Source organism: Adiantum capillus-veneris, chromosome 1, assembly GCF_014529385.1.
Source record: "Adiantum capillus-veneris isolate H3 chromosome 1, ASM1452938v2, whole genome shotgun sequence".
In the NCBI taxonomy this organism is placed as follows: domain Eukaryota; kingdom Viridiplantae; phylum Streptophyta; class Polypodiopsida; order Polypodiales; family Pteridaceae; genus Adiantum; species Adiantum capillus-veneris.
In genome coordinates, this window is record NC_140931.1 from 156,509,640 (window position 1) to 156,653,818 (window position 144,179).

The 144,179-nt window shown below is 42.7% G+C and overlaps 2 protein-coding genes across 3 annotated transcripts; both read left to right on the forward strand.

Annotated features, from left to right (window-relative positions):
* Positions 1–9,964: 9,964 nt before the first annotated feature.
* Positions 9,965–88,180, forward strand: LOC147465861 (uncharacterized). 2 transcript variants are annotated; one of them, XM_086522483.1, is made up of 12 exons: positions 9,965–10,480; positions 55,757–55,868; positions 58,494–58,582; positions 58,685–58,753; positions 58,900–59,029; positions 68,344–68,502; positions 68,735–69,086; positions 69,542–69,654; positions 84,440–84,590; positions 85,063–85,547; positions 85,681–85,861; positions 85,936–88,180. In XM_086522483.1, the coding sequence occupies exons 1-12, from the start codon at positions 10,294–10,296 to the stop codon at positions 87,778–87,780; spliced, it is 3,873 nt and encodes a 1,290-aa protein (XP_086378609.1). In that variant the 5' UTR covers positions 9,965–10,293; the 3' UTR covers positions 87,781–88,180. The 2 variants fall into 2 exon arrangements, with proteins under 2 accessions (XP_086378609.1, XP_086378613.1); XM_086522487.1 differs by lacking the exons at positions 9,965–10,480; positions 55,757–55,868; positions 58,494–58,582; ... (1 more) ...; positions 58,900–59,029; positions 68,344–68,502 and adding an exon at positions 68,527–68,662.
* Positions 88,181–117,721: 29,541 nt separating this feature from the next.
* LOC147465862 (uncharacterized) lies at positions 117,722–118,674 on the forward strand. Its single transcript, XM_086512668.1, has one exon. The coding sequence runs from the start codon at positions 117,798–117,800 to the stop codon at positions 118,239–118,241; it is 444 nt and encodes a 147-aa protein (XP_086368794.1). The 5' UTR covers positions 117,722–117,797; the 3' UTR covers positions 118,242–118,674.
* The last annotated feature ends 25,505 nt before the right edge of the window (positions 118,675–144,179 follow it).

Below are 144,179 nucleotides of genomic sequence, written 5' to 3' on the forward strand. Positions count from 1 at the left end.
TTTTACAAGGAGAACTCCAAAAAATGGTGTCCACGTTAGCTTGCTGCTAACAGGAGCTCACAAGTCCTAGTTATGGCAATGATGAAGCTCATTTTTCCAGCCTATCAATAGCCCCTCAACTACAAGCTCCCCAAGGGTTGCTTCCATAGGATCTTCGTCCCAATAAACCCCAAAGAGCACAATTTGTCTACTTGCTTTACAGTAGAAAGAGAATAGGGTATAGGAGGGCCTATTTATTTTCCATGGGATTAAAAGTGAGATTAAGAATCGAGAAAATGGTTGGTTTCCATGTGGGATGAAATGCTAGGTATGGCAAGGAATAAAGTTTAAAGGTCACAATTCTAAGCCCAGCGATGGGGGAAGTAAGTTTTTAACAATATGACGAGGAAAACAAATTGAAACTGAGGGACTGTAGAGAGACAAAAAAATGGTTTTTATCCCAACTTTATTGAGAAAGGTTCAAATTTACTAGTTTCTTCTTTCTCTCTTCAAAAAGGTGGGCTCTCCAAAAATGTGCTCTTGACTCCCCTCTCTCCACTCTACCATCTCTATTCTCTCTCTACTCCAGCTTTGCAACCTACATCTCCTCCCTCAACCTCACTTCTCAAGCTATTAAGCCATTCTATTATCTAAAATTTTTCATTTATGATCAATGGCATTCACAACAACCTGTTTGATAGACTTCACTTTCACACCTCTCCATAGAGCTATAGACCTAAACCATAGGTTGCTTCTAGGGTTTCTCTCTTAAGAGGAGACATTTTTCTCACCACCTTCCTTGCTCCTTCTTCTATCTCTAAAATCATCTTCCCTCACACTATGACTTTCCTTTGGATATCATATCACTTATCAAGCTATGCTTGTTGTTAAATTCCTTGGATTAGGCTATTTTTAGCAATCAACATCTTCAAGAGATCTTGCTTAACAAAAAAATTCTCTTTCTCCATAAAAATGTGCAACATTGAGGTTGTTCACAATCTTTGGTGGGTGTGGAACCTTTGTTGGTTTTAGATTCCTTAGAGAATTTTCCTTTTTTTTAATCCTTCCCTTTGCAATAACACTATTTTGTTAATTCATTCTCTTATTCAAACATTTTTCATTTAATAGAGAGATCAATTGTTCATAAGGGGAAAAGGGAACCCAAAAGAGAGTGATGGTGTCATAAAATGTAGTCTCTAGCTAACCCAAATGATTTTCTCATATTAAACTGATCATTTAATGTGGGAGAATAAGCAGGAACAAGAGCTAGAATAGAGACATGTGCTTTTAGACCTATCTCAGCAGGGGACCAAAAGGAGAGATGGTTCCATCTCAATAGGGGTCCAAAAGGAGACGGTCTACCAAAGAGCAATGTGTAATAAGTGCTTCTAGACCTATCTCAACAGGGGACCACAAAGAGAGATGGTTGCATCTCAATAGGGGTCCAAAAGGAGATGGTCTACCAAAGAGCAATGTGCAATAAGTGCTTCTATACTTATGTCATGCTTGATGAGGGTGAAAGCCCCAAAGCTAGGAGAATCTTTGACTTAACCTCCCACTCACCCAAAGGGCACCCCCTTTCTCAAAGGACACATGGACACATGTCAAGCAAGGGGCACATGGACACATGTCAAGCTCTCCCTATGCTTGGCCACATGGTGTGCTTGAATCCTATTGGCTTGGCTAAAGAGGGGTCCAATGAGCTTCTAATTCAATTCAACAAATATCTAGATATTTTCAAGCTCTCTCTCTCAAAGAGGTAAGGAGGACACTTGTCCTAATGCTACCCATGTTGCTTGAAATGCATTATGCATGTGATTGGCTAGCCTTAGAGGGGTCCAATGAGCTTCAAGCTTGAGCAAAAAGGAGGTGTCAGCCAAAGCAAGCAAGGGGTGTGCTTGGGGGTATACACCCTCTCACACACTCTTTTTTCACACATGTTCGCTTGGTGAAAGTAGAGGAACTCCACCTCCTTCTCCAAGCTTGTTGAGAAGTTGAGAGCCTACACCAACACTCTTGGATATGGAATGCAAATCCGACCAAGAGCCATGCTTCAATGCTTAAGCTTGCCATCTTCTCCATCTTCATTGCTATGCTATTATGTATGCTAGCAAGAGTGATGACAAGTGAGATACTATTTCTTTCTCCTATGAATGTTTCGTCCTCCTCTTCCCTAACCACATTCCCCGCTAGCTCTCTCCACCTTTGAAGGTGTTTGAGGCCTTGGGACTGAGGCCAAGAATGTTTAATGCTTTTACAAAGTTTATGTTATGCTCGTGATGCATGAAGCTTTCCATCTTCATAGCATCACCAAGGTCACAAGGAACACAAAGATTGTATTATACCAAGTCTCTCTTTATGGGAGAATTTATAATACAAAAGCCTATTGGAGGGGGGACCGGCTGCACATTAATCCGGTCCTCAATTTTTGTCAAGTTCTCTAATTCTCTCTCTCTCTCTTACAAAAGTATTGTTCATGCCAAGTTAATTAAGTATAATGGTTATGTTGCTACCATTAAGTAAGTTCACCCTCTATGTTCTCAATGTAGTCTCACAGAAATGCTCACTCTAATTCTCTTAATTTTGCTATTCTCAAAGTTCATGGGCCATTTTCATTACATTGGTATCAAATCATTTGGTTTCTCTTTTCTTGCTTAAGAAGAGAGGTCCTTAAGTAGCCTATTAATGGTTGATTTTGTTAATTATATTAGGGTAAGTGGGACTGGGATCTATTATCGGTTTTGTTGAGTCCACTATGTGGGATATGGTGCACACCTCAGGAGCTTTGGTCTTGATAATGGAGTCTTTTTAGACTTGCCTATGTTTACCATTATTGAACCATAAGAAGTCTGAAAGGAGCTATCCCTCGACAACGCTGCTATGTTAGACCCACTCCACTACTGTCTATAATTCACTAGTTCGAGCCGTGTGTGTAGATACTTAAGTGCTAATTTTCAAAGGCTAAGAGGAGTAGCAGCTAAGGTTTTGAATTGCCAAAGCATACACTAAGTAAACACATAAGTTTAATTAACATGGCTGACAATAACCAAGAGAGTAGAATGAACATTGATAAGTTTGATTTTTCACATGAAGGTGCTAAAGATGATGCCCCATGTCCATCAATTATCTTGTTACTAGGTTGCAACAAGCTATGGGCAACCCCGCTTTGCAAGCCAATGTTAACAACTTTGTGCTTGTGGGATTTCCTTTCCTCTCTAAGAGGAGAGAGAGCTTAGGAGGCCTCTTGATAAGACACCCAAAAGAAGACTCTCTCCCATACGAGAGGAGGAATCCAAAGAACAAGAAAGTATTGAATCCGTAAGTTCCTCCAAAGATGTGGCTCCATGAAGACAACGGGGACTATACAATCGCCAACTCCTCCCAAGAGGAAACGTTCAACCCATAGTCCTTCTCCTCGTCACTCCAAAAGGGAAGAGAGGAAACAAAGGAAGAAATGGACAAGAAAGAGGTCACCCTCTTCTCCTTCTTCTTCACCTTCCTCCTCTTCTAACAAAAGCAATAGCTATTCTCCTAGAGAATACAAGAGGGGAGGACATCACAAATCTTACCCTGCATGGCGAAGGTCCCAAAAGCTCAATAAGTTCAAAGAGGGAGGAAAGAGTATCTCTTTCCTTACCCATGATGGCACCCTTTGGTGCTACCAACAAAGCATTGGCCTTCATCCAGCAATTTGATGCGGCCTTTGGAGATGAGGGCTTCACGGAGTCCTCCAAGCTACGTCATGTAGCTATGCACGTCCAAAAATCTACTCGTCAATGGTGGGCTAGCCTTCGTGGCACGACAAAGCCCCAAAGACGTGGAAAACTCTATGAGTTTCCATCATGAAGCAATTCCTTACAAGTGATGCAAAGGAAAAAGTGCTTACCGAATGGCAAAGTTTAAAGCTGCTCTCCAACGAGTTTATCCACAAATATATGGACAAGTTTTGGGATTTACATCTCAAGGCTACTGTCTTTCAAAGATAGACTTTGCCGAGCAAAAGCAATGATTTTGTGTGAGACTACCTGAAGATATTGCCGAGTATGTCAACTCTCAAGGTCTAGGACTATCATTGAAGTGATTCACCATAGTATGGTCATTTCACAAATTAATTTCCAACAAGGGGCTAAAAGGAATTTTATGCCCACGAAAACTAGGGACCAAAATGAAGCAAAGGGGAAGAAAATGCCCAAAACTCTTCCCAAGGAAATTTTAACAACAATCGGTCCAAGGAGAAGGGAGTTTATTAAGTTAAATAAAAACTCTCTCCTAAAGAGCTAGAAGCTTTTTGTAAGGACCACAAATACTTTAAGTGTGGGGAGCAAGGACATGGTTACCATTCTTGCCCCAAAAGAAATACCCGCAATGAGACTCCTAGATCTTCCATAATCGAAGCTCCAAAAGAGGATGCTCATTGCAAAGGATCACCTCTCTCCTGTGCGTGGGGAAAGGTAAGGGAGCATGATGCCTTCATCTTGTTTGACCTTGGTTCTACTCAAAAATTCTATATCAACGGAGTTGGCTACCAAGTTAGGCATTCAAGCTCATGAGATGGGAGATGTGGTTGTAGCCGATGGAGCCTTCAAGGGGCAAGATGCCGCAGTTACTCCCTTGATTGCAAAATTGAGGCTTCATGTCCAAGGCTATGTTGACAAAGAAGATTTCTTCATCTCTTCTCTCCGACATGAGGATGTTATCCTTGGGGCACCATGGTTTAACCGCATGGCTTCCAACATGAAGTTCCTTGAAAGGAGAATCTACTTCACCTACAGGGAAAAGAGCATGTACGTAGATGCTAATGAGTCGGGGAACACCATATCCCTGGTAAATACGCTTGCTTTTGATAAGTCCATGAAAAGCTCTATTTTTGTGTATATGATTTTTGTTGGAGAATCTGTAAATGATTCCAATGTTTTCACAGGTAGCAATAAAGAGAATCAAGAGGAATTGGAGTTGTCTAATTTCCTAAATGGATTCCAAGATGTTTTTGTTAATGACATCCCTAGTGAGCTACCTCCAAAACAAGGGATGATGACCATGCAATAAAGCTTCTACCAGGAAGCTCACCACCTAATAAACTTCCTTATTGAATTTTACAAGCTCAACAAGAGGAGATCATGAGGCAAGTGCATGAATTGGTGGAAAAAGGGATGGTGAGGCCTAGCTTCTCTCCCATCTATTCACCAATACTTTTAGTGCAAAAGAAAGATGACACATATGTGTCGACTATAGAGCACTAAAAAGGATCACTATAAACAAAAAAAGTTCCCGTGCCGCGGGTAGAAGATCTATTTGATAAGCTACAAGTTTTGGCCTGACAAATGCTCTAGATGCATTCAAACTCATGATGGACAAAAATCTTCAGGCTACTCAAATTCTCTTGAGGAGTACAAGCGACACCTCCAGGTAATCTTTCAAGTTGTAAGAGAGAAGAAGCTTTTCATTAATCAAAAGAAAAGTGAATTTTTCCTACAAGAGATTCAGTATTTAGGTACATTATCTCTAAAGATGGCACCCGTATGGATCCAACAAAGTTAGAGGTAATAAACGGATGGCCTAATCCCAAGGAATCTACAGGATCTACGAAGCTTTACAGGTGTGTGTGCATATGCTTCATCAAAAAATTCTCGCTAATAGCAGGCCCATTACATGACTTAACAAAAAATGAACGTTAAGTATTCATGGACTGCAAAAGTGCAAGAATCTTTTGAGAAGCTTAAGAAGAAGCTTATCTCTCAACTTGCACTACTAGATCTCTCAAAGCCATTTGAGGTCCAATGTGATGCTTGTGGTGATTGCCTTGGAGCTATTTTGCTTCAAGAAGGGCATGCCATAGCTAATGAGAGTCAAAGAGTCAACTCCGATAAGCGAGTATAAGGCAAATACGAAAAAGAGCTACTAGCTGTTATATATGCCCTAGACACGTGGAAACATTATCTATTGGGGACTCCATTCGTCCTACAAATGGATCACAAAGCCTCAAGAACTTCATGATGCAAACCAAGCTCTGCGACAAACAAATGAGGTGGGCAAATGTTCTTTTGCAATTTAAATTTCATATTCCTCACATTGCTGGCAAGCACAATCAAGTGGTCAATGCGCTTTCACGACTGCCAAAGGTAAATGTGGTGTCTATAGCAACTCACAATGATCTATCCTATGATACATGAGTATGCTACTGACCGAGACTTTTAAGTACGTAATTACAGCCTTTGCAATAGGAAAGAAAAAAGAACCATTCACCTTGAAGGATGGTTATCTTCCAAACGTCAATAAGCTATGTGTTACACACCCATACAATAAGGAAGTCATGTATGAATCCCATGCTTCTCATTATGCGGGCAAAGAAGGATTCCATAATCTACTCTTTGAGAAGTAGAAATGTATTTATGTTGGCCTACCATGAAAAGTAAACATACCATGAAGAGTATGTTTCAAAATGTGTGGTATAGCACAGAAGAACCTTAGCCTTTAAGAAAAATGATTGGGTCTTGCTAAAGTTTCTCAAGGCTCGTCTAAGGAATACTACGGGCAAAAAAATCCTACGGGCCACCAAGAGTATTATGCTAAACTAGCAAAAAGATACTATGGTCCTTGTCATTCTTAAGCCAATCAATGAGATGGCTTATCAATTAAAGTAGTTCAATTCAACAAATATCTAGATATTTTCAAGCTCTCTCTCTCAAATAGGTCAGGAGGACACTTGTCCTAATGCTACCCATGTTGCTTGAAATGCATTATGCATGCGATTGGCTAGCCTTAGAGGGGTCCAATGAGCTTCAAGCTTGAGCAAAAAGGAGGGGTCGACCAAAGAAAGCAAGGGGTGTGCTTGGGGGTATACACCCTCTCACGCACTCTTTTTTCATACATGTTCGCTTGGTGAAAGTAGAGGAACTCCACCTCCTTCTCCAAGCTTGTTGAGAAGTTGAGAGCCTACACCAACACTCTTGGCTATGGAATGCAAATCCGACCAAGAGCCATGCTTCAATGCTTAAGCTTGCCATCTTCTCCATCTTCATTACTATGCTATTATGTATGCTAGCAAGAAGAGTGATGATAAGTGAGGAACTATTTCTTTCTCCTATGAATGTTTCTTCTTCCTCTTCCCTACCCTCATTCCCTGCTAGCTCTCTCCACCTTTGAAGGTGTTTGAGGCCTTGGGACCGAGGCCGGGGATCGTTAATGCTTTTACAAAGTTTATGTTATGCTCGCGATGCATGAAGCTTTCCATCTTCATAGCATCACCAAGGTACAAGGAACACAAAGATTGTATTATACCAAGTCTCTCTTTGCGACCGGCTCCACATAAATCCGGTCCTCAATTGTTGTCAAGTTCTCTAATTCTCTCTCTCTCTCTCTCTCTCTCTCTCTCTCTCTCTCTCTCTTGCAAAAGTATTGTTCATGCCAAGTTAATTGAGTGTAATGGTTATGTTGCTACCGATAATTAAGTTTACCCTCTATGTTCTCAATATAGTCTCATAGAAATGCTCACTCTAATTCTCTTAATTTTGCTATTCTCAAAGTTCATGGGCCATTTCCATTACAAAATATGTCAAATGATGAAGCTAAGCAAGGGTCTTGTGAACTACAGTGAACACTTGGGGAACACATTCCTTCATTTGCCACTTGGTTTGTGAGAACTCTCCATTGTTCTCAATGTGGTTATCACTCGTTGTAATAGTTAGCTCATCCAATTTCTTCTCCAACTGTTGCAGGTTGGTGGCGGAAATAGATTCATAAAAAGCAAAGAGTTCATTCCGAATCTGACAAGCAACAACAAAAAGGGCAAGAATCCAGAGGAAATAGGTAGAGACAAAGCCTGAATCATGGGTGTAATAGCTCGAGCCTCCATGAAGTCTTTGTAGGGTGGGGATTATGTGTGGATCCTAATTGATAAGCCACAATCCCACACAACTCATTAGAAACGCAATTCTACTACTTTTGTGGTGGCAACCTTTGAGCATTAAAGAGAGCTCGAAGATTGAGAGAGTGAGAGAATGGATTGAATGAAGTCGGCGTTGGAAAGGTAGTCATGGGAAAACACCACAAAGAGAAGTATATGAGAAAGAGGAACCTACTGCAACTATGGGATGGACTATAGTGGTCAACAAAATTGTCATCAGAGGCATCATAGACATTGTCCTAGTATCTATCATGGAGTTTGTATTACCAAAAGTACCAAACAATGTAGGACCTATGCCCAAAGGAGAGGTCTCTGCTTGTACAAGAAGGAGCATCCATGTATACTGAGCAATGGTGAATTTGATGGAAGTCAAGCCTCCTCATACATCCAAGAGGTAGGAGGGGATTGAGTGCCATCTTCCTTAGAGGAGGTACTAGCCCGAGAGACTTTGCCTTTTGAGTTTTTGATCTTCAGTAGAGAGATCGAGAGTAGAGATGTTGCGATAAAATATAAAGTGTTTATTAGCTGGTATATGAGTACACCTCAATCAAGACCTCGATGAGAGGGCCGTCGATGTTAGATCCAAAAGACCTATTTCCACTTGGAGCCAAAACATTCCTAAAATGCTTGGCTTGCCTAGTCAAAGTTGGAGAAGAGATGAAGACAAGAGTGTGCCCAATGGAAGCAAAGATGGGAGTTCTGTTTAAAGGCAATAGTTATTAGTCTGTGGTAAGGCCCAAAACCTAGTGACACTAGTTGTGCTCAAAACCCTTCATGTAAGCACGTATTGGGGAGTTTACTTTTGAGGATGAACCAATGCTGATGGTAACAAATGAGAAAGCGATACTAGATCCGAACACGATTTGCACTAACAAGGTGTGGATTTTGTAGAGGAAGGGCATATCCTAATGGGCTTTGTTAAAAAATAAGCAATAAGACTTGAGTTTTGGCAATAGATTGTCCTTTTATACCTGCAAAAATGCAGCTTCACAATGGTTACAAAAAAGAACAACATAGATTTGACTCTATTTCTCACGACAAAACCCCACAAAATGCAACTCCAATGAATAGGGCTACAAGGTTCCAAGAAGAGGTGAAACCTCACATAGAAAGGTGCAAAAAACAAGGTATTCAACGACAAAATCCCTCACAAGTGAGGGATGATGCAAAAAGGCAACAAGTTGAAACAAATTATTGCAATGAAATCTCCCATAGAAGCCTCCCAAAACATGTCGTAGAGTCTCCAACCTATCCTTAGCCTTCTAAGAGGAGAGAAGTTATCAGAGACAAACATTGAGAGAGAGAGAGAGAGAGAGAGAGAGAGAGAGAGAGAGAGAGAGAGAGAGAGAGAGAGAGAGAGAGAGATGACCCAAGGGCAATAATTCGAGAATAACTCAATAACTCAAGAGAATGCTCATTCAACTAGATGAATGAGTACTAGAGGCAAGGGGTCACCTTTATACTAGTAGAGGTGACCTAAAGGTGTGCAAAATGGCCAGACGTCCAGTTTAGGGTTGACTCATCTCTAATAAAGTGCAACATCATCAAAGAAGGTCTCATGGCCTAAGAAGCTAACAAATGAGCCACTTCATATAAAATGCACCACATAAGATAAAAAGCTAATAAAATGGAAAATTGGGCTAAGAATGCATATGTAGGGCCGTTGTGGCCACACAATCATGATAAGCAACCCTCCAATAGAGCCAATTGCCAATCCAATAGAGCCACTATACGACTAATGTACTAACCATCCAATATCCAATCAGGAGCTATCTAGGTTGCACACTTCATTAACTCCACTAGATAATATCATGTTCGCCTTTGTGTGTGTGTGTGTGTGTGTGTGTGTGAGAGAGAGAGAGAGAGAGAGAGAGAGAGAGAGAGAGAGAGAGAGAGAGAATGAACCTTGCTTGTGTGTAAATAAGCAAATGGTTCAGCTTATGACACATAGTCGCTTGAATATTCTTTTTTTTTGCTCGTGAAGCGAGGGTTCACCTACTACTAAAACTTGTTCTAGCTGAAGGCCAAGATGCCATTCCGAGTGAGTGTTGGGAGAGATGGTCGTTATGCAGGTGAAAGTGAAAAAGAGGAAATCGTGTGAAAAAAGTGGACACTTAAAAATTGAGCAAATTTTAGCGTAGAGTTCTTCTGATCGATCATCATCATCAAAAACATTGTCATCTTTGCGAGCATCGCAGTCGGAGCCCGCCATAGCCCGGTTGCTTCCGTTTTGCGAACTTGCATCTCCGATACTAATTTCTTTCCCGTTCCTCTGTCGTACGCCTCTAGCAGGGCTTTTGTTGCAGATTTCTTGCTACGCCCCGATTCAGCAGTGGCAGCAGCAACAGCAGCAGCTAATCCTGCAAATCTCATCCTTTCTTCCTCACCATTCTGCTCTGCCTCATCAAGCGATGGCTTGCAATTTACGAGAAGAAGAAGGGACCAGTTGCTCTGTAGATGCGAATAAGCCTTCCAAGTTTGATCTCGCCGACTGTGGTTCAGAATGGCGGTCCTGGGACCAGTTTGAAGCCTCTCCGCCCTCCACATCCCCTGCCTGGAATAGTGAAGAAGATGAGGACTCTGGATCTTGCATGCCTGGTAGGTCCTCAACTCATGAAAGTAGTTCTGTTAATGGCTTCGAGCATTCAGTGATGTGCTTAAGGTGTTTCATCAATTGTTTGTGCATATATGTGTATTTTTTAGAAGGTTTAGGGATATGCATTATTACATCTGTAACCAACCCTAACTGCTCAAAGGGTCTTAGCCAATCTGTTGATTGGACTCAAAATTGTGGAAGCTGAGCTTGATGAGTAGATCACAAGGACCAAGCTTATGCAAAATTCTCATTTTGAGCGAAAGCTTAGCTGTCTTTGATTCCGATGTACTGGGAGAAGCTGTGGAAATGGCTACTTTTGCATGGGGGTCATGGTGTTGATCAATGCCCGTAACACAAGGCCTTCAAGACATGGGTCCTAGAGTTGACTTAAGCCCTACTACAAGGCCTTCACAATAGGGGTCATTGTGTACATCGAAATGTGTATTAGAAGGCCTTAAAAGAGGCTGATGGAGTCTTTATGACCGCTCATGGAATTTTGTTTTGGACTAACACCATCTCTATCAACATGCTTTGAACTGTGAAACGCCTTATCCATTGTGTGTAGGGGCAAAGAGGCATTGCTTCTAACAATTTGTTATCATCAACATGACAAGTTCATGTTGAGGATTTCCACTTTGTATGGCATTATTCTTGGATTTTTTTCTTGGTTGTTTGTACTCTTATCAACCTGCAACAATGATAAAGCACCGTGACAAAATTTACTTAATTACCAATGTGTATCGTGATCTATGCTTGTATGAGACACTTATTTGGAGCAACTTTTCTTTTGCTTATGTCGTAGTGCCATTAATAGTGGTATCTACACCTATATCAATAGTTATGGGACTCGGGTAGATGCTAAATCTATCGCATATTGGTTTTGAATAGGAGAAGAATGGGTTCATAGGCTGATGAGGTTAGTGGGAATGTCTTTGTACTTAGAGCGGATTCACAAACGTTCGCTCCGGCCCCTCATTGGATGTGTGGAGTCCAGGTTGTTCACTATGCCTTTTTCAAACAAACGGATATATATCATAAAGTTAAATTGTTTTGCCAACAATTTTCCTTGGCTGTTTGGGTAGCTCGGCGTCTTTTAGACACACGGGCGAGGGCTCAAATCTCCTGCCCTGCTGAGTGGTGAAAAGCTCCAATTGACTTTTGTCTTTTTATGAGTGCCCGTCCCTTGGGTGAGGGGGGGAGGGTTGCCTGTCAAGAAGACCTCCGAACATGAGTAGGATGCCAACTGCCAAGTCATGTCCACGTTGCGCCTGAGCTACTTGTGTGTGAAACCTTTGTCGAGGCGCCCATTCAATCATTCTCATTCTCCTATTGGCTGGCTTATATGTCTGTTGAAGTTAGGTGGACGTTTGTGAATTTGGCCTTAGTCATTACTATGAATGAGCTGATGGTTATATCGACTTGTGGGGGAGGGTTGCCTGTCAAGAAGACCTCCGAACATGAGTAGGATGCCAACTGCCAAGTCATGTCCACGTTGCGCCTGAGCTACTTGTCTGTGAAACCTTTGTCGAGGCGCCCATTCAATCATTCTCATTCTCCTATTGGCTGGCTTATATGTCTGTTGAAGTTAGGTGGACGTTTGTGAATTTGGCCTTAGTCATTACTATGAATGAGCTGATGGTTATATCGTCTTGTGGATGATTATCATGAGGCTATAACTTGCACTTTCCTTCACATTTGAATTGTGGCTCTGCGAGCATTCATGTAGTATTTATACGTGTCGATTTTTGACAAGGAGAATAACGAAGTTATAACTTGTTACCTAACTCTACTTTCATACATGCCATGATGTATATGTGCATAGTGACATGTTCTAATAGCATGGCATTTGGGTCCTTCTGCATTATGCATGAGTACTTTGTGACACTTCTTATGACCCAAATACTAGTCTCTTGGCATTAGTTCCATATTGTTAGTATGGTAGGTGGCGTGATGTAGCCTATTCAAGATAAGATGACAACAAATTTACCTTCATATCTTTAGTTTGATGGCACAAAAAGTGGCTGTATACTGTGTACAAATAAACCTCTGGAGATAGGCAGGCTTATCACCAAGAGAATGTACAAGACGGGAATTACAATGTGGGGGACTATGTATACATCAAGGTGGCGTGTATGAAGAATGCAAAATGAACCACTCTAGACTGAAAAGAACTAAAGATCTTGCCCTTATCCGAAGAAAAGAATATCTGCGTCTCTTCGTTGCCCTGGAGGAGCATGCTTAAGCATCCCACTGGCTGCGAAGAGTATGTAGCAGCTTAGTCCAAATAGTTGTCAAAAGTATTATAGGCTTGGACACTCCAAGCGAGAAGTCAATAGCAACACACGAACAAAATCTGCAAATAACGGAACAGAGAGAGAGAGAGAGAGAGAGAGAGAGAGAGAGAGAGAGAGAGAGAGAGAGAGAGAGAGAGAGAGAGAGAGAGAGAGACATGAAACGAAACGATGGAGTTCCATCCCCACATGTACTTGCCCCAAAGATTGGCGCCACTTTTAGTATTTCTTTATTATTTCTTCACAAAGGTACAACTCCTCAAGGGTCTAGCTCTCCCAAGACCCAATGTCCAGATGCTCTCCGAAGGTTGGCCCTCCAGGCACTTATTAACAGTACAAGGGATGTTTAAAAGCAGAGTCCCAAAAGCTACTCAACCAAAAGCACTTCACTTTAAAAGCATTTGATCCTAAAAGCCTTGCGCAAAACTGCCAAAATCAGTCAACATAATTTTTGGAATTCTGTACAGTTGTGCACGTCAGCGCAAATCACATAAATCTACCTCAGCCCTTGTGCTCTGTCTTTTTAGGTTTTAGCGGCGCTCCATAAGTTGGTCAGGTTAGGTTTTTAAAACCCTAACCCCTTAGGCCTCTCAGCCATATTTGCAAGTTCTTTCTTGGTTCTTTAACCCAATGTCACCGGGGAACGCCATCCCATGGGCAAGGAACATTGGAACGACGTTCCAAGGAGTGCTCACTGCTCGGAATGGACAGGTAGGTGGTACCGGAACGGCTTGGAATGGCATATTTTTAGGTGTTTTTATCCTTTGAGCCTCCTCCTTACAAAATGCCCCTCCCCCCACACCTTACCTTCACAATGCACACAAGCTTTCAAAGGCCAAGGCTCAAGCTTTACCCTCTCGAGTCTCGACTCTCAAGCTCTATCCTCTAGCCTCTTTCAAGGTTTCAAGTCTAGACTCTACAAGGCTAAAAGTTATATCTCTCTCTCTCTCTCTCTCAGCTCTCAAGTCTAAACGATATCGTTTACCATAGTAAGGTTGAATGGTCTTCAAATAGTTTTTTTTGTGAGTATTAGATTCAAAGCACTCTACTACTTCTATTCAATTACACAAAGCTAAAAATTGCATTATTTGGGTGTTTTTAATGCTCCCGTTCCACGCCGTTCCTGTTCCGGATCCCTCTATCGTTCCCCGTTCTGCGGGGATCTCGTCGCCGTTCCCGTTCTGTGTTCCGTGTAACTATGCTTTAACCCCTTGTCCTCTCAGCCATTTCCTTAATTGGACATGCCACATCACCAACTTGTGACATTCCCCCCTTTTGAAAGAATTGTAATCGCCCTCGATTACCCTTGCAAAACAACAAAAGGTCAGAAACTTTCTTCAGTAGACACTGACTCTATGTACCCAATGCACTAGACTTGACAAATCCAACACTTCTACAAAGATATCAGTCACCGATCAATCACATTTCTGCCGAGGGTCTCAAATGCAAATTATGATCTTTGTAACATATTTAGTAATCACATCCAGATTGCATTGTTCACAAAATCAAACACTTAGTTCACACTGAACACTGTGTTTCATTCAATCTCGTCCAAAACTCTTGATGCACCTAGATCCTTGTGCATCCATCATATCCTTTCGGAACTCTTGATGCACTTACAAACGTCACAGGGATGGGCACCACGTGCCAACGGGAAAAAACGTACCGAACAACTTTAAGCACTTCAAATAACAACTGAATTGAAAGAGATAAGACGACATGAGAGGGGGAGTGGCGAGTCCACCCCAAGAGAGCATTGGCCCCAAACCTTGGCGCCCCTTCCGGTACGTCTTTATATTGCTAGAACTCAATACAATGCTAGTACTCACGCTCTGCACCTTCACCCGGAAGAGTGCCAGAGACTGAGCCCTCTGCACATATATAAAGGCCCTTGGCCTATGAAAAGCAGTTTACATGAAAAGCTTCAAACTCAAAATCATCTGGCCCCAAAAGCACTAGTGCCCAAAAGCTGCCTTTTCCCCTATTTTGCCATTTATCAGGTTGTGGGGACTGGTGGATAGCTAGTCGACGTGGGATCTAGGGAGTATATATTCAGGGCAGGGGTACAAGGATGGCGCTCCTAGTGTTCAGCCCTAGGGTGACTTTGGGGGAGCAAATGGGGGCAGCAACTAGCGTTTTTGCTTGTTAGGTGCAACGGAATGAATGTTTGCGCTTTGCTCAAGATGAGTGCTCCGAACTGTGCTCAAGGTTCCTTTTGTACTTATGGAAGGTAGAGCCTTCCGTTCTTAATGAGAGAATGTTATGATCACAAACAAAGTGAATGGACACTGTGCGTGAAAGTGAATGAGACTGAGAGGTAGAGAGAGAAGAGAGATACGACACCAGAGACGTTGCTCCTCCGAAGGCCCCACTCTCGTCGGCGAGAGTGGTCTACTTATGATTGCACAATCTGGTACAAATGGTATGCATGAGACTGATGCAAGTCTAGGCTATGTCGACGATGACGACGGTGATGACGAAGTCGACCTAAGGGCTGAAATCTGCAATCTTTCTACTGCTGTCCAAAATCGCTATGGGCTGAAATCTGCTAATCTTCTATTTGCTGAATTCTGACTCTTATGTCGATGACGATGTCGATGGCGACCATGCGACGACGACGCGCTGAAAACGCAGATGCTGAAATTCCGGGCTGAAACTGTAAACCTTGCCGAAACTGACCGTGCGGCGAGGAATTGCTGCGGGAAGGTGAGATCTGCGAGGTTCGGGACTTGATCTACGATGTCTAACTGCTGAAAACTGAAAACTGAAAACGCTAATGGTCCTTGACTTTTCGTCGCAATGATCTGCAAAAACACTGAGATTGTGCTGCAAATAAAAATGCTAGGGGTTGAAATTGGTGTTTCTATCGCCGGGATTTTGCAAATGCAAAAACGCTAGGCTGATCTGCTGTGGTCTTGTCGCCAGGGATCTGCAAGAGCAAAACGTTGGCCAAGTTGTTGTGAAGCAAAAACGCTAGAAGTCCTTGGGTTCTGCTGAGAAGGTGCCTGCTGAGCGGTGCTCTTGTTGCCTCTTCTGCCATTGAGTGCTAACTTGGGTTTTCTTATATACAAACTTAGCAAAATTGCCCTACCTACTTTTGTTGAAAAGTCACTTAAAAATAATAAGTGAAAAATGTCAAAAATAGGAAAAATAGACTAAATGCACTGGAAAAATCTCCTAACTGATTCTAATGGATTTTGATGGGAATACTGATGATCATGCTGTGTGCAACCAGAGGATATGCATCTATACTAAGTGACTGGGCATGCACGGTCTACGAATAGAGTCACAAAAGTGCCAGATCACTTCTAATCTAGATTGACTTGACTGAACTCAACCCTGATCATGTTGTAGCTTGTCCATGGACACATAGCGTTGGGATGTGTCACGTGACATCCCCTCCTTTTCAAAGTGAGGTACTGGTACCGAACTGTATGGCGTCGAGGGAGATCGCCAATAGCATCCGGAATCCTGGAAGGGACTCTTCGCCGGCCCACTCTGATGTGTGGGTAGTGCGGTACTTGAACTTCATAAAGGTTTGCAACGCTTGCTTCTTTGGGCCGCGCCGAAAGCGACAAAGTCTTCTGTGGCTCCTTCGATGCTTCAACTTCGTGGAGAGTCATGCTTCTTTCTTCTTCAAGAATCTCCATGGCTGAAAATTCTTGAAACCATTTCCAACACAAAACCATGAACATACCTATTCCATGTAAAGTGAGTGGAAAAAATCTTGTCTTTCTCAAAGACTGTGCATTCAATGTAGATGAACAAAGAGACGGAGTGCTAAACCGTTCACCACATACACGCAAACAATGAGATCGAATCTCTTGTATGATCTAGAGTAATCAACTGTGGCAATTCACAACGGAAATGCCCATGCTTCGTGCTCATACTTTCATGTGCTCTTCCTATGAATGTGTCATGCCAAGGAAGAGACATGCAATGTGACTTGCTTGAACCCGTACTTTTCAGCTTTTCATGAACAATCCGCATACATTCGTGCTCATTCATGAGTGAAACGTGCTCAACGTACAATATGTCATGCCTAGTAAAAGGGATCACGTAAAGACACTGACTAAAATACAGGAACGATCACGAATGAAACACTCGTACAATGCGTGTGTATCAATCATGCGAACACATAATACTTCCTGTGAGGGTTCTTTGTACCTAGGCTCGAGAGCCAAGATCGGTTTCTTCCTGAATGATCGAATCGTCTTGTGGGGGTTCTTTGGACCTCGACTCGAAAGCCAAGATCGGTTCTTCGTGATTGATCGAATCTACAACGAGGTTAGCTTCGCTAGAAAAAGCATCCACTAACACATCATCCTTGTGAACAATCACATCATCTTCATGCAACTCATCATGCTTGTGAGAAATCACATCTTGATCATGCAAATCATCATGCTTATCATGGTCATTCAAATCATCATCATGCTTGTGAGAAATCACATCTTGATCATCCAAATGATCATGCTCATCATTAACATCCAAATCATCATGCAGATCAATGTCATTCAAATCATCATCATTCAATTCATCATGCTTCTCATAATCATGCAAATCCTGTGTGTGATGCTTTGGAGAAGAAGAGACAGAGAGAGTCTCCTTTTCCCAAATCTCTTGCATCAGTGTCTGCACTTGAGAAAAAAGTCGCAAGAACTCTTGCATGCGTCGCTCACTCTGTTCTTGTCTTGCCTTTCTTTCTGCTTCTCTTTCTGCTTTGTCTTCTGCGTGTCTGCGTTTCATTTCTGCCATTCTTGCTGCATTTCTTGCTTTGCGTTTTAAATTCTGTTTCATAAACAACAGCTCAAACTCCTCCATAGGAGTTAGTGCAATCTTTGACGTAGTTGTGGAAAGGGGAGGGTTGGAAAAACCTCCTGGTGGGGAAAATTCTTCTTCGCCTCTCTCATGCTCATCACCTCCAAGCGAAGTATCTATTCCGCTTCGAGTGATGACCATTTTGAAGTCGTGGGCTCTTATGGGTTCTTGTGGTCTTGGGTTCTTAAGTTCACGAGGAACTTGGGTTCTTGTAGGTCTTGGATTCTTGGGTTCTTGAGGGTCTTGAGGTTCTTGAGGTTTTCTTTTGCTTGCAAATCTGTGTTTGAGAAGGATCTTCTCTTCATTCGAGTTCTGCTCCTTTCCGCGGGCGCACCCCTTGGCGGCCTTGCGCTCACACCAAGGTTGCTTTTTCCCACCTCACGTCGATTGGCCGGCTGCTAAGTGCACGGTCCGCTCTCAATGAGTGAAAAGAGACACAAGGGGAGGCTGGATAAGCCCTTCTTTCTTGGGATTCCCGTCACTCTTCAAAAACACGATTAGGAATCGACACGCCCAAGTGAACTTGGGTTCGTGCGACCGCAACAAGCAAAAAAAATTCTTGTGATTCTTGTGGTTCTTTCCTTGAGTGATACAGAACACTGCCAAAGCTCTGATACCAATGTTAGGTGCAACGGAATGAATGTTTGCGCTTTGCTCAAGATGAGTGCTCCGAACTGTGCTCAAGGTTTCTTTTGTACTTATGGAAGGTAGAGCCTTCCGTTCTTAATGAGAGAATGTTATGATCACAAACAAAGTGAATGGACACTGCGCGTGCAAGTGAATGAGACTTAGAGGTAGAGAGAGAAGAGAGATACGACACCAGAGACGTTGTAAAAACCCTCCTCCGAAGGCCCCACTCTCGTCGGCGAGAGTGGTCTACTTATGATTGCACAATCTGGTACAAATGGTATGCATGAGACTGATGCAAGTCTAGGCTATGTCGACGATGACGACGGTGATGACGAAGTCGACCTAAGGGCTGAAATCTGCAATCTTTCTACTGCTGTCCAAAATCGCTATGGGCTGAAATTTGCTAATCTTCTATCTGTTGAATTCTGACTCTATGTTGATGTCGATGGCGACGATGCGACGACGACGCGCTGAAAACGCAGATGCTGAAATCTGCGTTTTCCGGGCTGAAATTGTAAACCTTGCGGAAATTGACCGTGCGGCGAGGAATTGTTGCGGGAAGGTGAGATCTGCGAGGTTCGGGACTTGATCTACGATGTCTAACTGCTGAAAACTGAAAACGCTAATGACTTTTCGTCGCGATGATCTGCAAAAACGCTGAGATTGTGCTGCAAATAAAAAACGCTAGGGGCTGAAATTGGTGTTTCTACTGCCGGGATTCTGCAAATGCAAAAACGCTAGGCTGATCTGCTGTGGTCTTGTCGCCAAGGATCTGCAAGAGCAAAACGCTGGCCTAGTTGTCGTGAAGCAAAAACGCTAGAAGTCCTTGGGTTCTGCTGAGAAGGTGCTTGTTGAGCGGTGCTCCTGTTGCCTCTTCTGCCATGGAGTGCTAACTTGGGTTTGCTTATATACAAACTTAGCAAAATTGCCCTACCTACTTTTGTTGAAAGTCACTTAAAAATAATAAGTGAAAAATGTCAAAAATAGGGAAAATAGACTAAATGCATTGGAAAAATCTCCTAACTGATTCTAATGGATTTTGATGGGAATACTGATGATCATGTTGTGTGCAACCAGAGGATATGCATCTATACTAAGTGACTGGGCATGCACGGTCTACGAATAGAGTCACAAAAGTGCCAGATCACTTCTAATCTAGATTGACTTGACTGAACTGAACCCTGATCATGCTGTGGCTTGTCCACGGAGACATAGGGTTGGGATGTGTCATGTGACATCGTTGTTGGCTGCCTGGTGTTTTTGGCCGGCCCTTTCCCCTTGCAACCGCTAGGCTATGAGCAGTAGGATCAAGCAGATTAGATGGGCAGCAAGGGTTCTACCTTGGGTTTTGCATCTCAAGCATTTATGAGGCGACGAGGTGATCATCTAGATGGAGAGCACCACATCAGGTGCAGGCATGGGAGTGGAGGTGTCCCACAGCCTCTAGATGGCACTCATGCCATGAGGCTTGTCTCTCCCCCTCCAGAGCAGTCTTCTTACTAGGAGATCCCGCCAGAGCCTCACTTTCGCAGGAGGCTAGGGCAACTGAAACCGGCCGGTAGGGCGGTAGACGTAGGCTTTCACCCGATAACTTTACTTTAGACTTTAGGACACAAAGGAACTTAACGAATAAGCGTGTGACTGGAATTCAACACTTCAAGACAAACCACGGCTTGGCAGCTAGAGCGCTGCCAAGCAGACAATGACACCCTGTTGGCTCCAAAGACTGGCGCCCCTTTCGGTATTTCTTTATTCTTAGTATACTTGGGAAAAAACATGTAAACATCTACAAGCTGTCCCACTTTTATCGGGCTGAAATTCCTCTACTCTAACCCGATTTCGGCAACATAACCACAATAGAAGTCTCCACGGACAAAATCCCAAGTACACTGTGACTTTCCACGCACTTTACAAAACCTGGCGAGAAGTTATAGCTCGCTGAATCTCTGTTTTGCACTCTCATCACTTTTGTGGATGGCCCTCGAGCTCTCGCACCTATAGGGTCACTTGCCCCTTGAATTAGACAAGATGGAAATCTCTCTAAATTGTCCTGTACAAGCGCCCAATGCTTTCCCGAGGCTCCCTTGGCAAATAAACGATCCGAATGCTTTCACCTAACCCTCACCAAGCTGTCCAAATCTGTCCATGTCTGTAATTGCAGGTTTTTGACCCAATTTCGCCAGCATAACGTCGCAAAAATCCCTCTAGGTACGTCAAGGACACTTTCCCTTGCGGTATGGAAGCTTTCCAATGAGTTGCAAGTCAATTTCAGCATGTTGTAATTTTCTGTTCTGCCATTGTATGGTGCCTATTGCCCTGTACACACATTTCAAGGCCTTTTAGAGGCTCCCGTGGCAATTCCTTGCAGTTTAGGTGCGAAACCCTAAACCTGCAGAAAAACACAGCAGGCTGTAATTCTCTGTTTTGGACCGTTTCGAGCGGAGCGAGCACACCTACGCATGTCTCAGGTGCTCCTGCACGCAATGGGATAGTTCCCTTGTAAATTGGACGAGTTTTCACGCGAGAAAACTCTCCGTTTTCGCATTCCTTCGCGATGGAACTGTGCGTACCTGAAGGGGAATAGCAATTAGCTAATCCGATTCTTGTACAAAAGGCTCTTGCCTTGGTAAACGCGCATAAACCCCCAGAACTGTACATGGTCATCTGAGAAGCCCAACTAGTGGGGCATTACCATATGTGCAAAGGGGAGAGAGAGATGCGCGAGAGCAAATCATCGCGGTACATAGAGCAAGGGAGAAGGCAAGCTTTCCATTAAAGCTGTGAGCACCTGCACCCACTACTCACCCGCTGTAGCACACACTTGAGAGCTGAAATCAGTCCCCTCTTGAAATGGGCGCCCCCTCTTGTTGATGCTTCTGGCAAAAGCATCTGGAGCCGCCATGTGTCTAGTTTGCCTCTATTGAGTTAATTCCCTAGTATCCACTGACTTATAAGTGTAGCAAGGGGACTAAATGACTTTGAACTGAGCCTAGACACCCTTTTACTGCTCGGATTCTGTAACAGACTTGGACACTCCAAGTCAAGAATCAATCACAACAGCACCAAATAACCACTTCAAAACAATTCACAGATCACAATAGATTTGCATTGGCCCGGCGGAGTTCCGTGCCTAGCCCAAAGACTGGCGTCCCTTTCAGTATTTCTTTATGTATTAATCAATGTTCAAAGTACAAGAGAGCGGTTAGGGTTTCACTCTCAGACTCTACGTCCAGATGCTCTGCAGAGTGTATGCCCAAACCGCTTATTTAAAGTTTACAAGGGATGCCAAAAGCAGAGCCCCAAAAGCTTCAGATAAAAAGCCTAAATAAAAGCAAAGCTCTTTTTTCTTTCTCAAACTCACTGGAGTTTTTAAAATAAAGCATTCTCTTTCTCTCTCTTGCGTAGAGCAAAGCTGAAAAAGCTGCCGCAAATTTAGCCTGAAATTCCACCTCATTTTACAGAAATCTTGCCACGTCATCAGCTGGGAAATCAGCGCTGCTGCACTTTTAGGGTTAGGGTTAGGGTTTCTGCCGTTTTTAGGGTTTGCAAGTTTTAGGGTTAGGGTTTGCAGATTTAGGGTTTTCAGCAGGAGTCATGGTTTCGACTCCCGGGTAGACACGTTATCACTTTGTGACATACCCCCCTCTTGAAAGCATTGTAATCGCCTTGGATTACGCCTGCAAAACAGACAGAGGCCATAAACCGTCTTAGCAGACACTGACTGTTAGTACCCACGTACTAGGAACACACATCTAGCACATGTACCAAACCGACAATCACATCACAGGACATCACATGACATTCAACATTCATTCGAATCTTAGACCATGATTTATCGACAATGTAGCTAGCAATCGCATCTAGATCCAATCGGGACCTTATCGATGTCCGATTGACTAACCCCTATTGCAACCATGTCTATTCGAGATCAATTAGACCAAATGCTGCAGTCATTTCGTCTATCAGTTCTTGCACTTAAAAGAAGTCAAGAACAAATCAGTATCATAATTAGGAATTCCATTTCATAAAGTCATCCAGCAGAATACTGTCAGCTCTCAGTATCCCTGAAGCTCAAAGAGACATCAGTATCAAAATCGAGGCATCTGTTGACAAAGGAGCGGAGTAACTCCCCTCTTGTGCATCCCACTGCACCAGATCTCCGGCCAAGCTGAATTCTGGGTTCCATTTGGAGTAGACTATGCTAAACCAAAAGCATCGAGGTAAAGTTTCACAATCTGAGGAGTATCTGCTAGGTCCTCCTCCTCCATCCACTTCGCATCAAATGCAGAATAGTTCTTGAACTTAACCAAGAACTGCCTTCGGACTTTACCTTTATTCTTCGTATCCTTATGTGCCAAAATCTGTTCAGGAACAAGGGTCTCCTCGTTTTCCTCCACTTTGGGTTGCTCATCAGGCTCCCCATCATCAGGCACATCACCTTTAAAAGGTTTCAAGAGACTCACATGAAATACATTGTGAATCCTCCAAGTATCAGGTAGTTTCAGTGGGAAGGAGACATCACTTATCTTTTTAGAGATCTGGAAAGGTCCATAGTATCGCATACTAAGCTTTGGAAAAAGCCTCTCCTTTCCCTTCTTCTTTCTCAGGCGTGCCTTCTCAAAATGTAAGAGCACCTAATCATCCTCCTTCAATTTCAAGTCGCAACGATGGCGATCCGTTGCCTTTTTCTGTCGTTCTTGAGACTTCTGCAAAGTCTCGTGAACCTTGGCAAAAGCAGTATCTAAGTCTCGCGTATATTCATCCGCTTCAAAAATCTTATCTTTCGTGCTTAGGAAGGATGGAACCTTTGCAGCACTTTCAACAATCTCAAGTGGCGTCTTCCCCGTCGAAGAGTGTATCGTGTTATTGTAGGCAAATTCCACCAAAGGTAAGTACTTTTCCCATTGAGTCCTCTAATCCGAGATACAAGACTTCAATAAATCTAAAACCACTAATTTGGGAATTGTTGCTAAATTGGCTTTATCTTACAGAAAAATAATTCTAAATGAATTATTGGATTTATAAGTGAGAGGGTTTTCTCGCTTGGAACACCAAGGAAAAATAATTCTAAATGAATTATTGGAATTTTAAGTGAGAGGGCTTTTCTCACTGGAGACATCCGAGTACAGAGTATTCCTAGTGCGTCATTCAAAGTAATGACGGGAGCACTGAGAACGGGAATATCTGTAAGGCCACCAGGAACGGGTACTTCTGATGCGTCACATCGGATGGGTGACAGGGAGCATCGAAAAGAAGTATCCGACCATCCGGGAACGGACATCTCTGATGCGTCATTGGATGGGTGACATAGAGCATCGTGAAGGAGATTGTACCGTAAGTTCGGTAGGAAAGGACTAGGTGATGGGTATTCTTGATGCGTCACAAGGTGGGTGACGGGTGCATCGGAAAGGGAATATCCATAGTCGGGAGGAAATTCCGAACTGTGTTAGAATTGTGCACAAGGAAAAGCAAGCACTTGAATGAAGATGGGCTCAGAGGAAACTTTGAGGAAAAACAGATGCTTTCTGAGAAAGCGGGATTGCTTTTCGGGAAAGCAGATGCTTTCTTGCGAGGAAGTTTATGTTTGCATTGCAATTGTGCGTGTGATTGCATCCAGGGACGCCTGGGAAGTGCTGTGAAAGCATTGTTTTTAACTTGTAAGGTTTTATTGAGTTTTTGGGCAGGTTCGGACTATTTTTTAAAATACGCCGGCCGCCCATTTAATAAGTGGGCAGCCATTTGATAAATAAGGCAACAGATCAGCCAGCGTTTTCTCTCTCTTTTTCTGGCAGAACGGGAAAAAAAAATGAGATTTTTTTATAATTTATATTAAAAAAAAAAAAAAAAACGGCCGCGATCTCTACGCGAGCAACTATTCGTGCCTATAAAAGCATCACATGCCCTCACTCAGAGGGGAGGACCAATCTTTGCAAGGAGGAGATGCTGCTGCAGATTTCAGCCATAAAGAAGACGTTGCCGGTGATGCCCATGGCTGCCCCAAGTGTACTAGATGTCGCCAAGACCCAGTGCGCGAGTTCCCTCGCGAAGAAGTGCCTACGAAGCGTGTTTCCATCGCGACAAGTTGCTGTTTTTCTCTGTTTTCAGCCCATAAACGTCGTAGATGGAGCTGATTTACGAGAAGGAACCCGAGAACACACCTCTTTTGTGTGTAGGATTGGAAGAGAGGATTTTGTATGGAGAGATCTCTTCCGAGGAATTGCTTTTCGAGAATCGAGTTGCGTTTCGAGCGTCGAGACTTTGAAGGTAACGATTTTCATGTTGTGGTCTTTGAGTATTTGATTGTAGGTGTACTTCCTCTTCGTGAGGGAGTAGGAGTAGAGAAAGGCATGAGCCTCTGCAGGAGAAAAGCGCTCTGAGGAACTAGAGCCAGATCAGCCCAAGGGTTTCGTAATCGAGTTTGGGAAGTAGATCCACGGATCGGAGAGAGGTAGTCTCTCAAGTTGTGATCCGGAAGTTGGGATTCCCAAGTAAGGACTTCGTGTCCGGGAAAGCAGAGTTGTTCTGCGGGAAGAGGACTGTGGAAAGAGAGTTGGAAAAGAGTTGCAGGGATGCCATGCCCTGAGTCTGGAAGGTGAGATCCAGAGGCGAGAACCTTGATTCTCGAGGAATTGGAATAAGGAACGGAAGTTCCTTGGAATAGGGTTTTGCCCTAGGAATCGAAAGTTGAGGCTTCCGGGAACCATCAAGTCTTAGTCTAGAACGAACGTGGTAATACGTTCGGTTCAAGTGTTTGTATAGACTTCTCCTCAATAATAAAGATACTATTACGGGGGGGGGGACCAGCCTATCTTCTGGTCCCCGGTACTGTGTCGATCTTCTCACTCTCTATCTCTCTCTCTATTTATTTCTCTCTATATCCTCTGGCTTCAGTAAGAAGTGATAAATCCTATTTATCCGAATGTATTTTATATTGTTATGCGCTCCCGTTTGTGATAGTGGTATCAAAGCATGGTCTTCTCTCTTTCTCTGTAAAGGAGGACGACTCTGGGAAGATACGGGAAGAAGCCATGACAAGCCAAGAGAGAAGTAAGCAGGCGGAATCGTAAGTCCTGCAAGGAAAAGCTCGCAGAGTTGGAAATTTTTTTTTTCTCTCTACAAAAAGTCAACACAAGGCTTGGGATTCTCTGAGAAGGTGACAAGAGCATGATGCTCAAGAACCTAGAGAATCCAAGGAGCGGAATGCTCGAGATTCTTCAGAATCCAGAAAATATCCATGAACGTCAATCCAAAACTATAGCCATGAAATCCTGTCATTCCGGGAAGGATATGAAGAAGGTCTCTAGACCTAGGAACACTTCCAGTCAAGTTTGATACTTTTGACGGAAGGGAAGATGCCCCGAAAGCTACCGCATTGATTCGACAAGTTTGAAGTTGCCTTTGCAAACGGCAATTTCTGAAAAAGCGTCGAAGATGAGGCATGTGATTAAACACCTCAAGTGGATTGCAAGTACTTGGTGGTATACCAAAGCTCTGCAAGGAACTTACAACAAGACTTGGATTCAATTCAAGGCTGAATTTTTTGACAAATTTTTTTCCTCTATGCTTTGAAGAAGGCATCCAAGAAGATTGGGATCAGTTTGCCCAATAGGAACACGAGTGAGTCAAAGCAAGTAGTGGTTCACTCTTGCCAAGGTAGCTCCATTCTTGATCCTCTCTGAGGAAGGAAAGATGAACAAATTTAACGAAGGACTTTTGCCCGAATTTGTAAACCCATCTGCAAGATACTTTGCAGCAGATGGTGGAGTCAGCAATACAAAGCTGAAAGTGTACACCTTAGTGTACATAGAATCCAATCCCCGTGGTGGGACGGGAAACATTGAACACAGAAAGTTTGGAGTAAGGGAATTAAATCTAACTCTTGAGTTCTTGAATAGAAGACCCTTGAACTTTAAGTGAGAGGGCAGGTTTTTAATCAAAGTTACATCTTTGAAGAAATCATAAAGTGCATTATGCTTGTTTGCTCTTTTGCACGAGGTATGGTTGTGTCTAACCACGATAATCACTCTCGAGTATTTATGAGAGGAAGGTTGAGTCAGAACATTGTTTATACGATGAACTGCTTTGCTTAACCATCCGGAAGGTCCATGAGTGATCTGGTATCCAGTAGTTCTCCAACAAATTACCTGCTATTGCGGGTAGGAAATTATGAAGGAACCATTCTGAGTTTTCAAGCAAAGAAAAGCTTTCATGAAGCTTGAGTACTCTTTAAGCCCACACCCCCTACTCGGTAAGGGAAGATATGGTAGTGCTTTTTGCACAAGTGAATGAATACTCTCTTTACGAGGGAAGGAACAAGCGACGACTACGGCCGGTGCTTGAGGAATCCAAGGATTAAAATCCTAGATTATTTGATGAGCGGGTTTTGCTCTAAGATCGAGCCAAGGGATCGTCAAGTTGAGCGTCTTTGCTCTAAGGATCTTACGAAGGGAAGGTAATTTCCCAAGCTCACTGAAACTTAGGTATACCTTTGGGTACATGGATAACACACGAAGATGCAGACCTATGCTAAGGTGGGTCATCTACCAATCGAATTTTTTTCTGCCAAACGGAATGAGACGAACCAACTTCCTTTCAGGAACGGCTCTTGAGCGTCTTTTTGAGCGCAAGGATATTCCGACACGAGAATCTCTATTTGAGATGTGTTCGGTAGAAGGACTTTGAGTCTCTATGGAGAAGAGGTTTTCTGATGGCCGTTGATCATTGAGTACGCTATGTGCCTTTACCATTACAATACCAACTTTTGGTTGCGGTATATGTTTCTCCATGAGCAGATCAAGTAGCATTTACACGCTGTTGAAATAAATTCGAACTATTATGTTCGTAAGAATATAGTTCGCCAACCGTTTCAAAATGGTAAGAATTACATATGGAGAACATCCTTGAGAATCAAAAAGGGTTTGCTCTATTGTGAACCAGGTTTGAACGTACATTCAGAAAATGCTATGGCTAGAATCCTATCTGCCTGAGATTTTGCAAGTCGTCATTGATGCTCGCAAGGTGAATCATTTTTTATGATTTTGTAAGGAAGAGACGCTAATGGGCGTCGGGAAAACATTGCTGGTGGTAATAACTCGCAGGAGGAAAAGATTGGAAGGAAGTGCCGCCGTGCACAAGGAATCTTCGGATTGGAACCGTGCACCTACGTTGAGCAACAGCCTGAAACAAGAACCTTCTTTAAGGTGATCGCAAATTGTGAAAGAAAGTCATCGAGCTTAATGCTCTATGATTTGGGCATTCCCTATGTGGGAGGACACAAGAGGTTTAATACCCTCTCGACTAACAACACAAGATTATGCGCAAGGACAGATACCTAGATTGATTTCTAGGAGGATTATTCTTCTCGGGATTGAGGTGGAATTGAGTTAACAGATTCTCGGATGAGGAAACTTCTGATCTGTTGGAAAGACGCGAATGACGAGTTCTTACATGGCTCGTAAGTTTGATAATTGGTGAAGGATATCCTCGAGGTACTAGAGGAAGGACATGAACCGGTAAGGTAAGTATTGAATTATTGAATTTCTGTTTAAATTAATTTTAAAGTTCTCTTTTGAGAAAGAACTAGCTCAACTCACCATTGAGCAAGATTTGGAATCTTTCCGGTTTCTCCCTGGCAATTCAGTTGGACCTCTACAGTTGAGGACAACTGTTTATAAGTAAGAGGGATGTTGCTAAATTGGCTTTATCTTACAGAAAAATAATTCTAAATGAATTATTGGATTTATAAGTGAGAGGGTTTTCTCGCTTGGAACACCAAGGAAAAATAATTCTAAATGAATTATTGGAATTTTAAGTGAGAGGGCTTTTCTCACTGGAGACATCCGAGTACAGAGTATTCCTAGTGCGTCATTCAAAGTAATGACGGGAGCACTGAGAACGGGAATATCTGTAAGGCCACCAGGAACGGGTACTTCTGATGCGTCACATCGGATGGGTGACAGGGAGCATCGAAAAGAAGTATCCGACCATCCGGGAACGGACATCTCTGATGCGTCATTGGATGGGTGACATAGAGCATCGTGAAGGAGATTGTACCGTAAGTTCGGTAGGAAAGGACTAGGTGATGGGTATTCTTGATGCGTCACAAGGTGGGTGACGGGTGCATCGGAAAGGGAATATTCATAGTCGGGAGGAAATTCCGAACTGTGTTAGAATTGTGCACAAGGAAAAGCAAGCACTTGAATGAAGATGGGCTCAGAGGAAACTTTGAGGAAAAACAGATGCTTTCTGAGAAAGCGGGATTGCTTTTCGGGAAAGCAGATGCTTTCCTGCGAGGAAGTTTATGTTTGCATTGCAATTGTGCGTGTGATTGCATCCAGGGACGCCTGGGAAGTGCTGTGAAAGCATTGTTTTTAACTTGTAAGGTTTTATTGAGTTTTTGGGCAGGTTCGGACTATTTTTTAAAATACGCCGGCGCCCATTTAATAAGTGGGCAGCCATCTGATAAATAAGGCAACAGATCAGCCAGCGTTTTCTCTCTCTCTTTTTCTGGCAGAACGGGAAAAAAAAATGAGAATTTTTTTTTATTTATAGTTTAAAAAAAAAAAAAACGGCCGCGATCTCTACGCGAGTAGCTATTCGTGCCTATAAAAGCATCACATGCCCTCACTCAGAGGGGAGGACCAATCTTTGCAAGGAGGAGATGCTGCTGCAGATTTCAGCCATAAAGAAGACGTTGCCGGTGATGCCCATGGCTGCCCCAAGTGTACCAGATGTCGCCAAGACCCAGTGCGCGAGTTCCCTCGTGAAGAAGTGCCTACGAAGTGTGTTTCCATCGCGACAAGTTGCTGTTTTTCTCTGTTTACAGCCCATAAACGTCGTAGATGGGGCTGATTTACGAGAAGGAACTCGAGAACACACCTCTTTTGTGTGTAGGATTGGAAGAGAGGATTTTGTATGGAGAGATCTCTTCCGAGGAATTGCTTTTCGAGAATCGAGTTGCGTTTCGAGCGTCGAGACTTTGAAGGTAACGATTTTCTTGTTGTGGTCTTTGAGTATTTGATTGTAGGTGTACTTCCTCTTCGTGAGGGAGTAGGAGCAGAGGAAGGCATGAGCCTTTGCAGGAGAAAAGCGCTCTGAGGAACTAGAGCCAGATCAGCCCAAGGGTTTCGTACCCGAGTTTGGGAAGTAGATCCACAGATCGGAGAGAGGTAGTCTCTCAAGTTGTGATCCGGAAGTTGGGATTCCCAAGTAAGGACTTCGTGTCCGGGAAAGCAGAGTTGTTCTGTAGGAAGAGGACTGTGGAAAGAGAGTTGGAAAAGAGTTGCAGGGATGCCATGCCCTGAGTTTGGAAGGTGAGATCCAGAGGCGAGAACCTTGATTCTCGAGGAATTGGAATAAGGAAGGGAAGTTCCTTGGAATAGGGTTTTGCCCTAGGAATCGGAAGCTGAGGCTTCCGGGAACCATAAAGTCTTATTCTAGAACGAACGTGGTAATACGTTCGGTTCAAGTGCTTGTATAGACTTCTTCTCAGTAATAAAGATACTATTACGGGGGGGGGATCAGCCCATCTTTTGGTCCCAGTACTGTGTCGATCTTCTCACTCTCTATCTCTCTCTCTCTATTTATTTCTGTCTATATCCTCTGGCTTCAGTAATAAGTGATAAATCCTATTTATCCGAATGTATTTTATATTGTTATGCGCTCCCGTTTATAACAGCAATCTCAGATTGCCCGTCAGTCTGCAGGTGGAACGATGACGAGAACTGCAACTGCGTGCCAATGTTCTCCCAAATTGCCTTCCAAAACAAACTCGTAAATCTGGGGTCTCTGTCGGAGACAATCGTCTCAACCATGTAATCTGAAAATCTGGGCCACAAACAATCTCGCTAAGTGATCCGGCTTGACTGTTTTCTTCACTGGAATGAAATGAGCATGTTTGCTAAATCTGTCAATAACAGTCCAGATACCATCGTGACCACTCTGTGTTCTCGGGAGATCAAAAATGAAATCCATTGCAATACTTTCCCAGCGGCGGGTGGGTATGGGTAAAGGGTAACAATCCGTGTGCTTTATGCCTGTCAAACTTGACCTTCTGGCATACCAAGCAACTGCGCACAAACTCTTCCATATCCTTCTTGAGTCTCGGCCAAAAGAAGTATCTCTCTACCCCTTTCATGGTGGTAGCAATGCCGCCGTGACCTGTAAAAGGTGGACAGTGGCATTCAGTCATAACCTTTTTCCTCAACGATTGTAACACACAACATGGTTTTTCTCATCCCGCAGCCATCCTGAATGGAGTATCCCGCTACTGTCTCCCCAACCCGTATTCGTGTGAAAACGTCTGCAAAATTTGTATCTGTGGCATACTGGTTGACCATATCCTCGAAGCTCCTATGATGTATCGCGGGAAATAGCCAGAACCAACGGCTTTTGAGACAAAGCATCTGCCACCACATTCTTCTGTCCCTGCACATGGCCAATCTGGAAGTGGAACTGTGACAAGATGTTTGCCCACCGCATCTGCTTTTTCAAAAGCTGCTTCTGTGACAAGAAGTAGCGCAAAACCTGATGGTCTGTAAAGACAATAAAATCCGCTCCGAGTAGGTAATGCCGCCACTTAGTAAGAGCATGGATAACCGCCAAAAGCTCTTTCTCGTAAATCTGTCCTGTCATCTCCAGCCTTGAGAACAATCGGCTCTCGTAAGCAATGACATGGCCTTCTTGCATTAAGACCGCACCTAGACTACGACCACAAGCATCACAATATACTTCAAATGACTTCTGCAAGTCCGGCAAAGTCAAACCCGTAGTCAATTTCTCTTTCAATGTCTGAAAGGCAGTCATCTCTGTCACCTCTGTGGGTCCCCACAAGAAAGGGACTTCTTTCTGTGTCAAGATATGCAAAGGGGAAGCAACCTCTGCAAACTTTCGAATGAACCGCTTGTAGTACGAACACAGTCCCAAGAAGCTTCTAACTTCATGGACATTCTTCAAATCCGGCCAATCACGGATAGTGTCTATCTTGGCCGGATCCATTTGCACTCTTGCTCTCAGACAATGTGTCCCAAAAAGTGTATCTCTGAAGCAGATGATCTTTGTGTTCTGCCTCATTCTTGGAGAAAACAATGATATCAAATAGCCTGTACTCTCAAAAAATCCTGTCCATAATCCGATTAAATGTCGTAGGACATTGGTTAAGCCAAAAGGCATCACCAAAAACTCAAATAACCCAAAAGTCGTCCGAAAAGCTGTCTTGTAGACGTCTCCCGGCGCGATCCTAATCTGATGATATCCACTCTTCATATCAATCCTGCTAAAGCACGAGGATCCCTGTAATCTGTCGAGTATATCATCGATCCTAGGAATCGGAAATCTGTTCTTGATGGTGATTTTGTTGAGAGCTCTTAATTGATGCACATTCTCCAAGATCCGTCTTTCTTCAAAGCCAACAACACTGGAGAGCAATATGGTGAAGTACTAGGCCGGACAAGACCCTTTTCCAAGAGGTCTTTCACTTGGTTCATAATCTCTTCATTCTGTGCTCGGCTCACACGGTAAGGTGGCCGGTTCGGTGGTGTGCTTCCAGGATCAGATCAATTGTATGATCTTCAGGCCCTCTGAAAAGCAATCGGCACGAGTGTGGAGAAAAAAGATCTTGGCGTTCTTTTGTTCAGGTCAAAACATGTTCGACCTTTATCCATCGTTAAGTTCTCTCTTAAAAGAATGAGTAAAGGTACTAAAGAAACTGAAATTCATCAAGTACAATCTCTGAGCCCTTCATTTGTCAAAGTCGCTTTCTCAACCCAATAGTCAACCATGGCGTAGTTCTTGTGGTACCAAGGGATTCCGAGTAGAACGTCACTCGCGTGCCTTGAACACCCCTGTCATTGCAAACAAAGTTTGCCAATGCTCGGTGTAATGGCAACATCCCGTCCAGGTGTCAGTCGAACTACCTCCGCCTATGGCCTCAGCCTGTCGGGCGTAATTCCAAATCGAGCCGCCAATTTCAAGTGAAGAGAGGTTGGCCTTGGCTCCTTCTAAAGAGCTTCCTGATCCTTCACTTTGCCCCAAAAAGGCGGCAAAGTTTGTACTTTCATTCATTTGATTCGGTTTAGGACCCACGCCATGTGGTACCAGTTCTGTTTTTTTATCTGCCTTTTCTACCACGTCTCTCAACTGCTTTAGAACTTTCTGGCCTTTCTTTATCTTGTTCATTCGGTGCCTTGTTAGGGCACTTCGTGGAGATATGTCCATGTTCCCCGCATCCAAAGCACTTCCCCTCCCTGATGAAGCGAGCTCTCTCCTCAGGAGTAAGCTTGGGTCGTGCATCCTTCTTTTCTGGGTTGCTCTTTCTCTTTTTACTTTCATTTCCCGAAGTCTATTCGGCTCGTTGTGTCATGACCTCATCGGTGGGGTAGGTCAGACTGCTAGAGTGAATGGCAAAGCCCCGCTTCACATGACTTATCAACTCCTGAATAGAAGCTGACTTCTGTTCCAAGCAGTGATCTCAGATCTCTCTAGGTAGACCCAAGGTGAACCGCTCAATCTGTTCTCTGAACGAGATCTTGAATGAAGAGGCGGGTAGAAAAGAGCTCCAGAATCTCTCATAGTAAGCATCCACTGTATCTCTGAATCTTGGAGTGCCTTGAGTAGCGTCCTCCCGCGAAAGCGATGTCAAACTGCTGTATAAAAGACAAAGCCTTCGAAGCATCTTTGTATCCTGAAAAAGTATCAAATTTGATCAATTGTCCACCTGTAACTAAGTCAGACTTTGTAAATAATTAATTTATTTACGAGAAAAGAATTATCTAATTAGTTGTGTGCACACCAGAATAGACCTAGCAGTTCTAAGGCCTCAGGTGAGCCTAAATGCGGGCCACAACACCTTAGAGGGACCTTAACAGAAATTACCCTGAAGCCCTAGTGATTGGGAAATCGGGTCTTCAGAAAGGGGTAAGCAGTAGCCTCAGATTTTAGGCTCAGAAAAAAATACGCGCGTCAGTACAAGCACATGAATGAGATGGGGTCCTTAGAACAGTGACCCTAAGGCTAATAAAGCTAATAAAGCCTTAGGGTAAGTTTGGTTAAATTAAATTTAACGGTCCGTGCCTGGGCGGGCGGCCGGACAAGTGTGAACAGGTAAAGGTGGTGCAGTGCCACTGCGGCATTGCGCCGGCAAACCTTTGGTGTTCTCATAAAAGAATCATTGGTAGCATTTGTTTGTTAGTTGCACATTTTTAATTAATGAGCTAGAAGTTTTTAAAGTCAAAAGTTGAATGGTTTTTAAGTTTTTAAAGTGGCACACTTACCAATGCAAGCTTTCACTCTCACTCTCATTCTCACCCTCTCTCTCTTCCTAGCGCCCCCTCTCCCTGATGGCTATTTAGCAGCCCCCCCTCCCCCATTTTCAGGGTTGGCAGTGCACCTACCCCCCCTAATGTGAGCGTGCTCTACGCGGTGGAGCCCTCCATTGAAGCTTGAGAGCATCCCCTTGCAACATATGTGGTAGCCTTGTGCTCCCATTGTCAAGAACAAGGGATCTCACAGTCATAGACACCTTCTGGTGAAGTTTCATCGCGAGAAGCTGCCGTAGACGCTCTCTTAGCAGAGTGCGACGGCTGTAATTCTATGTTTTCAGCCCCTAATCACCTCGATTAGGACTGTTTTCAGCAGATCAACCATAGAAATTCTCTTCTCTCTCCTTATCCTAAGCCTACATCAAGTTTGGTGCGATTCCATCGCGAAGAAGACCTCTGTTTGAGCGTAGGGGTGTGCACAGGTAAGAATTGCAGGTTATGTGCAGAAAATTACAGCAAGCATGTGCGTGTGCATTTTGCTTGTTTCTCTTTTGTGTTCGATGCATGAATGAATGAGCATGAAGGCAACACATAACGGAAGATGGACTCTCCTCTGTGAGAGCTTCCGATGAGCTGTTTTGGAAGATACTCTCTTTTCGAGAGCTTCCAACCAGTCTCGCAGAAGAGGGGAAATCCCCTAAGCAGAAAGAAAGTGGAAACACTTTCTTAGTCAGTAGTCAGAACAGAACAGAAGAAAGAATAGAGGACGGGCGTATGCCCCGTTCCTGTGCTTGTAAAGATTCTCCCTTAGTAATAAAGATATTCTCTTTATGGGGGGGGGGGACCAGCCTATCTTCTGGTCCCCAATGAAGTGTCAAGTTTTCTCTCTCCCTCTAATTCCCTTGAGTATTTGAAGTGCAATTAAACGTCAGTTTACGCTTCCGTAATTTTCTGTGACAGTGGTATCAGAGCAAGGTCCTCTCTCTCTTCCTGAAGGGATTGACGACTCTTGGCAGACTGCAGAAATGGGAGGACGCGAGATAGAGTTCTCTCTCCTTCAACAGCAGGTGGAAGAGTTGCAGAAAGCTCTCTCCCATCCAGAAGTCCAAAAGATTCTCCATACTCTTGAAAAAGGGAAGGAGAAAATGCCGATGGGGTCAGGATTAATCCTGCAGAACCCAAAGGCGCCACAACCAAGGAAAGATCCTTTGATTGGAACCTCCCGCATGCACGAGAGGCAGAAGAAACCTCTAGAACGGCATGTGCGGTTTAATCCAAAAGTTCAAGAGCAGGATCCCCCTGATTCCCCTCAGTTCTCTTTCATGAAGGATCTGGATGACATAGTTGCTCCGGAAGACATGTTTCTCGACGATCCGTCGCAGCAAGAAGTGCATTCAAGGGAAAGGACTCCTGTCCACAAGGAGTCTAAGCATAGAAAGAAGGAGCACCATAAGAAGAAGCACCACAGGCAGAAAACATTTAAGTTGGGAGATAAAGATGTGAAATTCGACACCTACAATGGACGGCGTGATAATGACAAAGCTTTGGCTTTCATCCGCCAATTTGAAGTTGCATTTGCAGAAGGGAATTTTAAGGAAAGATCCAAGCTTCGCCATGTCAGTTTGTACCTAAAAGGCACCGCCAGCAATTGGTGGTTAACCCTTATCCTGGAAGATCGCAAACCCCAAGATTGGACTGCTTTCAAGAAGGAGTTCTACGCACAGTTCATTCCTCCAGACTATGAGGAAGAGGTAAAGAAAGAATGGGATCGACTTTCACAGTCAGAGAACGAAACTATTCCACGCTATGTGGATAGGTTTTGGGACGTTCTCTTGAAAGTCACTCCATTCAAGAAGATTGACGATTCGGAGAAGATGCGCAAGTTTGAAGCAGGTTTGCATGAAGCCTTGCAAAAGGCTATGAAGCTTTACCCTCGAGGTAACTTGCAGATACTTATGGAATCAGCCCGCATAGCTGATGGAATACATGACAAGGGTACTCCCAGGAAGATGGAGCAAAACACTTACCATGCCAAGCAGAAGGCTCTCCATGAGCAGCCTACCTCTTCTACTTCTTCTCAAAAGAAGAAAAGAACCGCCTCCGAAGCAGAACCAAAGCCAAATCAGCCCAAGAAAGGGAGATATCTCTCTCCTGCTGAGTTACGAACCTACATTAGTGAAGGAAGATGGTTCAAGTGTGGACAAGTTGGTCATATGAAGGGTGACTGTCCTACCAAACCTCCACAACCACCCTCTTCCAATGCAGTCCCAGATGTACAAGGAAATACAACCAAGGATGGAAAAGAAAGAGCTCTTCTCAAAGCATGGGGTAGTATCAACAACCAGCGGGCTCTTATTTTGTTTGACCCTAGTAGTACAGACAACTTCATCTCTACCAAGCTAGCTGACGACCTGAACTTGCAGCCCAATCGTTTTGGAGTCTCTATTCAAGCGCAATCTGCTTTCAAAGGGCAGAACTCAAACTCTACTCCAATCATAGGGAAGTTGAATCTCAAGGTCGATGACTACAAAGATCAAGAGTCTTTCTTACTAGCTTCACTTGAAGGATGCGATGTTATCTTGGGAATGCCGTGGCACTACAAGATGCATCCCATTCCGGACTATGTTCAGAAAACCTTATCCTTTGCTCATAAAGGAAAGGAGTATCTTGTACTTGCAGATGCAGGAGATTGGCGTATTCCTATCGCCAATCACATTGCCATCAAGAAAGAAATGAAAAAGTGTGTTTCAGCGTACTTGATTTTTGCAAGAGAGAGAGATGTGTCTGTTTCACAACTTTCTTCCTCTTTAGAGCAAAAAAGACTTAAGTTATTAGAAAGTTATAAAGATTGTTTTGCAGATGAACTTCCAAATGAACTCCCACCTTCGCGACCTGAGGATCATACAATTGATTTGATCCCAGGAAGTTCTCCTCCAAATCAGCCCCCTTATTGAGTTAGTCTAATGCAGCAAGAGGAAATTCTCAAGCAGGTTAACGAACTTTTGGAGAAGGGCTTAATAAGGCCTAGTACTTCTCCATATTGTTCACCTGTCTTGCTAGTACAGAAAAAGGATGGCACATTCCGCATGTGCGTAGACTATAGATCCCTAAACAAGATCACAATCAAGAATTGATTTCCAATCCCTCGGATTGACGACATTCTTGACAAGTTACAAGGAGCAAGTGTCTTTAGTCGTATAGACTTGAAGAGTGGTTATCATCAAATCCGCATAGCTCCTCAGAATGTGCATAAGACTTCATTTAGAACAACCTTCGGGTTGTATGAATTTCTAGTGATGCCTTTTGGGCTCACTAATGCACCAGCTACATTCAACAGAATGATGGATAGAATCTTCCACTCATACAGAAGTTTTACAGGCGTTTTCTTTGATGACGTCTTAATCTTCTCAGAGACGGAAGACGAACACTATAAGCATCTCGCCTTAGTGTTTGAAGAATTACGCTAACACAAATTATTTGTGCATGCTAAGAAGAGTGAGTTCTTTCTAAAAGAAATCCACTATTTGGGCCATATAGTATCTCACAACCAGGTGAGAATGGACCCTGATAAGATTCAAGCAGTTGTAGAATGGCCTACGCCAACTACAATACATGATGTACAAAGTTTCCTTGGCCTCTGTTCTTATTATCGGCGTTTCATTCGAGCTTTTGCCGCGATAGCAGGTCCCCTCCATGACCTGATAAAGAAGCGGATTCCATTCCATTGGGGGTCTGGACAAAAACAAGCTTTCGAAAAGCTTAAGTATCTACTCAGTCACGGACCTGTTCTCACCGTCCCTGATCTTCGCAAACCTTTCGAGGTATACTGCGATGCATCTGGAGATTGTGTAGGAGCAGTTTTGAACCAAGAGGGTCACGCGATAGCCTATGAAAGTCGGCGCCTTAAAGATGCAGAGTTGCATGTCTCCATATACGAGAAAAAGCTAATGGCAGTAATTCATGCTCTTTCCATTTGGAAACACTATCTATTAGGAGCTGATTTTATTATCAAGACAGATCATCAAAGTCTTCGCTACTTCCTCACACAAAGAAAGTTATCAGAAAAGCAGATGAGATGGGCCAACTTTCTTTCCATGTTCCATTTTCAGATTTTACACACTTTTGGAACAAAGAATACAGTTGCAGATGCTCTCTCCAGGCGTCCAAAGATCAATGCACTAACAACAATTTATCACGAGGAACTAGAATCTCTCAGCGAGATGTATCCTCAAGATCCAGACTTCGCCACAATTTGGGCAGATCTTCAAGCTGGTCACTCAAGGCCACCTTATTCCATTAGGGATAATACACTCTATCGTCAACAAGCAATATGCATAGCTCAGCCCTTACGACAGAAGGTGATGGATGAAGCACATAATTCCCCTTATGCCGGGCATCGGGGAATTGTTTCCACTACTAGTGCCCTCGAAAGGTATTTCTTTTGGCCAACAGTCCCTGCGGACATTGAAAAACATGTACGTGAGTGTTTAGTTTGCCAAAAGGTAAAATATGACAGACATAAAGTTTATGGCAAGCTTCAGCCGCTCCCTGTGCCTAACACGCCATGGGAAAGTATTGCCATGGATTTTATTACGGATCTTCCTAGATCCAAGAATGGAAATGATGCAATCTGGACTATAGTAGACAGATTCAGTAAGCAAGCACATTTTCTTCCAGTAAAGAAGACGATCAAAGCTGATCACATGGCTAGAATATTTCTAGCTCAGATTTTTAAACACCATGGATTGCCAAAGACTATTGTCAGTGATAGAGATCCCCGCATGACTAGTCTATTTTGGCAGGCATTGTTCAAAAACTTGGGAACTAAGCTTGATTTTTCATCAGCTTATCATCCTTAAACAGATGGTCAAAGCGAAATCGCTAATGCCACTGTTTTAGATCTCCTCAAGTGCTATGTTTCGGGACAATCCGAATGGGAACAGTACTTACCAATAGTTGAGTTTGCGTATAATAATACCATACATTCCTCAACTGGTAAAGCTCCCTTCGAAATTATTTATGGGAAGCCACTCTTACTTCCTATTATGGTTACCAAAGAAAACATCTTCGCCGCAGATGAATTTGTGCGTAATATTGATATTGCCCATCAACAAGTAAAGCAAGCGATTCTTCGTACTCAAGAGCAACAGAAGAGAAAAGCAGACAAGCACTGAAGGAATCTCAATCTAGAAAAAGGACAATATGTCCTGCTTCGGTTTGAGAAAGCTAGATTGAAAAAGCGGGTCGGAGAAGGGAAAGTTATCAAACTTTCCCATAGATTTTACGACCCTTTCAAAATTACAGATAAAGTCATTGATGTGACTTTCAGATTGGATTTGCCTTCTAACTGGCAAATCCGTAATGCTTTTCATGTCAGTCTTCTCCGACCATATGCTGGACCTCCTCCAGTGGCGCCCGTACAAGAAGATCCTCCAGAAGTCGAAGAGACTGAGGAAATCCTTCAACCTGAATAGATAATACACCACTCGGAGAGACAACTCAAGTCGGGGAGTCTACATCGAAAGTATTTAGTCAAGTTCAAGAATTAAACTCCTTTAGATGCAAAGTGGATGACTGAGTCCGATCTTAAGGACTACCCCGACATCTTGCACAATTATGTTGACACTCTACAGCTGAGGTCAACTGTTTAGAACCAAGAGAGATGTAACTAAGTCAGACTTTGTAAATAATTAATTTATTTACGAGAAAAGAATTATCTAATTAGTTGTGTGCACACCAGAATAGACCTAGCAGTTCTAAGGCCTCAGGTGAGCCTAAATGCGGGCCACAACACCTCAGAGGGACCTTAGCAGAAATTACCCTGAAGCCCTAGTGATTGGGAAATCAGGTCTTCAGAAAGGGGTAAGCAGTAGCCTCAGATTTTAGGCTCAGAAAAAAATACGCGCGTCAGTACAAGCACATGAATGAGATGGGGTCCTTAGAACAGTGACCCTAAGGCTAATAAAGCCTTAGGGTAAATTTCGTTAAATTAAATTTAACGGTCCGTGCCCGGGCGGGCGGCCGGACAAGTGTGAACATGTAAAGGTGGTGCAGTGCCAGTGCGGCATTGTGCCGGCAAACCTTTGGTGTTCTCATAAAAGAATCATTGGTAGCATTTGTTAGTTAGTTGCACATTTTTAATTAATGAGCTAGAAGTTTTTAAAGTCAAAAGTTGAATGGTTTTTAAGTTTTTAAAGTAAGTGTGCCAAGTGGCACACTTACCAATGCAAGCTTTCACTCTCTCTCTCACTCTCACCCTCTCTCTCTTCCTAGCGCCCCCTCTCCTTGATGGCTATTTAGGAGCCCCCCCTCCCCCATTTTCAGGGCTGGCAGTGCACCTACCCCCCCTAATGTGAGCGTGCTCTACGCGGTGGAGCCCTCCATTGAAGCTTGAGAGCAGCCCCTTGCGACATATGTGGTAGCCTTGTGCTCCCATTGTCAAGAACAAGGGATCTCACAGTCATAGACACCTTCTGGTGAAGTTTCATCGCGAGAAGCTGCCGTAGACGCTCTCTTAGCAGAGTGCGGCGGTTGTAATTCTTTGTTTTCAGCCCCTAATCACCTCGAAATCCTGCCACATCATCAGTTGGGAAATCAGCGCTGCTGCACTTTTAAGGTTAGGGTTAGGGTTTTTGCTGTTTTTAGGGTTTTTGGCAGATTTTAGGGTTTGCAGGTTTTAGGGTTAGGGTTTGCATATTTAGGGTTTTCAGCAGCAGTCATGGTTTCGGCTCTCGGGCAGACACGTCATCACTTTGTGACAGATTCCAGTGCCGATTGGCCCGACCAACTCGTGGTGTCCTGCCCTTCCCAACTGCGAGTGAAACTCTCTGCCATCCCAAAAATTAAACAAAATCATCGAAAAGAAATCAACAACTCAAGTTAGCAATTGCCACGTCCTCGTGACAGCAGCCATGTGGAGACTGTACTGTGTCAGTGGTCTCATGTGCAAGAGCAGTTGACAGTGTCAATAGCAGTCGTAGTTGTGTACCTCGAGTCTATCCAGTTGGCATGTCAGATCTATGTGGGACCACCCTCGGTCACTTGTAAGAGCAACTTGTTATGAGCATGGAGAGCCTTTCCCAGATCTCTCTATCTCTCTCTCTCTCTCTTTGCCGCCTCTTCCACTTCCCCACTTTATCCTCTGCTTCACTTCATTCTATATCTCTTCCTCTCCTTTTGCGGCCTTCAATCATGAGGAAACAAAATGGCAAGGGAGGATGTCATTCAAAAATGCAGAGAAGAAATGAAGGAGTCCATCAACAAGATTAATCGCCACCTCCTAGGTACTGTTAAGGCACTTGACGAGCGCGTCGGCATAGGAAAGCACGATACATACACTTGAGGATGGTGTGAAGGCCCAAGATGAGGAAATCACACTACTCAAGAAAGAGCTTGCAGAGGTTGGATTGCAAAACGCCCTCGAAGAGGGAGAGCTTCAGCCCTCAGTAATCAAAGAGCTTAACACGATCAAAGAACAAGTGCGGGCCATCAAAGAAGGTGAGGAGCAACAAAAAGAAATGACGACCTCATGGGTAGATGTCATCACAAAGACCCAACAAAAGGCAGAAGAGGCCGAGAAATGGATTGAGATTGTCAAGAAAGGAAAGGGAAAGGGAATAACCACCACCCCCACAACAACCCACAACAACCATCATTAACCTTACACTAGAAGAGGAGCAAAGGAGACGTGTGCGGGCCTTACGCGTAAGGATATGTGGCCTCAGAGACCAAGATAATGTGGATGAAGAGGTGAAAGAACTCGTGACTGTGGTTGGGGTTAAGGAGCAGACACATACGAGGGCTTGGAGAGTGGGCAATAAGAAAAGTGGGAGCAATGGGACACTCATCCTCCGTTTCCCCTCAATGGAAGCGAAGGAGGATTTCTTGAAGAAGAGACCGACTCTAAAAAAGACAGGCATCTTTCTTGGAGATGACCTCACCTTCTCGTAGATTGCTCATATGCAAGATGTAATGTCGGAAATAAGAGAAGCAAGGGAGAAAGTGAAGATTGCTTTTCACAAGGATGAAAGGGTGGTGATATTGGAGCGACCCTGCATAATGGTGCGAGATCTATGGGACCACACTAAAGATGGCAGCTTGGAATTGTAATGGGTCACTCCGTCTTGATGTAGGTGCCTTTGAGGATAGTTTCATTGGGATAGACATCATTTTCTATTCTAAGACGCATCAAGCCCTTGAGCAATCCATGCCACAGGTGAGCGGATATAGATGGGAGAAAGCTTGCAGACAGGAGACCAGATCGAAGCATCAAGGACGGGGCTCAGGGGGAGTGGCAGTTTTATTCAGGGAGGATTGCAGCCATTGGTATGTATAGCGTGTAAGGATGAGCAGGCTAGGTACATGTGGGTGAGGCTAAGGGCAGAGATAGGCAAATACCTCTACATTGCTATTTGTTACTTCCCTCCTAATACGTCAGTATATGCGTCACCCAGAGGACAGTCCACCCTTTGCTATTTTGGATAATGACATATGGGAGTTTTCCAAGGATGGTGACATTGTTAGGTGCAGCGGAATGAATGTTGTATTTTCTCAAGATTAGTGATCTTTATTGCTCAAGGTTCCTTTTAGTTCTTAGGGAAAGAGAGAGCTTTCCGTCTTATGGAGAGTGCTATGATCACGAACAAAGTGAGTGGATATTGTGCGTGCAAGTGAATGAGACTGAGAGAAGGAGAGAGAAGAGATACGACACCCGAGAGGTTGTAAAACCCTCCTCCGAAGGCCCCACTCTCGTCGGCGAGAGTGGTCTAACTTTGATTGCACAAAGGTGTACAATGCATATGCAATGGACTGATGCAATGGGACTATGCCGATGACGACTTGATGGCTGAAATCTGGGATCTTCTAATCGCTGAATTCGGGGACTGTTTCGATGGCTGAAAATGACTGTTTTGCTGCGTTTTTATGGCTGAAAATGGGGGGAACATCTGCAACCGTCTAGGGGCTGATCTGCTACTGTGTCATAGGCTGAAAACTGCGAGAATCCAACTGCTGAATTCTGCGTTTTTGCTACTGCTGAGCTGGCGTTTTTGACAAGGCTGAAAAAACGCTGAATCTACAAGTGATGCTGGCGTTGTTGTCAAGGCTGAAAAACGTTGCCTGGGATGTACCTGCTGAGGTTGGAAAATGCTAGGCAAGAGGACTTGTAGGCGATGGCTTGCTGGGAGGAAACGCCAAAGGGAAGGAGTGGATGGCGAGGGTCTACTGCTGAGGGGGGGTATTGCTGAGAATCTTTACCCATGCAAACAATGCGCTCAAATCTTTTCTGTTTGATCAAAATCAATCAACTGTGGCAAATCACAATGGAAATGCCCATGCTTGGTGCTCACACTATCATGTGCTCTTTCGGAAACTGTGTCATGCCAAGGAAGAGACATGGAATGTGACTTCCTGACATACAAACTTTTCAGCTTTTCATGAACAATCCGCATACATTCGTGCGCATCCATGATAGAAACGTGCTCAACATACAATATGTTATGCCTAGGAAAAGGGATCACATAATGATGCTGACTAAAAAACCTTTACGAATGAAACACTCGAACAATGCGTGCGTATCAATCATGCGAACACATAATACTTCTTGTGAGGGTTCTTTGGACCAAGGCTCGAGAGCCAAGATCGGTTCTTCCTGAATGATCGAATCGTCCTGTGGGGGTTCTTTGGACCTCGACTCGAAAGCCAAGATCGGATCTTCGTGATTGATTGAATCTACAACGAGGTTAGTTTCGCTAGGAAAAGCATCCACTAACACATCATCCTTGTGAACAATCACATCATCTTCATGCAACTCATCATGCTTGTGAGAAATCACATCTTGATCATGCAAATCATCATGCTTGTCATTGTCATCCAAATCATTATGCAAGTCATTGTCAATCAAATCATCATGCTTATCATTGTGCTTCAAATCATCATGCAACTCATTGTGAATCAAATCATCATCATGCTTCACACAATCATGCAAATCCTGTGTGTCATGCAGTGGAGAAAAGAGACTGAGAGAGTCTCCGTTTCCTGAATCTCTTGCATCTGCGTCGGCACGGGATACAAGAGTCGCAAGAACTCTTGCATGTGTCGATTGCGCCGTTCTTGGCTTGCCTTTCTTTCGGCTTCTCTTTCTGCTTTTTCTTCTGCGTGTCTGCGTTTCATTTTTGCCATTCTTTCCTTAAACATCTGCTGTAACTCCTCCATAGGAGTTAGTGCAATCTTTGTCGTAGATGGGGAAGGGTCGGAAAAACCTCTTGGTGGGGAAAATTCTTCTTCGCCTCTCTCATGCTCATCACCTCCAAGCGAAGTATCCATTCCGCTTTGAGTGATGATCATTCTGAAGTCGTGGGTTCTTGGGGTCTTGGGTTCTTATGTTCGCGAGGAACTTGGGTTCTTGAGGGTCTTGGTTCTTGGGTTCTTGAGTTCTTGGATTCTTGAGGGGTTCTTTCGCTTGCAAATCGCGTTGGAGAAGGATCTTCTCTTCACCCGAGTTCTACTCCTTTCTGCGGGCGCACCCCTTGGCGGCCTTGCGCTCACACCAAGGTTGCTTTTTCCCACCTCACGTCGATTGGCCGGCCGCTAAGTGCACGGTCCGCTCTCAATGAGTGAAAAGAGACACAAGGGGAGGTTGGACAAGCCCTTTTTTCTTGGGATTCCTGTCACTCTTCAACAAAATACGATTAGGAATCGCCATGCCCAAGTAAACTTGGGTTCGTGCGATTGCAACAAGCAAAAAAATTCTTGTGGTTCCTGTGGTTCTTTCCTTGAGTAATGCAGAACACTTCCAAAGCTCTGATACCAATGTTAGGTGCAGCGGAATGAATGTTGTATTTTCTCAAGATTAGTGATCTTTATTGCTCAAGGTTCCTTTTAGTTCTTAGGGAAAGAGAGAACTTTCCGTCTTATGGAGAGTGCTATGATCACGAACAAAGTGAGTGGATATTGTGCGTGCAAGTGAATGAGACTGAGAGAAGGAGAGAGAAGAGATACGACACGCGAGAGGTTGTAAAACCCTCCTCCAAAGGCCCCACTCTCGTCGGCGAGAGTGGTCTAACTTTGATTGCACAAAGGTGTACAATGTGTATGCAATGGACTGATGCAATGGGACTATGCCAATGACGACGACGGTGATGACGACGACGACTTGATGGCTGAAATCTGGGATCTTCTAATCGCTGAATTCGGGGACTGTTTCGGTGGCTGAAGATGACTGTTTTGCTGCGTTTTTATGGCTGAAAATGGGGGGAACATCTGCAACCGTCTAGGGGCTGATCTGCTCTACTGTGTCATAGGCTGAAAACTGCGAGAATCCAACTGCTGAATTCTGCGTTTTTGCTACTGCTGAGCTGACGTCTTTGACAAGGCTGAAAAAACGCTGAATCTGCAAGTGATGCTGGCGTTGTTGTCAAGGCTGAAAAACGTTGCCTGGGATGTATCTGCTAAGTTTGGAAAACGCCAGGCAAGAGGACTTGTAGGCGATGGCTTGTTGGGAGGAAACGCCAAAGGGAAGGAGTGGATGACGAGGGTCTACTGCTGAGGGGGGGTACTGCTGAGAAGTTGCCTGTTGAGCGGGAAGCTCCTGTTGCCTCTTCTGCTAGAAAGTGCTAACTTGGGTTTGCTTATATATTAACTTAGTAAAATTGCCCTACCTACTTTTGTTGGAAAGTCACTTACAAATAATAAGTGAAAATAACCAAAAATAGGAAAATAGGCTAAATACATTGGAAAATTTCCCTAACTGATGCTAATGGATTCTGATGGGAATACCGATGATCATGTTGTGTGCAACCGTAGGATATGTGTCACAAAAATACGGAAGCGAAAACTGACTGTTAAATGCAATTTATATAGTCAAGAGACTTTGGAGAGAAAGAGAGAAAGCTTGACACATCATTGGGGACCAGAAGATGGGCTGGTCCCCCCTTATAAAGAGAATATCTTTATTACTAAGGGAGAATTCTTTAGAAGCACAGGAACGGGGTGAAAGCCCGTCCTTTATTCTTTCTTGTCCTTCTTCTTCTGACTGAGAGAGTAGTAGAACTGCTCTCCTGACTACTAAGAGGATCTTTCCTCTTCTGTGAGATTTTGGGAAGCTCTCGTAGATGAATGAGATTCTATCTTCCACAAAACTCATTGGAAGCTCTAAAAAACGAGATCTATCTGCCGCTAACTATGTCTCTTCGGACATAATCATTCCTGCAGTCAACCCACGAAGGAAACATGCAAAACACACGCACACACGCTTGCTGTAATTTTCTGCACATAACCAGAAATTGTTACCTGAGCGCATTCCAATGCGGAAACGGAGGTGCTTTTCGCGACGGAAACGCTCCAAACTTTGTGTGTGTGTATAGTAGGTAGAGAGGAATAGTTTCCTACTAAAGCTTTGCTGAAATTCACCCTAATACAGGTGATTAGGGGCTGAAAACAGAGAATTTGCAGCAGCTAGTAGAGAGAGAAAAAGAGTTTTCTACTACTTCACGCGATGAAACTTCTCCCACAGTTGCCTATGACCATGAGAGGTCTTGTTCTAGGTGATGGGTGCACAGAGGCTCCACATACACCACAAGGTGCTGCTCTCAAGCTTCAATGGAGAGCTTCACTGCGTAGAGGACGTTCAACTTGGGGGGGGGGGGGGGGGGGTTAGTGCACTGCCAACCTGGCAAGAGGGGGAGGGACTGCTCTCTTATAGCCTCCCAGAAGAGGGGGCGCTAGCATGAAGAGAGGGAGTGAGAGAGAGAGAGAGATTGCGTTGGAAAGTGTGCCAAGTGGCACACTTACTTTAAAATTTAAAAACCATTCAACTTTTGACTTTAAAAATCCTATGCTAGTTAATGAAATGTGCAATTAAGTGCACAACTGCACACATCGATGCAACCAATTAAATTGTTAGCTGCTCCCTAGCGCAATGCCATACCGACACTGCTCTGGCATTACCTGTTTGCACTTGTCCGGCCATTTGGTCCGGCGCAAATCATTTAAGAATACTTTAACTAACTTATCCTAAGGCCGTAAAATAATCAGGCCTTAGGGTTATTATTCTAAGGACCCCATCTCATTCCTGTGCTTGCATTAGCGCGCGTAATTTTTTGAGCCTGAAATCTGAGGCTACTATCTACCCCTTTATTGAAGACCCGATTTCCCAATCACTAGGGCTTCAGGGTATTTTTCTGCTAGGGTCTCCTTGAGGTGCACTGGCCCAAACTTGGGTGCACTTGAGGCCCCAGAACTGCTAAATCTATTTTGATGTGCAGACAACTAATTAGATAATTCTTTTCTCGTAAATAAATTAATTATTTACGAAGTCTGACATAGTTACAATATGCATCTATGCTAAGTGACTGGGCATGCACGGTCTACGAATAGACTCACAAAAGTGCCAGATCACTGCTAATCTAGACTTGACTTGACTGACTGAACCCTGCTGTGGTATAGCTTGTCCAAGGACACATAGGGTTGGGATGTGTCACGTGACAGACATTGTCATACTAGGGGACTTCAATGCTAGGACTGCCCATCACCAGACAATGTTTTATGATACTTCCGAGGACATGCTTAGGGAGCTGGACGTTACAGAGATGGGCCTATCTAGACTATCACAAGATGAGGAGTACACTGAGTATGGAAGACACTTGATAGATATGGGAATTGCACATAGATTGGCCATTTTGAATGGCCTACAAAGATTTTCGACAGCTTGAGGTTTTACATGCTTTCCACATCGATATGGTGCTAGTACAGTGGATTATGTTATGGCCCAGGGGCCAGCCATGGGCACTAGGCCAGTTGGAGTAGGAGTTGATCATGCGATCTTGTTATTCACTCTTACGTTTCAGCTCCATTAGGAGAGAGGTCCCCAGGGTCCACGCACACTCGGTATACCTTCATGAGGGAGACGGATTCTGTGTATATGGATGAGCTATACAAGCATCTATGCACTCAAGAGCCGGGACGACCACCAGATGAACTCACTCAAATATTGGCAGAGACGCTCCATGATGTAGCATCAGAGGCATACCCCCACAACCAGCCTACGCGGAGACGATCTGGGAGCATGCCCCAGAATAGTTGGTATGATGAGGAGTGCAGAGAGACGAGGATCAAATTACAGAGGGAAGTGCTCTTGGGTATTACCACACATAGAAAGTCACGGATCATCTTTTGCCGCCTAGTGGGACGAAAGAAAAGGGCTTATCTATCTCAGCTAGAGCGGGATCTGTATCAGCTATTTATGAGTCAAGACTCAGGCGAAGCATGGAGGCTATTCCACAAGCATTCACCACCACCAGTGATCACCTCCACAGAGACATGGGGAGAATATGCCACATCTCTCTACACAGCATCAGGGCAACCACCTTTACCGGACCACTAGAGACATGCCCTGAGACATGTACTTTCTTTACTGCCGAGAGGGTAAAGAAAGCCATTGACAGGATGAAGAGAAGGAGAGCACATGATCATGATGGTCTGGTAGCAGAGCACTTCATCCATGCTAGAGATATGCTTGCAAAGCTTTTTGCTATGATGTTTAACCGAGCCATGTATAAAGGCTTTCCTGAGACCTGGAGTATGTCTATGATTGTGCCTATTTTCAATTCAGGAGATCCCATGATTCCCGGAAATTATCGCACCATCATGGTTGGTCACACATTGGCTAGGCTGTATGCATCCGTTCTTGAGCAAGAGCTGAGTAGATGGGCAGAGCGAGTAGGCACACGAGCACTAGGGCAAGCAGGATTCAGAAGAGGTTTCTCCACTCTTGACCAAATTCGGACACTCAGAGCTATTATTGAGGAGGGTAGACACCATGGCAAGAGGATCTATTGTAGCTTCGTGGATTTCCGCAAAGCTTTTGACATAGTGCCGAGAGCTAGACTTATACACAGACTACAAGACATGGGTGTGCCTATAGAGCTGATATGGAGTATTCTGGCTTTATACATGACAATGATGGGGCGGGTACGCACTACTGAGGGAACGTTTGACAGGGTCCACTCCACTATTGGAGTGAAGCAGGGATGCCCCTTATCTGACTCTTTTTGGGATGTATGTAGACGAGTTTTCAGACTATGTAGAACGTCAGGGAGACAGAGGGGCTCAGCTAGCAGGAACATGGATTCCGTTGTTACTATATGCTGATGATATTGTGTTGATTTCAGTCTCTCGAGAGGGGATGGAACGCCATTTAGATGCTTTGCATACATTTGCTAGCGACAGTGGATTGTCTGTCAACCTTGGGAAAACCAAGGTTATGGTGTTCAACACCACACCACGATGGGTCAGGAGGTCAGCTCCCACATTTACGTATGGCCAGGAGAATGTGGAGTACACAGATGCATATACTTATCTTGGGGTAGTTTTTGGTGGATCGGTGTTTTCAATGAGGAGAGCATCAGAAACTAGATTGACGAGAGCATATGCAGCCTTGGGAGGACTGGAGAGGATGTGTTCGAGGTTCAATTACAGGAACCGCAAACAAAGCTTTGGCTTTTTGACACTCTAGTGACTTCAGCTATGCTCTACGGAGTTCAGGTATGGGGACCCTCAGTAGACCATCATGGGAGATCTGGCAACACGGATGGATGGAGATATATGGAGAGGCCTTTGGTCTCTATGATAGCTCGGATGATTCGGTCTAAGGCCTCAGTGCCGCATGAGATTATCCGAGCTAAGCTGGCCCCCCCCCCCCCCCCCCCCCCCCCCCCCCCCCAATGGTTGAGGCATTGACCATATCAGTATCTATTATACACAGTTTATGGGACCTCCCCAAGGACAGATATGCTCAGCTTGCCTTGGAGTCATCTCGACAACTAGCGCTACAAGGCGATACAACATGTTGGTATGGACAGATGACAGCATGGTTTCAGTCACATGGTTTTAGCATGGATAGATTGCCTCCGTTTGAATACTCCTTGGATGCACCCTCCCTGTCTCTCACACGGATAGAGATCACCAAACTCATACGCCAGGATCTGATTCAGCTAGATACCAGGAGCACATGGATACAACCGACACAGGAGTTGGGCACGAAGATGGCCTTCTACAAAGAGCATCTTCTCCCACTCACGGAGGACGCTTTTGTGACTAGGTGAAACCGGCCCGTAGGGCGGTGGACTTTGGCTTTCACCCGAAATTCTTTACTTTACTTTAGAGAGAGAGAGAGAGAGAGAGAGAGAGAGAGAGAGAGAGAGAGAGAGAGAGAGAGAGAGAGAGTACTTTGCAAAAGGAACCTACGACGGGAATTAACACTAAGTACACACACGGCTCGAAAGCTAGAATGCCCCGAACAGGCGTCGACAACCTGTAGGCCCCAAAATTGGCGCTCCTTTCGGTATTTCTTTATACTATGAGAGAGTAAAGTACATAGTAGAGTCCTGGGAATTCTTTACCTGTATCCAGCTAGATACCACGTGTTTTGGCCAAATTTCGGCTGTTATGACTTGCGTGAAACCAATTTCCCTGCTGGAGCTCACTTCCACAGGCATGAACCCTCCGATTCTTGCCCAAAAACAGTAAATTCAGCACGCTGTATTTATTGGTTTTTGCCATGTTTCTCAGTCCTAAACAGTCCCCGAACTGTCCTCTGTTAGTGGGGCACTGTTCCCAATGGTTCTGGCATCCGTAAGGCGGAAAAACAGTCAAATTACAGCGCATACACAGCACTGAAATCGCACCTGTTTGGTGAGGTTATGACCCTCACCGGTGCCTGCTTTTGGAGTAGCAGCTAGCTACTCCTGTTCCTGCTCAAGGAGGCCCTTGCCTCAGCACAAAAGCATGAAACCACAGCTGTACATCAGTCAAATGCATCAGGCAATTTCAGCCTGTAAGCCACATCGCTGATCTTGTCAAGCACTTGAAAAGGCCCATAGTAACGCATGCTGAGCTTAGGAAACAGCCGTTCCTTGCTCTTCATCTTTTTAAACCTTGTCTTTTTGAACCTTAACAGAACCCAATCACCAAGTGATAACAGCAATTCACGACGGTGACGATCATCAGCCTTTTTTTGCTTTGCCCGAGTCTTCTCCAAGGCAACTTTAATTTTCTTATACATTTCATCCATGTTCTCAACATATTGATCTGCCTCAAAGATCTTGTCCTTTGTATGCAAAATGGGAGGAACCTTTTTGCCGCCCTCAACAATCTCAAAAGGTGCTTTGCCAGTCGACGAATGCATCGTATTATTGTACGCATATTCAAGCATAGGCAAATACTATTCCCACTTGCCCTTATTATCTGACACATAGCATTTCAACAGATCTAAGACAGTAGAATTAGCCTCTTCTGACTGTCCATCAGTTTGTGGATGAAACGAGACGAGAACTTGAGCGTAGTGCCCATGTTCTCAAACAATCCTCTCCAGAACAAACTGGTCATGCGAGGATCATGATCATTGACAATCTGTGGCATACCATGATACTTAAATACATTATACATAAACAAGCGTGCCATCTGATCAGATTTTATCTTCTTCCTAACAGGGATAAAATGGGCCTACTGAACTTGCAGATAATGGTCTATATACTATCATTCCCTGTTGGCGTTCTTGGAAGATCAAAGATAAAGTCCATAGCAATGATTCCCATGGCTTATCCGGAATCGGCAATGGTTGTAACAACCCTGGTGCCTTTTGCCTGTCAAACTTGACCTTTTGGCAAATAATGCATGCTCGCACAAAGGCATCCACATCTCTCCTCAAGGTAGGCCAATAAAAGAATGTCTCTACCGCTTTAACTATCGCATCAATACCACGATGCCCTGCATACAATGGGACATGACTCTCTTCATGACCTTATGTCGCAATGGCCTAGTGACACAAAGTCTGTCATGCATCATCATAAAACCATCTCTGAGGAGGTAGTGCTCATGATGTTGCCCCTCTTGCAACTGTTCAAAGATCCTTGCAAAATCTTCATCAGTAGCATATTGTTCCTTCATGTCATCTAACTCATGATGATAAGGAATTGACACAACATAAATTTGTGGCTTCCTTGATAACGCATCAGCCACAACATTCTTCTTGCCTTCCACATGCATAATCTGGAAGTGGAACATAGAAAGAATGTTTGCCCATCGCATATGCTTTTTCGGATAACTTCGATTGTGTCAAGAAGTATCACAAGGTCTGATGGTCTGTCTGGACAACAAAATTAGCACCTAAGAGGTAGTGCTTCCAGCTAGAAAGTGTGTGAATCATGGGCAAGAGCTGTTTCTCATAGACTTGCATAGTCCTCTCTGGCCCTTGCAAAATTCGGCTTTCATAAGCTACTACCCGTCCATCTTGCATTAGCACTGCTTCGATGCTACTGCCACACGTGTCACACCGGACCACAAATGACTTCATGAGATCAAGCAAAACAATTACTGGATCTGAAGTCAACTTTTCCTTTAAGAGACTAAAAGCTGAAATCTCTTTTTAGTTCCATCTGAAAGTGACCTCTTTCTTTTGCAAAGCGTGAAGAGGTGATGCTATCTCTGCAAAATTCCTGATAAACCTTCTATAGTAGGAACACAATCCCAAGAAGCTTCTGACATCATGCGCAGTCTTCGAGTCTGGCCATGTTTTGATAGCTTCGACCTTTGCGGGATCCATTCTAACACCATCCTTTGAGACTGTGGCCAAGAAAGTGGATCTCTTCCAAGAAGATTCACTTTTGTTAGGATTGACAAGTAGAGTGTGACTGTGCAGCTCTTCGAACACAATGGTCAAGTGACGCCTATGGTCCTCTATCTTGTCATCGAAGAACGTCTCAACAAACTGTTGATGCGAGTGGAAAATCCGGTCCATCATTCTGCTGAACGTCGCAAGAGCATTTGTTAGCCCAAATGGCATCACTAGAAACTCATAAAGACCAAATGTCGTTCTAAACACAGTCTTATGCACATCCTCTGGCCTTATACGAATCTGATGGTACCCACTCTTAAGGTCTATCATGCTGAAAATTGCAGCACCCTCTAAACGATCAAGAATATCATCAATTCTAGGAATAGGAAACTTATTCTTGATGGTATTCTTATTCAATGCACAATAATTAATACACATGCGCCATGAGCCATCCTTTTTCTGCACTAGGAGCACTGGGGAGCAAAAGGGTGAAGAACTAGGCTGAATCAGCCCCTTCTCTAATAACTCCTCAACTTGGTCCATAATCTCTTTCTGTTGCGCCTTACTAACCGTGTAGGGAGGTCTATTTGGTGGCACCAAATCTATCCGATGGTCCTCGAGTCTCTCTGGCGGCAATTGCGACGGTAATGAATGAGAGAAACAATCACTAAACTCTCGCAAAATTGCTGACCTTTCTTTATCTAACACAAATAAATTTGACTGACAATTATCTGAGACATCACGTGCAAAAATCAAGTACACAGAAAGATGATTCTTTATTATAGAAGTGATAGGAGAAGTAGACACAATAGGGGCAGACTCCCCTTTGAGCTTTACATCCAAAACATGAGTTTTGCCCCTATGTTGAAGGGTGATCGTCTTGCTGAAGGCATCCAGCACGCCATGTACTGTGAACATCCATGGAATTCCAAGTAGCGCATCTCACCCTTCCAATGGCATGATAGAAAATTCTTCTGTGTCTACATATGACTGAATATGCAGACGCAGCTTTCCAATAATGGGAGTAACACTCTCTGAATGGCCAGGACATGCCAACCTTGCCTCTGCTGTGTACCACATCTCTTCAGCTCTGATGCCCAGCTTCATAGCTAACTCTGCTGAGATAAAGTTTGCTTTGGCAACTGGATCAAAGAAGATGAGCACCGTCTGATCTCTAACTTTACCCCATGCTCTGTATAACTCACTGGCATCTGCACTGGGCCTATTACCCACCATATCTTGCACCAAACCTGCCGTGGGTTTAGGCTTCTTGCCTTTCTGGTCCTCTTTATCATCTGAGTTAGCTAGTCTTTTCCTTTGTGGACATTTGGTAGCAAAGTGACCAGGCTGCTTGCATATAAAGCATTTGTTTCCAGCCATTAGGACCTTCTTTTCCCCGAGCGATTTGCGCATAAAAGGCTTCCTTTTCTGTTTTATTTTGCCTGCGCTCCTGAAGTCCTGGCTGAATCCTTATCTATGGTGGCCTTTTCTGACCCCTGTGACGCTTCAGGAGCTGTTTTCACGAAGGGCTTTGTCATGTGACACATCTAACCCTATGTGCACGTGGACAAGCTACTTCATGGTATGGGTTCAATCAATTCAGTCAATTTAGAATAGGAAGTGATGTGGCACTTTTGTGAGTCTGTTCACAGACCGTGCAGGTCCAAACACTTAAGAGTAGATGCATATCCTCTGGTTGCACACAACATGACCATCAGATACAGTCATAACCCATCAGTAGCATTTTTACAGTGCATAGACCTATTTTCCCTATTTTTGATATTTTTCACTTATTATTTTTTAAGTGACTTTTGTTGGAAATTGGGTAGGGCAAATTCATTAAGCAAGTATATATAGAAACCTAGCGCTAGCACTTTCTGAAAGAAGAGGCAGCAGGAGCTTCGGTTCAATAGGCACCTTCTCAGCAGGACCCCCCAGCCAGGCCTAGCGTTTCTGCAACATAGCAGCAAGGCTAACGTTTTGCATCCACAGGACAACCTTGGCGTTTTTGCATGGCAAGTCAACCTCGGCGATCACAAGACACAGCAGATCAGCCCCAACGTTAGCAGATTCCACAGCGACAGCAGATCAGCCCTAGTGTTAGGAGTTTTCCTCAGCAAGAACCATTTTCCACCCTAGCGTTTTTGCACCAGCCTGGCACCTCAGCTTTTTTGCAGATCTTCGTGACAAGACCAACAAGAAGATCAGCGTTTTCAGTTTTCAGCATAGACACTTTGCAGAAGAAGTCCCAAACCTTGCAGATCTAGCAGGAGGTAGGCTTCGGCTGTGTTCAGCAGTAGAATTCGAGAAAGCTTTGCTACACCCTACAGGTGAGAGCTACACTCTTTGGAGTTGAGAGCTTCGATTCTCGAGATTCAGTTTAGGGAGAAGAATCTCCCAAGTGCCATTACGACAAGGATAAGAACAAATCGTGAATGGTGAGCGCCATCTTTTGGTTCATGTTCTTTTGCTATTGTTTTCCTCGTCAATAAAGATAATCCTCAAGGGGGAACCGGCACATCTTCTGGTCCCAATGGGGTTTGGATTCCCTCTCCCTCTTTTCTCCTCCTGTCATCTGTCTCTAGTCTGGCTTCTATATGATGTTCATCCTTTTTGAGTACTAAAATTGCGATATGCTTCGGTTCTTTGATAGTATTGTCATACCTAAAAATTGTATTTCGCCCATCTCTTTTTATTAAGTCATTTTGAAGTGCTTCGATTTTTCATTTCTTTTACTGTAGGTTTGTGTGTGTTTTGTGCAAGTGTTCTATTACATTTGAGCAAAGAAAAACCCTCTTACAGTAGGTAAGTTCAGAGTTTTTTCATCCTATGAAGGTATATATATTATTGGAGGTTGGCCCAATCAAGGAATGGGTGAGGAAAAAGGGAGATGGGGATAAAAGGTTCTTTGTACATCAGCTTTGTTGGGGTAAGGGGCTTGCCACGTGATTTGGCAAGAAGGGGTAGGGGCGGCCTTGCCACATGATTTGGCAAGAAGGATTCACACACTTCCTATAGCATGTCATAATCTGGAAGGGTTTGGGTGGAGTCCTTGCCATTCTTTTGGGGAGGGAAGCTCACACATTTTCTGTTGAGAAAGAGGGAGGAAAGGTTTCTCGGGAAACAGCTTTCTTTGGTGTTGTCACCTTTTGAGGAAGAAAGAATTCAGTCGTCTTAAAGTATGTCACAATGGTAAAAAATGCATATAATTCAGAGACCGAAATTGGGGCACTGGTGCATATAAACGTGTATTATATATGCATTGTATTTTTCTGCAAAGAATTCTTAATGCGTTCAAGAGTTTTAAATGTATAACATAAAGTAATAACTCACGCAAGCATGTCAAACGCGATTAATTTTTTTCAAAGATACATACTGTAAACTCACATCATTTGAATCAACAAATGAATGAAAATTCAAGGGTGAACTTTTTCTATGTCGAAGCAAAGATTGGGAGGTCGTGACACTCACATCGCTCCTATTAAGGTTATTACACGACTGCATCTTGGTCTTCCCTAAAATGATTATGGACACAAATGAACTTTTTTTTTGGATCATATGATTGTCCCTGTAGTGAGTGCCTTTTCTGCATAATTTGCGATTGTTGGATGCAAGGCCATGTTGTTTGTTCTTAGTCTTATATTTTTTCTTTATTTTGTCTATGTATGCTAGGAACAAGGCCATCTGATTTGTATGGGAAATTCACTTGGAAGATTGAAAATTTTTCACAAATTAGCAAAAGGGAGCTTCGGAGCAACATGTTTGAAGTTGGTGGTTACAAATGGTATCACTTAAATACCTTGTCTCTATGCATTTCATCAGATCGAATTATAATGTTCATGGTGAACTGTGAGAAGAAAAGCCTAAGCATGGGTATGGGATTAAAAGATTGTTCATAGGGAGTTCTGAAGTGCTTTGGGCTAAAAGAGTTTTAGCTAAGTTTCTCCGTCCCTTTACCCTTGTCTACATCTTACTGAGCGTGTCTTAGGGTTTGTTAACGAGCTTCCTATTTCGCGAGTTATATGCTATATTTTGCTGCAGTGCTGTGTCTTGTCCCATGGGGGTTGTATTTAATAAATGTGCTGCACTGGACTTTGAAAATCAAGTAGTGCTTTTAGAAAAGTATTTATCCCAGTTGCAACCAGTGTAGTAATAAATGCTCATGGGCATGTGTGTGGGTGCGCGCTTGCTGGAGAATCTATTGACACCTAGTTCCCTACCCACTATTTTGTCAATGCATTGGCGATGGAGCTGATGGTATTATTGTCTTGTGGATGACTACCATGAGTCTCCTTTGAAGGTGAATCTGGACTCTTTATGATGTAATCAGGAAGATGTAATTAGTGCTTTCATCCAGTGGTGCTAATTTTGTTGCTCACTTTAATAGTTATGTTGTTAGTCAAGTCTCAACTTTCAGTGCTGCATGTTACAGTATATAGGCATATTATGTAATATGCATCACAAAGCTGAAGGTTAAAGAGTCCTACTACTTGTGGATGACTGTCACAAATTTATATAGTTCCGTCGTCCGAAACGTGAATCTGGGCAGTTTCTAAATTCTTCTATGTATGCATGTGTTATATGCATTTATGTGCTATGCTCACAAACTTGCAAATAGATGTGTGTGAGCGCTCCACCAGAAAAAAAGTTGGATGAACCAGGGTTTAGCGCGGTTCAACCGATTTGGAAGAAGTTAGTCAAGAACAAGAAATTATCAACATTGGCTTACTGTTTCAAAAGGTGTGTCTCAGGTTAGCCTTGAACTGGTAGAAATTCGAGACATTCAGTTGAGAGGAGATTGAAAAGGAAAAAGTCAGGCTTGGATTTTACAAGAGAAAAGTGTGTGGGCATTACAATTCTTGTGGGCACTTTGTGCTATGGACATTCCTTTTGGGCCTTTTGGCATTTCAAAGGCTGTGAGCACATTGGGGCCTTTGGACAACATGGCCGTTGGGTATCCCCACATGGGATTTGGGCAATATTAATGTTTTGGGCATTCCGAACTTCAGGAATTAGAAAGGGTTTGGGCTATTTTGGCATTATGGACATTTAGGGTGCCCAACTTTGGACATAAGTGGGCGCTTAACTTTAATAAGGCAAGTAAGTGGGTGTGAAATATGCATAAAAAGCAAAGAGGCAGCGAAGGAGCGATGGAGAGATGCCGTCAAGGCTTTTGGGGATTGCGGCGGCTACTGCGGTGGTTGAATGACGCCGGTGGTGAAATGCAAAAGCATCATGAAGATGGGGCACTGCTTTTTGGCACCGTTAGCATGATATTTGGCGCACGTCCATCACAGGCTGCCACATCACTAGGGGGGATCTCCCACGTGGAATTGCATAAAGCAAAAGCAAAACCTTCTAAACTAGTTTTTAGTTGTTTTTAGCTTCGGGAAAAAGTAGTATTTGTAATCAAAATCAAAAGCTTTAGCTTTTGTAACTGTGTGTATATATAGAAGCCTAGGGTCAGAGTCAAGGGTCACAAGTCGATGGGTCGGGAAGAAAAATATTTTGAGCTTGCATCTGCAGTCTGAGTTCAGTGTATCATATCTTTGTGAAATTGAAGTGAAGATGTACAGAGACAGTGTACCAGGTTTTTGTGTATTCAATTGCAGGGTTAATTTAGGTTTCAATTAAAGTTTAATTCTGTGAACTGCGTAGATTGTCTCACAAATTTATGTAGCCAGAGGCCTGGCGCCTGCCCAGCTAAAGTAACTCTTCTTTTCGTGCAAGATTTCTCGGCCCGACAGCTTGTACTGTTCTTAAACTTGCTCTTAATCTACAAGGTGAATATGGACAAGTTTCTGGATTCATCTTGGCATGTTATTTTATGTATACGTGCATATGTATTGGATGTATGTTGGGTTGTTGGAATTATGTGCATGTGCTGTATAGGACAGTACTTGAGAAGATTGTGAAATCTTACTGTTGTTGGAAGAAAAAATGTATGTATATTTTTCACTAAAAGAGTGTGATGCAGCTTATATAGTGATGCAATTCTATACTTCAGGCTTGTGTATTAGCCAGACTGTTAGTGGGTCCCAACTTGATCTTGTTGTTGGTAGGATATGATGTTTTAAGAGTAAGTTGCTTCTTCCGGATTGTTGCAGCTTGATGTGCTTCAAAACTATGAAGCTGATTTGCTAGAGACTATTTTGGAGGTCAAATGTGCCCTAAGTAATTAGAAAACATGGGTCAAAATTTCTGCATCATAACCACAGTTTTGAATAGTCTGTAAAGCACATGCATATGTTGTCTGTTATTGACTCTGGAGGTGGATGTTGGAAGTGTTAAATCCTTTATCTTTTCTTGTGGAGTGAACACACCACTGTTATCGATTGGGAAGGGTTTCTTCTACTGCATGGGACTTTAAAGAGGTTACACCATGTTGAGTGTGCAACTCTTCGTGCAGGTACATTCTTGTGTATCCACAAGGTTGTGATGTCTGCAACCACTTGTCTTTGTTTCTTTGTGTTGCTGACTACGATAAGCTATTACCTGGTATGTTTCAAAATTTTAATTGTTTTGACACATTTTTCACCTGTTTGGCACAAACTAATCAAATAAAAATTCACACAAGGTTGGTTGAGGTTTATTTTGTAGGTTGGAGTCATTTTGTACAATTCACGATTGCTGTTGTCAATAAAGATCCCAAAAAGTCTAAATATTCAGGTACTTGTTGCATCTACTTTGCTTTTTTTGCAGACACTCTCACTGAGTGAAGCCAATTGAAGGATACAATGATCACCCTGCTTTGCCTTAATTTTCTCAGTGAGATTTTTTTGTGCAGTTACTTATAATCGGATTACTTTTTGTAGATACCCTACACCGCTTCTGTAAGAAAGAACATGATTGGGGATGGAAGAAGTTCATGGAGCTCTCGAAAGTGCTAGATGGTTTTACGGTTGCGGATACACTTGTTATCAAAGCTCAAGTGCAAGTGATCAGGTTTGTCTTCTTTGACTTGTCAGTTTTTGAGTATGTTTTTAAACTATACATGGTCTTTGGGAAACAATTTCTTTGAATGGTTTCATGCTGAATGGCTATCCCATTCTACTCATACCCGGCTTAACGGTTGGGCACACGTCCAGGACCTGTTTTGACGGTTTTTCACTGAGCAGTCGGACATACGTCTCTGGACCTGCTCTACACTGTATATGTGACACTATGTATTTGTGTTCAGTGAATGCATCAACTGTACTGCCACTTACTTGTTGTGGACCTCACTGTTTTTATGATATTGTATTTAGATGTGGCCTTCCTGGATTGATCTAGATGTAGGTATTTATTTTGATGAGGTTCTCAGAAGTATGCAAAGACTTGGTGAGTCTCTCAGAAGAATGCGAAGATCCTCATGGTGTTGACTAAATGGAGTTGGTTGTGATCTCGTTTACTGAAGAATGCTAGAACTGGTCTTCACGATCTTTATTGATCCTTCTGACTGAAAGGAGAGAATTATACAAGAGGTGTATCATAGGTGTTGGTGTGTGGCATCAAAGATGAGGAATGGAGTGGGACACTACCTTCGCTGTTTCGAGCTTATTGTTGAAAGAGTCTCTTTCTCTTCTTAAAAAATCAGGGCCTGAGAGTTCTAGTTGAAATCTGGAAAACCGCGGGTGTAGCGATAAGAAATGGTGGTTTTTGGGCCACAGAATGGCACCAAGAAAGAACAACTCCAAAAATGCCAAGATTTTACCCCCAAACAAACTCAGTTTTGAAAGGACCCTCCTAGAGTAAAAGCAGAATTTGTCACTTGGAAACAATCCAGATTTGATAAGCAAAGTGAGTATATGAAACTCAATTAGGATTCACTTGAAAGATGGGCGTTAATGTGTTCATCTGTTGTACTTTTAATGATAATTTTCTTTTGCAAGACAAGCCCTAGTATTTCTTTTCTTGTTGTTCATGAAAATATCCGCTATCAAGTCTCATGTCTCTCTCTATTTTTACGAGACACTACATGACCATGGACACTTTCCACTCAACAACAGTATTGATAAACAACAGCAAAGTATTTAAACAGAGGGTAGATATAAATAAATAGAAGGGCTGCTTCAAATGACGTGATGACCGCACCTTGAGGGGATGCAGAGAATAAGAGCACGGATAGGCATGATATGAAAGACGCACAAGTGCAACCAGATGCTGAAAATTGTTGCAATGATGGTACTGACAGCTGTTGGGGTATAAAGCCCAATGTGGTCGCCCAGGTCAGTGGGGGGGCCGCTAGGTATGTACACATATTCTTTTGTAAAAACCTAATAAGAACTCACTATGCTCTACACATTACAGTAGAGCGAGTTCACCATATCGTCGTGCTCTTCTTCTCGCACTCTCTCTCGCGTCGCACTTCCGCTTGTACTACTTCAACTGGTATCAGAGCTCAGATCGAGGCTCGGGGCAGCACTGCAGGAGGTTAGAGTCACCAGCTCAGATTGGAGTGAAATTCGACAGGCGAAGACACGGCCCCAAATCTCGTGGGCTTACCCGTAGGGCTTGGTGTTGTCAGAATTTCATTCTGAGGTCATCTCGGTCACCGTTCGGCTTCGACAAAGGTCTGCGCAGGCCATTTTCGACTACGTGGTCTCGACGGGTGCAGATCCGACTCTGCAAATTTGGGGTTTTCGGCCTACGATTGCAGGTGCTGAGGATATCGACACTCCCAAAGTGTTGATTTGTGGCTGTCTACACATCGAAGGACGGCTCACAGTTCTTGGAGGCGTGTCACATACGACACGGGCGTATCTACACACAGACTGTAGGCGACATCCACTAGTTCATCAGGTAGCTTGTGTTTGCTGCTTGATATTCCAGATTTCATCCTGACATTGCAGGTACTTCCACATGGGATGTATTGTCAGAGATGATGTATGTCTGTTGAGGGTTTGCTGGCTGTGAGTCACGCAGCAAACAATCGCCGCAACGGTTACAGCATACAGTGGGAAATTTGTGGATGTATGACTTTGTGGAAAGTCTATGTACTGTCATATTTACTGCAGCCTTTGTTGAGGGTCGAGTGAGGTTTTATTGAGCTGGGGGATTCTCGAATGTTGAGATCCTTTCGGTGATACAGGTCTTGGAGCGATCCCTCGAGCATCCTTAGATAGGCAGCTAGGATGTATTGACTGTGAGTTAGACAGTTGGGATTGCGTCTTTGCTTTACTGCCGTTGAGGCATTGTCGCAGTCTATGCTTACAGGACAGTGACAGGACAGTCAGAGACAGTACAGGTGCAGGACAGGTTTACCCACATCTTACAGTGTCAGAGAGACAGTGTTTTTGAGCTGTTTTTGGTCTGTTTTTGAGTACACCAGAGCCATTTTACAAAGGAGACTCTGCCGAAATTTATGCAGAATCTGAAGCTTTCTTGGTTCATTTGACAGGTTGATATTGGTTCAGAGGTCAGTTTACAAGGGGAAACTCTGCCGAATTTTTCCGAGGAAAGTAAACTATTGTGAAGCGTAGCTATGGCTGGATCACAAGACACTGCTCTTTACAATATCAAGAAGCTGGATGGAACCAATTTCCCATTGTGGAAGAAGCAGATTTGGCACGTGTTGGTACAAAAGAAGCAGATAAAACCTATAAAGCTCAAGGGGATAAACCAGAAGATATGGACGAAGATGAATGGAGCGAAATGGATGAATTGGCACTTTCTACCATTATGCTGACTTTGGCAGAAAGCGTTTACTTCAATGTAGCAGACGAGATGTCGGCTTATGAAGCATGGTTAAAGGTGAGTGATCTTTATGAGAAGCAGAGTGCAGCTTCACAGGTATACTGGCTTAAGAAGCTTGTTGACTTGAAGATGAAAGAAGGGATACCTATGTCCAATCATCTGAATGAATTCAACACAATCTATAGTCAGTTGTCAGCTCAAGGTGTCAAGTTTGATGAACCTGTTAGAGCTATGTTCCTGTTGATCACATTGCCGGAAAGTTGGGACACTTTTCGCACAGCTTTGAGTAATTCTGCACCTCCAGATGGTTTAAACATAGCAGGTGTAGAAGGAAGTCTGCTTACTGAAGAAACCAATAGAAAGACAATGGACAAAGGCAAAGGAACAGCCTTAGTTGTCAGGGGAAGGACCAAAGAAAAGTACAAAGGTGGAAAGAGGAATCAGTCTCGTAGCAAGTCCCGCAGTGCTAAAGGCAAGAGTGACATAGAATGCCACCATTGTGGCAAGAAGGGTCACATGAAAAGAGACTGCAGAGAATGGAAAGCAGAAAAAGGCAAAGAGAAAGCTGAAGACCATGGTGAGAAGAACAAGTCCTCAATGAAGATCCAAGAAATAAATGTGACAAACATTGTTGCAGAGGATGACAGTCTAGTGTCAGGAGACATCTACTTCTTGAAGAATACAATGGACTCAGCTCTTCTTACAGCATCTGATGGAAATGCACTGAGTGACTGGATTATAGACTCAGGGGCATCACTTCATGTGTCTCCAAACAAGAAGTGGTTTACCTCTTATGTGACCACTAAAGATCATGTTCAGCTAGGCAATGGGCAGACATGTGAGATCTTAGGTGTTGGAGATGTTCAATTGAAGTTTCAGAATGGCTCTTCTTTCACGCTGAAGAATGTGAGACACGTTCTCGCAATTACAAAGAGCTTGATCAGCACAGGTTTACTTGATGATGCTGACTACGTCACCACTTTTGGACAGAACATGTGGAAGATATCCAAGGGTTCTATGACAGTAGCACACGGAGTAAAGTCTGGAGGACTTTACATGATTTATGTATCAAATGTCTCTAAAAATGTAATCAATGTAACCAAGCAGCCGAACGTTTCTTTGTGGCATAGCCGGTTAGGACATATGTCCAAGAAGGGAATGGAAATCTTGTCTCGTTCTGGTTATTTGCCTGGCTTTTCATTTAATGATTTTGAATTCTGTGAACATTGTCTATATGGTAAGCAAACACAGCAGCCACATAAGCATAGAAGCAGTAGAAGAGATACACAGTTGGCATTTGTTCATAGTGATTTGTGTGGACCTATGCCTAACCTATCTCTAGGGGGAGCTTCTTACTTTATGACATTTATAGATGATTACTCGAGGAAAGTATGGGTTTACTTTCTCAAGCACAAGGATGAAGCGTTTAGTGTTTTCAAAACGTTTGTGACACTTGTGGAGAATCAGAGTGGCAAGAAGCTTAAATGCTTACGCACTGACAATGGTGGAGAGTATGTTTCAAAGGCCTTTAAGGACTTTTGTGAGTCAAAAGGTATAAAACGTGAACTTACTGCTCCTTACAATCCTCCTCAAAATGGTGTTGCTGAGAGGATGAATAGGACCATACAAGAGAAGGTCAGAAGTATGTTGTCTAATGCACAGTTGCCAAATGGGTTTTGGGCTGAAGCTGTATCAACAGCTGTTCATCTTGTAAATAGATCTCCTAGCAAGGTTTTGCAGAAGGATTCAGTGCCAGAGATGGTATGGTCAGGCAAAATGTCCTCATACAAGCATCTCAGAGTCTTTTGCTGTGAGGCATATACTCACGTTCCAAAGGAATTTAGGAACAAACTTGAGCCAAAGAGTAGAAAGTGCATCTTTCTAGGCTATGGTAATTCTGGTGAGATGGGGTACAGACTTTGGGATCCCGAATCCAGAAAGGTTGTCCGCAGCAATGATGTTCACTTTAATGAATCCAAATATCATTCTAAACCAGAGAGGGTTGAGGAGATTAGAAGAGTTGTCTTCCAAGAAGATGGACCTGCACGTGCAAGACAAAAATGTCGGGGCTCAAGAGGAGAAGGACAGGATAGAGTGGAACCACAGGTTGTGGCTGAGCCTGAGCCACCTATTGTGCGTAGATCTGGACGTGTCACGCGACCTCCTGATAGGTTTGTTCCATCTATGAACTATGTCATGTTGACTGATTGCAATGAGCCTTCATGTTACAAGGAAGCAGTGCAAATGAAGGACTCCGGGAATTGGCAATTGGCCATGCAGTCAGAGATGACAGCTTTGCATAAAAACCAGACATGGAAGCTAGTTAAATTACCACGGGGCAAAAAGGCTCTACCCTGTAAATGGGTTTACAAGTATAAGATCACCGCTCATGATAGTCAGCCAAAGTACAAAGCAAGGCTTGTTGCCAAGGGCTTTAAGCAAGAACAAGGCATTGACTTTGATGAAGTCTTCTCTCCAGTGGTCAAGATGACTACATTGAGATGCTTTCTTGCATTGGTTGCCATATTAGATTTGGTGTTGCACCAAATGGATGTCAGGACAAGGTTCTTGCATGGTGATTTAGATGTGGAAATTTACATGCAGCAGCCAGAAGGGTTTGTTGAGAAAGGCAAGGAAGATTGGGTATGCCAGTTGTTAAAGAGTCTTTATGGCTTAAAACAATCACCGAGGGCATGGTACCATAAATTCCACAAGTTTATGCTTTCTCAAGGCTACAAACGTAGTGAGTTCGATCACTGTCTATATACAAAGAAGGCTAAGGATGGTAGTTGGGTGATCCTTATTTTGTATGTGGATGACATGTTGATTGCTGGCAAGCACTTGGAAGAAATTTCAGCTTTGAAGTCAAAGATGGCAAAATCGTTTGACATGAAAGACATGGGTAAGGCAAGTCATATACTTGGTATGCGCATTGAGAGAGACAGATCAAAGAAGTTGATTTGGTTATCTCAAACAGAGTATATTGACAAGGTTTTGCAACGTTTCAATATGGAGAAGGGAAAGGCACTGAGTGTTCCATTGCCACCATATGTGAAACTTAGCAAACAAGATTGTCTTGTGTCTGAGGAAGAACAGGCTGAAATGGATAAGATTCCATATGCGTCTGCAGTGGGTAGTTTGATGTATGCAATGATTGCTACTCGCCCAGACATTGCATTTGCAGTGGGAGTAGTAAGTCGATACATGTCAAACCTAGGCAAGAAACATTGGGAGGCAGTGAAAGGAATATTGAGATACCTGAAAGCTACAAAGAGTATGCGTATATGCTATGGGAGTCAGGAGCTAAGTGTAAAGGGTTTTACAGACTCGAATTATGCAGGTGACTTAGACAACCGAAGGTCTCTTTACATTGGCTGGTGGAGCAGTATCATGGCGTTCTAGATTACAAGATTGTGTTACTCAGTCTACTACAGAGGCTGAATATGTTGCAGCATCAGAGGCATGCAAAGAATCAATTTGGCTTAATCGACTAGTAACAGATTTGGGAATCAAAGAAGAGATGCCTGTGTTATATTGTGATAGTCAAAGTGCTATACAATTGGCTCGCAACCCAGTTTAGCACTCAAAGACAAAGCATGTGGATGTGAAGTATCATTTCATCAGGGAAATGCTCGAGGATAAGCAACTTTAGCTTGTCAAAGTTCACACCACAGAAAATCCTGCTGATCTACTTACAAAAGGACTTCCCTCAGAGAGCTTTGCGCATTTTCGCAAGCAGTTAGGTGTAGGGTAGTACATCACTTCTCTACATCTCTTGTATATTAGCTTGTATAGTAGCTTCTCTCACACTTAAAGTACCACATTGGACTTTAAGTGGGAGGTTGTTGGGGTATAAAGCCCAATGTGGTTGCCGAGGTCAGTGGGCGGGCCGCCAGGTATGTACACATATTCTTTTGTAAAAACCTAATAAGAACTCACTATGCTCTACACATTGCAGTAGAGCGAGTTCACCATATCGTCGTGCTCTTCTTCTCGCACTCTCTCTCGCGTCGCACTTCTGCTCGTACTCCTTCAACAGCAAGGTTGTGAATTGTATTGGCTGACCCTTTTTGGGTAAACTATCAGAGATACACAATGCATAGTGGTAGTCATTTGCGACAGATAGTGTGAAGGGCCACTTTCTTTGGAAATGGGGAACATGCCCAACCTTCTTTTCTTAGTGTCTTTGAATAACAGGGCTCATTTCCTGGTGAGGTCTACCGACTTGGAAGGTGAAGTGCCCACCTTGCTAGTAGGTACACATATGGCTTTGTGTGCCACGTGGACATGCTTCACGGACTTCCAGAGCTAATTTTGCACCTATCCCTAGATAGGAGTGCCTAGAATCCGAGGAGGATTAGACTTCAGTACCGGCAATGTTGTGAGCTTGTTCGGAGAACTTAATGTCTGGACAAGTCCATTAGATTAGGTTTTTGAGTTTTGGAATCGTCTTGCGTAAATGGTTTGTACAAGGGTTTTGACAGATGATGTTACACTACAGTGGGCATCTGGCATGACGTGCATGTAGTTTTAGTGAGAGGAATCCAAGGAGCCATTCCCCACTTCAGTCGAATTCTCAGGTGGGCAGAGGTATGACGGTTTCACCCAGAAACTTGGCCTGGACAAGTTTATTAATCATTTCAAATGTCTTATTTATATAACTTTGTCTTTCAGGTTTGCCCCACCTAAGTCTTAACAGGTACCTAAACAATATTCCTACACTATATAAGGAGCGTGAGCATAGCGTTCTCCATTAGATGAGCCAGCACGAGAGATCAGCCCAGCGTTTTTGCAGATCAGCCCCTTAGCGTTTTGGACCTTCTTCACAAGCATCCACACCGGATCAGCCATAGCAGCCCAACATTTTCAGTTTTCAGCCCTAGCATCGCAGATCAGCCCCAGCATTTCTACAGCAGCAAATCAGCCAGCGTTTTCAGTTTTAACGCCTCTTCCTCGCCGGAGATTGCGTGGATTTGCAGACGCTATCTTCCGTACTGCAGCCCGGACCTTCGGCATCCCATTGAACCTCTTCTCGGCCATTCCCTCACCGCATTTAATGCTCCCATTGCTGTCCATCGTCGGCTCCATCCTCATCTGCGTGCTCAACCTTGCTTTACGTGACAGATCGGCTGTGTTTTTGCAGCCAGTGTTCAGCCCTTGATTCCTTTCACATCGGGCACGCCAATCAGACCCAAATCTACCCCTTGGTGACCATCAACAACCCCTCATCAAGACGGATCCAAAGATGCATCAAATCTGCCCCGGAGGTGCTTCATTTTGAAGAGTTACCGCACCGACATACCCCATTCGAGTTAGTATAGTCTGCATTGAGGTATTGCATGTGTGTACATTCCATATACTCAATTAAAAGCAAATACCACACTGGCAACGTTGTCCCAACTAACCCTTGAGAGGGTTGGTTGGGACCCCATCGGGTATCATTCTCCTCTTTTCTGCAAATATCTATAACTTGCGAGACAAAGCATTTGCAACCATATTCTTCAGGTACACCATTTGAAATTGATATTGAGAAAGGATGGTGGCCCATCTCATCTATTTCTCCGACAACTTCGTCCAGGACAAGAAATACTTCAAACTTTGATGATCCATGTAAATTGAAAAGCCTGCGCCGAGCAAGTAATGCTCTCAGTGACTCAAAGCACGTATAATTGCTAAGCATTTCGTCTTATACATTTGTGCCACCCTTTTGGCATTTGAAAGCATCTAACTCTCATAAGCTACTGCATGGCCCCCTTGCATCAAGACCGCACCCAGACTGCTCCTGCAAGCATTGGAGTAAATCTCAATTACACACTGGACTCGTAGTCAACTTCTGCTTGAGCCGCTCAAATGTCGTAATCTATGAAGGTCCCCAAGTGAATGGTACCCCTTTTTGAGTAAGGCCATGGAACGGGGAAGATATCTCCGCAAAGTATATGATGAATTGCTAATAGTAAGAACATAAGCGCAAAAAGCTTCTTATGTCATGGCCAATTGTGGATAACCTCAATCTTTGTTGGATCCATGCTAACTCCCTTGGACGAAACAATGTGTCCCAATAAGTGTATCTTTGGCAAAAAAGAACTCCTTTTTTCTGTTAATCACCAATCTCTGTTCCCTTAGCGCTTCGAACACTCGTGTCAGATACTCTCTATGCTTTGTCAAAGATTGTGCCCACATACTGTCTACGCTCTCGAAAGATCCTATCCATCTTCCTGTTGAATGTTGCAAGAGCGCTAGTGAGCCCAAATGGCATCACCAAAAACGTGTACAACCCAAAGGACATCTTGAACACGGTCTTGTATACATCTGTTTATCCCAATAGCCTCTGATTCGATTGGACATATGGGCTCTCATGTGACTTGACTACTGATATTCTTCAACTCTCCGAGTAATCTGAGTAGTGCAGAGGGGGTTCCTTTCCTAATAGATGGGCAGGCTACTTGCTTTGTATCTCGTCTAGCAGCTTGGGGTCTTGCTGTGTGGTGGTAGTCTGGGATTTGCTCCACTATTCAGTTTTTTCTCACTTTGTTTGCTTGTTACGTGTTCATGGTTAAACTCTTGGTGTATCTTTTCTTCTGCAGAGAAAATCCTCATCGTCCATTCAGGTGTTTGGATTGTCAGTATAGGAGAGAATTAGTTCGTGTATACATGACGAATGTGGAAGGGATCTGTCGCCGTTTTGTGGAAGAAAAGCGTGAAAAGATTGGAAAGCTTATGGGTGATCCTTTGAGGTGGCCTAGGTAATATTCATTTCGCAAATATAAATCAAGAGCACTTTGTTCAGGCAGGCTGGCTGTTTCCTTGTATTTTTCGCACTGACTTTTTATACGTGTTTAAGAGTAAATCTATGTTTAGGATAAAAAACGCTGGTGCTCAAGTCCCATCTTTGTATGCAACCCAGTACGTGCCTTTGCAGGACCATGTCTATGCTCATTCAATGCTGCAATTCTTGACATATGTTGTGTTTGGCAGCTTTCGAGCTTTTTGGGCAGCCCTAGAGGAGAATGTCAGGAGGCGCCTTTCTAGAGAGAAGACCGATATAATCTTGAAAGCAATTGTGAAAGCATTTTTTAATGAGAAAGAGGTCACATCTACTCTGGTTATGGATGCTCTTTACAGTGGCTGCAAAGCTTTGGATTATCGCAGTAAGAATAAGAAAGGAAAGATAAATGGGGTTGAGATTGAGGAAGCTCGCAACCCTGTCGTCTGGATCGATAAGGACTTTTTTGTTCTTGCTGGTGATGTTCTATCACTGCTGGACCGGGCTGCACATGAGTCTCTTCCCTCTTACAAGGATGAAAAGGGACCTCAGAATAGAACCAAGGTATCTAATCTCTTCAATGAATTAAGTTGGCTCACTTTAGAAAGGCTTATCATATGCTTGCTTCTTTCTTTTGGGACTTCCTTAAGCAATTTCTTGTAAGCATGTTGGATTTTAGTTTTCTTACATTTAATGGAGCGACTGGAAGTGCAAGATTTAAATGCACACTCTTCCATCACAAGACTATGGCTAGTAGGTTCTTTACTATTCCGTTGCATGCGTTTTAGGTGTCGTAGTTCATACTCTTTCTTCATTAGCATTACTATAAAGTGCCTGCTTAACCTGCCCATGATAGCTTGCTCAGCTTTGACTTCTGCTCTTGCTTTCTTGGTTGAACGGCTGTTTGAGCACAAAATCATACCTTTTTTACAAAAGCTGTAGACACCTAGTTACCTATTTAACAAGTTGCATCTCATAAATGTGAGGAGTGCTTTACTGGATATATATCGATGTTCCAGGATGGAGGCCCAGGAGATGATTTTGGCAAGGATACTATGGAACGGGATGAAAGGCGACTTACTGAGCTTGGGAGACGCACTGTGGAAATGTTTGTACTAGCACATCTGTTCAGGTATACTTGAAGCTCTTATGGCACGAAATTTCTAGAAGATGCAGTACGTCTCATATTATAATCATCTTTACCATTTGTTAATGGGTTTCATGACTGACTGTTATGTCCTTATATGCATGTAATTATAACATGGTAGGGGTAGATTTCATATTGCAACATGCGCGCGCGCGCACACACACACACACACACACACACACACACACACACACACACACACACAGAGAGAGAGAGAGAGAGAGAGAGAGAGAGAGAGAGAGAGAGAGAGAGAGAGAGAGAGAGAGAGAGAGAGAGAGAGAGAGAGAGAGAGAGAGAGAGGGAAATGAAATGAAATGTTATATTAACGTCTTCAAAAGGCCATAATGACCTATGAGACCCGAAAGTTACAAAGTGGTGGATCTGATACAAAGTCAGAGTAACAAAATAACCTAACAACAGTACAAAACAAAGATATATACTATGGGGTCGTAAGTTGATCGATGTGAACCAAGCAAAAGACCAAGCAAAAAATGGGTGGCTTGTTGGGATAGCTGAATCACAAGAGATCTAGCATCGGTCGTTGGCAAATCTCATCAATTTCCTCCATGGTTAGTAGTCTGACCGGGCGTCGTGCATGTCTGGCCGGCGTGCTCTGAATTTTCTGTCGTAGCCTCCGTCGATGCTGTGTAGTTCTTCGCAGTCGCGGGCGCCTGGATTTCCCCAGTTCAATCGCTCTGTCAATCAGTGTGCCTCTGGTATGAGACGAGGGGGAGCTCTGCTGTGGGAGTGGCTCCTGCGGCTGTCCTCTGTCTGCTCTGAAGAAGTCTGTGATCCGTCTTTGAGACTGGCTAGCCTCGCCATTCATCAGGCTATCTCTGTGTCTGCGCAGCTCGAGCAAGAACAAACCCAGACATCTCTGATCTTCGTATCCCATGACTCTTGAGAGTGGTCCAAAACCTTCTCTGAACAAGCAATGGAAGCGGCCTCGTATCTCGTAGTAGACGGGGCAGCGACATGTATAGTGTAGCTGTCTCAGGTTCCATGTCACACAAGGGGCATGTCCTGTCCTCTGCTGGTACTCCGCTGTATCTCCCCGTCTCAATCCGCAACTGGTGAGAAGATGTGCGTAACTGGCCAATAGCACATCGTATCCCATGAGACAAGTGGGTATCCATGTATCTGGGTCTCGCCACAAAACCATCTTCCGTAAGCTGGAGAAGGTGGTCTTTGTAAAAAGCCATCTTCGTGCCCAATTCCTGTGCTGGTTGTATCCATGTCCTTCTGGTGTCTAGCTGGGTCAGGTCTTGGCGTATGAGCTTGGTGATCTCTGACTGTGTAAGGGTGAGAGATGGTGCATCCAATGAGTAATGGAATGGTGGCAGCCGGTCTATGCTGAACCCATGTGCCTGAAACCATGATGTCATCTCCCCATACCAGCATGTTGTATCTCCTTGTATGGCTAACTGTCGAGAGGCTTCAAGTGCTATGCGAGCATATCTTGGTCAGGGTTTGGCGTATGAGCTTGGTGATCTCTGACTGTGTAAGGGTGAGAGATGGTGCATCCAATGAGTAATGGAATGGTGGCAGCCGGTCTATGCTGAACCCATGTGCCTGAAACCATGATGTCATCTCCCCATACCAGCATGTTGTATCTCCTTGTATGGCTAACTGTCGAGAGGCTTCAAGTGCTATGCGAGCATATCTGTCTCGAGGAAGTGCCCATGTGCGGTTTATGAAGGAGACTGATCTGGTGAGCGCCTCCACCACAAGCGGGGGGGCCGCTAGCTCTGCTCGGATAATGGCCCGTGGTATTGATGCCTTGGCTCTAATGAGCCGCGAGATCATAGAGACGAGAGGTTTCTCCATGTTCCCCCATCCGTCTGAGCGACCCGTCCTCCCGTGGTGATCCAGTGAAGGTCCCCATATCTCGGTTCCATAGAGCAATGCTGAAGCCACCAAGGTGTCAAAGAGCCAGAGCTTCGTCCGGGGCTCCTGACACTGAACTTGCGAACACATCCTCTCCAATCTACCCAATGCTGCGTGGGCTCTAGTAAGTCTGGTTTCTGCTGCTCTTCTAAGTGAGAATGTAGGTCCGCTAAAAACCACTCCAATGTAAGTGTAAGCGTTTGTGTACTCCACAGTCTCCTGGCCGTATGTGAGTGTGGGTGCTGACCTCCTGATCCACTGTGGGGTGGTATTAAACACCATAACCTTGGTTTTACCCAAGTTGACAGACAAACCACTTTCGTGGGCAAACGTATGCAAAGCATCCAATTGACGTTGCATTCCCTTCGAGGATTCGGAGATCAACACTATGTCATCAGCATATAACAAAAGTGGAATCCATGTCCCTGCCAACTGAGCACCTTTATCCCCATTGCTGTCAATGTAGTCAGAAATCTCATCCACATACATACCGAAAAGAGTGGGAGAGAGCGGGCAGCCCCGCTTCACCCCAATAGTGGAGTGAACCGGTGTAGAAAGTCCCTCCGGGGTGCGTACATGCCCTACTACTGATCTCTACAATGCCATGATCCCCCAAATGAGTTTTGTGGGTACTCCCATTTCCTGTAATCTGCGCATGAGTCTAGCTCTGGGTACCGTGTCGAAAGCTTTGCGGAAGTCCACAAAGCTACAATAGATCCGTCTCCCATGAGATCTGCCTTCCTCGATGATGGCCCTGAGTGTTAGGATATGGTCAAGAGTAGAGAAGCCTCTCCTGAATCCTGCCTGCCCAGTTGCACGTATTCCTTCCCTCTCTGCCCATCTACTCAGCTGTTGCTCAAGAATGGATGCATACAACCGTGCCAGTGTGTGCCCAATCATAATAGTGCGATAATTCCCAGGCTCCATGGGGTCTCCTGATTTTAAGATAGGTACGATTGTAGATAGGCTCCAAGTGTCCAGTAGGCCCTCACACATGGCACGGTTAAACATAACTGCTAGAAGCTCTGCTAGTAGGTCTTTGGCATGCATGAAATGCTCAGCTACTAGGCCCTCATGATCAAATGCTCTCCCAGTCTTCATCCTGTCAATGGCTTTCTTTACCATCTTAGCAGTGAAAAAGACACATGTGTACAAAGATGATGCGTACTGACCCCAGGTCTCTGTGGAGGAAATAGCAGGGGGGGGGGGGGGGGGGGGGGGGGGGGGGGGGGGGACTGCTCATGAAAGAGCCGCCACGCCTCATGCGAGTCTTGACCCAAGAATAGCTGATATAGATCGTGCTCGAGTCTAGCCAAAAAAGCCCTCTTCTTCCGCCGGACCAGGCGTCGGAAGTCCATCTGTGACTGTCTGTGAGTGACGTCCCCCAACAGCACCTCCCTCTGAAGTTTGGCTCTGTGAGTGACGTCCCCCAACAGCACCTCCCTCTGAAGTCTGGCGGCACTCCTCATCGTACTAGCTGTTCTGAGGCATGCTCCCAAATCGGCGGCTCTGCTGAGGCTGGGTGTGTGGGTATGCTTCAGCTGCTGCCTCATGTAATGTCTGTGTCAGTATAGTAGTTAGCTCCTCCAGAGGTCGCCCCGGGTCCTCAGTGCATAGGCGTCTGTAGATTCCGTCCATGTATACAGAGTCTGTCTCCCTTGTGAATGTGTAGCGAGTAGGGACCACTACTCGTGGCCTGTGTGCTGCACTGAAATGGAAGGAGATGGTCATTGACACCAGAGCATGATCCACCGCCACTCCGACCGGTCTGGGCCCAACTGTGAGATCTTCGATACTAGAGATGAGATTCGGTTGTGCCATGACATAGTCCACCGTGCTGGCTCCATGTCTGTGTGGGAAGCATGTAAAGCCTCTCGCAGCAGGAAATCTCTGTAGGCCGTTCAAGATGGCCAATCCATGTGCAGTGCCCATGTCTATCAGGTGTCGCCCATACTCAGTATATTCCATATCGTGTGATAGTCTGGAAAGGCCCGTCTCTGCCACATCTATCTCTCTTAGCATCTCCTCTGAAGTATCATAAAACACTGCCTGGTGATGGGCAGTCCTAGCATTGAAGTCCCCGAGGATGATAATGTCACCGTCCCTAGAGAACTCCCATATGTCATCATCCAAAATAGAGAAAGGGGACTGTCCTTTGGGTGGTGCATACACTGATGTACTCGGGGGGAAGTAACAAATAGCTAGATAGAGGTATCTGCCTGTCTCTGCTTTCAGCCTCACCCACATGTACCTAGCCTGCTCGTCCTTGCGGGCTATATGTATCAGTGGCTGTAGATCCTCTCTAAATAACACTGCCACTCCTCCCGAGCCCCGCCCTCTGTGCTCTATGCGTGTCTCCTGTCTGTAGGCTGTCTCCCACCTATATCCACTGATGTGAGGCATGGATTGCCCAGGGGCCTGGTGTGTCTTAGAGTAGAAGATTATGTCTCTTCCAGTAAAGCTATCCTCAAAAGCACCCACATCAAGACGCATAGATCCATTGCAGTGCCAGGCAGCTACTTTGAGTGTGGTCCCATAAGTCTCGCACCGTCATGTGGAGTGTCGCTCGCTCGCTCGCTCGAGATGAGATGAGATGAGATGAGATGAGATGAGATGAAATGACGAGATGACGAAACAAATATGCTATGGAATCCTGGACTGCTAGGTGTGAACGGGGCAGAGCAGCTAGCTGGGGTAGGTAAATCACAAGAGATCCAGCATCGGTCGCTGGTGGATCTCATCAATCTCCTCCATGGTCAGTAGTTTGACCGGGTGTCGTGCATGTCGGGCCAAAGTGATCCGAAGCCTCTGGTGCAGCCTTCTTTGATACTGTGTAGTTCTCTGTAGTCGTGGGCGTCTGGATCTCCCCAGCTCGGTCGCCCGGTCGATCAGCGTGCCTCTGGTGTGAGGCAACGGGCTCTGCTGTGGTAGTTGCTCCTCCGGGTGTCCAGTGTCTGCTCTAAAGAAGTCTGTGATGTGTCTCTGAGACTGGCTAGCCTCTCCTCTCATCAAGCTCTCTCTGTGTCGGTGCAGCTCGAGTAGAAACAAACCCAAGCATCTCTGATCCTCGTACTGCATGACTCTGGAGAGTGGTCCAAAGCCCTCTCTGAACAAGCAGTGAAAGCGGCCTCGTATCTCGTAGTAGACGGGGCAGTGGCATGTGTAGTGCAACTCTGTCTCTTGCTCCATGCCACACAGGGGGCATGTCCTGGCCTTTGCTGGTACTCCATTGTATCTCCTAGTCTCGATCCGCAGCTGGTGTGAAGATGTGCGTATTTGGCCAATAGCACATCGTATCCCATGAGACAAGTGAGTGTCCATGTATCTGGGTCTCGCCACAAAACCGTCCTCTGTAAGCTGGAGAAGATGCTCTCTGTAGAAAGCCATCTTCGTGCCCAGCTCTTGCGCTGGTTGTATCCATGTCTTCCTGATGTCTAGCTGAGCCAAGTCTTGTCGGATGAGCTTGGTGATCTCGGACCGTGTAAGAGTCAGAGAGGGTGCCTCTAATGAGTATTGGAAGGGGGGCAATCTGTCTATGCTGAACCCATGCGCCTGAAACCATGATGTCATTTCACCATACCAGCATGCTGTATCTCCCTGCATGGCTAACTCTCCAGAGGACTCAAGTGCAAGGCGGGCATATCTGTCTCTGGGAAGCTCCCACATGCGGTGTATGAAGGAGACAGATCTGGTAAGCGCCTCGACTACTAGTGGGGGGGAGTCAGAGAGGGTGCCTCTAATGAGTACTGGAAGGGGGGCAATCTGTCTATGCTGAACCCATGCGCCTGAAACCATGATGTCATTTCACCATACCAACATGCTGTATCTCCCTGCATGGCTAACTGTCCGGAGGACTCAAGTGCAAGGCGGGCATATCTGTCTCTGGGAAGCTCCCACATGCGGTGTATGAAGGAGATAGATCTGGTAAGCACCTCGACTACTAGTGGGGGGGCAGCAAGCTCTGCTTGGATAATGGCACGTGGTACTGAAGCCTTGGCTCTAATTAGCCGTGAGATCATAGAGACCAAAGGCTTCTCCATGTCCCCCCACCCATCAGTGCGACCTGTCCTCGCGTGATGATCCAAAGAAGGCTCCATATCTCAGCTCCATAGAGCAATGCACAGCTCCATAGAGCAATGCAGACGCCACTAAAGTGTCAAATAGCCAGAGCTTCGTCCGAGGCTCCTGAAACTGAACCTGTGAACACATCCTCTCCAAACTGCCCAATGCTGCATGGGCTCTGGTCAATCTAGTCTGTGCTGCTCTCCTCAGTGAAAATGCTGGTCCACTAAAAACCACTCCAAGGTAAGTGTAAGCATCTGTGTACTCCACCGTCTCTTGGCTGTATGTGAATGCGGGCGCTGACCTCCTGATCCACTGTGGGGTGGTATTAAATACCATGACCTTGGTTTTACCAAGGTTGACAGACAAACCACTTTCGTGGGCAAATCTATGCAAAGCATCCAAGTGACGTTGCATCCCCTCTGGAGAGTCGGAGATCAACACAATATCATCAGCATAGAGCAATAGTGGAATCTATGTCCCTGCCAGCTCTGCACCTCTATCACCATCTCTCTCAACGTAGTCAGCAACCTCATCTACATACATACCGAATAGAGTAGGAGAGAGCGGGCAGCCTTGCTTCACACCAATAGTGGAGTGAACCGGTGCGGACAAGCCCTCTGGGGTGCGTACATGCCCCACTACTGACTTGTACAATGCCATGATCCCCAAATGAGCTCTGTGGGTACTCCCATCTCCTGTAATCTGCGCATCAATCTAGCTCTGGGTACTGTGTCAAATGCTTTGCGGAAGTCCACAAAGCTACAATAGATCCGTCTCCCATCCTCAATGATGGCTCTGAGTGTCAAGATATGGTCAAGAGTAGAAAAGCCTCTCTTGAAACCTGCCTGCCCAGCTGCACGTATCCCTTCCCTCTCTGCCCATCTACTCAGCTGCTGCTCAAGAATGGATGCGTACAATCGTGCCAGTGTGTGTCCAATCATGATAGTGCGATAATTCCCAGGCTCCATAGGGTCTCTTGACTTGAAGATGGATACAATCGTAGAAAGGCTCCAAGTATCAGGTAAGTCCTCACACATGGCACGATTAAACATAACTGCTAGAAGCTCTGCTAGGAGATCTCTGGCATGCATGAAATGCTTAGCCACTAAGCCATCATGATCATATGCTCTCCCAGTCCTCATCCTGTCAATGGCCTTCCTCACCATCTCAGCGGTGAAAAAAGCACATGTGTGTGGGCATGGATCGGGGGGGTAGGGGAGGGGCGGCTGTCCAGAAACTGTGTACAAAGATGATGCGTATTGGCCCCAAGTCTCTGTAGAGGTAATGGCAGGTGGGGGGGATCGCTCATGAAAGAGCCGCCACGCCTCACGTGAGTCTTGACTCAAGAATAGCTGGTAAAGATCCTGCTCTAGTCGAGCCAAGAATGCCCTTTTCTTCCGCCGCACTAGGCGTCGGAACTCAATCTATGACTGCCTGTGAGTGATGTCTCCCAAAAGCACCTCCCTCTGAAGTCTAGCTCTAGTCTCGCGGCATTCCGCATCATACCAGTTGTTCTGGGGCATGCGCCCAGAACGGCGTCTTTGCTCAGGCTGAGTGTGTGGGTATGCCTCTGCTGCTGCATCATGTAAAGTCTGTGTCAGTATAGTAGTAAGCTCCTCTAGAGGGCGTCCTGGCTCCTCAGTGCACAAGCGTCTGTATATCCCATCTATGTATACAGAGTCCGTCTCCCGCGTGAAGGTGTAGCGAGTAGGGGCAGCTGCCCGTGGCCTGTGTGCTACACTGAATTGGAAAGAGATGGTCAACGACATAAGAGCATGATCCACTGCCACCCCGACAGGTCTGGGCCCAACAGTGAGATCCTGGATACTAGAGATGAGGCTCAGCTGTGCCATGACATAATCCACTGTGCTGGCTTCGTGTTTGTGTGGAAAGCATGTGAAACCTCCCGCAGCAGGAAATCTCTGTAGGCCATTCAAGATGGCCAATCCATGTGCAGTCCCCATGTCTATCAAGTGCCGTCCATATTCAGTATATTCCCCATCCTGCGATCGTCTAGATAGGCCTGTCTCCACCACATCCAACTCTCTCAGCATCTCCTCTGAGGTATCATAAAACAGTGTCTGAGGATGGGCAGTCCTAGCATTGAAGTCCCCTAGAATGATAATGTCACCGTCTCTAGAGAACTCCCATATGTCATCATCCAAGATAGAAAAGGGGGATTGTCCTTTAGGTGGTGCATATACTGACGTACTCGGGGGAAAGTAGCAAATAGCAATGTAAAGATATTTGCCTGTCTCTGCTCTCAATCTCACCCACATGTACCTAGCTTGCTCATCCCTGCGAGCTATATGTATCAATGGCTGTAGCTCCTCCCTGAATAACACTGCCACTCCTCCCGAGCCCCGCCCTCTGTGCTTCGATCGTGTCTCTTGTCTACAGGCTGTCTCCCATCTGTATCCACTAATGTGAGGCATAGATTGCCCAGGGTCCTGATGCATCTCAGAGTAGAAGATGATGTCTCTCCCGGAAAAACTCTCCTCAAAAGCACCTACATCAAGACGCATAGATCCATTACAATTCCAGGTAGCAACTTTGAGTGCAGTCCCATAGGCCTCACACCGTCATGTGGAGCGTCGCTCCAATATCACTACTCTTCCATCTCGGTAAAAGGCAATCTTGCCTTTTTCCCTTGCTGCTCTAATCTCTGGCATTACCTCCTGCATATGAGCGATCTGTGAGAGGGTAAGGTCATCCCCAAGAAAGATACCCGTTTTTTTAAGAGTTGGCCTTTTCTTCAGAAAGTCTTTCTTTGCTTCCATGGAGGGAAAACGGAGGATGAGTGCCCTTTCTTTCGAGGTTTCCCCATTGCCCCCATTTTTCTTCTTGTTGCCCACTCTCCAAGCTCTTGAGTGCATCGGCTCATGAACCCCCATCAAAGCCATGAGTTCTTTTACCTCTTCGTCTACATTATCTTTGTCTGTAAGACATCAAATTCTCACATGTAGAGAGCGCACACGTCGTCTTTGCTCCTCTTCTAGGGTCAAGTTGATAATGGTGGGTGTCGACGTTGTTTCGTTGCTTTTCCCTTTCCTGGCCACCTCAATCCATTTCTTGGCTTCATCTGCCTTCTGTTTAGTCTTTGTAATAATGTCCACCCAAGAAGTCGTCATCTCTTTGTGCTGCTCTTCCCCCTCTTTGATGGCTCACACTTGCTCTTTGATTGAGTTTAGTTCTTCTATTACGGAGGGTTGCAGTTCTTCCTCTTCAAGTGTGTTTCGTGATTGTGCCTCTGCAAGCGCCTTCTTGAGTGACGCAATCTCTTCGTCTTGGGCCGTCACACGATTTCCCATTGCAGTGATCTTGCTTTCTTGGGCAAACACACGATCTTCGAGCATTTTTATTGTGCCTAGCAGGTTGCGGTTGATCTTGTTAATAGTTTCTGTCATTTCTTCTTTGCATTTTTGAACTGCATCCTCTAAAGGATCAGGTTTATCATTCTGCTTCCTCATGCTTGGTCACCGCCAGAAACGAGGTCTGCAGTTTTTGAGTTTCCTGTAATTCCCTGTAAAAATTCCGAATATTGCGCTCTCTGTTTGTTTTCAATTTCCTGCCGGGCTCTTCGGAATGCTCGATTAGGTGTGTGCGTAACGGTGTGTGGGTCGACCTCTGAAGCAGCAGCTACAGGCGGGTGGTGCTGCAGTGGAGTAGTAGAAGGAGCAACGCTGTTTGGGGGGGGGGGGGGGGGGGGGACAATGAGAGAGAGAAATGAAATGAAATGAGATGAAATGCTATATTAACGTCTTCAAAAGGCCATAGTGACCTATGAGACGGAGAATTACAAGGCGGTGGATCTGGAGAAAAGAAAAGAAAAAAAGAAAGACCTCCTACGCGTAAAAGAGAGGGGGGGGGGGGGGGGGGGGGGGGGGGGGGGCACCTTACGAGCGGCGTGGCGGGGCTGCAGGCGGAGCGAGGGGGGGGGGCGGGGTTGTAGAGCGCAGGGGAGGGCAGCGAGCGGGAGCAAGGCAGTGAGCAGGGGCGCGAGGGCGAGCAGCAGCACAACAGCAGCAGAGCGCGCGCACAGAAGGTCGCGAGGGCGAGCAGCACAGCAACATCACGAGAGAGAGAGAGAGAGAGAGAGAGAGAGAGAGAGAGAGAGAGAGAGAGAGAGAGAGAGAGAGAGAGAGAGAGAGAGAGAGAGAGAGAGAGAGAGAGAGAGAGATGATGAAATGAAATGTTATATTAACGTCTTCAAAAGGCCAAAGTGACCTATGAGACCAGAAAGTTACAATGTGGTGGATCTGATACAAAGTCAGAGTATCAAGATGACAGAATGACAAAATAAAATACTACGGAATCCTAAATTGCTAGGTGTAAACTAAGAAGCTAAGCAGCTAGCTGGGATAGCGAGATCACAAGAGATCCAACATCGGTCGCTGGCAGATCTCATCAATCTCCTCCATGGTCAGTAGTCTGACCGAGCATCGTGCATGTCGAGCCAAAGTGATCCGAATCCTCTGATGCAGCCTTCGTCGATGCTGTGTAGTCCTCCACAGTCGTGGGTGTCTGGATCTCCTCAGCTCGGTCGCTCGGTCGATTAGTGTGCCTTTGGTGTGGGGCGACGAGCTCTGCTGTGGTAGTAACTCCTCCGAGTGTCCAGTGGTAGCTCTAAAGAAGTCTGTGATCTGTCTCTAAGACTGGCTAGCCTCTCCTCTCATCAGGCTCTCTCTGTTCTGTGCAGCTCGAGCAAAAACAAACCCAGGCATCTTTGATCCTTGTATGCATGACTCTAGAGAATGGTCCAAAGCCCTCTCTGAACAAGCAATGGAAGCGGCCTCGTATCTCGTAGTAGACGGGGCAGTGGCATGTGTAGTGCAACTCTGTCTTAGGCTCGATGTCACATAAGGGGCATGTCCTGGCCTCTGCTGGTACTCTGCTGTATCTCCCAGTCTCGATCCGCAACTGGCGCGAAGATGTGCCTATCTGGCCAATAGCACATCGTATCCCATGAGACAAGTGGGTGTCCATGTATCTGGGCCTCGTCACAAAACCATCCTCCATAAGTTGGAGGAGATGCTCTCTGTAGAAAGCGATCTTTGTGCCCAGCTTCTGTGCTGGCTCTATCCATGTCCTCTTGGTGTCTAGCTGAGTCAAGTCCTGGCGGATGAGCCTGGTGATCTCGGACTGTGTAAGAGTCAGAGAGGGCACATCCAATGAGTACTGAAAGGGAGGCAATCTATCTATGCTGAACCCTTGCGCCTGAAACCATGATGTCATCTCCCCATACCAGCATGCTGTATCTCCCTACATGGCTAACTGTCGAGAGGACTCAAGTGCAAGGTGGGCATATCTGTCTTTGGGAAGTTCCCACATGCGGTGTATGAAGGAGACAGATCTAGTGAGCGCCTCAACCACTAGTGGGGGGCCAACTAGCTCTGCTTGTACAATAGCACGTGGTATTGAAGCCTTGGCTCTAATGAGCCGCGAGATCATAGAGACTAGAGGCTTCTCCATGTCCCCCCATCCATCACTGCGGCCTGTCCTCCTGTGATGATCCAGTAGTCCCCAAATCTCAACTCCATAAAGCAATGCAAAAGCCACCAAAGTGTCAAAAGAGCCAGAGCTTCGTCCGAGACTCCTGAAACTGAACCTGTGAACACATCCTTTCCAATCTACCCAATGCTGCATGGGCTCTGGTCAATCTAGTCTCTGCTGCCCTCCTCAATGAAAATGCTGGCCCATTAAAAACCACTCCAAGGTAAGTGTAAGCATCTGTATACTCCAGCGTCTCCTGGCCGTATGTGAATGCGGGCGCTGATCTCCTGATCCACTGTGGGGTGGTATTAAATACCATGACCTTGGTTTTACCAAGGTTGACGGACAAACCACTTTCCTGGGCAACCCTATGCAAAGCATCCAATTGACGTTGCATCCCTTCCGGAGAGTCGGAGATCAACACAATATCATCAGCATATAACAATAGTGGAATCCATGTCCCTGCCAGTTGTGCACCTCTATCACCATCTCTCTCAATGTAGTCAGAAACCTCATCCACATACATTCCAAATAGAGTAGGAGAGAGCGGGCTGTCACCAGGAGGTGTATTTTTCCTGTTGCCTTTCGTAAATAAGTACTAGATATTTTTATTTATTTTATTTTTACTTGTTTTCCCCGGAACCCTTGAAAGGTGCAAGTGGACATTCCATGGCCAGTGTGAAACGGCTGCGGCCGAATAGGTTTCTCACAGCGGGAGTCTGGGTCGGTCAGTCTGGGACTGGTCGGGCCAGTTTGCACTGAATTCTGATGAGTATGGAAGCCTGTGTGCGCCAAATGAAGTCTGGGCTACTCGGAAAGTCACTTATAACTTTATAAGTCAGTGGGAACTAGAGAATTAACTCAAAAGGGGCAAACTGGACACATGGCGGCTCCAGGCAGTTTTGTCACTTCCAGCATGAAGAGGGAGCGCCCAATTTGAGAGAGGAGGCTGATTTTTGAACACAAGTGACCTACAGTGTGTGCGTGTGAGTAGTGGGTGCAGGTCTACATCTTTAATGGAAAGCTTGCCTTCTCCTCTGTCTCATGTAGCGCGATGATTTGCTCTCGTGCATCTCTCTCTCCCCTTTGGCACATATGGTAATGCCCCACTAGTTGGGCTACTCAGATGAACATGTACAGTTTTGGGGGTTTATGCGCGTTTGCCAAGGCAAGAGCCTTCTGAGCAGGAACCGGATTAGCTAATTGCTAATCCCCCACAGGTACGCACAGTTCCATCGCGAAAGATTGCGAGTTCGGAGAGTTTTCTCGCGTGAAAACTCGTCCAATTCACAGGGGAATTGTCCCATTGCGTGCGGGAGCCCTTGGGACACACGTAGGCGTGTTCGCTCCGCTAAAAACGATCCGAAACAGCGAATTACAGCCTGCTGTGTTTTTCTGCAGATTTAGGGTTTCGCACCTAAGCTGCAAGGGAACATCGGGGGAGCCTCGTGAGAGACTTGGGATGCGTGTACAGGCTTTTGGGCACCCGGCAGTGAAAAACAGGGAATTACAGCCCGCTGAAATTCTGTGACAGCTCACCAGAAAGCTTCCAGATAGCAAGGGAATCCGTCCTAGACAGGTGCTTTTGAGCTATAGGGGTTTTTGCGCCGTTATGCTGCCAAAATTAGGTCGACTTGCAGCATAACGGCCATTATGCGCTGTTATGGTGCTTTTGACCTACAGGGGTTTTTGCGCCGTTATGCGTCCTAGATTCTATGTGATGTGATTTGAATGTGATCTGACTGTGATCGGAATGTGATTTGATTGTGATGTGAATGTGACTGTCGTCTTTGTACAAGTGCTGGATTTTTGTTGTCTAGTGTGTCGGTACTTAGAGTCAGTGTCTACTGAACTTGTTTATGGCTTATGTTTGATTTTGCAGGCGTAATCGAGGGCGATTACAATTCTTTCAAGAAGGGGGTATGTCACAAAATCATGACGTGACAATACTCTCCGAACACACACACACACACACACACACACACACACACACACACACACACACACACACAACGGTATGATGATGTGGCACTGCCTGTGAAACGCGTGTTGACAGGCTGGTGGTACGGACGATGACGTGCCTGGCAGACTGTACGGAATCCCGAATTTTGCACTAGCTGATGACGTGGTAGCTTGTGCGGCCCTCCACAAAAAGTGCTGACAGCATGTACGGAATCCCGCAAATTGCACTAATGCTTTTTCTGGCAGCTTTTGGAGCCAGTTGCTTTTGGGACTTTTTGCTTTTAAGTTTGGAGGCTTTTGGGGCTCTGCTTTTGGGCATCCCTTGTAAGAATAAAAAGGACGCAAGGGGCCTCACTCTTGAGAGCATTTGGACGCAGAGGACCCCTCTGGAGTTGTACTTTTGCATTAATATAAAAAAGAAATACCGAAAGGGGCGCTAGGTTTTGGGGCCAATACCTCTGGGCACGGAACTACGCGGGGCCGTGTCGACTCAAGTTTTAAAGTTGTGAATTATTTTAAGTGATTCTCTCGTGTTTCGTGCCGTATTCCCGACTTGGGGTGCCCAAGCCTGTGACATATTCCCAATGTGCTTTATTGGTGATAGTGCTGGTGGGCTATATGTATGCCCAATTTGGCTTTCCTGCTTTGTTACCATATGGATTGATTTGGTTTTAGACATAGTGTTTCTTCGTCACGTAATTCAAACTGTCATGGTGATAGGGTTTGAAGCTATTTGGAGCTCTTCTTAGGTTGTCAATGTACAACATTATTCTCAAACAGATTTTTGCATCTGTTGTTCAATGGAATGCTAGGGATTCACTGTCAGGATGCGTTGTACAATTACTTCTTTATTTATGTTCTGCTGTATGTATCATGATCTTTGGCCACCTGTGCATTCTAGACCAGGGTTTGTACTCCATTAGGTCTGTATTCTAGGCTGTATCGCATCTAGTGGTTTGTGACCTTGGGTTGGGGCCGGCATGACGGTAATTTTCAGTTAGATATTAGGGAGGAATGTGAATTATGACCTCTTTGACAGAATAAGGTCACAGACAATCAACATAATGGTTAGTCGATAAATGAAAAGTAATTTAGACACGGTTGGGCTGTTTAGCTTACAAATTGCTTGAGCTCTGAAAGGCTTTAAAGTTTAGATGCATACTCTAGTTAGTTGGAAGTTAAGGTGGATATGTGCAGTGCTGGTACGAAAGTTCACACAATTGTAGATAGGTGTCTATACCTGTTAAGCTTCGGAACAAGGAGCTCTCAGTTTCAATATGCTGCTTACTTTTGCTATGTTTTGACAAATTTAACTCTATAGACGTGTGTGTGGGATAATAATGCCAACCTTCTGCCACTGCAGCAACCGTGTAGAGGTGGAATATCTTGAGGCAATTGCCTTGAAACGGCAAGAGGAACTCATTCGTGAAGAAGAGGCTGCAGGGCAGGCAGAAATAGAGTTAAAGGCAAGACGTGAAGCTGCGGAAAAGGAAAAGCGCAATAAAAAGAAACAGGTCTGGGTGCTTCTCTCAGTGTTCTTCAAATAATCTCTCATATGGTTTATTTAAGCTTTGTGACCTTAAAGCTCCTGGTCGTTATAATCATGTATATCTTCTGCACTTCGTGATTTTTTAAAGAAAATAATAACTAGCGGAATCTTATGGCGAGCACTATCTATGCTTTCACGTATGTTCATAGAGAATATACTGGAGTTTTCTTTGCAGGTAATCTAGGTAAATTTGGGGAGCCAGACATGCCCATACAACTGGATCAGTTCCCAGTGAAAAATTGCAAAGTTTGCAGAAAAATACTCTAGTAGTCCTGTCACTTGTATCTGTATGCCAATCATGTTTTTCTTTTTACATACTTGGGGCATGCAAAAGAAGGTAACTGGCAAGTTAAGACAAGTGAATGATGGAGGAGACAATGAAGTTAGAAAGGAAACCTATCTTATGTAGCTTTTTAACCATGTTCATGCTTTTGCAGGCAAAGCAAAGACGAAACATTCGTAAAGAGAAAGAGAAAGACGGCGAAGAAAAACAGTCAGTAGCAGGAGGACAGTCTAGACTAGGAGAGGGCTCAACCAGCAGTAGAGCTTCTCTAAGCTCGTCAAAAGAAGCCTCTATAAGAACTGGAGATATTGTGGATGATGATGATGATTCAAGTGTCTTGGACAACACTGATGGTATTGTGGGAACCTTGCGGGCAGCGTTAGAGGATGGAGATGCAGACCGAACCTTCTGGGAACGCGAAGGGTCAGATTTTCATCCAACAACGGAGGCAAGTTTTAGTGGAGGCTCTTGCATTGATTCTGCTCAAAATGGACGTTCCAATCGGAAACAGCAGTCCCTTCTTGATGACAGCTCATCTACCTGTTCCTCAGACTCTATTCCATCAAATAACACTACCCTTGACGGTTTCGGCAGGAGGAGGTCAAATACAGCAGACCAACTTCCAAATTCAGTGAATAGGTCAGTGACTAAATAGTCTTCATCCATCTGCGATTCTGGGTTTTAAAGCATCAATCCAGTGTCCTTTCAACCTCTAGCCATTTATCATCATTTGTTTTCCTCATCAATTTTATGTTTCTCTTTTACCTGGCAGAGTAAGAGGACGGATTGGCAGTGATAAAGAGCTGAGGGCCAGCGACAACAAGGGCGTGCTAAGAGTGAGAGCAGGAAGTGGCAGTTCAGAGGCAAGCGTTTTAGGTGGCGTAGATGCAGATACAGTCATCGCATCCTTGAAACAGCGTGTCCAATGGCTTCAGCAGCGCCTTCATGAAAAGGTTGATTATTTTGGCTATATTCTGAAAAGTTTTTAGTTTCGATTTGGTATGATGTTTAGAACTATGCCTCGCAGGAAGAGGAAGTTGTTTTACTGCACCAGCAGCTCAGCCTGTATCAGCACCACTACGGCTGTGATGTACTGAAAGAGGATGACCCAAAGATTGCGAAGGTCTCTGATTGGACCCCAAGTCGGGTCGGTTCTGATTCAGTACCATTAAGCCCTAGCAGGGAAAGCGGCGAGTCATTGAAAAACGGAGGAGGGTCCTTAGATGATTTTCAGCATGTTAGAGGAGGGTCAAGTGACCCTGCAGCTTCTTTGGCGAATGGAAGTTGTTCTGAGACACTTCTGGGCAGCCATTCTGGTGTACAGAGTATACCAGTAGCAAACCTATCAAAGGGCTCAGCGACCTCTCCCAGTCTTTGTGCTGTGGGTTCTTCACATCTTGCCTCTCTGCCAAGTGCAACGTATGACAACATTGCATTCCACGGTGGTCCAGACAATGTCACTTCCACAAGTCAATCAGCTCTAGCTTCTAGTCTCACCATTGAATCTGGTATGGTAAGGCCTTCAAGCGCTCCAAGCCCTCCTGAAGCTCCTCGGCAATCTCCTCCCTTTCAGCAACAGTCTCATCCACCTCCAACGCTGGCTCGTACTGTCAGTGCCACTGGACGGCTAGGAGTGACAAGTAGTGAGTCCGCATCCTCTTGCACTCAACCAGTATACCCAGTGGCACCATCCTACAGAAATGCGGCCGCTGGTGTGATTCGAAGCAACCAAACAGGGGGCATGATTACATTTTCTGAAGCCAACCTTCGAAGTCAGACAAGCTACCCCCATGCAAGTGGTAGTGAAACTTATAGAGCATCTCCCACTCTATCAGGTATGGGAGATCCGTCAGCACTTGCTGGTTCCATATACCAAAGAAACTTGCTGGTATCTGGGCAGGCAGTAGCTTCAAAGGCAAAAAGTGAACCCTTAATTCAGGGGTATGGCAAAGCGTCACCAGGAAGTGAGCCTGAGAAGTTTGGAGGTGTTGAGAGTCGATCTAATCAAGAGGCAGAGCATCGGCACAGTGGTGTGGGCTTGACTTTTGGTACGGTCACGCCTGAAGTGCTACATTTACAGCACCCTCAGCAGCGCCACACTGAAAGCAGTGAGGGTAGCACTCTTGAAAGTAATATTATGTCACGAGAAGCAGAGCGCTATCGAGAACATCAATACAATGGGAGGTGCAGTGATAATGAGTTTGCTCAGCAACAGAATCATGCTGGCCATTCTGCTAGTTTGACACAAAAAGGAGTGGCACACAGAGTTGCAGGGCCGCTTGGAGGAGGTCCACAGGCCCAGCAGAGAGGGTTGGAAATGCCTGGCCTCGCTTCAGGAATGTCAGAGGACTTTCCTCATCTTGATATTATAAATGAGCTCCTAGACGAAGACAGACTGCTAGGTGCAAAGGCTCTGAATGCCTTCCTTCAACAGCCTGTTGCTTTGCATGAACTTCAAAGAATGTATGATGGTCGAGTGTGTGTCAACATGAACTCACTCCATGGTAGCGCTGAGCGAAGTGATAATGTTCTGCCACCACATGATAATGGTGGAGTTCCTCATTATGCCAATTCAGCAGAAAGCATTCTCAGTGGGCTTGGGGAGGGCATGCAACTACATCCTTATGCTCATTCCTCTTTGCAACGTTCATTAGGTCTTCCTGGTGGATTGGTAGATGCTATGCCTGGACACCATTGGCAAGGTCGTTCAAATGATACGTCAACGGTGACAGGTAGCAATGGAATGCAAGTTGGCCTGGATATGTTAATGGGATATCCGATGCCAAGTCCGCATCTGGCAATGGCAGACTGCCCTCCATTCACTCTTGGGCAGAATGGATATCCTATGTATTCTCCAATCAAGCATCCGTGATGTTGTATTTAGCGGTCAATCAAAGATATATACTATTTTGGGGCTTGTCTGGCATTAAGTCAGTTTCTGCGCCAATTTGGAATAGTGTGTGTTTGATTATTTCATGATGCCCCTTTTAATTTGACCGGATATTCTTCGACACAATATTTCTGGTGCTTTACCAAGGGAAAGGTTGTGTAGGAATAGGTGAGTCTGACCTCATCACGCTGCCTCAACTCCAGCAGGGTGAGCCTTTGCCTCGATTTCACAGAATTTTAAACACATTTAATGACCTTACGAGATGCACTTCCATCTTACGCAGAGAGAATTCCTTGTAGTTTTGCTCAAGGTTCACTGTACATAATGCTGCTGTTAATCTTCTTATATCTTGAGAGAGCTTTTAAAAAGCATGGTGTTAGAACTAGTTGTCTTGGGGCAAGTCATGCAACTCATCTTACGTGGCTTTTGGTTTGAGTGAAAGGGCTGTTGTTTAGCTCCGTTTGCAGCTTCATGCTAATTACCAGTTTAATTCTCATTTAAAGCCAGATATATAATCATGTGTTGTAGGAAAGCCAACAAGTGCCTGCTGATTTATGCTGACTGCCATATTATAAATAAAACCGAGTTCTCATCATCCTAGCTGCTACTATCTTCTACATAATAGTGTTCTTAATGAGATAGAATGCACCCTACCCTCTTGCCTATGAGCAATTCCAATAATAGCCCAGTCGAAAAAATGTAATCAGGAGCAAATTGGTTCAAAATGTGAATACAGTTCAAAGCAGCTTTTACTGTGATGTCTTGCCGACATTAGAAAATTGTCTTGCTAAATGTCCGAGTGTGCATATGCGTGCACCCGCGGGGGCGCGCGCGCGCGTGTGTGTGTGTGTGTGTGTGTGTGTGTGTGAGAGAGAGAGAGAGAGAGAGAGAGAGAGAGAGAGAGAGAGAGAGAGAGAGAGAGAGAGGAGGAGGAGGAGGAGGAACATAGTCTATCCTTTCTATCAGCCAAGTGTGGTCAATCGGTTTATTCCATTTCTCTCTTGAATATCATGCCTTCGAGTTCAAGACTCCCTTCTGGTAGTTTGATAATCTTAGAGTGAGAATGTTTGGATGACATTAAGGTGTTCTCTCTTGTGCACGTGCTTGAATAAGAAAGGGGGGGGGGGGGAAGTCTAGATTGGTTATCCAAATTTCCCTCTTGAAGAAATAGTAGAATAGATCTTTGAGGTCTCGTGGTACCATGTTCCCCTTGTGTGTGTGTGTGTGTGTGTGCGCACGCGCGTGTCTTTAATGTGGGGCGTGCATGCAAGAAGTGGAGAGGCGAAAAACCTTTACGTCACCCACATTTGGCACTTATATATCCCTTATCCCTCTTGAAACAACAAGTCGTGAGCTCGAGTGTCATTGGGCAGATCTTTTAGGTGTATTAGGGTTGTAAAGAAAGGAAAATGAATAATGTTTCAATTACCCGAGTGTAGTTGATTGGTTACCCATTTCTATCTTGAATAATAGACTCGAGTTCGAGTCTTGTTGGATAGGCCTTTTGAGGTCTCTTGGGATTCTTTTGACAATGTTAAACCGTTATCTCCTTGTGTGTTTGTGTTTCGATACAAATCCGGTATATGTTTGTTTGTTAAGCCTTATTCTAATGTCTGGTTTTGTGCTTTGTGAAACTTGATAAGAACTATGGCTAAATTTATATTTCATATTGACTCACTCAAATACTACTGCAATATGGTAAGACTCATTACTACATGTTAACTCATCAAGCTCTGAAAATACTTGTTTGGCCGCAAATTCTCCAATCACTTGTTTTGGTGTGAAATGTTGTTTGGATAAGGTATTTTTTTATTGGAGTTGTTGAGTAATGTCATACTATCTCTACACTTCATGGTGAACACCATATCATTCTTTATGTGACCATGATTTCTACATGCACATTTATTATAAATAGTTTCTACATCATATATTTATGGGTAATTCTCCAATCACTTGTTTTGTTAAGTCATGTTTATTAGATAGTGTGGATTTGCTTGAGAAGACTTGTCTCATGGGTTTGAACAGTGAGGCTCATGTTAAGTCAAAAGTCAAGCTTTTGTCATCACCATATTAAGGCAAACCTACATGATGGTTCTAGGATTAATTTTTTGAGAAATGGGAATTCCAGCTCTGAGATGCCAACCACAACTTAGAGTAATGCACCATCATTTAAGCTTCTTTGTCTACATCTACAAAAGCTATAAACCGCAAAAGATTTAAACAAACTACATTATACAACGAGCGCGCACGCACACACACACACACACACACACACACACACACACACACACACACACATGGAAGGGCTCTTGGTGTACCTCAACACACTAAAGATAGTGTGTGTGTGTGTGTGTGCGCACGCGCGCGCACGCGTGCGTGCGCACACACACACACACACACTATCTTTAGTGTGTTGAGGTACACCAAGAGCCCTTCCATGTGAGTAAAAGACCATTTATGCTTAGCTTCCCCGGGGCTACACATCCAAACACACCTAGGATTAACAATAATTAGGATACTAGTCAAAGTTGAGGAAACTTGGAAGTGATTTACTGGTAGCTAAAGTTATAAGTAGTTACTTGCCTTGTGAGTTATGCTCAGACCTGGAAGTAGCATATGTTAGATTTATCTAGTGGTTATTTGCCATGTGTAGAGTAATACTCACACTGGAGGCAATCTAAGTACGTTAAATAATTATCCCTTGCCTTGTGTAGAGGGATTCTCACACCTAAAAAAGTTTTAGGTAGGATAAGTAATGATTACATGCTATGTGTAGAGTTTGCCTTACACAAGGATGTCATTTAGATAGGTCATTTAGATGGGTTATTTAAATATAACTTGACATGTGTAGATTTTACTCACACTTGGAGGTTATTTATGTAGATTATGTATTTCTTGTCGTGTAGAGAGAGAGAGAGAGAGAGAGAGAGAGAGAGAGAGAGAGAGAGAGAGAGAGAGAGAACAACATGGTGCCTATGTTTGATGTTGTGAATGAGGCATAATGTTTATTTTTGACTTGACAATCAATTTGTAATGCTTATTGTAAATGGAACGTGCCGAATTGTAAGCTCTCTCTCTCTCTCTCTCTCTCTCTCTACCTATCAGAAGGGGAGAGAGAGAGAGAGAGAGAGAGAGAGAGAGAGAGAGAGAGAGAGTAAATTGTAACAACACAAGTCATGTTAATTTGTACAAGTTACAAAAAAGGGTTAATGGTTTTCTATTTAATTTAGGTCATTGATTGAACCTCTCATAAAATCAGATAGGTGAAACTTATATGTGCCCAATGATCCGCTTGGACCAGCATTACCTCTGTCTGATTCGTTTGTAGGTCCATACATTGCCTCGTACCATGCCAAATTTCTTTCTAGCTCCCTTATACGAGTGTGTAACGTAGTCAAGGTCTCTCCTTGGCTTAAGTCCACTCCTTGGGTCGCAAGTTGCTCAAGGACTGCCATCTCCTCAGAAAGATATGAATCTTTTTTTTATGAAGAGGTTCTTCTTGGTTTGCCTCCCAAGCATGAACGTTCTTTGTCGGGTATCCTTTATCAATGCCTAATGTACTAGGACCGTCATTCCAATTTACTTTGAGCCGCAACACGTAGTAACAATAGTAGTGCAGCACAAAGTAGATTTCCACCTCGAAGGTGACCTATATACTTGTATGAACTTAGAGAGCATATGTTTTGCAAGGACAATGTGCTACAAGCTAGAAATCTTAAGGGGGAGATCCCTTAGCATTGTCGCTGATGACCCTGAAAAGTGTATTGCACACAAAATGGTTGGGACACAACTGTGTACATTGCTTGTAGGCCAATGGCTCTCCAACAGGAGCTGATTCGTCCTCTTGAGATAAAGCCAAAGCGCTAAGATCACCACTTGTGAACTGGATTTCCTCCTCTCTGTAAATCTGTTGTGCTAGTTTGTGGTTGAGCAATAAATCGAGGGGTAGATTTTGGTTAGGGGCAAGTATGTTCTCTTCATTCTAAGGTTGGTTCTTGTTATTTGGATCATCTTCCATATCTGCATTGCAACACGATAAGACCCACATCTTGCAAAGAGACAAAACTCATTAAATTACTTGATTTTAAAGACCCAACTCAAAACAATTTAAAGACCCAACTTGAAACAGTTTAAAGACCCAACTTGAAATAACATTACACACTACCAGATGCACAAAATACCGTTTCTTTGTTTAATCATCAGTTGGCCGCAAGCCAGAATGAGGTACAATAGCATAGTCGACATTATGGGCTCCATTCAAACAAAGGCTCAAATCCCATATTTTAGGTCTATCTATTGGATTTTTGAATTTTCCATGGATAAGGTGCTTGTTTATATTTTGTAAAAACTCTCACTTGGGGGCCTCAAAAGGTTCAAACATACACGCATTGAAGCGTTTAAGGATATATGATAGGCTATATACATCAGAGACTTTGGTACAAGAATGTGGGTTTGTGCCGATGTTTTTGGTAGTCGCCTATGGATAATCTCGCTTGAATTGAGCTCTACTTTCAGGGTTGATGTTTGGGAGCTTTTGAAAGGTTGATGTTTGGGAGCTTTTGAAAAGTTTGCAAGGTGTTTGATATTTTACTTTGTCCCCAATGTGCAATCCTGACATACACTCGTTGCTTGCAAAAATGCAATATGGTATGCAAGTCGTTGTGAATGAAGTTGTGGCTGTGCAAGAACTTCATGGTCTACAAAAGAGCAGATTGGTAGAATATTTTCTACAAACTAATGTATATTCCCAGGCATGTGCTGACAGTATTTGATAGCAGGTCAGCTTCTATCATGATAGCAAGCTTGGATCCATTTCTCAAGATGGCCTCCATTTCCTTGCAGATCTTTGCCGCACATACTGGATCATTGAAAAGTGGATGGGTCAGTGAGACTTACTTTAGAATTTCATAGCACCCTTCACCAAGTTGGGGTGCGTGCAGGTGAATTTTGGAGAGATCACCAAGAAAGTGCAAGACAGGAGGGAAGGTATTCTTATACAAAGTCACAACCTCTGAAGGTTGCATTGAAGACTAAATGCCGGATGGAGTAGCTAAATTCTCTTCAGTCCTGGGGCGTTTAGAAGAGCCTTCTCCTTTATTATTGCTCTTTAACTCTGAATGTAGCTATGAAATAAGCTTCATTTTCTCCTTTATTCGTGGCTTGGCCTTGATTTTTGGGTGAACCGTACTCTCAAGGCTTCTTAGGACTTGGCTTAGGAGTTGCTTCATTGTGTTGTGCATAACACCATTTGTGCGAAGAGCGGGTCAAATGATGAGGAAAACATAGCACACAACCTCATAAAACAGTCCTTCACAAGCTTAGTCACTAAATCATTGAACTTTGATTGAAGTGGATCAAAGGCATGACGGATATGATCCTTTGAAGCAAGATAGCGGAGAGAATAAGAGCACTGCAAATGATCTTGTGATGCTGACGTAATATCTTTGTCTCTACCATGGTTGAAAACATTTTAAAAAATAATTAGATAAAATAGCCGTAAAAAATATATAACTTAGATAATATGGCTAAAAATACATAAATAAAAGAATGGCTAATGATGGAACATGCTTATTCACAATTCTAAATGTTGATAGCTCTCTTTGCAGTACGATGCGATGGTCAGCAATTGCTAGGGATAGCAATTATTTGACAAATAATCCCTACTTGCAGTGTGACTTGGTGATCAACAACAAGAAATCTATTAGACTTATACCCCCTGCAGTGCGACACAACGGTCAGCAGAGCAGCTAGGGACAAAAAATATAAAACATCCTAACCCCTCCCTATGTAGTGTGACATGGTTGGTGGTCAGCAACAACTAAGGACGTGGAATCTAGAACACCTTAATCCACTCCCTAGTGTGACACGAAGGTCACCAACAACTAGGGATGAGGAATGTAGAACATCCTAAGCAACTCCCTGCGGTGCGACATGAAGTTCAACAACAACCAGGGATGAAGAATCCATTATACCTAATCCCTCTCTACAGTGCAACACGATGGTCAACAAAAACTAAAGATGGGGTTTCTATAAACCCTTGCAGTGTGATGCGGTGGTTAATAGTAGGTAGGGGCAAGCAATCTATTGTAGGAAAAACCACTCCCTACAATGCGACACAAAGGTTAGCAAATGCCAAGGAAGAGGAATCTATTACATCTAACCCCTTATGCAGTGCGATGTGGTGGTGAGTAGCAGCCAGGGGCAAGCAATCTAGTTGTATTCCCTAACGAGTGCACTTCCTACAATGCAACACAAAGGTTAGCAACAACCAAGGATGAAGCATCTACCTAACCTCTCTCTGCATTGTCACACGGTGGTCAACAACAACAAAATCCGAGAAATCTATTAAGCCTAATCCTCCTTGTAGTGCGACGCGACAGTCAGTAGCTGCTAGGGCGATCAATCTAGTTGTATTTCCTAAGCCAATCCTAGCAGTGCGATGCAAAGGTCAGTATTAGCCAAGGACGAAACATCTCCTTGTAGTGTGATCCAAAGGTCGACACAGACAAGGGAGGGTGTCTAAGCCCTAACCCCCCCTGTAGTGTGACATGAAGGTCAAAACTATCAAGGACAAGAATCAAACCTGTAAAGTGATCCTAAGGTGTGAGCAATGCTCTACAACAAAACGGCCATGCAAATTTGTTAGATAGAATACATATTTGAAATTCTAGAGAGAAAGGAAATTACCTGCTAATTGAAAGAAGAGTCCGGTGTACGAGGAGAAGGAAGATGAGAGATAGTAGGTAGAATGTACTAGGTAGGATGTAGGAAATAAATGTAGGTGACAGTTCGAATAGTTCGAACGAACTATCGCATACATCTCCACCTATTTATACTTATATAATTTTTGGATCAAAATATTATTCGATCGACATATATTTCAATAGAAATATATTTTGATCGTATTCCAAACTTTTATTTATAAGGGTATACATGTATAATACGTGTATACAATGTATAAATACATATTAAATTTACATTTTGATACACGAACGTCTAAATGCAATTTAGATCATAAACACAAATAGTCTACCGAGATAAAGATCAAGGGGATATTAATTTCTTTAGCAAAAAGGAAAACATGACTCTAATTACACACAAAACTAATTGTTGATTACCCATATCTTTTTCCTTGAGGTGAGTATATTACCTTAGGCTTTTTGGCCCAAACATTAGTGTTTCCTTGAAAGTAGCCTTGAGTAGCGATTGACTCATTTGATGCTACCCACCTTATTACCTTTGGTTGTTGAGGTTAAGCTTGTGATTTGTGTATCCAAATTGGATCTTTGACTTTGGTGTTCTCTTTGGATACTAACACTTTTCATTGGTGTATCCAAACTGGATCTTTGACTTTGATGTGCTCTTTGGATACTAACACTTGATTGGTGTATCCAAATCGGATCTTTGACTTGGATGTGCTCTTTGGATACTACCACTTGGCAGATTCTTTTTGAATTTTTTTGGAGGCTTTGTTGTGATGAAAAATTTGGTTGATAAGCTTTTTGCGTAGGTTTCCATATTGTCGATGGTTTGGCTTTTGATGTAGAGACTGTGTAGAAAGTTTGATGGAGACTCGTTGAAAGTAAAGTTGGCTTGTGAGGTTGATCTGATTTAGTGTTTGCTTTAGCTTTACTTTTTTTGCTATGGTTGGTTGTTTCTTTTTTGCATGGTTTTGAGATGCTTCTAGGACTATCACTGTTGTTGTTGATGAAGGTTTTTGTTGTTATCAAAAGAAGACATTCATCTAGGTTTTTGTCAGGACCAGACTCTTCTTTGACATGATGGGAGTCGATTAATTAGAAGTGTGGTTTTGATGAATCTCATGTTGGGTTTGTTGATCAGTGGATGCTTCTCCTCTTGGTCTTCATCAATTTTCACTCTCGCATTTCCACGCACACACATTTTAGTTGAGGTGTATAATGGCTAATGTGGTTCCCACTCAAGTGTATAATCCCGTGGCAAGGATCCATGAGCCATGCCTTGAGGTGTGGCATTGTACTTTTGATACATCTCCACGTTTTCTCTCAATCCCACTATCGAAGGTGTTACAATATTTCTTGGAGTTTTCATATCTCCAAGTTGAGTAGAAAACCCTTGTGGTGGATAATTTATCATGGTTAAGGCTCAATCAATACTTTCAAGACAATCTTTGACAAACCCACCTTGGTTTAGTGCAACTATCACGTCTCTCAAAAGTCAGGTCTTTGTGACCCTTTGGACTATGGAGAATAGTTTAATGTGCCCTTAAAGGTTGGAATTAGGAAACCTATCAAAATTGGGCTCTAAAATAAGCTATTTCTCACAAGCTCTTATCTTGGCTTTACCTGAGTTGATTTGGAGTTGTGTAGCAAAAGTTAGAATGATTTTGGTGAGCTCCACTTGAAACAACACTCAAAACAATCTCAAGACGAGGACGCAGGAACTTTTGCATGTATTTTGTTCTCCAGAGGATATGTATAGCTCAAACTTGAGATATACAATATACTCAACTATATATATAGGCTCATCAAATTAGATACCCCCATTATGAAGAGGTACATGAATAGCAATCTATGACCTCTTGTCAAATTTTGACTTACAATTTTCACAGTAGCTAGACAAGTTCATCTCTAGGCTCTGTACCAATTTTCACCAATTTTTGAGGTTGGAGGACATGGATCGTGATCCATGTTCCACCACATTTGGACTTGATCTCTACAGAGCTTGTTACACTCTATGTCTACAAGCTATATCTCAAATCCTTTTGAATTTGAAATCATTTTGATAGGTAAAATGCCAAACCATAGGTTTGATCTAAGGTTTTGAGTCTTGTCTTCTGTTTTGATGCCTTTTGACCCAAATTTTTTTATTTTTCTTCAAAATTGGACTTGGGGATATGTTTCCTTATAGATGCACTACAGTCTTGGAAAATTTCAAGTCAAGCTGTCACCATGGGGACATGGATTGCGATCCATGTTTGGAGACTAAATTGAGCTTTCTTGTACCATTAGGATCAACATGATTACTAGATGCTATAGTATTAGAATTTTTGGGATTGGAAATTAGGTCACTTTTTGGACAATTTTTCCAAGTGAGATGAAACTTTGGGATTATGCTATAAATAGCATGTAGATCAATGTGGCTAGGTTTTGGCTCAAAAATTTGCAAAAGATATATGAATCGAGATCCATGTTTGGAGAGCTTTTGACCCCAAAATTAAACCACTTATAGATGAAGGTATTTCTAAGCTATCCCCAAAATATTTCTGGATTTGGACAAGAAAAAGTCAAACAAATGTGAAATTCTAGGTCTGTTTTAGCGGTTTTTGACTATCTTCTGTTTTAGGTCCTTTTGGCCACTTTCTGCAACTCTTTTTGTAAAATTTGACTTTGGGAATATGTTTTTATATGTCTCTGCTCCTCATCGTTCAATTTTTAGCCAAAATGTCAGATGAGGTACATGGATCGCGATCCATGTTCCACCTCCTTTTGACATAAAACTTTGTCAGCTTGTAGTCTCTACTATCTCGAAGCTATTTGCCACAATATTTTTTGATTCAGATAAGAAAAAGTTGAAAATCTCTCAAATTTGATCTTGTAGACTAGTTTCTAGGTTTTTTTCACCAATTTTTCTATTTTGATATCCTTTTGAGCTCAATTCGATCCCAAACTTTGGCTTTAGTCAAATGAAGTTAATATCTATCAATTGATCTCTATTATGTATACCTTTGCTTGAGTGGTACATGGATCAAGATCCATGTTTCACCATAGATGAATCTGTAATTTTCACAATTGCTAAACATTGATTTTCTCTAACTAGTCCACTTGGTCTTTTGTGATTTGGATCTCTCTCAAGGTATGTCCAATTTTGTGTTTAAAACCCTTGTTTCTAGGGTTTTTGCCCTATTAGCCAAGTTTGATGTGATTTCTGAAATTTTCTTACAACCAAACTTTTTCAAAGCAATGTTCTATTGGTACAGAGTGTCATTGACAACTTTCCTACAGAAATGGCCTCTAGGATACATGGATCATGATCCATATTCTACCACAGAATCTATTGGAAATTCTTAGTTTGCTTATGGTGAGTTTTCTGAGACTTTTTTGACTCTCTTTTTGGTTTTAGGTTAACTTTTAGGTCTCTACCATTTATTTTTCAAAATTTCAAAAAATATGGTTTTCAGCCTTTTTCCCCTAATCTTTTTAGCCCAATTTGATGGTGATGGTTTCTACTTACCCTACTCCTATGTGTTAGAACAAAACTTGAAACGAAAAGAAACAAAACAATGCAAATAAAGGTGGTAATGGAAAACGGAACAACACTCTCAAAGCATAGAGAAGATTCGAAGAATGAAATGCTTTTGCTAGCAGACTACTGACAACTCTCTTTACCTCTCAAGAGTAGATCTGGCAAGTACCCAACTTGTAGACCCTGTCAAGTACTAAACCCATGTTTAGCAACTTTGCTACTAGTGTAAATGGAATGGAAAGAATAATCTATGGATAACGAAACTCAAAATAAGCAATATGTCACTAACCACCTAAGGATCATTCCTCGACAACGGTGCCAATGTTAATGAGTTGCTGCAATTGAGGTCTATAGCATAGCTATCTGGCACTAACATATTTATGTGAATACTCAAGGAAGTGACTCGGATGGGGCACGGAGACTCTTTGAGAGTCTCGGTCCTCAAGAAGTGATCCTAACAAGCAATCACATCAACTCAACAAGCAAATCAACACTCCCATATCAAAAAATCTGCATATATCCTATCTCACCACTCACGATCATCATGCCATTTCAATGACTGAGTGGATTTGGATAGCCATGAAACTTCAAGGGAAGCTATATTAGGCATAAGGGAGGTCATGTACCAGGTCATAAAAATTGCAATAGAACTACACAAACAGGTGGCCCTAAGGTCTAATAACACTCTCCTATAGTCAAAATGTCAAAAAACAATGATTTAGACACTCAAACTTGAAGATAAAGATCAGTCACAAACCACAAAAGAACTTGAAATTCTTACACTTAAATGAAAGAGCAAGAGACAAGGAACACAATGCAACTTTCGGATCGAATTTGGATTACCCAATCATGACAAAAGTTGATTACAAATCTGAGTAGAGTAGCCGCTTGACAATTGTACAATAGATCTCCTTTCCTTCTTCAAAAAATAAACCTCCTTCCATACTAAAGTTATTATCTTTTATAATTAGGGCTTTCCAAATGGCCAGTGGCCAGGCTCACATGGGCCTTTACAAATATCATGAAAGAATTACAACTCATCAAATAGATCTGCTACTCTAGAATCAAGACGCTCGTATGCTATAATGACCAAACATTGGCATAATCGATCATTCCATGCACAAAGTTAAATTTTTTAAAAAAGTTTTTAATATTGTTTAAATTTTAAGCACTATATATGTCAAAACTCATAACTTGAATTTTATTTTTTATTTGTATGTTCTAAGAGATCCTTTTGAACATGCACAAGTGTGCACTCATATCTTGCATTCCATGGATGCCACGCAACACGTAACCACTACACACACCAATGACATCGCCACCACTCATACCACCGTAATTCTGCAATCATCAGGTTCCTATGGAATCCACCACATCAAATCCACAACTTCATTTGCATGTGGAGTCCATCACCACCATGGAGATATTGCAACCTCCACTAGTGGTGGACCAACCATTGCAACTCATTCTTAAAGCCCCATAGCCTTCTCAACCATCAAATAGGGAGGATTGAATAACCATGTGGTGAATTTTTGGTGATCTATCACCAGTAAATCTTGCCACCCACATGCCTTTGCCAGACCCCCCCTCCCTTCTCTTTGCAATTGAAAGGAAGATTGGAGGAAGAAAGTGTTAAAGTTTTGGCATCTCAAGTGAATTGCCCAATGTGATCCCATTATTTAGTTTGGCTTTTAGGTATTTATTTTACTTATTTGCCAAAGTCTTGGGTAGGGCAATTTATTGGGATTTCTATATAAGCAACCCCTTGCCTCCATTGTATACACATTCAGTTATTCATTGCCAAGGTTGATTGGTTCAGGAGACTCTCTCTTTCTCTCTCTCTTTCTCTCTCTCTCTCTCTCTCTCTCTCTCTCTCGTGCTCACTCCCCTTGGTCTCTACGCTTCCGCATCATTGACTTTGACATGGTATCAGAGCTTGGTGTAGCTCGTGCATGAATACGCCCTTGGCATGGAGGAGCAGCCCAAAGAAGAGAAGAACTCGGAGAAATATCCCATCGCCGCTATCCCATGCCTTTAAAAACGTTGCCAAAAGTCGGTGCCGAAGACTCCCTTTCATGCTTGCGTTTTAAAACGATGTCGAAACCTCCCCCTCTATGGTTGATGGCGCCCTCTTCCCTCCATTTCGTGTTTTAAACACTGCTCTCAGGAGGCCCCTCCCCTGCATGCCGGTTTTTCCCCCTCTACTCCTGCACGTTTTGAGACGCCCAAGGCGACGCTACCTCTGCAAGCCCTCTGCCAAATGCACAACGCCCAAACCCCCTGGGCACATCTGCGTTTGAGACGCCAAAAACACCTACTCCCTCCACTGCCCACAGGTTCTGAAGGCATCGTGGCCAGCATTTTGAAACGCTAGGCCAGTGGCCGCTTGGCGACACTTTCCCTACTTGAAATACCTGACCCCCCCTTTTCTTAAAATGCAGCTTGCATTTTAAAACACTGCTGGCTAGTATTGGTGGAGAAGAGGGAGTAAGAAAGCGGCCTTGCAAAGGAAAGTGAGTGTGGAGCTTGGAGCGGCTTGAGAGGTGCAGAGCCACTTGGAGCCCAAGAGAGGGTGTTAAGAGTTTTGGCATTGCCTCGGTGGCCTATGAAAGGCAGATTGAGGTGTGGCTTGGGAGATGAAGAGGCGGGAAAATGGAGTTGAAAAGGCAAATTGTGGAGCTGTTTGGCATATGCCGTGAAGCGGATTGACATCGGCTTGGACGGAACTCTTATAGCCCTTGCTATGCATAGTTTATTGTGGAGCCTTGGATTTGTTCAAGGCCTACCACATGGCAAACGTGCAAAGCGACTGTTGGTGGCAGAGTTTTGGATTTTAGAGAGGGATAGCAGATTGTGCAGAGCCCATTGCATGTGGAGCTACCTTTGTGGTGGAATTGAATCTGCTTGGATCTTTTTTGCCTTGGTTTGTAGGGCCATTTTTTGGAGTGCGAGAAGGTACCCGATTACGAGATCTTGCAACTTCAAAATGGCCTCCCCTTGCTCGAGCACACCCGACAACATCGACCAAAGACAACCAAAAGCTATGGATAACGGATCATCAACCATCCATTTAGCGGTCTATACACCTGCACAGTTCTCAAGGAACCCAACAATTTGTTTGGCCCGAGTTTGTGAAGTCAAAAGCAAATGGAGGAGTTTGCTAGAGGACATCGGCAACGGTCAGTTGGACAAGGATGGCAGTACTAGTACTCACTTAGCTGCCTTAGTACCCAGGAGGTATGATCACAATTGTCATGATGGTGATTCGACGCTTTGTTTGGCTTGGGAGTTTGAAGCCAAAGGCAAAAGCAGGAACTCACAAGAAGCCAAGGATAAAGGCAAGCTAGACAAAGATTAATAAAGATTTGGCAGAGGAGATCGACATGGAACTCGTGGCGGTGGCCAGAGTGGCCTCGACGTCAGATTTCTAGTCAAATGACATGTGTCACCCCTAGCTTTAGCCACAGAGAGGCTTGTGAGTGGAAGAGAGGGGCAAGCACTGCTCCCTATATTAATTTGGACCCTTGTGTTGGAGTTCAAATTATCGGTGTTTGGACCCATAGGGGTCGGAGTTCAATGCACATAGTGGAAGAGAGGGGCAAGCACTGCTCCCTATATTAATTTGGACCCTTGTGTTGGAGTTCAAATTATCGGTGTTTGGACCCATAGGGGTCGGAGTTCAATGCACATGCATGTGACAGGGAAAAATCGGACGTCTAAAACACTATGGATGAGTGCAGCAATTCATTGTTGTTGGTCAGATTATGGACACGATGTGTTCCAACAGTTCATTATCTTGGAGTTTTATATTTTGGAAGTGATGTGTTCACAGTTCACGAATGGGGATTATTGGACGTAGTATGGTCTACAGTTCAAAGTTTCTACAAAGGTAACCGATGCTCAAGATGGCATTTCTTTCAAGTAAAAAGTTGAGGAGAGCAACACCGAGGTGTATCCAATTGGTGGCCACTACTGGGGTGTCCATGGTAGCTTCTTCATTGACTTGGTCTCACTATTGATGTTCACTATGAGGTGCAGAGAGGGTGTGAAAGTTTTCGCATCTCAAGTGAACTACCCAATGTGATCCCATTATTTAGTTTGGCTTTTAGGTATTTATTTTACTTATTTGTCAAAGTCTTGGGTAGGGCAATTTACTAGGATTGCTATATAAGCAACCCCTTGCCTCCATTGTATACACATTCAATTATTCATTGCCAAGTTGATTGGTTCAAGAGACTCTCTCTCTCTCTCTCTCTCTCTCTCTCTCTCTCTCTCGTGCTCACTTCCCTTGGTCTCTACGCTTCCACATCGTTGACTTTGACAGAAACAAGGGAAACGAAAGCAAAATATCGAGGCCCTCTTTTTAACACAGATATACCACCAGCCATCCCATAGCCTGCAACTCAAGCTACCACGCAACATACATTGCACAAGTTTGGCCCATGTATAAACAAGAAGGTTCGTAAGTTCATACTAAGTGACTCTGAATCAGAAGTACAAGAGGCCAAGCAAATCAAGAGAACTAAGGAGAAGTGGAGGAAAGAAGAAGCAAAGAAATAACCATGAAGAAATAGGAGGAGAAAAGACAAAGGGAGCAAGAGGAGTGGACAAGGGCAAAGGCCAAGAGAGCCTACCTTGCCAATTACAAGCAAGGGTAGAGGAAGGTGATAGAAGGCAAGCCCAACAAGGTACAACTAGGAGCTCAAACCCCTCAAAATTTTCATAACGTGCAAAGAATAAAAAAGGTAAGCTTACACCTAAAGAGATGTAGGCACAAGAGGAGAAAAGGACCAAGTAAAAAAATGACCCTCCTTAATGGGCCAGATAGCTATCTTCACCATCGCCATCGGAAACAGATATGGAGATCACAACAAATGGCAATATTAGAAGAGCACGAATTCCACCATCCGTAAAGCACCATTCTCTTGACTTGTCAAGGAAATAATGGAGGAGTACTAGTTTAACTATTCCAAGACGATGTTTCTTCTATGGTGCACACAAAGAGGGTCACTCTAAAAAGCACTATTAGAGCCCTTGCCATCAACTTATGAAACTAGGTTGCATCCATAAAAATTAGAATCTCCCCATGTAAACTTTCTTTTTGATTAGAATGGTTTCTTGCACAACGTGGCAAACAAGGGGTTTTTTTGTCCCACTCGGCCTCGTCAAGCACCACGACGCATCGTCACTCCCCCCCCCCCCCCCCCAAATCCCAATCCCCGCACCCTTCATTTCAATGAAAAATTGTAGGTGACGATTGGCCCCAAGCGCCTGGACTGTGACCCCGCGGTCATGGGTTTTTCAGGAAGCCGTTTTGGGCATGCGTTGCTATAATCGAGGTTGTACAAAAAAAATGAACAAATTAGAAAATATACATTATAAAATGAAATAAAAAGACAATACAAAATATCATTTTTATTTCTATTTGTATTTGATTTTACATCATGGAGTGTTTGTCTTTCTGAAAATTACATCATATGGTATGGAATGAATGGTGAGCCTCATGCCAAGGATTTTTACAAACTTTTCACGGTTTGTCACACCTTGACCTAAGCTTAGGGCACAGTGGGATAGGACTGATCCAGGGTGCTTGCTTGCAAAGGCATACAAGGGAGCCTCACGATCCACTAGGATATATTTGTTGGCAGTAAGAGTGAGGGAATTTTTGCTAAGGAAGACACTTAATGCCTTACACTTGAGTAGCTCCACACAACCATGCTTTGAGAACTCTATTCGAACACCTTAAAGAATGGATGTTCCGAAGTGGCTTAAGTAGTGCCATCCGCTCGGAGTCCAAGCCTTTGAGGAAAAGAAATTGATGACCCTACACCATTATGTATGAAAAAAACAATCTGGTGTCACTTAAGCGACTTTAAAGAGGTAGATGTTGCTGAAGCCATGTCAAATTTTCTTATGAAGCTATGTTGCATAAGTGACACTCGTGTCTCATTAATACGACATGTCTTAAGGATGATCATTCATATCTTTTATCCCTTGTGTTGCATAGTGACAATGCTAAAGTGGTAGCTTATGCGATGTTACTAGAGTGACACCTGTAATGAGCTACTGACATCGCTTAAGAAACCCCCATTGGCATCAATACACACTCATCATCCTAGTAGTACGTGCAAAGGGATCTTGAAGTTAAGCACTCCTACCAAATCCCCCCAATAAGCTATAGAGTATGGTTCATTGGGCCATACAAAAAGCCCGTTAAGCAAGTTCCTTCCAAGCCGATTTCACTTGATTGCGTTTGAATCATGTATTCAAAAGAAACATTTCAAATCACAACTAACGTGATTATAAATCTAACCTTGTTATCGTACATTTGTTATGTGTGTGAGCACATGCACATGTTACCATATACATGTGGTAGTGATTTGTTTGAACACACTTATGACCGCCGAGGCATTTTTTTCCCTCACTAGGAGGTTTTTCCGCCCGTGCATTGTATATACGCCCATTACTCTAGGGCTAATTGATCTTTCCATTGCACTCTAAGTAATACACTCTCTGTTGTGTGCCTTGAGCTTCCTTCATCTTCTTCAAGCTGTGTGTGTTGTCCTGCAACCCTAATTCCAAGAATTGGTATCAGAGCAGGTTGTGTCATCCTGAGCTTAGTCACCAGCAGCTCTAGCACGTTCGTGCTCACTTTCTCCAATTTTTGTGAGCTTTGGTGAGTGTTTGCAGGTCGATGAATATACCGTGCACGTTCGTAGAGCTTGGTCAGCTTAAATTTTTGATTTGGGCTCATTTCGGCCTCCGTTTCCACTACATGCAGTACTACGCAGGCTATTTTGTCATTTTGTGCAAATTTTTAATCAATGTCATTTTTTGCATAACAGGTCCCTTACAGCCTTTTGCGGTTTGTGCTATATAGCACGTGTTATTCCTGCTTCATTTCTCCTCTTTTCGAGTAGCTTTCACATCAGGTGCAACATTTACCATGGCTGACAATAACATTGATATGTTCAAGATGTTTGTTGCTGAGGACAGATTGGATGGGGACAAGTACCCTATATGGGCTTACATGATGCAACACGTTTTTGTGTCAAAGGGCGTTTGGAACATTGTGCAACACATTGATGTAAGTTCTGGTTCTGAGGATGTAGGCGACGTTGAGGATGTTGTAGGTTTTGGTGGCAGGGTTGATGCTGCCATAGTTGTTTTGCCTACGGTTGAGCAAGCTTGTAGGGATGTAAAATATGTGTAGGCTCATGCATCGATTGCGTTGTTTGTGAAGCGCACTATTACTCCTCACAGTCATTCAACAAAATCTACAAAACAGGCTTGGGACATTATGGCTAGTCTTTATGCAAGTCGCAATGAGGCAAAAATTGCATTGCTACGTAAAGAGATGGAGTGAAAGATTATGCATGAGGAAGATGACATGGAAAATTTCCTTTCTGGTGTCAAGGATATCAATGAGCAAGTTATCTCTGCAGGTGAAGTCATTTCTGACAGTTCTCTTGTGCAAGCTGTTCTTGATGCTTTGCCAGATTCTTACTAGACTTTTGCTAGTACTTGAAGACTCATGACCTAAGTAAATCCATAATTTTTAAAGTTTGATGCATTATGCCATTGCTATTGCAAGAGTCACTTTCCCAAAAAAAAAAGACTAGATAGCATGCAGTTGAACAGGCCTTTATTGCTGCTCAACAAAAAGGTGGTAAGCGCAATGTAGCCACTTCTCATGGTTCTTCTGCGAGTGGTAAATCACCTGTTCCTAATGATTATGCTGGCAGAAACTCGTCTGGAATATCTGGTGATAAGGGTAAAAAGAAGATGTGTTGCCATTATTGTAAAGCTAATGATCACTTGATCAAGCAGTGTCCTAAGTTGAAGGCCATAGAGGCTAAGAAAAAAGAGGTTGGTTCCACTACTAATGTTGGTTTCACTACAAATGCGGCTATTGTTGAGTCTTCTATGAAAGGATATTGTGATGTTGATGTTGATGCAGAATGGGATTTTAGTGCAGAGTGCACTTATGATCCTTCTGTCCATGATGCATGTTTGTCAGTTGTTGCAGATGCTCAAGTGTGATACGTTGATAGTGGTGCTACAAAGCACATTACCTCTCATGTCCCTCATGAGAATTCAACCAACAATGCCTATTATCCGGTCAAGGGAGTTGGAAAGATTGTGCTTACTACTGTTGCAAATGGAAGTTCTTTCATAGTTGTTGATGCATTGTATGTACCGAGGATCAAGAATAATCTTTTGTCTCTATCTGCACTTCCTAGACTTGGTCTTGTAGTCAAATTTGTAGATGACAGATGTACAATACATGATCTCAATTTTGGTGATGAAATTGTTGCATCTAGCATTTTATGTCGGGGGTATAAGCTCACTTTGTGTGACAAGTGTGGGTATAATTTTGCAAATACTATAGTGGATTCTAAGGCTATTTCAGATGTAAAACTCTGGTAAAATTTTGGATTTTGAATTTTACCAATTTGCTGCGTTTGCAGAAATCTGACATGGTTGCTTCTTTGCTGCCTCTTGAAGCACCTGTCAAACATGGGTAAGATGCAGTGTTTGAAGTTTCCACAGGATGATTAAGTTAGGGCCACATGCAGGTTGGAGCTTGTGCATGGTGATGTTTGTGGGCCCATGTAAACTCCTTCCTTGGGCAATTACCTTTACTTCATGACTTTCATTGATGATTACTCTAGGCATGCATGGGTATATCCACTTAAATAAATGTCCGAACTCTGTTTTTTGATGAAGTACAAAATTCAAAAAATTGGATGGCTGCCATGCAATTAGAATCTGATGCACTTATAGAAAATGACAGATGGACTTAATGTGATTTTCCTCCTGGCAAAAAGGCCATTGATCCGGATGGTGAGATTGATTGCTATAAGGCGCGACTTGTTGCAAAGGGTTATGCATAGCAAAAAGGCATAGATTATGAAGAGACTTTTGCTCCTACTTGTTGTATGACTATTGTGCGTTTTCTATCTGCATTGGAAACACATTTTGGTTGGGAAGTACATCAGTCAGACATTGTTATTCCTTTCTTGAATGGTGACATATTTGAGGAAGTTTATGTTACACAGCCTTGCAGTCTTCTCAAGAAAGGACAAGAGGATAAAGTATGTAGATGTAAGAAAGCTTTGTATGGGTTGAACCAATCTCCTCGTGCTTGGTATGAAAAAGCTGAGACTCATTTGGTCAAATGAGTCTTTTGTAGCAGTCCCACAGAAAGAACATTGTATGTAAAGGGTGAGGGTGATGTACTTCTCATTGTCGTTCTCTATGTGGATGACTTGCTGATCACTGGACCAAATGAGAGACATATTGCTGAATTTAAGGCTGATTTGAATGCTACATTCAAGATGAAAGATTTGGGACTGTTGCATCATTACTTGGCTTATAGTTTAAGCAGTATGATGGTGGTATTGCCTTGTGTGAAGAAAGTTCCATAGAAACATTGCTATGTAAGTTTGGACTTGAGGATTGCAAACCTATTGCCACTCCCATGGAAACAAGTTTGAAATTGAGTCTTCATGATGCTGGTGATCCTGCCAATGTCACTCTTTACCAAACTGCTATTGGATGCCTTATTTATGTATGAAACATGAGGCCGAATATTTAGTTGGGTGATAGCATGTTTAGGTGGTACCACTTTTTTCACCTTTTGGTGGTACCACCAACAACACCTAGGTGGAAGGAAATTCAACGTTTTTCATATTTGGGAAAGGAGGGAGAGGGAAATTCTAAATTTGCATGCAATCTAATTTATGTACCTATAATAAAAAGAGCTTCCAAGTGCTAGCAAGTGCCTTTCAAAGTGCTGCAAATGGACAGATTGAGCACCTCGAAGCACTTCCAAGCACTTTTAAACACCTACAAATGCCAAAAAGTTCTAAAAAGTGCCTAACTTTTATGCACTTGCAAACACTTTGAACCACTTCCAGGGATATTAAAGCACTTTGAAGCACTTTCAACCACTTGCAAAGTCCTGCAATTGCTTGAAGGTGCTTCATACTGCTTAAATTTGCATCAAAATGCTTTCAACATGCTTAGAAGTTTATTTTGCAATCACTTCAGGCACTTTTAAGCACTTTAAAGAACTTTTAACCACTTTTAGGACCCTGCAACAAGCATTTGCAGGTGGATGAAAGTGCTTCAAAGTGCTAAAAAGAGCTTCCAAGTGCTAGCAAGTTCCTTTCAAAGTGCTGCAAGTGGACAGACAGAGCACTTGCAGGCACTTGTAAGTGTCTACAAGTACTTGAATGTTTTAACAAGTGCTTCAAGGTGCTTGCAAGTGCCTGCTGCTAGGGCCTGCATGTCCCTCATTATGGTTGGTTGTGCAATAATCTTCCTTTGTTTTTAATTTTGTAAAGAAAATAGTTCAGGAAATGGACATGGAGCTTGGTGAGTTCAGAAGGCAAGCCTCCTTCATGAAGGGGTCCAGCAAGTTCATGAAAAGAGAGGGTAGGGCCCTTCTTGTGCCCACTCCACCTTCCAATCTAAATTTAGTGTGGATATTGTTTTATTGTTTGGAAATTGTGTGGACTGTGGTCAAGAACTTTCGGACAAATATGCAGCCGGTGTTTTTCAGCTGCCGTGTGCCCATAGATACCATCCGTTCTACTTTTCAGTGGTTAGCACGACTGATCCCAAGTGTGTTGTAACAGACTGTAAATGGGAGATACCCATATAGCAAGATGTTGGGCACTTGGGAATTCTTATGAGGAGCTTAAAGGTAGGTTGGTCATTTTATACAACAGAACTTATGCTAATTTGTTGTGGAGACTAATTGTGTGCGTTGGTTCAGCTAAGCTAGTGGCTGATAAAGAAGCTTCCACATCGTCCATGCACGATGTGGACAAGGTCTTTGACCTTGATGCCATGCTGCTGAAGTACAAGAACTTTGAAGGTGGGAAAATTGTTGAGGGTGGTGACCAAGACATTTTGAAGGAGACAACTCCGTCCGCAAGCAACCTAGGTAATGTTAGTTTTGTATATATATCTCCTCCCATGTTTGAATCGTGTTCATTGTGGTCACAATATGCTGCCCAGGTAGGTACTGATGCCTGTAAGGAGGACAATGTAGCTGAGGCAGAGGATCCTGAACTAGAATCAAACCTGCAATTTGTAGCAGTGGATATGCGGAAGAAGAGAAAAAATCAGATGGAGGACGAGCTGTCCCACGACCCCAAAAAGAGTACTGGCATACTCCCCCCAAAAACTAGAGCATGCAAGAAGCTTTGTAGATTTTTTTTCATGCTATCTTTTTTAGATTGCAGCTTTGTATCTTTTTCCCTGGCATTATAAATTTAAGAATTGTCTCTTAGTTTCTCTCCATTTGTGCTCGTTTTGTTAACGTGTGGTTGGCTCAAAACCCCCACCGCCCCACTGATGAGGTAGAGCACATTGATCGCCAGCTTCCTTGCTACGAATCAATGTCTCGCTTCCCAGTCCATAGAGATTTGGCATAGACTTCAACAATGTGCTTGCTTGTGTGCATGATAAGCGCAAAGGATTGGAACCCCCAAATTTAAATACGTTGTACTTTGACAAAGTAAAGGGGGATGATACCGTCACCTACTATGTACGGAACAATGCAAAATTATTCTTGCTTGGACTCAATTAGATAGCAGAGACATTTCTGTGGTCGTCGTGCACCTGTCACAATCTTGAGAAGGTAATGGACAAGTGCCTATCTCAGGCCAAGCGTTGTCTGAGTGGGTGGCTGGCAAAGAACTGTTGCCATGTTAGCAGTTAGGAATATGGAAACCCCCCAAAGCAAATGTTTTCAAAAAACTTGAAACCTTTTGACACCTCTTTCCTAAGTTCAATAAGTCTAACACTTTACTGCTGGGATGATTCCCTTTATAAGATGTACTTCAATGATCCCAATAACTTTGTCATTCTGCATGGGATAGAAAAGCAAAATGAAAGGCAGTGGGAAAATTTCCTCAAAGAAGATGTTGCCTCATTTATAATACAGTGGGCTAAGACTCTTGACAGAACCAAGACTGTTAGGGAATGTCCATTTGATGCCAGAACGGATGAACTTGCACAAATGAACAGAAATCTAGCACATGGAAAAGTACGGGCACAACAAAAAAATATTGCACCGAAAATGCCAGGTCCAACAACCAATTATAAGCGGCCATGTTAGCAAGAATGGCCAGAGCAGTCTACTAACTAACTGACTTTACTCCTTGAAAAAGCTAACTCCCTATAAAGAAAACTGTTGTATCTAAACCTGAATATACTATGAAGAATTTTGAAAGTCAATTGTTACTGCTGCTGTCAACTAGATTGGGTGTTAAGTGTTGGTTAAGTTGTCAAGTGGTTCAAAGTGGGTGGTGGTTAAGTGGTCAATAGTGCTAGTAGTATAAAGTGATTCAAAGTGCTGGTCGGGTGGTTCTAAGTGGTCCAAAGAGTTGGTCAAGTGGTTCATAGTGCTTGTCAAGTAGTATAAAGTGCTGGTCAGGTGGTCCAAAGAGCTGGTCAAGTGGTTCAAGTGGTTGTTAAGTGGTGGTCAAGTAGTACAAAGTGATGTCCAAGTGGTTCAGGGGTTTGGTCAAGTGGTTCAAAGTGTTGGTCAGGTGGTTCAGAGTGCTTGTCAAGTGGTATAAAGTGCTCGCCAAGTGGTTCAGGGGGGTGGTTAAGTGGTTCAAGGGGTTTGTCAAGTGGTATAAAGTGCTTCAAAGTGCTGGTCAAGAGGTCGTAAGTGGTCCAAAGAGCTGGTCAAGTTTTTCAGGGGGCTGGTAAATGGTGGTTAAGTGGAACAAAGTGTTGTCCAAGTGGTTCAGGGGGTTGGTCAAGTGGTTCAAAGTGCTAGTCAGGTGGTTCAGAGTGCTTTTCAAGTGGTAGAAAGTGATGGCCAAGTGGTTTAGGATGTGGTCAAGTGGTTCATAGTGCTTGTCAAGTAGTATAAAGTGCTTAAAAGTGTTGGTCAGGTGGTCCTAAGTGGTCCAAAGAGCTGGTCAAGTGGGGGTTGGTAAAGTGCTCACAAGTGCTTTTAAGTGTTTCTGGGGGCTGGTAAAGTGGTTCAGGGAGGCTGGTAAAGTGCTGGTCAATTGGCCAAGTGCTCACAAGTGCTTTCAAGTGTTTTAAAAGACATCTTCTACCACTCTAATGTGAAAAGTGCTAGCTTTTCAACAGGGGTGATTAGCTGTAATTTTAGAGGGCAGTAGTCAGGTGATCCCCCCCCCCCCCCCCCTCCCCCCAGCTTTGATGTAATACTTCTTGACTCTCTCCAATATAGTTCACTACCTCCTCTTTTTTGTTTTTTTTTTAAGTGCTGGGCCAAAGTCAAATTTACAGAGATAAATCTTACAAGTCCTCCTATAGGGGCATGCTATTATAGATTTGCTCGAATATGTCATTCGACATATCATATACATTATGCTCACCTTCCCTCAAGGACATGGAAAAACTGATGCATCGCACTAGATGGGAGTAGATTAGAGCAGTGGGCTTGTTGTCCAAAAGGACATAAGTATCATCTCGGCCATTTACCATGTCATAGAATAGGCCCTCAACCACATACAATTTTTTCTTAATGATGTTGTGCCATTGATCATTTTCCTCTGTTTTGGCCAGGCGCTTTGTATTGGTGCATTTCAGGATGTAGCAGTCTACACCTGCCTCCTCTGCAGTCACTGCAAAGTCAATCAAGGCATTCCTCAAGTCATCGTGGTGGTCGGCATACATGGGGGCGTATTCATCCTCATCCTCGCTCGACGCTTCTCCATCGCTTTCATACTTAACTGTGGGTTGTATTTGCAAGTATACCCACTCCTGAACACGATCTTTGTTAGCACATCTCCTCCATTGACCTTTGATGCATGCACCGCAAAAGCAAGAGAGCAGTCTGTGCCTTAGTCCGTGCCTATCCGTCTGACTGTAGCCATTGACACAGTGCCAGGATCGAGACCTTGTCATGCGCTTGCAATCTCACTCTATAACTCTATCGACATCATCGAGCTTGACCTCCCAGAAAGCACGATCGATTTTCTTGCCTGTCTGTGGGCATTGATTTCTGAGAGTTTCATTGAGGAATGCAACAACGCTTGAAGCGTTATGCAATTCCCACCCATTAGATTTCAATTGCTCCTGTGTGAGGGCTCTTTTGACCACTACAGCAGGCCCGCCGTGTTCACCCTTTCCATGGCCTAAAGCAAAGAAATTGTGAGTCATTTTGACACCTGTCATATTGAAGAATTGTGCACTAAAATAGAATGGACACCTTGCTTTGAATTGTGATGCATCACCATCCGACCACACCCAATGTCGCTTGACACTATAGCCGTCTTTTAAGCCATTCATTGTGCAAAAGAAAACAGTGTTGCACAAACAAAGTGTCATGTGTCTTGTCGTCAAAGATGTAGAAGTGAGTCGTCTTTTGTAGAGAGTGCATCACGTAAGTATGAAATGTGAACAAATTGTGACCTAAGATGAATTCCAATGCATTGTGACTGGATCTTGTTCTGCACCTTGAAGGAGTAATTCTCTACAAAATCCACTATAGACGCCACTACATCGTCAGGAAAATTGGCCAAACACTCCTTGAACTGTTGAGCTTGCCACTTGTACAAGTAGTTGTGTTTGATGAACTTCCCTAGTTTCCCTCGGAGCATAGAAATGAAACTCATCGGACTGAGCTGCTGAACCACGAGGTCTTTTCAACATCTATCTAGACCTTCTTCATCCTTTTCTTGTATAGGAACCTTGTCGAATAGCTTGATAGTCATCGCAGAGATACCATCACTCTCTTCAACGGGACACAACAAGAGCTTTTCAATCCCGCAATCAATGCATGTTCCCAAAAGACATTTGTTGCGGTGAAAAGCACTATCAATTGGCTTTGGACACAATACAGACTCCCATAGTTTTGTCAAGTATGAAAAAGTGATTTTTGATGTTGTGCATTGCGCTATCCCACCACTTAGACTACACACAAGACACCTGAAAAAAAGCATGACGTTCCATGTAGCCCGTATCCTCCATGATGCATCTGATTTAAGCCTTCCTTCAAGTAAACAAGCTAAACATGGTATTCACAACAGCAAGTGTTGCGGTCCTTCAACTTGCGTACGAAGTATGGCTTCAGACCCTCAAAGCATCTAAGGGACATCCTAATGTTAGGATTAGCCTCCTGGAACTGCATGTACAAATCCTTCTGCCACACAAAAGACATTTAAAAATACTATAAAGTACTAAAATCTAGTTGCAACACTTACATACTACCACCTCGAGGCGTATATTCACAAAAGTTGGTATGACTTCACCTTTTGTCCACTAAAAAAGAAGGTATGTCATTTATCCACCTTTTCAACCAAAGTGAGGTGGGGTGGTTGAGCAGTGGGAGTTGATGTCCACTAGTGAAGCACTTTAGTGCACTTGGAGAACACTTTGAAGCACTTTGGGACACTTGAAAGTATTGTGAAACACTTTGTGGAACTTTCAAGCACAACATCGAACTTTCAAGCAACCATTCATGTATTTTGGTGCCCTTTGAAGCACTCTGCAACACTGTAAAGCACTTTGGGGCACTTGAAAGCACTCTGAAGCATTTCAGTGCACTTTAAGAGCACTCTGAGGCACTTGATAGCACACTGAATCACTTTACCACAACACTTTGGTGCACTTTGGAAGCACTTTAAAAGCACTTTGTGGCACTTCAAAGCACTCTGAGGCACTTTCAAGCACTCTAAAGTAATTTGAAGCACTTTGAAACACTTTGAAGCACTATGCAACACTTTAAAGCACTTTTGGGCACTTGAAAGCACTCTGAAGTGCACTTGGAGAATACTCTGAAGCACTTTGGGGCACTTTTAAGCACTTTTAAGCTCTTTATAGTACTTTGCAACACTTTAAAGCATTTTGGGGTACTTGAAAGTACTATGAAGCACTTTGTGGCACTTTCAAGAACCATGTGGCACTTTCAAGCAACCTGTCATGCACTTTGGTGCCCTTTGAAGCACTCTGCAGCACTGTAGAGCACTTTAGGGCACTTGAAAGCACTCTAAAGCACTTATGTGCACTTTAAGAGCACTCTGAGGCACTTTGTGGCACTTGATAGCACACTGAAGCACTTTACCAGCACTTTGGTGCACTTTGAACTACATTGGGGCACTTTGGAAGTACTCTAAACTACTTGGTGTCACTTTAAAAGCACTTTCAAGCACTTTGTGGCGCTTCAAAGCGTTTTGAGGCACTCTGTGGATCTTCAAAGCACTCTGAAGCACTCTAAAGTAATTTGAAGCGTTTTGAAACACTTTGAAGCACTATGCAACACTTTGAAGTAGTTTTGGGCACTTGAAAGCACTCTGAAGTGCACTTTAAGGGCTCTTTTGAAGCACTTCAATGCTATTTAAGAGCATTCTAAGGCACTTTATGGAACTCTGTAGCACTCCAAAGCACTTTAGAGTTTAGAAAGTACTATGAAGCACTCTATTTGTGGCACTTTCAAGCACCATGAAGCACTTTAGGGCACTTTGGAAGCGCTCTGAAATACTATGAAGCACTTTTTAGCTCTTTCATACACACAGAGATGCACTTTTCTAGCGCTTTCAAGCATTTGCAGGCTCTAAGTGTGATGCACTTTGAAGCACTTTCAGACACTTATAAAGCATTTCAAAGCTTTTGCAAGCACGCAAAATTACTAAGTAAAGCATTGTGACACACTTTGAAGATGTTATGGGGCTGATATACGTAAGGTAAATCGAGGAGATACACCGGATGCACCACCCGTGCCCTCCTGTCGATTCTCTTTCGAACGACATCTTTCTTGTTTGGGGAGATGCGGGTTTCCATTGACCAGAATTGAAACACGATTTCTCTGATTTTGATTGTTAAGGTATCGGTCCTATGATGTTGATGTTGACATGTGTCTAAGGGAAGTGACCCCTCCTCCATATCAGTTTGCAACCGGAAACTGGCTCCCGAGACATTTCTTCGATGAAGTCCTAATGCCTTCGCAACATCATTATTGCTCATTACATTGTCAGCCCCATTGGCTCCATTGAGGCATGCCATGATAGTAGCCCGTTTCAGAAATAGCTCATTGTTTGAACGAGGAGTCTCCATCTCAAACAATGTATGACAAAATGTTAGAGAAAATCAGCTGTCTCCGATGTGGGTTGCAACACTGAGACATTGGATGATTGAGAAGTTGCTGTAGAAGACCCTCGAAAAGCCGGTTTGTTTGATTACGCCAACACTTAGCAACTGCCCTACATATTTTCTTTGCCTCCTGCTCATCAATGTCACCATCCTCTTGCACTCTTGCCATCCTTTTTTGCATGTTTCTTTTTCCCTCTTCTTTGTAGCTCAGTAGTTTCGTAGACTCGACAGAAGATCCCTTGGGATATGCTGTGTAGCAGATAATGGAGGAAGGTAAAGGGGGTTTGTATTGCCATTATGAGGATTATGTGATTCCATGTGGAACAACATGCAAGGATGCTATTGACACGACAATGAAAACAATCAAAACAGTGCCATAGTACTTAGAGAGAGAGAGAGAGAGAGAGAGAGAGAGAGAGAGAGAGAGAGAGAGAGAGAGAGAGAGAGAGAGGTTTTGTTGAAGCTGAATATGGTTGGCAATGAGGAGTTGGTTGATATGGATTTGTGCTGCGCTCGCAAGCACCTGCAGCGGCTATGGAGGAGAGAGAGAGAGAGAGAGAGAGAGAGAGAGAGAGAGAGAGAGAGAGAGAGAGAGAGAGAGAGAGAGAGAGAGAGAGAGAGAGAGAATGGGCATAAGAGGCAGAAGGACCCATTGAGACAGCACTGTAGAGAGCCCAGAGGAGTGGCGGCAAGAGGGAATTTAAATGCGTAGGTAGTTTGCTACTTTAAGATTTAGTATTAAAGTGAAATGGAATTTCCAGCCTGCCTAAATTCCAACCTCTCAGCCAAAAAGATTTTATCTTTCCTTTATATGAAATGAAAATGAATAACCCACCACCCATTTCATCTCCTCCCAAAGGAGTGTCCAAGACACTCCTTTTTGGTACCACCTAAACATGCTATCACCCACTTTGCAGTCTCATAGTTCAACGGGAGGTCAACAGATTCACGCATAGCCTAGGGTCTTAGCATTGGCAGGCTATCAAGATGATTTTTACATCTTGGCTTGTTTTATTCCAAGGGGGATCATTGCTGCCAGATTACATGCTTTTTTGGACTCATATTGGGCTGGTTGTTTTGAAACACGAGTGTCCACAAGTGGTTTTTGTTTCATGATTGGCAACTCATTCATATCATGGTTGAGCAAGAAGCAACCTACTATGACCACCTTTAGTTGTGAGGCTGAGTACATGGCAGTCTTCATAGCTACTATTGAGTGTGTATGGCTCAGACACCTTATGGCTGATTTGGGTGTTGGACAGGACACTATCAACACTATCTACAATGACAGTCAGAGCGCATTGGCAGTTGCGAGGAACCCAATTTTTCATGCTCGCACAAAGTACATTGAGGTGCATTACCACTATGTCAGGGAGAGACTCTCATCAGGAGAGATCAACTTGGCTTATGTGCCAACACAGGACAACCTTGCATATCTTTTCACAAAGGCATTGTCTCGTGAGAAGTTCGAAACTTTTCGCAAAGCTTTGGGCTTACTCCCCTTTGTGGACTGATCATGTCCCCAGGGCATGGAACTTCCCTATACTCTATGTGCCAGCTCTCGTTCACTGCATCACTCCCAGGGGAATTTGTTACCATATACATGTGGTAGTGATGTGTGTGAACACACTTAGGACCGCCGGGGCATTTTTTTCCCTCACTAGGAGGTTTTTTCCTCTGTGCATTGTATATACGCCCATCACTCTAGGGCTAATTGATCTTTCCATTGTACACTAAGTTATACACTCTCTGTTGTGTGCTTTGAGCTTCCTTTGTCTTCTCTAAGCTGTGTTTGTTTTCCTGCAACCTTAATTCCAACAGCACATGCACGTGTTTTATATGAGTGTGCATGCATCTTTTTTTTTTGCATGTATGGATGTTCTTTTTGTGCATTTATTATGTGTATATGTCCCATGTGTGCATGTATATGTGTGTACACATGTGCGATCATTTCATCTATGTATCTATGTGTGTGAATGTTTGTTTGTTTGTTTTTTTTGGATGTGTGTACATGATTTATATGTTTCTATGTATGTGGGTGCCTTTCTTATAGGTGTATATATGATTGTAAGTGATTATGTGTGGATGCCTTTGGACATATGTGTATGTGCATGTAGACGTCTATGAGTGTGTGTCCATGTATACACGACAAGACTCATCGTGTGTGTGTGTGTGCATAGACAAGGAAAAGACTCCTCGTGTATGTAGATGTTGCATAGGATGCACATAGCCTATATTGATGCATGTGCCTATGGAGGTGGATGATACAAATATGCGTGTATGGTGTGCTGTGTGTATGGTGATTTATTAGATACTAAGAGAGATGGGGGCCTCTGTGGGTCTTGCCTCTAATGGTGATTTGCATTTTCAACGCCTATTCAAATAAGGGGAGTAGGAAAGGTGGAGGTAAATGAGGGCAGCATGATCGTCACGAAGGGGATGACGTGGAGAGAGCGAGAGAGGGCGGGGGTCGTGCTCCTCTTCGCGCCTCCTTACGTGCTCGCCTCCTCCCCCTTTCGCCACCCCCTCTGCACTCACATCGTGAGCCGTTGACCCCCCCCCTCTCTCTCTCTCTCTCTCACACACACACACACACACACACACACACTCACACACTCATTTAAGCTCGTCCTCTACAGCGTTCCCGTCTCTCCTTTCTGTCACTACATCTCCTGCTGGCCATGGCGCGCCTGCGTGCATCCTCTTCTTCTCCCTCCGGCACTCTCAACAGCCTTCCACGTAATTCCTGCACCAACGCGGGCTCATCGAGCGACGATAACAAATCTATCTGCAGCGATGCGAGCACGAGCGGCTGCTGCAGGAGCGCGTCGTATTCGTCTTCATGGAAATCAGATGAAGCAACGCTACGAGGGGGCAGCTATGGCGTCGATGAGGCTGTTGAGGCGCAGAGCTATAAAGGTGAGGCTTGTTGTGAGAGCCCGGCCAGAGCTAGTAAGGAAGAGGAGGAGGCGAGGGAGTGCCCGCCGGCGCCCCGAAAAAAGAAGGCCGTAGCCAAGCGTTCGGCCAGCAGCAACAAGCGTCGCACGCTCCTCTCCCCGCCTCTTCCCGACATCGATCTCTTCTTCTCCTCTATTGCCTCTGCACACGCTTACACTCCCTCCTAGCCTAATAAAACACTTTCTAACCACACCACGCCCCCGGCACTACAAGGTAGAACCCCCCATTCCCACGGGGCACCTCACGGAGCCCCTTTCGAGGTTATACCGACGTCCATACCGATGATGGGCGCATCAAAAAGCTTTTGTATTTACGTCGCTATCCCCGTGGCCAAGGGGGTTCTATCTTGTAGTGCCCACATAATATAATACCCCCTTCTTACTTACCTATGCTAACTCTAATACTACATACCTCCCTAATCACTTTAAAGTCACTAGCTAGTCACCCACACATACCCCTTGAGCACTTTTAACTAATCCAAAGTCTAGCGTATACTCACATAGATAACCCTCTTGCACCACCCACCCTCTTTTAGAGGAACCTTTTCAAACAATTGTGCAAGTTTTTCGACCTTTTTTGAAAATTATCAAGTAATAAAATCATGGATCTTTTCTCCATTTTATGTTGATTAAGAGCATTTTTTTGGTCACAATTGGTTATTCTCTCATATACAGACATCTTGCTACATCTCAACACTTCGTTTCTCGTGCAGTTTGGTGTTGCTAAGTGCGTCATGGTGGAGAAGTTGAAAAGAGAGAGAGAGAGAGAGAGAGAGAGAGAGAGAATCAAATTGTGTATGTTCTACAATTACTCAAAACACCCTCTTGTGACATCAACTCAACAAAGAGGCTAATGGGATCACTCATCTTGATCTTATCCACCATATTAAACGTGGGTTGTGCACTTCAAATATGTTACCTTTGCTAGACTTTTAAGTTGTCATCCACATTCAAGTGATTGCCCAGAGAGATAACCCATTCAAAACTACATAAGCATAGCATGTATTAGTTCAAAACCAGGGGTGAGTGACTCTCAAAATATGCTACATAGCCTATCATGTGAGTTCAATAGAGGGGGTTTTCTAACCCCAAATCTTACAAATTTTACACATAACAGAAGGGTATCGATAAATGGCAGTTCACACTGATTGAATAAGAAAAGGGTGTGTTTTAATCATGAAAAACTTACAAATAAATTAAGCCTTGAACGCTAATTCTATGGAAAGTTTATAATAGGTAGGTGACCTCCCCAAAAGTTCAACCAAATCAATCTCTAAATCATCGATTAAATCCCTTTTCAATTAACAATGAAAAAAGAGTATATAAATGTTAATATTTGCACATATGAATACATAAATGGTGCGCTCATGCCAAATCAATACAGATAACCACGATACAATATGGAGCTACGAAGCCCAAGATTGACATAAGCTACTTCGGGATGAAGTGATTTGGTTGTGACCACTCCTCTGAGTTTTTTCTTTTTCCAATTTAGCTATCATCACTTTCCTGCTGTCCACAATAATCTCTTTGAAGTTAGTTGACGAGAGGTCGTTTTCAAAAACTCGCAAGCTCCTAGACCTTCAAACTTGTCTGAAGCAGCAAAAATAGACAATTTGCATGTAAATTAAAAGAGCTATTCTAATTATTGATCAAGTTAGTGTATGGTAACCTCTTAATACACGATTCTCAATTATAGTGTCACACCCTTCCCTTGTACCAAAATCACACCACTAGGTCCTCCAATTTTGCAGAGTGGTGTATTAATTAGATAGAATTTTAGGAGATGTCTTTTGTGGCTTTGAGGGGAAAAGGGGAGGTGTTGGCACATGACAAAGAGAGGGAGACAGGGGGAGAGAGCAAGAAAGTGATTTTATGCTACAATTTTTTTATATCTTGGTGAAAACCTCGTAGTACAGTAGCCAGGGGTGCGAGGGTGGGCTCTTCGAGATTTTTTGCTCCTTCGTCGTGATGGTATCTTACAAGCCTACGGTGCAGCTGGCAAAGTGACACAGGGATGGCACGCGCGCGCGCGCGCGCACACACACACAGATCGAGATCCCGAACAATGTTTGGGAAAAATGTGTCTGAGCTTCATATTGTGTCGTTTTCAATTTCAAAATGCCGGTTAAGGGCAAGGGGGAAAAGGCGAAATTCCACCTCAAAATAGAGAAACATAGTGCAAAAAAAAAAAAAAAACTTGATTTTCTAAAATCTCCTTTTGACAAATTTAAGGAAAAGAATTTTGTATGTTTGGAAAAATGATTTTTCCCAACACTGCATCCCATGCGTCAGTTCGTCTAAGATGGGTTTCAAGCAGTTTAATATTGTGTCCGTTTCACTTTCAAAAATGTCGGTTGAGGGGAAGTACAAAAGGAAAATTTCCATCCCAAAATAGAGAAAAAATAGTATAAAAACCCAAAAAATAAAGCTAATTCTCTAAAATTTCTCTTTGGCAAATTCAAGGAAAGGAGCATTGTATGTTTAGAAACATGCTTTTTCCCGAACAGTGGTTAGAGGTTGTGTGTGTGTGTGTGTGTGAGAGAGAGAGAGAGAGAGAGAGAGAGAGAGAGATGACGTGTGTCGGGAGCAGCACCGGTGCACCATCGTCACTAATTGACACTTCCTTTTGGGAGGTGGGATCAACGGCTCACAATTGTCAACTGATCGTGACCGTACGATTTCTTAGGGAATGCAACAGATTCCCATGATTTCGAATCCGGGGGTTGAACCCGTTCCCTCTCCCCCCTTGGAATCAACTCTAACCAGTAAGCTATCACGAGCTCGTTGAAATGTGTGTGTGTGTTAAGTTTATAGATCATGGTGTCGCGGATAAGTTTACACTTAGTTCACATCTAGTTCACACTTAGTTCACATCAAGTTTACACTTAGTCCACATCTAGTTCACACTTTGTTCACATCAAGTTCACACCAAATTGGGTGTGGTGTGCATACCCTCTCAAGTTCACACCAAGCTCACACTTAGTTCACATCGTGTTCACACCGCATAATCTATGGGAGAACAATGGGGGGGGGAGGGAGAGAGAGAGAGAGAGAGAGAGAGAGAGAGAGAGAGAGAGAGAGAGAAGGCGGTGGAGACACGAGAGATGATGTAGGATGCGTAGCTCTTTGCGTAGGAACTGGCCGAGCGAGGGGTGTGGTTTCTTTTCCTTTTGGTTCAAAGATTTGATCCGAATCCGAGGGCATAATTAATGGGTTTCTGTGATGTAGACCGAGTAGGACCAGCTACAATCCGAGTAGGTGGTGCCAATTCTGAAAGAAGTGCTTTGCAAGGTTAAAACATGCTTGTGAGCATGCTCAACAACGGTTTCTTACTTCATAAGGTCATAGAAATTAAGATGGACTCCTTTTGCATTCCATATTAAACATAAGTATTAAAGCTTTTTGACATTCCATTAAGTGGAATTTCCATGCTTGATAATGCACTTTTCCAAAGCAAATGATAAGCTCGCTCAATTCCACCTTCATAGAGCACTGATTTAACCCTCCTCAACTTAGTATGTGCCACTCCCATTAAGAGGCGACCTGCCACCTTGCTCTCCATACGCCTTCCCTGCCTCCTTGGATGCCAAATACCAATGCCACCTCCTTGCAATCCATCGCATTTTTGCATGGTTTTCTTTCGCCTGCTGCACATGTGTCCCTTGTCTTACTAGCCATCTGGCATCAACCTCCCTTTTCATTTCCTTTCTAGCCTAAACTTTCCATCTTCCTTTCCTTTTTAGAGGCATATGGTGACAATAATTGAGGAAAAAAAGAGAGGATGTTGTGTTAGTAGGACAACAACTTTCAATGAGGCATGTGCGATAATGGCAAACAAAACTTAAATCTTTCCTGTTTGTTTCAAGAAAATGTATTTCTTGGAGTGAGGGGGATGAGCTTAACATCATATCCAACCAAGGTTGCACTATGTCTATTGAGGAATGCTTTTCCTAGGATACATGCTACATGTAAATTCCTGCCAACAAAAAGTATTTCACAAAAATAGTTTTCATCAAATGGTTTGCAGCGCAAAATGTCACCTCACATCTTTGAAGGTGGATGTTGAGTGTGTTTTGCCTTTCTTTTTTTGTAGTTATTCATGACACCTATGTACTTGCGTTCGTTTTGGCGGCATGTGATGAAGTAGAAAGTGTAACTGATATCCTTTGTTCTTTGTTGGCTAGATTGTCTTGCTTGAGCAATAAAAAGGTTTTGTACATTTAAAAAAAATACGGGTAGTGTAAGATTGAATGCTAAAACTCGAGAATAGTAGGGTATATGGTTGAAATATTTGATGAAAATTTTCTAAAGGTGATTTGACCTATGGGTTGGTTTTCGATGTGGATGAAGACATACCGATCAAAAATTTTAGATCCTGTTTTATAAACATCCTTGTCGTGATGCTATGTGAGCTTTTTCTTTGTGATTGATGGTGGCTCATCATTGTATTGTTTCCTGAAGTTTGCTAGGATCTCGCTTGCATCACCATCTGTTGTATCTAACATGTCTTGAAGGACAAGATCGTAGACATAGTGCAGCATCTCAAGAACGTAGGGCTTCATTGGTGTCTTTTGTTTGAAGCAAACGATTACCATCCTCCACAATCATGAGATCCTCAGGCACGTCAAATTCTATGTTTAGTCAGTTGATGATCTCTTTCATCAGACCTGAAAAAAGAATAAATAAATTTTATTTTAGCGTGTTTGTTGTAGATAGTAAAGCAGTGTAAAAAAAAAAAACAATCATATTGATGTGGATGTAGAGCTAACTTGTTGCTCTTTTGATGCCCATGCTTTTGTTTTGTTCGTATTTTTTCATGGATCTGTCTATGAATAATTGAAACCCTTAATGTAAGTGTCTGGGCGACAGCCTGCTATGTTAAGCAACTGCATTTGCTTTTTTGTCGGACACTTTGGTGGCTGGACCTGGGGCTCTTTCCTTGAGGCAATGTTTTGTTTGAAAAGGTTAACAAGTCTCTGCAAGGGTATCAAAATATTACCAATATGTACATTGGTGTACATTGAGGGAACATCATGTGTTCAATTTTGTAGACTAGTATACCTTCGAGTTGCTTCGTTTTTTAATGTCTATGTTGCCTACAATTGTGACATGATTAGATTTTGTAGTGAAAAATCAATAGTAGAATGGTGTGAAAGAGTTGAGAATGTGATCATAACAATAGAGACGAATTAAAGCAAGACAAAGTTATAGAGAGTAAAGTCTAGGCAGATGCTACAAAACAAAGCCATGGAGAAATTTCAAGAACTATTTGAATACATATTAACCTAGCTATCGAAATGCTTCTAATGAATTCCGTTTACAATGTCAAGTGGAATAGGGCGAAATATATCAAGATTTGGTAGGTTGAGAATTATGAGATTTCAACGGTCTGTGATTCGTGACAACATGGCATAGGCAAGGCCTGGCGCAAACGCATCTCTTAAGATAAGTAGAACTTTGTTGGAAATTGTTGCACCATGTGCCTTGTGTCCAATCATGGCATATGCGAGTGTCAACGAGAATGTGGATTTATGGTACCATGTTCCATTCACCGAAGTTTTCTTATGATTCATTCGATGAAGCACCATCTTTTTTCCAATACAATGAATGAGGATAGTGATACATGTAACTTAACCTTCTGTGTTTTGTGTTATTGCATTGATAGTGTATGTTGCACCATTTGCTGCACCAAATATCAAGTGGATGTTTTCAGTGATCATGCAGCGAACACCAATTATGATCGAGTCCAACTCGTTGAACTTAGGGTCTAGGAGCCATTGCTGAAGTACAGATATGTATCTTGTGTTTGTATTCATCTTAACTAGTGTGATATCAGTTTGAGTGTATAACTTATTCAAGGCAAGGTTGTTGTAGTGTTGGATGTCTGATCTATGAGTACAGATTATTGTAGTGGAATTGTTGATGTAGTCATGCACATGCACTTCATCTATAATACATGAACCCACAATCAATCTCATCTATGTTTGACTTTCTTTTGCAAATAATGGTCAAGAAATGAAGCAAGTCAGGATCCGTTGCATGTCTTACAGAGCGTGACATCTTGTAGAAAGTTTCATGTAGCTAGTGGATCGAGCTTGTAATATGGAACGTGTAACAAAGTTCCCATGCATGATTAGAAATTGGGGGTGGTTGGGCAAGATCACCAAGCAAGACAACACATTTGTTGATAAAATGATCTGCCAATGTACCACTTGTTATGTTGACAATTTGTCTTACAATAAGGTCAAAAGTCATTTGGGTAAGCATGGATAGATTGTCTATGATTATAACATCTGCCTCTTTATAGCCAAATATCTCTCATCGGTCTTGAGAATAGAGAGGGGACATTATTGATTCTTGCTTGATATCTTGAACTGGTAATTGATTGTGGATGCGATGTTGCTAAGTCTTGGTGGATACAGTAAGTATGACGCTCGTGTTTCGTCTAACATATTCATATGTCAAATATCTTATTAGATGTGGTTTTCCACTCCCTGGTGTGCCTATCACAATGTGCAAACCATTCTTGGTGGTCAACAATTTATTTTATATGCTTAATTATTTTGTTGTGAGTTCTAAGTTATTAACAACAGTGCGCTCCTTTAATATGGCCAATGACTTCAGATGATGGTGATCCATGGTTGAGTCATTGTCTATCAAAGGCATCATTATTTTATTTTCTCTTCGTAATGCAGCCTTCTGAACTATCATAAGGACAAGTTGTTGGATTTGTTCACTAACTAGCATATTTTGTTACGTATACTCCATAATGTATATCTCAAAGTCATCGTTGCTTTCGATTAGATGCCTTGTCTGACATTCTATGAAGTAAGAGCTCATTGTAAAAGGACCTTTGTGTGGTGTCTTGGATGGTATTCTATGAACCTGACCAACCTTTTATGATGTTTGATGGCATTGTCGTAGATGTCCAGTAAAGGTGTGGATTGTGTACTATGCGATGACCATTTTTCAACAATGTGTGTTTTTATGGTACTCAAAGAATGTTACATTTTCAAGGGCGGTTGGTTTAACACAATACAAATCAACAGGGTGCAATTATTGGGTTGTAAGCTAGGTGGCCATGGGAACCACCCACTATTTGAATTACCGAATAATGATTATAGGGAGAGAAAGTGAGAGTTGAATACAACTCCCACTTTCCTACTCCACTAACCAAGTGTTGTGTCTGCTCTTCATCCCCTTCCCCCTTCTCTCCTTCCCACTCTTGCACTCTCCACTCGGGATCCTTGATCCTCGCAATTGGTATCAGAGCCTAGGAGGCAACCCCGGCATCTCCCCTCCCCTACCCACATGTGCAACAACCCTTGGAATCAATGGAATGATGGGAAGCATCTGCACAGAGGAGCCAAGTAGATAGAGCACATCGATAATTGAAGAATTGAGCAAAGGGGAGATAGGAATCTTGTGAGCTAAGGAAGATCTATAGATCGAAGTGGTAGGGCAAGCATCGAACAAAGCACATACACACCCAGAATCCCACTAGTTGGCATCGTTAGATCTAGCCTGTAGGATTTTTTGACAATCTGAAGAATTCATTTTTGTTTAATTGACTTACACACTATACATAGTGTGTGCAAGCCCTTGCTCCCACGAAGCCCTCGACACCCCCCCCCCCCCCCCCCCCCTCTCACACACATCCTTCAAGAGACCCTCGAGTTCTTGGCATTGGAGTAGAGAGAGAGAGAGAGAGAGAGAGAGAGAGAGAGAGAGAGAGAGAGAGAGAGAGAGAGAGAGAGAGAGTTAAAAACTAATATCTAATTCTCCTAAATGATTTTCTCATGTTAAACTGATCATTTAATATGGGGAAGTGCTAGGGGAGAAAAAACTAGAATATCGGTTAAGCTGGCAAACCGGCCACAATAAGGATCTATAGGAGGGAAAATAGGGATCCAAAGGGGGGCCATCTGCAAAAGAGCAATGTGCAACAATGGGCTTAAAAGACCCTAAGGTTCAGCCCATTAAGACTTCCAAAATGCTAAGGTTCCAAAATTCATAGGTTGTGTTCAAAGGTCAAACATTAGGGAAATTGGATGCTTTGTGTGTGTCCCAAAAGTCTTCATGCATCTTACATAGGAGGGTGCGAGCCCTAGTTGTAGGAGATGAGAGAGAAACTCACACACAAACACACACAAGCTCCCTTTACACAAAGGGAATGAGGGATACATGTCAGCTCCCTAGCCCAGATGCCCACAAGGTGTACTCAAATCCTATTGGATGACCTTGGAGGTGGACCAATGAGAATTAGGCTAGAGTAAATCTATTTTAATCAATCTAAAAACACTTAATAAAAGAACCAATAAGAATTAAGCTCTCTAGAAGACTATTGGACAGTCTCCCAAGGGGTCCAATGAGCATTCAACATCCCAATGGCTTGCCTGATTCCTATTGAGGGTCCAATGAGAGTTTAGTTGCATTTATTAATTACCTAAAGCTCTCACAAAAGGGGAAAGGGGGACACATGTCAGAAGGCTATCCCTTATGCTGCTTAACTTCCAATGGCTGAGGCTGGGGAGGTCCAATAGGATGTGAGAATGAGCAAATAGCAAGAGGGGTCAACCAAGAGAGAGAGGGGGCTGATTTTTCAAAGGCATTACTGACTTACACACTCACACAATCTATGTGTGAAGCAAGAAGACTCTCTCTCTTCTTCTCAAGCTTTAATGGAAAGCTTACCACCTACTCCAAGCTTGTGAGAAGGGAGGCCTACACCAACAACTCTTGGGTTTGTGATGCAAATCCAACCAAGAGCCAAGCTTCAATGCATGCTCATCTCCTCTACCATGCTAATTACTAAGATAAGATATGCTAATAAAAGTGATTATGTGAGGAGATGTATATCTTTCTCGTAAGAATACTCCTTCTTCCTCTCAATCTACTTTCATACCCCACTAGCTCTCACCATCTTCGAAGCTGTGTGAGGTCTTAGGTCTAAGACCATGAGGGAATTGATGTTGTGTTTAATAAGTGTTGTGCTTAGTGCTTGAAGTTTCCATCTTCATAGCACTAGCTAGTATTGAAGGAACACAAAGAATTGTATTGTAAAATGTCTCTCTTATGGGAGAAACCATAATACAAGGCCTTTTGGAGGGGGGAGCGTCTCCATGCAAATCCGGTCCTCAACTGTTGTCAATTGCTTAATTTCTCTCTCTTATGAAGTATTGTTCATTCTATCTAACTAGGTGTTATACTTTTTGTTGCTCTCTCCACCCAAGCACTCTTGTTATTCTCATTAGGAATCTATTCTAATGAAATGCTCACTATGATCATGCTATTTTTTGCTACACACAAGTTACTAGGCCATTAAATGTTACATTGGTATTAGAGCACAAGGTTTCTCTTTTCTGGCTCAAGAAGGGAGGTCCTCAAGCTAGCTATAAATGGTTGGTTTTATGAATTGCATGTGAGTAAGTAGAATAGGGATTTTTCAGCCTTGTAGTGCGCCTGCCTTCGTGCAGATAACGGGGGCATCACCATCAAGAGCTATGGTCTTATTAGTGGAGTCCTAAGGGGCTTGTCTATGGCTTAATCACTATTAAGCTATTAGAAGCTTGGCAGGAGCCGGTGTTGTTTTGGTGTTAAACGACCCTCTCTTCTTCTCCTTGCAATTAATGGTATTTGAGCCACGAGTACAGTAGCTTGAGTGCTTTTTCTAAAGGGGTAAAGAGGAGTAGAAACTAGTGCTTGAAGCGCCAAAGTACACCTAAAAAGTTTACACCTAAAAGTTGTTAGAATGGCTGACAATAGTAAAGAGAGTGAAATTAATGTTGATAACTTTGATTTTGCTAATGAGCAGGCTACTAATGATGCCCCAATGCTTGTTAACTATCTTGTTTATAGGCTTCAACAAGCATGGGCAATCCATCCCTCCAAAATGAAGTGCAACGACAACTTTGTGCTCATGGGATTCTCCAAGCTCCCCACCATGAAGAGAGAGCACCTAGGAAGCCTCCTTGCGAGACTTCCAAAAGAGGCCTCTCTTTGATTTGGGAAGAAGAAGAGGATCCATATGAAGGCCTCAAAAATTTACTCCTTGATGACGCATCTCCTTCTCAAAGGAGAAATTAAGAGCCTCCACAGAAGGAACGAGAAAGAAGTGAGTCTCCCACCACCTCGACGGAGATGGCTCCACGAATCCAAAATTGACCAGTGGCCTTGTATTATGTTGTTCTAGCACTATACAGGCTCAAAAGTCCAAAATCTTGTTTCTGGGGTCAAAAGTAAATAATCTTGATTATTTACTTTTCTCACTTTCTACACTTTTTAGGCTTTTTTTGCCAAGTAATTACCTTGTTGTGGTCTCTGGACAAGTTTGGTTGAGTTTGATCAAGATTTGTCCAAGTTATCAACTGTTTAGTGTCCGTAGACTCTAAATCCAAGAATCTGGCTTAAATCTCAATTTTGTGATCCAAATTTCACCAAATTTGATTTTATGGAGTCTACTTGATGTGCTTGACCGTGTGCTATACTCAGTTGTGCAAAATTTGTTTATTCTAGAGAAATGTAAATAATCATGATTATTTACTACAAGGATTAAAAAAAAAAACAAAATTCTCAAAAGTAAATAATCGTGATTAGTTTACTTTTGGAAAATTTTGTATAATTTTGGTCAATTGAGCATGTACACTTGTTTAACACATCAATATAAGCCTATGAGTCAAGTTTCATTGAATTTGAACAAGATTTACCAAGTCACACTCAAGTTCTCGACATTCAGTAGAGATTTCAGCTTTTATCAAGGTTTTGGTCTGTTTTGTGATCCAAACTTCATGAGCCTTCACAAAAGATGTTTGTAATCATGCATAGAGTCTCTGGTATCAACCTTGATCAGTTTTGAGCCAAAAGTAAATAATCACGATTATTTACTTTTGACCTAAAATAGACAATTTTGCCAGCTTTTTCAGTGGACAGTCTTTTTATGATCTATTTTGAGCCTCTAAGTTAAGTTAAAACTTAATTTGAACAAGATTCATCAAGTCGGACTCAATTTCTCGACAATCAGTACAGATTTCAGTTTTTACCAAGTTTTTAGCATGTTTTGTGATTCAAACTCTATGAGCCTTCACACCAGATGTTTGCAATCATGGTTAGATTCTATGGTATCAACCTTGGTCAGTTTTGAGCCAAGAGTAAATAATCACGATTATTTACTTTTGACCTAAAATGAAAACTTTTTTCAACTTTTGCAGTGGAAAGTCTTTTTATGATCTATTTTGAGCCTCTGAGTCAAGTTAAAACTTAATTTGGACAAGATTCATCAAGTTTATCAACTGTTTCATGTCCGCAGACTCTGATTTCAAGAATCTGGCTTAAGTCTTACTTTTGTGATCCAAATTTCATTAAAATTGATTTGTGTGGTCTACTTTGGTATGCTTGACCTTGTGGTATACTCAAATGTGCAAGATTGTCAATTTTTGAAGCAGACGTAAATAATAGCGATTATTTACTCCAGCTAAATTTTTACAAGTTTTTGTCCTAATTTTGACACAGATCTGTTAAGGAAATCAATTTAAGGTCTCTAGCCAAGTTTCATCAAGTTTGGACAATTTTTGGTCAAATGGTCATCAGTTTTCTGTTCGCAGACTTACTTTGCAAAATTGGTCACAATTTTCAATCCAATGATCCAAATCTTACCAAATTTGGTTTGTGGGCTTATTACAACATGGTAAAACTAGTGGTATGTTGACTTGGCCAAAAAAGTTGAAAAATGGGGCAGATGTAAATAATCGCAATTATTTACAACTGGCAACTTTTTGCATCTTTTTGGTCAAGTGATCATGTACACATGTTTATCACATCAATATGAATCAAATTTCATCAAGTTTTTTTTCCAATTTACACTCAAGTTTTTTGCCAATTTGGTGATCAAATCTTTTGTGCCTTTACAAAAATTGTTTGTACACATGTAATGAGTCAATGGTATGAACCTTGGTCAAATCTAAGCTGAAAGTTAATAATCGCGATTATTAACTTTAGGACCGACACTTTTTTGAACTTTTTCACTGGACAGTCATTTCATGATCTATTTTGAGCCTATGAATCAAGTCAAAACTTAATTTGGCCTAAAATGTCAAGAAACAGTAAATAATTTGACACTTGAAAATTTTACCTCAAAGTGTCCTTGAGCTTACCCACATGTTCATACAACTTTTAGGCTTACTCTCCAGTTGGATTGAGTGGTTTGGAGTCTTTTCGTGCTATTTCTAGCCGTAGACTTAAAACTCTGCAACAACTCACAGAGGTTCGTTTGGAGTGAGCAATGTTCTGAGATCCCACCTCGGATTCTACTTACCCTACTCCTAGGTTCTACTACAGTTGGGTTGTGGAAAGTGTCCACAAACACTCGCCACTTCATGAACAATCTATTATTTAAGTGCATCGTCTGTAGCTTCAGAAAGCTGGACCATTGGCACTTGTTCCTCTTCCGTGATTGGTACTTGGAATTAAAATTCTCCTGTATGCCCTTCTGTTTGCTGTGTTTCCATGTCTACAAAGGAGACTTATGGTATGCCAATATTTGGCTGTTCAAAGGTACCTACCTCCTCTTGAGCTTTCATATGCCCTTCTCTCAGTAGCTGGCTGGCTCTTTTTAGATCTTCTAGCTCTTTTAGCAGTTGCTCTTCTCTTTGTACCCACATTAAGGCGAGGTCCCATCTTTGTGCCTGCTCAAGCTTCAACTCAAGTTCCAGGTCCTTGTTTCTCTTTTCCAAAGTCTTGTAGACTTCATCTGTCCCCTTCAGTGAAGCTACAACTGGTTTTTCCTTGATCTGCTTTAGGAATGCCGCTTTGTCATTGATTCTCTGCTCTGAGTATTGCAGAGAGTCATTGGATACATTTAATTGTACTTGGAGCTTTTGTACTGACTGAGTAGTGCCCAATAGTTTGTTTGTTACTTCGGTCAGCTAATCCTTGATTTTACATGCATTTGATACTTTGTGAGAAGCTCCCCAAAATCTTCCATCTCTTTTTGTTTCCTTTCCTTGACACTTTGATGTTGCTCCACTTTGTTTTTGAGCTATTTGATCTGGCCTTGAAGATTCTCAATGATGTTCATCTTGTCTTTAAGCTCACCTTGGAGAGCATCAATCACTTATTGCAACTCTTGAGGTTTAGCACTGCAGCTAAGAGTTGCTGTTCACATCTTTTCCATCATGATCTGCATCTGCTGTGCATATTCATTAATCTAGATGATGACTTCATCCTTTGTTTCCCATTCTTCAGATTCTACCTGAGGCTATGTAGAAGGTCCAATAGATTTTGCTTGCAGCTCTTTAGACGTTTCAACGGATTCTGCTTGAGGTTTTGTAGAACGTCCAACTTCATCTTTGTCTCTTTCCTTGGGTTGTTCATAACTGGCTTCCTCCTCTTGTTTTTCTTTTCCTTTTTTTTCCTCACCCTCATTGGATTTGTCAGTTGTGGTGAAGGGCTTGGACTAGGAATTGGTTGGTATTCTTGTTCTGTAGTCGGTGAAGTTGGTCGTGGAGACATCTCTCCTTGTTCATGTTGTGGTTCAATTTGTTGTACAGTTTCTGTTTTCCTTTGATGTGCAGTCAACTCTTCTCTTGATTTTCTTTGTGCTTCTAGAGATTCTTGTGTCTTCAAAGCTTCAACTTCCGCGTTCATCCTCTCGAGCAGGTCCCTTGGATTTTATTTTCGGGGTTCTTAATTCTAGGACCCTTGATTTCCCTTGGACTCCATGATTCAGGATTCTCTCTTGCAGCTTGGTGACTTCTTTCATAAGATTTTTCTCTCTTTTGAACCTTGTTGTTTTTTGTTGAGGTTCTTCCTGATGGGCTATCACTGCTTTTCTCTTCATTTCTTCTCTCCTTGCCCTCTTTTCTTCATTGTCAAAGCTCTCTTCATTGTTATGGGCTTCATGTGAGATTTTTTCTCATTCTTCATCTAGTTTGTATATCCTTTTCTTTTTTGATCTAGTGGTTTGTGGAGAGGGTTGAGCTGAGACTTTCCATGTATTCTGATCTGGGGCTGGCAGCAAGTTATCGACCATCCTAATAGCATGGTATGCAATCCAGGTTAGAACTTCTATAGCCCCCAGATATGTTACATTTCCTTCCTTTTTTGTGCTCTTCAGTGTTGTAAGCACATACTGACTGAGAATGATCTATTGTTTGTCTTGTTGCTGACTTCAACACCTGTGTGAAGGTAATTGCAACTGCATGGTTTGGAGTTGTGTATCTTGGTGGTCTCTTTGAGAGGAAATGGAAGTGTTGATGATAGATACGGGTGGGATCCTCCACGTTCTTTAGAATGAGGTTGGAGAAGGTGGCAACAGCTAGTGGTAGCAGTTGTATCCTTTGTGAATGTACCAGTTGTTTTCCTACCTCTAGCCCTCAAATATATATAGAGTATATAGTATATATATATATATAATATAGTACTATGATATATATAATATAGAGTATATGATATAATATATAATATGTGTAAATATAGTTCTATATACTGCATACTATATATATTATGTAAACTACATGCTACAAATAGTATATATATTGCATACTACATATTTTATTATATACTACTTACTACATATTATAGTATGTTATCTAAGTAGTGTGTAGTCTACTTTACGTAATATGTACTAAACTCTATATTATTGGTTTTATATAAATTAAGAACTATATAACTAGCATGATAAATTTTAAATTAAACTATATCTATATCAAACACGGTATATAGTAAATATATTACTTAGAGGTTCTTTAATCTTCAAGATGAAAAATAATTTTGATATGTGTCTTGTTGATAATGGCACCTAAAAGAGATAGCAAGAAAAGAAAACCGCCAGTTTCTCCTTTCAGCAACCGTCAAGTGAGCATGAAGCTAAGGTCCACCTATATTCCAAAGAAAAATATCGATCAAGAGGCATCATCACGAGTCCGACATTTGGACAATCCACCCAAAAAAAAAACGGGATTCTCAAAAGGTGTGTTTCTATTGATGATGAGGCTCAAGTTGATGAAGACTCCAACAACATCAAAGACAATGTAGAGATCATAGGTAAATTATAAGTGTATGTTATAAATTTATGTTGGTGGGTAGTTTGTATTATAAATTCTGCAATGGTAGATGGTTAAATGTGATGGGTGTTTTTTTTTTTTGGTTGGGAAAGTTGGGTGATAAATAACCATACCGAAATTTTTTTAATTCGATGTGGGAGACTAAGAAAGGGTGGACCATTTTTTTAAACTCATACCATTGTTAAATGTTAGTGAACATATTGAGTATTGTATGTTTTCATGTTGGAGAAAAGGTCCTTAAATCTCATGTCAGAGCCCTATATAGGGTGTACGGTTTTTTTTTGAAAATGTGGTCTCCGTACAAAGGAGACTCTGGCAAATTCTTTTAAATCATATACTTGTGACTATCTAATCCAAATTGCATATGTTTTTGGATTGTACATACTTGTCATTTGTTTTCTCTATGTAGAGACCAATGTGCACATGGAAGATCCTCATAAAAATAAAGAAGATAGTGATCAAGAAGGGGATGAGGAGAATAAGCATTCTAAACACCTAGGCAAGAAAATTTTGCTTGGCTTGATGAAAGATGTTCTAAGTCAATTTTATGTCAAGAAGAGGACATTGCCTCCTCCTGTTCCACTTTGTTGACTCACGGTGCATGATGCTGTTAGGTTTGCTAGAGATGATGTAGCATGGCTCATTTCCCCATTTGATTTTGCTGGGTATTTAGAAACTATGGGACATTTTCTTGTGCTGGTTGGGGATTCTAGAGGGGATACCATACCCATGACTGCAGTAGATTTGGAGAAATGGGGATCAGTTTGGCGAGAAAAAAATGTTGAGTTTGAGAGAGCACTTGGTAAAGAGTGGCAAGAGCTTAAAGGAAAAAAGTTTCTGGTATGGGATGGCCACCATAGGCTAAAAACTTGGTGGAAGAGAATTAAAGATAGTGAGATCTTTCACATTTTTTACTCTTTTATTGTAAAGCTTTGTTTTTACAAATGATGATTATTTTTTCGTGTGATAGAGTACTCGGACAATGCTCAATACCATGTTAGTGTTTGTTGCCAACTCCTTGAATTGTCCAGAGCAAAAGAAGCAGAGTTGCTTCTTGCACTTGACACCTCCAATGCATAAGTTTGCTATTCGAATACTAACTCTCATGTTCTTACAAGCGATGCTTGTGTTCAACTCTTTGTTTTTCATTTTTTTTTACAACACTTCTAGGGAACATGTCATGCAAAACATTAGTCATATGTTTCAAAGATTTGGCATGGCAAATAAAGAGTCAGTTCTTCAAAAATTGACACCCATTATGAGATAATGGGCTAGGGTGGAGATGATTGTGGAGGCAAGGTATTATCATGGTGCTACACCGTGGTACAACTACAACACTCCATGTGTATTGATATCTCAACTTGTGTGGAAGGTTATACCTACACTACATGTTTTTAGATTAATGTAAAATTTTATTATGGTTTCAATAAAGTGTTTTGTATTAGGATGAGTTCACCGCATTCATGTCCAAAGAAAGAGCAAAACTTTATGCACTTGGACTAAATGATGTTGAGAAGAGAAAGAGACTAGACAAGGCCACAAAGGTAGAAGAGGAACGGTTGAAAGATAGGGGATACAAGTATCTATCAATCACCAATCCTCTTAATGGTGATGAGTTCCTCAAGTTGCTATTTAGCATTGAATGGGATGAACCTGGCATGCTACAGATCACCCTATAGATAAATCTTTTTTGTTTGACAAGCTCAAAAATCACTCCAGAGAGGTAATCAGGCTATTAGTTTCTCATTTGATAATTATGTTCGTGCCATTTCATTTTTCTATATGATTAATAGATATGCTCTTCTTATTTATTATAGAAAGAAGATAATTTTGCACCTCATGAGTCTCACTAAGTATAAGGATCCACAATATCTTCATTTTGGTGACTACAAACATTTTAGAAGTTACATGAAAAGGAACCTTATTGGGCTCACTTGCATGGGGAGGCTACATATTATGATTGAAAGGCTACAAGTACAAGGTACACAACTTTCAAATTCTTTTGACCTATTCTACAAGATGAGCATGAAGAATCATATTTTGTAGGTAGACATTTGACCATTGTTTTTAATAGAATATAGAAATGTTTTATTTTACACAAGATCAACTTGAGTGTGTTTTTTGATTGTTACTATGTATGTAGGCTTTTATTTATCTAATGGATGCGGTGAAGTATTTTGAATCTGGTGCGAGAAGATGCTGAAACTTGTGTTGCTAGCTAAGAGAGTTATTTACAGGTTTGCATCTTTCACTTGCACTCTTTGCAAAAAAAGAGCATTTATTTTTTTTGCCATGGTTTTGTGATAGTGGGTCATTTTGAGTATGATGAAATATCATTTTGTGTTTACAAAAAATCCTTAAATTCCCTGTGGAAGCCCAATATGGAATGGATGGTTTTATTGACAATAAGGTCATGTATAATGTATATGTTGAAAACCCTTAAATCCCTTGTGGGAGCCCAAGATAGGGTGTATGATTTATTTTGAAAAAGTTTTCTCCCATACAAAGGAGACTCTGGCTAAGTTTTTTAAAATACATGTACTTTATTACACCATTGCATGCATGTGCTTTTTAGAGTGGATGATGCTCCAAAAATTGTGTAGATGGGTTATGCAATGCATTGAGGCACAAGAATTGAATGAAGCCCCATTATTCAGTAGAGAGTGGATTAATGTGCATGATGAGAATACAATGTTCTCTCCCTCTTTGCTTAAAGTAATGTGAGAACATGGGAGGCCAATGTTTGTCCTTGGTGGTTGGGGATTTATTCCAAAGCAAGAGATAAAGTTACGAAAGAGTAAGTACCTTAACACTTATGGCTCTTGTTCTTTTGAGAATGTATATATTACTTTAGTGCTAATTTATGTGATATTTTGCTATATGGTTTTTGAGTGAAGGGTTTCAAAATGAGAGTGATGAGTACTTAGAGGAGACACAAGAAGAGTCTCTCCCTCCCGTTTCTCATGGAGTTACTCAAACACTGTTGTTAGTGGCTTTCAAGGTACTCCACTAGCAAGAAATTTAAAGGGAAAATGGAGCCTCCAAGTACATCAAGGATACCCCCTCCCTCTTCTATGCCTCCCATTGATCCATATATGAAGCCTGGCATGTCCTCTTTGGTGACTACTACACCTCATATGGCACCCTCTTTTAGTGTGCCCACTACATCCTCATTGGTGCACACTACTTTTTTTTGTTGTGGAGTCTTCACTTGGGCATGAGGCTTGGGAGAGAAGGCCAATCACACACTCTGCTAGTAAGATTAAGAAATTTTTTTGCAAATATGTCTTGCATGTTTTCTAATTCAAAGATTATTTAGATAATGCTTGTAGGGTCCCATTACCAAACTGTTGTTGGATGTTTTGCTTGTGGATATATCACAAATTGATAAGTTTTCCCTTGATAGGTAGATTTGGATAATGGTTACTTATTTGCATGCTATTTTGCATTGTTCTATGATTTTGAACATGATTCATGTTTGGTTTTCTTGTAGCATCAATATTTTTTTTTTGACATAGAATACAAATCTATATAGAAAAGATGGTGTGCCATGTTGTGAGGTTGCTAGGCTTATCTTTGCAGATTTTTCTACAAGTTTACTTGTGGATGGTCTAGGACCACAATCCCTTTGGGTAAGTAACCACTCTTTGGACTAGTACCTACAACTTACTATGGTTGTATGCTTACATGTCATCATTCACTTTTGTAGAGGGCATGAGTGTTCCCAAGTGAAACACATTTTCCAGGGGTCTAGTGATAGGGTGCATGGATGTTGCACGTGAGTTTTTGGCCAATGAGTGGTTTTTAGTGACCATATGCATGGTAGAGCATATTGGAGATTTTATTGCAAATGCAACTAGGGTAGGACTTGTGCTCTTATGTACATGGACCCTCATGTGTAATAAGAAGGCATATTGACATCCACCCACTAAAGAGGCGGTGAGATAACAAACTTAGTTTCATAATTTAATTTCCTAACTAAGAACATTGTAGCAAAGACATTCATTCTTTAAGCTATTTATTTATGCAGGTACTTGATCTTACCATGTGTCTTTGGTATCATGTTGGCCATCCTCTACCTCGCTATGAAAGAGGAGAGAGAGGCAGGGGAGAAAATTTTTGAGGGATTGTTTCCAACAGATTGTAGCTACATGATAGATGATTTAGTCTTCCCCATGGAGATTGATGGTGTTATACTTAGAGGCAGGGCAAAGAAGTCTTCTTTGTTCTTTTGGTAAGACTAGTCGAATGTATGATACTAGTGAATGTTATAGTATATGTGTGCTTGCATTAGGTTTCTAATTTACTTTTTATATGGTGAGGTGGTTGTTGGAAACATTTATTGACTTGTTTGCGGGGTGTAGTGGTTGGGGTTGAGCTTGTGTGGAAGATATGAGGCATTGCATGTGTCTAGAGCTAGATGATGTGCTCTATGAAAGATGTTTGTCCAACATTGCATGTGGACTTGTGAAATGTTGTTTGCAGATGCACACTTGGTTTAGGAAACTCTATTCTAATAGTTTATCTTGATGTTTTGATTTATGTGATTTATGTACATGGTGGTCATATGACATTGACATGGCATTTTGGTGTTTTTGTAGTATGAGATGTATGCCATACTAGCACTTGTAGTTTGGTTTGGAGGGTCCTTAAGCTGATTTGGTATGCTACTCTCTCTACACATTTCATTTGGATGTTTCATTTGTGTTTGTTTTGTACATGATGGCCACATGATGTCGAGATGACTTTGATTGGAGGTTTCCTATGTAGTGTGATCCTGATTCATCTTCTCCCAATTGGGTTACTGGTGGGGTTATCTCTGCAGTGTTGTTTTCACCACAACTTGGCATCTCCGCTGAGGCGGAACATACCCAACATTTTTTGGTTTTCTTGAGCAGTTCCTGCGGTTATGAAATAATCATCCCATAGCCTCTAACTGTGCTTCTGTATCCCGCTCTAGATTGGGTCCTTCTCCCTTGAGATAGGGAGTTGGACTTGCTTTAATAGTAATTTATTTTCTTATGTAAAAGAGTATATGTTATTTGCACGTAAGTTACCCTGGAATTAATTTAGGGCTCGTTAAGTGTTATTAAAAATTTTATTTACTTTATTTCCATTTCAAAATATTTAGCACTTCATTCACATTGCAATGATTAAACAATAAATCCACTAGTCTTTATTCAAATAAACATGACATACAATACCCATGGTATATACAATGACTGATACAAGATAACTAATAAGTACAAGGACATCAATACTCTTATATAGAAAGTCTATGCATCATGGGTGGGTCAAATACAAGATCACAAAATACAACGTCTCTTGGCCCTCTAAAACTAGGTCCTACACCCATGGGTCTAATCTTTCTTGGGTAGACTATAATAGTTAATACCTAGTCAAATACCCATTGATTTTGTGACACCAAAATACCATCTACTGCCAGGTTTCATTTGGATCCTTTGTTCCTATGAAAACGTATACTTCAATTACTCCAAGTTCCTTGGTCCACTTGAGTATTTTGATATTTAATGCAAAACCTTCCAATTCTCCCGCATCTATAAGGAAGACCCCACCGGATGCTCCCCAACTAATCCCCCAAAAATGATATTGAAGATCATAAACTTGAGGAAGGCCTGATGAAATTCTTCCTGCAAAGATGGGGATAATTTTTTTTGCTTTCTCTTTCTCTCTCTCATTTCAATTACACACACTTTTTTTTCAAAACCCAATTTTTCCTAATACCTTAATGTTTCTCCCTAGGTCCAAGACCTTAATTAACACATGCTTTGATACCAAGTAAGAGGTCCCCAACCTGCCGACACCAAAGTCGAGATGTGGTCCTTGATAGGTCTCTAGGCCTAGTAAAATCAAAGTCTCCAAGCAAGAAGGGTTCAAGGAATAGACCTTTTAACATTAACAATGGCTTGGGTCTAGAGCCCTATACAAAGACCTAGTCCTGTCTCACAACAAAAACGGGACAATGTTCATCTTAACAGTCCAAAATTCTTTTGGCCCTATAGCATCCACAAATTGGGCTAAGGTATCCTCAACCAAACAATTTTTTTCCCTAACAGATGTGAGGGCATAGCCCCTGGTAGAATCCTCTTCCAAGTGAAGAAGTTTTCTAAACATTTGTGGTGCGTAGGGATGGATAGTTATTGGACCGATCAGGTCCACCTGTCCATGATTGACAACCTTAGTCAATCCCCACTTACCACCCCGCGCTCACACATGATTCTTTTGTTTCCTAGTTACTACTACATTCTTTTGACATCTAAAATAATGTTTTTCTTTTTAGCTTTCCCATACAGTAATTCGTTAAGACAAGTCATGAAATTTACTATTAAAAACAGTCTTTCAAAAAACAAACATCTTTAAACTCAAGACAAGGTACGATCACTTATAATATATCCTAAAAACCTTGATACATACTCCACTTGTAAGCACACCTATACATGGATGGAGCAAACAATACCCTTCCTTATTCATAATCCGGGTGGAAACCCATCACCCAAAGTTCGGGGTGCCCATATGCCAAACCATTTGCCCATACAACCGGACGGTTTTCCTAGGAAAAAAATGATATCCTAAGCAGTATCCACAAACATACACATGTAGGAGTTAAAGACTCTACATACATGGGGGCAACCGACTCATCCATGGCTGACAAGCCATCATTACTCATCACCTGAAGTGAAAATATTCGAAGGAATCAGGGGTTTCTTGAGACAAGCTATCTTAAGGATGACCAATCATTGTTTTATAAGTCAACCAACCTTAACCCAAACAATTCTTTCCTAATTTACAAACAAATGCACACTAGTTTCTTAGAAGATGCCTTTCGTTTTCAGCCAGTTTCACTTTTCCTAATTCCTTACACCCTTTTTTACGTATGCAATGTTAATACTTAAAGAAGAACTTGAATTATTCATCTTAAATTATAATGAAAACCCACTTGGGACTGGTCGGCATTTGCTACAGTGCTAGGACATGAATGCTTTCATCTATAGGCTTACTACTAGGCCCGACCTCGTGTTCGTGTGATGCTTTAGCCCTCTTGGGAATATTTCCTTTCTCATCAGACTGAGGGTTTTCTTAGGTCCACTTTGGAGCCATGACTTCTATCCTGATAAAAAGGATGTCTATTTATTAGGTAAATTATAAAAATCTTACTCCTTATCATTCTATAACATATTTCCATTTTTTAGCATAATTGCTTAGATCCTAGGGTAGTTAAGTTGTGCACAAAAGGTTCTTGAGTTTTTAAATGTATTTTTTGTAATTCTTTATACCTTAGTATTGCCTAGGGAGTTCTCTGATTAACTTCAATAATTTCCCTTTTGGCGTTTTCTTCAAATTGTACTAACAAATGGTAGATTCTTAGTATAAGATTTTTCTAATTACTCATATAGCTAAGAATTTTGTATCCTAGATTCATTTTGGGTTTTCGAGGCCTCTCTATTAAGCATTTTCTTTATTAAGCCTAAAATTTGCTTATTTTTGGCTTAATATTTTTAGATTCATTATCTCCTAAAGATTGAATTTTCTCAGCTTCCTATCAATGGTTTATACTTCTAGTAATTTTCCTAGAAACTTTTAATCATAATTTCGATTTATTCTAATTAGATTTTAGCCTTAAAAAGAATTTTTTATCTAATAAACACTTAAAATAATTCACTAGTTATGATATAATTATCTTGTCTTGGTGTTAATGTTTATCAACTAAGATAATTACCTTGTAATTATCTAAGCTAATTAAGTATTTTTCTCCTTTGACTTATAACTAAAATCAGACAATTTTGCCTAAGTAAATAGCTAAACTAATTTTATGGTCAACAATTAATCATCTCCGCTTACTAATGATGTTCGCTAAATTTTATAATTACCTTATAATTATCTAAGCTAATTAGCTAATTTCTCTCTTTAATCTACAACTAAAATCAATCAATTTTAGCTTAATTAAATAGCAAAACTATATTTCAATTAATGATATAATTTTCACAACTAGCTTATAATGGTTTCTAACACTTATAGTTATTTTGTAATTATCCAAGTTAGTTGAGTAGTTTGCCCCTTTGATTTACAACTGAAATCATTCAATTTTAGCTTAACTAAATAGCTAAACTAATTTTTTATTAATGAGATAATTACCATGTGCTTGTAGCAATGTTTTCTAGCTTTGATAATTATCTTGTGATTTATTAAGTTGCTTTACTATGTTTTTCATTAGTTTTATAATTAGAAATAGCTAATTTCTACCTAATTACTTACATAAATTAATAAAAAAAAATGATATAATTTTCCTAGATTTTTAATAATACAATTAAGCTCTAATGATTATCTTAAAGTTATCTAAGCTTGTTTAATATAGTTTCCATTAATTAAGGTCAAAATTAATCAATCTTAGCTCTAATTGGATTAATAATTAAGTAGATTAATAATCTTAATTAAGATTAAGTAATGAGTAATTCAATAATATATAAGAGAGTGATTAGTAGTAAATAATGATTGAATCTTCTCTAGTTGATAGATTAATTAGAAAAATTAGATATAAACTTGCTAATTAATTGAGATTAGCAGTGATTACCTCACTTAATAACTTAGATTTTTCTCTTTTAGTGATTTTTGTGAAGTATCTCTCACAGACAAGGGCTTTTTGGTGAGGACTCCAAGTCTGACTGATTTGTGGGTAGTAGGTTCTATTTATAGTTTTTTTGGGCACTCATAGGCTCTCATACGTTGAAACTGGCAGCTGCTTGTAGCTCAAGCAAGCCCCCAGGCTGAAGAAAAATCCAGCCTGGGCAAGTCAAGATACTCTCTCTTAGGACCTACCTAATTTGAAAATCAGGCCTGCTAATTTTTTGTGGTATTTTATGCTATTTTGACAAATATCTGAGAGAATATCTAACGGTTATAATGAAATTCCTATGCTTTAATGATCACTAAAAACCATCCAATTATTTTTTGCAATTTAAAGTGGCAGTGATTCTTCTATAGAGGATAGCAGTGTCAATTTCTAACCTGAATTTAGTTCTAAGAGTTCCTAGCTATAGGTTTGTCGTGCTTAAGATTTCAAAAATACCAATTTTTATTGCTTTTGAGATAGTGCTTTACCTGTTTGTACGCCCAATTCTTTCTCCTAAGTCTTTGAGTTCATTTCCCTACAGCTAGAAAGGTGAAAACCTTACACTTTCAAGAAAGAACAAGGCTAAATGTAGTTGAACATGATTTTATTGCTGCTCAAAGAAAAGGTGGTAACAACAATGTAGCCACTTCTCATGGTCCTTCATCGAGTGATAAATTACCTAATGCTTCTTTCGACAACACCTCGTCTGAGAATTCTGGTGAAAAGGGCAAGAAGAAGATGCATTGCCATTATTGCAAAGCTAATGGTCGTTTGATCAAGCAGTGTCCTAAATTGAAGCCAAAAGAGAATGTAAGAAGAAAGAGGCTGGTTGCACTACAATTGTAGCTATTGTAGTACCTTTTATGAAAGGATATTGTGGTACTAATCTAGATGCAGATTGGGCATTCAATGTTATGATCCTTCTTTCCGTGATGCATGTATGTCAATTGCTATAGATTCACATGTGTGGTACTTTGATAGTGGTGCTACAAAGCATATTACCTCATGTCGTCACCTCTTTTGAGTCTATTCTTCATGGGAATACAATCACTTGTGCCAACAATGCCTCTTATCCGCTCCAAGGAGTTGGAAAGATTGTGCTAAGTGCTACAAATGGTAGTTCTTTTACACTTGTTGATGCACTTTATGTACCTGGGATAAAAAAGAACCTTTTGTCTACATCTACACTTGTTAGACTCGGTCTTGTTGTGAAATTTGTGGATGATAGATGTATAGTTCATGATGTTAGTTTTGTTGATGAAATTGTTGCATCTACCATTTTGTGTCGTGGCTTGTATAAGATCACTTTGTATGACAGGTGTGGGGATAAAATTTTGCAAATGTAGTTGTGGATACAAAGGTTGTTTCAGATGCAAAATTTTGGCATGCACGTTTTGGGCATCTAAATTTTCCACTTTGTCGTGTTTGCAAAAATTTGATATGGTTGCTTCTTTGCCGCCTCTTGAAGCACCGATGAAGCATGTTTCTAAAGGTTGTATTTTGGGTAAGATACATTGTTGAAATTTTCCAAAGGATGGTTCAATTAGGGCTACATGCAGATTGCAACTTGTGCATAGTGAGGTCTGTGAGCCTACGCAAACTCCGTACTTAGCAATTACCTATACTTCGTGACTTCATTGACGATTACTCCAAGCAGCATGCATGTGTATAACTATTTAAAGTTAAGTCCAAAGTGTTCGTGTGCTTCAAGAAATACCTAGCTATGGCTGAAAATGTCTCTACATGTACTATACCCTCCGTTCAAATCAAGGGGGGAGAATATGTCTCATAAGTTTAATGCATTTCTAGCTAATTGTGGGATAAAACACAGATGTACAATGCCGTATACACCTCAACAAAATGGCATTGCTAAAAGGAAAAATAGACCACTTACAGAGATGTCACGATGTATGGTCAAGAGTAAAGCTTTGCTACATTCGTTTTGGCTTGAGGCCATCATGTGTGCTACTTCTGTACTTATCACGTGTCCTACAAAAGTTTTGATGTCTATGACTCCTTATGAAGCATGGCATGATAAAAATCCATCTATTGATCACATGCACATTTTTGGTTGTTTAGGTTATGCTTTGGTACCACAAACACAACACAAAAAATTGGATAAGGCTGTTAAATGCATTTTTGCAAAGGTTATAGGTTGTACCATCCGCAAACAAAATGTATCTTAGTTTCACAAGATGTTGTGTTTGTGGAAGATTTTGTTTAGCCTTTGTTGTCATGTACTAGAGATAATAAAATGCAAGCTCACAAGGCATTTATGACAGTTTGTAGGCTTTTTTTAATGGTGAAACTTGAATGTAAATTCCAATGAGGAAAATGTATAGCCTATGGGACCTTCTAAAGCTGCTACAGAGCAACCTATTATACTGATGTAGATGTACATAAAGTACTTGATGT

Coding starts and splice junctions, on each gene's coding strand:
- LOC147465862 (XM_086512668.1), top strand. CDS start 117,798: ATGGCGCGCCTGCGTGCATCCTCTTCTTCTCCCTCCGGCACTCTCAAC.
- LOC147465861 (XM_086522483.1), top strand. CDS start 10,294: ATGGCTTGCAATTTACGAGAAGAAGAAGGGACCAGTTGCTCTGTAGAT. Junction 58,583..58,684: donor CTACGATAAGCTATTACCTG/GTATGTTTCAAA, acceptor TTTATTTTGTAG/GTTGGAGTCATTTTGTACAA. Junction 59,030..68,343: donor GCTCAAGTGCAAGTGATCAG/GTTTGTCTTCTT, acceptor TTTCTTCTGCAG/AGAAAATCCTCATCGTCCAT.